Source organism: Meles meles, chromosome 12 (genome assembly GCF_922984935.1).
Source record: "Meles meles chromosome 12, mMelMel3.1 paternal haplotype, whole genome shotgun sequence".
Lineage (NCBI taxonomy): Eukaryota > Metazoa > Chordata > Mammalia > Carnivora > Mustelidae > Meles > Meles meles.
In genome coordinates, this window is record NC_060077.1 from 24851432 (window position 1) to 24956083 (window position 104652).

The 104652-nt window shown below is 51.2% G+C and overlaps 5 protein-coding genes and 1 non-coding gene across 19 annotated transcripts; 3 read left to right on the plus strand and 3 right to left on the minus strand.

The window, feature by feature from the left end:
- The first annotated feature begins 534 nt into the window (after window positions 1-534).
- Window positions 535-45104, plus strand: EMID1 (EMI domain containing 1). 10 transcript variants are annotated; one of them, XR_006821049.1, is made up of 17 exons: window positions 535-758; window positions 7458-7571; window positions 8064-8167; window positions 15765-15848; window positions 16892-16953; window positions 18896-19016; window positions 19240-19290; window positions 19374-19463; window positions 20248-20394; window positions 21398-21487; window positions 21632-21684; window positions 22163-22225; window positions 22321-22365; window positions 35002-35046; window positions 39934-40018; window positions 40932-41022; window positions 44330-44348. XR_006821049.1 is itself a non-coding variant. In XM_046025197.1 (16 exons), exons 1-16 carry the CDS (start codon window positions 658-660, stop codon window positions 44452-44454), a joined length of 1380 nt encoding a protein of 459 aa, XP_045881153.1. In that variant the 5' UTR covers window positions 535-657; the 3' UTR covers window positions 44455-44599. The 10 variants fall into 10 exon arrangements, 9 of the variants coding, with proteins under 9 accessions (XP_045881153.1, XP_045881152.1, XP_045881155.1 ...); XM_046025197.1 differs by lacking the exon at window positions 40932-41022 and having other exon boundaries at window positions 44330-44599; XM_046025196.1 differs by lacking the exon at window positions 39934-40018 and having other exon boundaries at window positions 44330-44599.
- Window positions 45105-45360: 256 nt separating this feature from the next.
- On the minus strand, window positions 45361-50950 carry RHBDD3 (rhomboid domain containing 3). Of its 3 annotated transcripts, none has more exons than XM_046025206.1 (7): window positions 50821-50950; window positions 50146-50292; window positions 48350-48538; window positions 47333-47716; window positions 46168-46330; window positions 45797-46078; window positions 45361-45691 (listed from the first exon to the last, which is right to left on the minus strand). In XM_046025206.1, the coding sequence occupies exons 3-7, from the start codon at window positions 48495-48497 to the stop codon at window positions 45514-45516; spliced, it is 1155 nt and encodes a 384-aa protein (XP_045881162.1). In that variant the 5' UTR covers window positions 48498-48538; window positions 50146-50292; window positions 50821-50950; the 3' UTR covers window positions 45361-45513. The 3 variants fall into 3 exon arrangements, with proteins under 3 accessions (XP_045881162.1, XP_045881161.1, XP_045881163.1); XM_046025205.1 differs by lacking the exon at window positions 50821-50950 and adding an exon at window positions 50471-50700; XM_046025207.1 differs by lacking the exons at window positions 50146-50292; window positions 50821-50950 and adding an exon at window positions 49592-50105.
- Window positions 50951-50982: 32 nt separating this feature from the next.
- Window positions 50983-80318, plus strand: EWSR1 (EWS RNA binding protein 1). 3 transcript variants are annotated; one of them, XM_046025192.1, is made up of 17 exons: window positions 50986-51081; window positions 55575-55611; window positions 55754-55805; window positions 57096-57219; window positions 62018-62204; window positions 64223-64390; window positions 66226-66437; window positions 67446-67626; window positions 70390-70427; window positions 70967-70999; window positions 71316-71434; window positions 77109-77238; window positions 78110-78232; window positions 78713-78875; window positions 79319-79416; window positions 79697-79949; window positions 80104-80318. In XM_046025192.1, the coding sequence occupies exons 1-17, from the start codon at window positions 51069-51071 to the stop codon at window positions 80141-80143; spliced, it is 1971 nt and encodes a 656-aa protein (XP_045881148.1). In that variant the 5' UTR covers window positions 50986-51068; the 3' UTR covers window positions 80144-80318. The 3 variants fall into 3 exon arrangements, with proteins under 3 accessions (XP_045881150.1, XP_045881148.1, XP_045881149.1); XM_046025193.1 differs by having other exon boundaries at window positions 70393-70427; XM_046025194.1 differs by lacking the exons at window positions 70967-70999; window positions 71316-71434; window positions 77109-77238; ... (3 more) ...; window positions 79697-79949; window positions 80104-80318 and having other exon boundaries at window positions 50983-51081; window positions 69255-70427.
- A 6970-nt stretch (window positions 80319-87288) lies between these two features.
- On the plus strand, window positions 87289-92748 carry GAS2L1 (growth arrest specific 2 like 1). Its single transcript, XM_046026071.1, has 6 exons — window positions 87289-87418; window positions 88177-89027; window positions 90308-90415; window positions 90518-90614; window positions 90711-90882; window positions 91420-92748. Exons 2-6 carry the CDS (start codon window positions 88395-88397, stop codon window positions 92456-92458), a joined length of 2049 nt encoding a protein of 682 aa, XP_045882027.1. The 5' UTR covers window positions 87289-87418; window positions 88177-88394; the 3' UTR covers window positions 92459-92748.
- A 158-nt stretch (window positions 92749-92906) lies between these two features.
- RASL10A (RAS like family 10 member A) lies at window positions 92907-95246 on the minus strand. The gene is made up of 3 exons (XM_046024138.1): window positions 95014-95246; window positions 93824-93948; window positions 92907-93548 (listed from the first exon to the last, which is right to left on the minus strand). Exons 1-3 carry the CDS (start codon window positions 95230-95232, stop codon window positions 93281-93283), a joined length of 612 nt encoding a protein of 203 aa, XP_045880094.1. The 5' UTR covers window positions 95233-95246; the 3' UTR covers window positions 92907-93280.
- A 5672-nt stretch (window positions 95247-100918) lies between these two features.
- LOC123954811 lies at window positions 100919-101020 on the minus strand. The gene has a single exon (XR_006821170.1). It is a non-coding gene; the product is annotated as a small nucleolar RNA U13 (small nucleolar RNA).
- Window positions 101021-104652: the final 3632 nt, after the last annotated feature.

Consider the following 104652-nt stretch of genomic DNA (forward strand, 5'->3'; position numbering starts at 1 on the left):
TTTCTCCATTTGTAAAATGGCAGTAAGAGTGGAGATACAGCAGGGGCTTCTCCTGGCAGGGGCAGCCACGAGTGCCTGGGCCTAAGTTTACTTCTCTGTGTAATGGGAATGATTGTGCCCACGGCGCCTAGAGTGGTTTGAAGATTAAACGGAGACAGGATGTGAAGCGGAGGCGAGGTGCCCTGCACACAGTGGCGCTCACTGCTCAGGAAGCCTTTGTTGCATGCACGGCTAGGGGATGAGGGCACTGGCATCCTTAGTCCAGGCCTGGCGGCTCTGGGTCCAGGCTCAGCTCCCCGGTCTGCCACACGTGAGAGGGCACCTCGGAACTGGTCCCCTGGCCCCCAAACGGTCATTCGGCGAAGGGCGCCGGGCACAGGTGGGCACCTGGCGGGCCTCCCGGCGGGGGCGCCCGGCCCCCCGGGGCTCCTTCCGGGTTGGCAGCGGCGGTGCAGGGGGCGGGGGGCCGCGCCGCGAGGCCGGGCGAGGCCGGGAACGCGCGCCCCCGCCCCGCGCCCGCCTCCCGCCCGCCCTCCCGTCGCCGCGCTGGGAACCGGGCTCCGCGCGTCCGGGGAGGCTGGCGGCGCGGGCGGGCGGGGACGGCGGGCTGGGGGCGGTGACGGCGAGGGGCCGCGCGCGGAGGGCTCCTGGCGCAGCATGGGCGGCCCGCGGGCCTGGACGCTGCTCTGCCTCGGGCTCCTGCTCCCGGGAGGCAGCGCCGCGTGGAGCGTCGGGGGAGCCCCGTTCTCCGGACGCAGGTAAGGGTCGCCTCCCACCACCTCTGTGCCCTGCCAGCCCCGGGGCCGGGACTCCACGCACCCCTCCCCACCCCCGCAAACCTCCCTTCAACCTCCGTGGAAGCCAAGGATTGGGAAGGGGACCTGGTGCCAGCGGGATGGGAGTAGGGACCTGGGCCAGCCCCGCTATCTGGAGGAGGCTCCGGGCAGTGAGGTCCCCGACTCTTAAGTGTCTGAGCCGGCATTCCCCTCCAGACTCCTCCACCCCCCCACACTTCACCTCCAGAGCCCCAGAGGTGGGGGAAGGGGAACAGCGAGGGAGAAGCCCGCCTCCTGGGACTTCCATCGCCCTAGCTCAAGGGCCCCCGTCCCTGCACGCAGGAAAAGCCCAGCACATCCTCCAGCTGACCCTTGGGGACCCCCCTCCCTTTTCCCTTCTCTCGGCTTTTTTTAGTACCCCGGCTATTTATTTCCCTCGGAGGAAGAAGACTGGGGTGGAATTTCACAGATCTGTGGGTCAGTGGCCACCCCAGGGACCTGGCATTTTAATCAGAGATGGAGAGAGCATTCTGTATTCCTGCTGCTGTTTCTGGAGCTGGGAACATTCTCTCTGTTGGTGTTTGTGGAGCATCTCCCCAGGGAGGAGCCCCTTATTTGCAGCGTGGTCATGAATCCTCCAAGGATTGAGTAAAGTAGGAAGCACTGTCCCCATTTAGCAGATGAGCAAACTGAGACCCCAGAGAATTAGCATAATCGTCTGGGTTCATGGGCCATTAATGAAAGTGTTGGGATTCGAATCTGTGTCTTTCTGGCCACGATAACAGCGTTTGAACCTGTCCCCTGTCCTGGCTGCAGCCCCTGCCCCTGCTGGGGTCCCCTCTCGAAGGCCAGCCATTTGTTTGAGGCAGACAATGCGGAGTAGCCAGACTGCTTCAGGCCTTTTCATCCCATTCAAAGGCCTTCCTGGGGCCCCCACCCCCTAGGGCCTCAATTCTTTAATTCCTTTCAGAAATTCCCTTTCCCAGTGGTCAGGGGCCAGCATGCCCTTGCTGGGCTAGCAAGAGCAGGTGACATGGCTAGGACTGGAGGGCAGAGGTGGCCTAGGCATCAGAGGCCAGAATAGCAGGCATCGCAGACAAGAGCAGGCAGGTGGCCCATATCACAGCCACTTCCACCTACTGCTTGCTGACCACAGCTGAGCTGGGCTGGGCATAATTACCTGCACCCACCACCTCCAGAATCTTCCCAGCTGCCATGGGAGGCACGCATTTTGATGACCTCCCTTTCACGGAAGAGGAAGCTGAGCCTCAGAAGGAGGATAGGACTTGCCCAGGGCATGAATGTGAACCCCCAGGATCCTAGGTGCTAAGATAACCAAGACCCTAAATTCGAATTCCCAGTGTCAGGCTCAGGATGATGGTGGAGAGGGTCTAAGGTCCAGACTGCCCTCCAACCAGTCCAGAGCAGGGTTACCCAGCCTGGGCTTCTCACCCACTAGGGCTTCCTGGGTGGGAGCAAGATGGTGGCCCTGGGCAGGTAGCAGGTGGTCACCCGGAACTGTCACCCCGTCTGTTCACAGAAGGCTCACAGTGGTCTAGCATCACCAAAGCCCTATGGGCAATGCCGTTGTTCCCGTTTTACAGATCAGAATGGGACCCAGAGAGAGAAAGCGCCACCTCAATCCAGGCCAGCCAGTTTCCCAATCCCCTGTCCTTGGCACCCTAGGAGAAGGTGTCAGCTGGTGGGTCTGGGAAAGGTTTGCAGCTCGAGGTTAGGAGTCCCGGCTCTGGTCCTCACTCAGTGTGTGACCCCAGACAGGTCACTTCCCTACCCCAGTTCTCCGTTTCCTCAGTGTTACCCTCTTTTCTCCCCTTCTCCCTGGCCCACTGGCCTGTTCTGAGCGGGGGATGGTCCCCCACAGGAGGGACGAATAGTGGTTCCCGCTATCACGGACTTGAGGTGGAGGAAGGGACCCCTAGCTGGAGGAATCCATGGTCTTAAGATGCCGGGACCTCCCCTTGTGGCCATGTCCCAGCATTGTTGGAGATAGCATGGGGACATCACACGCCACCAGACCTCCCTCCACCCCCAACCCAGCACCCCAGGCGCTCCTTGGCAGCCAAGGGATCAGAGGCAGAAAAGAGGCTTTGTGCCTGGGGAGGGGGAGGCCCGGGAAGGCATCCAAGGGGCTGCCCCAGCCCCGGGAATGTGGCAAGACTTTGAGACCCCCAGAACCAGGGTGCCTGGGGGCTGTGCAGAGCTGCCTTGGCTCACCTCTGCCCCTCTGTATGTCCCCCCAGTCCCTGCTGGGGCTGCTTCCTGACACCCTCCCCCCCAGGTCCCTTCCCTCCTGAATCCCTGTTTCCTTGAACGACCCCATCTCAGCACTGTGGTTCTCTAATAGAAGCCATCACCAGTGTCCCAGGCCACTTCCTCCCGCAGGGTGGGCTTCCTTGGGACAAGTCCCAGAATCAAGGAGAGGGGAGAATTCTCTTCCCCAGCCTCTCTCCCAGGAACTCAAATCCCAGCTCTGCACCCACATGGGTGATCTGGCCATGTGACTTCTCTTGGAGCCTCAGGGTGCCCCCCCCCATTAAATGCAGAACCTGGCAATCTCTATCCCAAAGTCAAGGCAAGGACCTTGGATGGAAGGTGCTGTGCTGAGGTCTCTCGGGGAAGCCGCTGGACCCCAGCTGTGGGCTGTGGGGTCGGAGCCTCAGTCCAAGAACCACAGCTCTTAGCGCTGGGCTATGTGGTGTGTGTGAAATCTCTTCTGCCAGAGGAGATCCTGCTGTCCCCATCTGCAGATGGACAAAGTGAGGCACTGAGAGAGTCAGGGCCTTGTCCAAGGTCGCTGAGTTGGGAAGTAGCAGGGCCAGGACTAGAACTTTGCCTCCAGAGTGGGGTTCTGGCTCTAATCACCCCGCCCCCACTTCATACGTCTCCTTTCTTCCCTCTTCTTTTCATAACGGCCCTTGGCCCCTGGCCCGCTTGGCTGCCTCCTGCAATTAGCCGCTATCACTGTTCCGGATCACAGCCCTGGGCCCCGCAGAGACAAAGTCCCCTGGGCCCCCATGGCAGGGACTGGAGGGTATGTGGGAGGGGGGCCCTCTTGGGGGCAGCCGGTGCCAGGCTGAGCTGGTCTGGCCTGTTTTCTCTCTGGCAGCCTCTGGGGGCCTGGGAGGTGCTGAGTGGGCACGAGTGGCAAGCCCAGAAGGGAATTGCCGCCTTCTCCCAGCCCCTGCCCTAGCTCTATCCCACAGACTGAGCCTCGGGGTTCCCGGGCACCTTCTCACTGACCACGTCCCGTCCCGGGAGACAGGGCCCCCAGGGGTGGTGGGATTATAAGCCGGTTTCCAAGTACTGCATCCATCTCCGGGAACCTGGGTCATGGTTCCCCGGCCCAGGCCCACTCTCTGCTCTTGATCATTCAGTCATTCAGCAAGTGTCCCTAAGCACCCTCGGGCTGAGCCCTGTTGTGGCTTGGCCCCTGCCAGTGCCCTGTCAGCATCCACAGGGAAGGGAAGAGCTCAGGGCTGCTGAAAGGGACCCCTGGAGGAGCCCACCCCTCCTTGCAGGACCAGTCAGTCTGGGCTCACAGGGCAATGAGGAGCCATGGTGGACTGTGGACTCTCAGCAGGCAGTGGCCACATGAATTCTGTGCTTTAGAAGGACCTCTTTCCTGCTGCCGGGCTGGAAAATTTACAGGGGGTCCAGGCCAGGGCTCTGCAGAAGAACTTGGATTTATCCAGAGAACAGTGGGGGCTGGGGTCTTTGAGGTCGGGGAGGACTGGGCTGTGGTTATTCCCCCCAGGGAAGGGGCCAGGGGCTGACCTTGGACCCCACATATCCTGAGTATCCCCCTCTGGCTAGTCAGCCACCAGCTCCATATCTCCCAAGCAGGAGATTCAAGCAAACTCAAGGTCATGAGAAATAAACCAGGGAGCCAGGCAGTGACCCACCTGGGGCGATTTTAATTAAGAAAGAAGAAGAAAATTGTTTTCTCTAGCTCCCACCCCTGGGAAAGAGGGGCAGATCAGGCAACCGTGGGCAGTCCCAGGCGCACCTCCCCAAGCGCAGTCCAGGGTGTGGGCATGGAGGGAGGGGTGTGCGCTCACGTGCGGGTGAGGGCACAGGGCCCTGTGTCTGTAGACACCCCTCAGGAAGCCCCCTCCCAAAACTTGCACTCTGAGTTTTATGCATTTTTCTGGAGAGGAGCTGCAACCGACATCACTTTCTCAAAGGGGCTTATGCCCCCACCCCTCGCCAAGCAAACAAAACTCCAGGTTCAAAAAGCACAGCTCCAGGCACCCAGGGGATCTAAAGGATGGGGGGCCTTTTTGAAATGTATTTAACTTTTTTTTTTTTTTAATTTATTTGACAGAGAGAAATCAAAACTAGGCAGAGAGGCAGGCAGAGAGAGAGGAGGAAGCAGGCTCCCCGCGGAGCAGAGAGCCCGATGTGGGGCTCAATCCCAGGACCCTGGGATCATGACCTGAGCCGAAGGCAGAGGCTTTAACCCACTGAGCCACTCAGGCACCCCGAAATGTATTTAACTTTTAAAATCCCCACCTGCTCATTAGGAGAAAAGTTGCCAGCCAGAGGTTAAGAGGGCAGACTCTAGGATCAGACGGACCTCAGCTCAACCATGACTGTGTTGTTCATCTTGGGTGCCTGGGGCACATCGCAGACCCCAGAGCCTCTGTCTTCCCATCTGTAAAGTGGTGCTCATAATTGGCATGTGAAAGGCCCTGGCCCCAGCTCCTGGTGTGCAGCAAGCATGATAACCCAAGGCTGTTGTTAGTGCAGGAGACCAAGCAGATAGAGAGCCCCTCCCTGCCCCCAGAGGGGGCCATTTGCCGCAAGCCTGTGATTTTTCCTACCTTTATGCATATATAGCTACGAATGTGCGTATAGTCTTTGGGCTTCCTCATTTGAATAGAAACACAATCGTTCTCCTCCTATTGCGTTTTTCACTTAAGCAGACATGGTGGTCTGCGTGTGGAGAACTTGGGCTCTAGCTCAGCATCTGGTTTTCCAGGTCTAGGGGTCCCGCAGCTGTTTAGGCTGTTCCTGGTTTTGCGCCTTTCCCAACAGCGCTATAACAAGCGCCTGTCACCTCTCTCATGGGGTGGCTGGCCCCAGGCTGGGTGGAGCTTCTGCCAGGTCATTGGTCTAAACAGAGCCATCTCTTTTCCCCCCTTTGCCTTTGGCTGGGCTGTTCCTGCCTCCCGGACTGATTCCAGGGTGACCAGACAGGGAGGGGTCTTCCCCAGGGTCCCACAGTGGGTTAAATGGCAGGTACCAGCCAAGGACATTGTCCTCTGGGTGGGCCAGGGTAGGGGGTGGGACAGCAGCCAGGAGACTGATTTTGGTGGCAGCAGATGCCTCTGTGATGGCCGGAACATTCCAGGCGCTCAGCAGCCCTCAGCCTGCACAGGGTCATGGGCCCTGCATTTTTTGCCGGGGCTGGGAAAGGAGGGACTGTTTTAGGTGACCCTTCGTGGCCTGAGCCCGCCACTCCACCAGAGTTTTCCCTTGTGACCTCAAGCCTGGGGTCAGCAGGTTCCCAGGTTGGGGCCTTTACAGAACCACAGACCATGGCTCAAGAGATGGGGAGGAAACGGAAGCTGAGGTCTCTGGGATGGAGTCAGGATCCAGGGTGGGCCATCCACATTCCTGGGTGCAAATCTGCCTCTACCATGCGCCAGGTCTGGGACAGGAACAGTTGTCTTCCCCTCCCCTCTGTAAAATCTGGGGAGTGCCGGCCCAGCTCACCAAGAAGGTGAATGTAAATACCCTTAGCATACAGTAGGTGCTCAATATATGCAGTGCACTATGAAGCATACGGTAGGTGCTTGATATATGCAGCACAACTATGATTATTAATCGGCATTTGGAGAAGTCAGTCCTCCAGGCTTGGGACATCTGGCTGTTCCACAGAGGGGACCCAAGGATAAGACAGACGGTCTCTCTTCTGTCATGCCAGGGGAGGGAGAGGGCAGACATGAATTGCCAGCTTCATTCAGCCTGATGGGGATACAGAGTGCTGCAGGATCCGGGCAGAGAACCACCACTCTGTTAGGGTAGGTGGAGATGGGAAAGGACAAGGAGAGAGGTGGCAGCACAGTAGGGCTTTGAAGGTCGGAGGTAACAAGTGGGGAAGTAGAGGCAGGGTGCTCCAGGCAGTGGGCCCAGTGTGAGCAAAGGCCGGGAGGTGTGGGATCCCAGCAGGTGTGAGCACCGGAGTGCTGAGCATGAGGGTGAGCGAGAGAAGGATAAGGCCAGGTTTCCATTTTAGGGCACTCCTTCTTGGGAGCCACTGAGGGGCAGGATGGAGGGGCTGCTGCTGTTGTCCGGGTGGGTGGCAAAGAGGTATTGGTGATCGGGATGGGCTGCGGTGGAGAGAAGTGATATTGAGAAAGGAGAGGTCGGGCAACGATACCTTGCTCCTTTCCTGCGCCCCGCAGCTCATTCCCCCAGCCCTTCCGAGCGCCCCCAGCACAGCTGCCCCCTCCAGGGCTCTGGATTCACCCCCAGCCACAGGGCCCCCAAGACTCCCACTGGGGCCCAAAGGACTCTGAGAGTTCAGGAGTCTCTCCACCTAGAGACTTGGGAGCTCCCGGAGAGAACCTGGACCTCCTCACTCACCCCCCACCCCAGGTCCCGGGCAGGGGCTGTGCACAGCACCCGAGCTTGCTCGCTGTGGGTCTGTTTCAGGAACTGGTGCTCCTACGTGGTGACCCGGACCATCTCGTGCCATGTGCAAAATGGCACCTATCTTCAGCGAGTGCTGCAGAATTGCCCCTGGCCCATGAGCTGCCCAGGGAGCAGGTGAGTGAGACCCCAGTGACTCAGAAGCCGGTGGCATTCCAGGTGGGGGCACAGCGTGAACAGAGGCCTGGTCACAGCCCAGCATCAGAAGTGCAGGGCTAGGCTGGGACCCCGAAGGCGGGTGGAGCAAAGGGAACATCAGCCCTATGCCCAATCTCAGCGTCTCCCCTTCTGCTCCTGGGGCACCTGGAGGGCTTCCTGGAGGAAGGAGTCCACCATGTACCCGCATGCATTCGCTTGGTGAGGCTTCACTTCTGGGGACAGGCCAGCTTGCAGGGACACCCTGTCCAGTTAGGATCTGGATCCCCCCCCCCAACCTGGGGAGTTAGGAGGGATTGGAGGGGCTGAATCCCAGAATATAGCCAGAGAGAGGCTCCAGAGGGGCCCAGAGGTGGCAGAGGACCCCGGACATTGTCCTCATGGACATCCAGGTGAGCAGGAAAGGCAGCAGAAGACTCTGTCTGAGTTTGGTCCCCTGGGCCCTTCTTTCAGCTATAGAACCGTGGTGAGACCCTCGTACAAGGTGATGTACAAGACGGTGACCGCACGTGAGTGGAGGTGCTGCCCCGGGTACTCGGGGGTGAACTGCGAGGAAGGTAGGACCCCCTGAGGGACAGGCCAGGTTCCTTCCCTTGGGTGCGCGGGTGGGAGCAGTCAACTCTTGCTGAGTCGGGGGACTCAGCAGCGTGTCCTCCGGGGCCCATCGTTGAGGCACAGCTCGGACACAGCTGGGGCCGGCTGCCCCCCAGGTGTGGACCCGCCTCCCTCCTGGGGGACTCTCAGGAGCTCTGGAGAAATTCCATACATGCCCTGGGACTCACATCTTGAGTCACTCCATCCCTGGTCTTTCCTCCAAACTCGGGGGAAAACCCATCTGGACGTGTCCGTTGGATACGCTCCCAGCTCTCGGAAGTGAAGCACTGCTTAGGTCCGGACTGGCATGGTTGGGATGCTTGTATCCGTCCTGCAGGCGAAGAAACCCGGGCTCCGGGAAGTGGTGGGTATACAGTTGCTAAGTGGCAGTCAGGGTCTGAGGGATGGGCATACCACGCATAGTCCATGTCCCAGGCACAGGAGGGGGGCTCTTTTACCCCGGGGCCCTCCTCTGCAGGACACACGTGTGGCTAAGGGCTAAGCGCCCAGCACTGCAGTACACCCAGAGGACACAGCCCAGGCCTCCCTATGCCCTGGCCACATGCTTACCTGGAGAGCCCTCTCCAGGCCACCTGCCTCTCTGCTAAGCAGACCAGGTGGCTCCTGCCCTCGCTGCCTGCCTGAACTCAGAGAGAGGAAGACTTTGGTCACCCAAGGCTGTGTTCCCACAATGGCCCTCCAAAGGACAGACCAGCCTGGAACCAGCCCAAGAAGCAGTTCCGTAGGCACCTCAGTGAAAAGGGGCCATTTGGGGCCCCCAAAGCAGCTTCAGTCTCAAGACCTATTCTGATTCCATGAACACGTGAGACACGGCCTCTGGCTCAGGAGAACATGATGCTAACAGAAATCACCAATCTTGAAAGATATACATGCTTCACCTCCCCGGGACACTGTGAGAGTCCTGGCTCACAGACCAGAGGCCCAGAGAGGTAGAGTCCCATACCCAGAGTCCCCCAGGGTATGGGGCAGAGCTCACCACAAGGTGGGGTGGGGAGGGGGCCTAGCAGGTTTCCTTGTGAGACTGGGGGATCCCCAGTTCTGGTGGGGTGGCTAGAGGAGCAGGGGAGCTGCCCGATGGCCAGTAGGAGTCCTGGACTGACAGGAGACCACCAGGCCTATGTGGGAGGGCAGAAGTGATGGGGAACCAGGAACGGGACCATCCCCTCCATGCTGGGAGAAAGCAAGGCGGAAGGGCCCAGGGGGCAGGAGGAGAGCCAGTCAGGAGGGGCTGCTGCCAAAGAGGCTACAGAGGAGCGGGGTGGTGGGGGGAGTGAATCCCCAGAGTGTGGGGGCCACCTGGGCCTAGCAGGCCTGCCCAGACAAAGGCCGCTCTGTCCCTGGCTTCCCTCTCAAGGGCAGACCTTCCCAGGTCCGCGGGGCCATTGTGGAGCTGGTGAGGGTGGGGGACAGGTGGGGGCAGAGCCCGCGCCCTTGACTCCCACAGCTGGAGGCTGTTTGTCCAGCAGCCACAATCAGGGGTGAGGGCTCTGATGATGGCATGGTGGGTGTGTGCAAGACAGGCAGGGCTGGGCCACGCCTGACATCTGCCATCTCCCTCGCAGTGTCTCCAGGTCCCAGCCTGGGGCCGGGAGTATCCACGGCTTCGTGGGCCAGGCCAGATCTGCTACACCCCAGCTGTGTGGCCTTGGGCCGGGGACTCCCCATGCATTGTGCAAGTCATTGTGCAAGGGCTAGGGAATGGGGAGGCTGCAGAGCCGGTGGCCCTGGTGTCATGCCCACTCAGAGGGAGGGGCACCCTCTCTAAAGAGCACCACGCGGCCGTGAGCTCTTGCAGAGCCTAGGACTCCCCCACAATAAGCCTCAGTGTTCTCACCTGTGGAATGGGCATGATACTAGAGTCTGCCTCCCAGGGGTGTCTTGAGGATGAAATACAACAATAAAGACCTTGCTGGTGGCCTGACTGCCTGAGGTAGGCATAATGTGATGATGGATGTGACAGGAGGGGCCTCTCCCAAACCTATACAGTGAGAGCTGAGTAAAGGGATGCTCGGGCCTGGATATTCTGGAAAACTGCTCTGCTAGGGGCCCTGGGAATGTGGGGACATTGCAGGCCCATCCCAGGCCCTGCCCTTCCTCTGACAGCTAGGTTGAGGCTGAGCTCCCCACCTGTTTCCCCTGCTGGTGACTGACCTTGTAGTCTGCCCAGCACTGGGACATGGACCTGGGGCCACAGAGCTGTGTCACCAGAGCAGCCTGGGTAGTCTGAAGAAGGAGAGAGAGGACCCCTCATTCCAGAATCCAGACCTAGATCAGCTGCGCTTTGCTGTGTGACCTGGGGCAAGTCACTCTACCTCTCTGAATCTTGTCTCTATCTGGAAGTCACCTGGTATTGAAAAATGTCCACGTTTAATACGAGCACCAGAGACTCGGGCCTTGAGCCTTTGGCGCCTGTGCTGGGGATTCTGTGACGGCTCTCTGGGACTGTCCTGCCTCCAACCTCTGAGACCACGCTTCTCGTCAGCTGCTCAACAGGCAGGCCTCTGCGTGCTTCCCCACCCCCATTCCCAGGGCCTTAGTCTCCAGAATCTTCATTCCTTCACAACTCTTAGCCCCGGCTTTCCCATCTGCGGAATGGGAATGTTCACTCTGATGATGAGCAGGGATGTTCTCTGATGTTCATGACAACCTGGGAGGAAAAGACTGGAATGGGCCCCATTTTGCAGATGGGGAAGCCAAGGCTCAGAAAGGTGAATGGACTGACCTGGAGTCACTCAGCACGGGAAGAGCCAGGATCAGGACCTGCCTGGCCAAGCCTCTATTAGCGCCTCCAGGCCTTGGGAAGCAGGGACTAGATGGCGAGGAGGGAGCCAGGTTGAGGTCTCACCTAGCTGCCCGCTCCCACTAGAACACAGTTGAGGAAGGGCCAAGGCCAGAATGTACTAAATCTGCTGGTCCTGACCCCCTGGTGGGCTCTGCTGAGGGCAGGGCTGGGGTGGCCTCCCTGTGATCCTGCCTCTGGGGCGAGTCCCAGCAGACAGATCAGCCCCATTGTCCAGATGATGAAAGTGAGGCTCAGAGAGGGCATAGGTCTCAACCAAGGTCACACTTGCTAGTAAGCTCGGTAGCTGGGATTCTCAGAGCAGAGCCAGGGCTCTGACTTGAGGTCTGCAGTATACCAACCCCCTAGCTGACCCTCCCACTGTCAAAGTGACGAGGGGAAGGAAAGCGTCCCCTGTCTGCCATGCCCAGCACCGTGACTCATACTCACCGGCGTCATGCTATCGTGTCTCGGTACAGAAGGTCCAGATGTAGAAATTGAGGCTGGGAGACGGAAACGCCGTGCTCAGGGTCACATCCAGATTCAAAGTCCATCCGTACGACCGGAGCCAGGAGTTTTCCTGTGCAGCAGCTCCAGCCAGGGACTCCCAGGGCAGGCACTCAGACCGTTGGTGCAACCCTGAGACTGGCGGAAGCCCACCCAGACAGAAAGATAGAGGAGCTCCCTCCCCCTCCTCTCCCACAGGATCCCTTGGAGTCAGACAACCTCTGTGGGCCCCTCAATGTCCCACTGTCCTTAGCACACGTGTTCCTTCCCCATCCAGGGACCCCCACAGCTCTTGTCTTCTGTGGTGGGGAACCAGAGAAGGAAGAAGTTTGCCCGAGGTCACACAGCACAAAACCTTAAGAACAGATGGGAGGTTGTGGCCCAGGCCTTTCCTGGGCCCCGGGCCTGTCCACATCTCCAACCCTAACAAGATTCTGGTTACTGGGTCAGGTTTATGCTTCACTCTGAGGATTCGGGATCCTGGGGGCTCGGTGCTGCATGAACCTGTCCGTGTCCACCACCGCTCTTCTCCACTCCCACCTGGAAGACCTGGTGGCCCCCATTTCCTGACTCCCTGCCAGCCCGTCCTCCACCCTGGCTGGTGCTGCCCTCTCCATCCTCCTGGGTGCGCCAGTGATGGGCTCCAGCCCTGCCCTCCCTCCATCTAAACCCCGACCCACACTGGCCCTCTCTCCCACCCTACAGCCCAGGTAGCAGCTATCCCCTTTGCCTGTGACCTCCTTGGAGCCACCACATGGCTACGATGTCCCCCATCCTGCTACACTGCTCCTGTCTCTCCAGCACCTAACCTACTAATGGGAACCTCATTTTACACTGAAGAGAGGGCCAGGCCAGACACAGACTGAGGCTTCCCAGAGACTGCTGGAGGGTGCTCAGAGCTCCCGGGCCCTCCACCCCAACCCCAGCCTTGGTTCAGGCCAGCAGCAGCAAATATTTATGTATTTGCTGGCCTGGGGCTGGGGAGGCAGCCTCCCTGTGGCTGTGGTCCCTGGACCCAGCAGACCCGTGGGTGGCTTGTGAATGAGGCAGGCCCTCTCCCAGCCCCTGCCCTGAGAGAAAAAGTCAGAGACGCTGCCCAGGGACACTCTCAACTTCTCACATCTGCGTTCTCAGCTCAGCACAGGGTTTGAATCCCCGCAGCCCCACCTCACTGTGCAGACAGGCAGCCTCTCCACACGGGGCCTCGTGTTCTCATGAGGATCCAATGAGAAAGGGCTTCTTAGCTTAACCCTGGTCCTGGGCAGAGGGAAAGGGAGCTGCTTGTGGGGGCAGAGGGCTCAAAACTATCTCTGATGCCGTCCTTGTGCAGATCAAGACAGGGAGTAATGGAGCGATGAGAGCTTCGAGGGGAAGCTTTGGTGGGTAGCTTGGTCTGTCTGGGAAGACTTCCTCGGGGAGGGGACACAGGATTGACTGCTTCGGGGAAGGGGGTAGGGAAGCAGTGTGTGTGTGTGTGCGCGCGCGCACGCGCACACACAATACTGATAGAGACCTCCCTGGCGGTGGGAAGTAGCCCACAGTCAGGCTTCTAGAATGGAGCTGGAGTTTGTGATCCTAGACCCAGCCTGGAGCCCCTGAGAGGGTGACTTTGGGGCTGAGGGGCAGCCCTTTAGGACAGACCACCAGGCTGGAGTGAGGGGGGCTTTTAGCCCACTGGGGTCTGCTCTAAGGGCTCTAGCCCAATACCAATGGGAAGTATGTGATATTTTTGGATAACGGGAGACCTCTCCCCAACCCTCGGCCTTTTCGCTACTGGGATTTGCTGTGCTCAAGGGCCATTTAACAACCTAATTTCCCTTAAAGTAGTTCTGTCCATTTATCAGAATTTGGAGGAGTTTGGGGGATCGTTTTTGTGAACCCTGAAACCAAAACCAACATATTCTGTGATTTTTTTTGGACGTTTTGTTATTTTTTTAGCCTTCCTTCCTTCCTTCTCTCCTTCCTTCCTTTTAAAATTTTAACTTGCCCTTGACTTTGAGCCAGTTACATCTATGTTGATGGTCAAACTGTGTTCTCATTGGTTTTTCTAGTCTCCTCCGGGCTCACAGAGAAATGCCTGAAAGCAAACTGGATGAAAAAGAATTTCCAACCACAAGTGCACAAATTAATGACTCAGGGAACCCCTCGTGTGGTGTTAGAAGATTTATGCTCATTTTTAAGAGCATGGTGTCTGCAGTCCACAGTATTTTTGCCTTTTAGTTTGTTTTGCATTCGTTTTTCAGCTGACGAGTCATGCCTTCATGAACAGAAGGTTTCCTGAGGCCGCTGAGGTCCTACTACGCACCAGGCGCTTTTCCAGGCCTTGCACAGGCCAGGCTGGGTCCCTGCCCTGGTGGGGCTCATGTTCCGGCAGGGGAGGGGGGAGCATGATAGGCAACAGACTCGGGAACTGACATAGTTACAGGACGCGTTGGAGAAATGCCATGGAGAAACAGGGGAACAATGGCAGGGTAGCGGGGAGGGCGGGCTGGGCAGATGGTCTAGCCCAGTTTTATCCCAGAAAAAGCCCAAACTTCCATGGGGTTGGAGAGACAGCAGCTTCTTTTGGCAGACGTCTTGCAAAGGGTAATAAAATGGGCTTTTACATCTTTACCTGGGAACAAAGAGGGTGAGGAGGGCTCGGGGAGCCCATTCCCCTCTGGAGCCTGCCTTCCTGCCCGTGCCAGGCCTCCCTGCCTCGGTGTGGCCTGCTGACTCGAGGGACCAGCTGGCCCAGGGAAAGGAGCTCAGACCCTGGAGTTAGTCCAACTGGGGTTCAAGTCCAGGCTCCAGCCTTCTTGCTTTTACCCGGAGAGAGATTCCCATTCACTCATCTGTTTGTCTGAGCCCAGGGGACAGAGGAGCTCTGTGCCTCAATTTCCCCATCTGTAAAGTGGGGATGGTTCTAGCACCCATTTGGAGGGTTGGGGGAGGATAATGAGTTAAGACTGTACATGGGAAGTGTTTACTAGAATGTGCCAGGCCCAGGGTTAGGTGTGAACTGTTAAGTGTCAGCTGTTGTTACCTACTCTAGGATTGGGCTGGAATATATAGAGCACTTAGCACTGGCCATGGCTCACAGTGGCGTCCCGCCCCCCCTCACCTGTCCCCAATCCCTGACCCAGTCTTGGGGTGCCAACACGCCTCTTCCTCTGTCCTGGGGGAGAGTCACTCCCTGCACTGGGCAAGTCACAGGTCCCCAGGGAGGGCGTGCTGGGGATGCAGGCCCAGTCTGGACGAAGGCCCCGTAGTGCAGCGGGGTCTGGCAGCCTCCCTACTGAGGGCTAGCCAGAGGCACCCGTCTGGTTTGAGTTCCCGGCGCCTCACTCCCAGCACTAACCCACAGCCTGGCTCTAAGCCGCCAGGCCTGTGCCTTATTTGGGTCTTCTCTCCACCTCCCCACCCCTGGACAGACAGCACTTTGTGGCCTTAAAAGGCAGGCCTGGGGGGCGGGGGGGTGCAGTTGCTACCGCTGGCTCTGGAGCCCCTCCAGCTGTGCCCCCCGCCCCTGGCTTGGCCAGCTCATCCCTCTGGCTGTGGAGAAAACCAGGCCCCCAAAGCCAGGCGGGCCAGGGCAGCTGGCTCTCCATAGGGGTGGTGGCAGGGTGGGCTCCTGGAACACAGCCCCCCTTGCCCTCCCAGGCAGCCAGCCTCCCTCTGGTTTTCATTTAAAACCAGGGCTGGATCCACTTCTGTGTCTTTTTACCAGTTGGGGCAGGGAGAGCGTGGATGGTAATGTCCCTGCTGCCCACTGTGTGCCAGGCCTTGCGTGTGCCCAGTGGGCCTCTTGGCACACATCACCTTCCTCAGACCTCCCAGCAGCCTGGGAGATGTAGTGGCCTGAGGACCCCATTTTATGGTTGGGAAATAGGTGGGTCCAAAGAGAACAGGTCTTACAGGCAGCGAGTAGCAGGGCTGGGACTTGGCCTTGCACCTGTTAGTTGTAAGCTCTTACCGCAGGCAGCCGGGGTTGGGGGTGGGGGGAGGAAAGTGGGAATGTCTCACTGTCACCCCCCCATTGTGAGCCCCTCTCCCCAACACCATCACGCTGGCTGTCTTGTTCCAGCTCAGCCCAGCTCACGCTGTATGATCCCGGGAAACTGTCCCACCTCTCCTGGTCTCTGTCTCCCTCTGCACTAAGGGAAGTAGGGATCCCCCCTGGGGCAACAGCAGCAGACGGCAGGGTGGGGTCCGAAACAAGGACAACAAGGACGGTGCAGGGTGGCGGGTCCCTCACCCCTGTTGTCCCTCAGCTGCAGGCTCCTCTGGCTTCGTGGAGCCCAGGTGGTCCAGCAACACCATGCGGCGGATGGCGCTTCGGCCCACAGCCTTCTCAGGTAGGTGCCAGGGCAGCAGCTTAGGGTCCCTCTGGTTTAAGGGAGGCCTGGTGGGGGCCCGGCCAATGTGGTGATGGTGCTAAGACCGGCTGGGTCTAGCAGTGGAGGGTCAGGGGGAGTGCCCACCCCTGTCCACCCCAGGGCTCTAGAGGGAGTCTGACCTAGGCCCAGTACCCCAAGACGCATGACCCCCAGACTCTGGCAGACAGAGGCCCAAGCCCCCAGCTTCTGCTTTTTATTGAAATGATGCTCTTCTAATAAGCGTCTGCAATGAGTGAGGCACCGTGCCAGGTGCTTTCCATTGTCAGCTCATTTAAATCTCCCAGCCCCAGGAAGGCATCATTGTCCCCAAGTTAAAGAGGAGGAAGCCGAGGGTCAGAGAGGAGATATGCTCTGCCCAGGACCCCACAGCCAGGAAGAGGCAGCGCTGGGACTTGACCCCAGATTTTGTGCTCATTAAGGACTCCCCCATCCTTGCTCTGAGCTCAGTTTCCTCAGATGTGAACTGGGGTAACACTTGTCCCAATACCCAGGATCTTGGAGAGACGATCCTGTAAACACTAGTCTCTGTATGCGGCCACAGGCCGGAAAGGCTACGGATCACTTAGGGGTATTGCTGGGGAGACCGGAGGACCTGGCCGGTGGTTGTGGAGGGAGGATCAGAGGGGGAGCACCCCTGAGGCCAGCACTGTCCAGGCTGTGATGTGTCGGTCCCCAAAGCCGGCAAGCCCAGGCCAGCCCCGCCCAAGGGGAAGCAGCATGATTTCCTGCCCTGGCTTCCAGGGAATGAGGCATCTTGGAAGCCGAGGCTGCAGGACGTGGGTCTCTGGTTCTGCTCTAGGGGCTCTGGAGCCCAAGGAAACCCTCAGGTCATGCCCCACCCTGACCAGGTTGTAGCTCCTTCCTTGCACTGGGCCATCTCATGGGTTGGGGTCATTAGGGGTCTGTCCCCTTGCCTCTATTCTGCGCCCCCCCCTTGGGGGGGGCTAAGGTATGCCACGGGGAACCTGGGACACCTGGCCCAGCCTCATCCCTCCCTGCAGGTTGCCTCAACTGCAGCAAAGTGTCAGAGCTGACCGAGCGGCTGAAGGCGCTGGAGGCCAAGGTGCGTGAGCAGCTGCCCCTCCCCTGGGCCCCCCAACCTCGTCCCCACCTACCCCCCACACCCCATCGGCTCATCATTCCCACAGGGCAGCTCTGAGCTGAGCTTCAACACCAACGAGCAGGTGGCCTTCCCAGCAGGCACCCACCACCCTCCGGAACCAGCTGGCCTCCCTTACGTGCCCGTCCCCGGGAAGCCTGCTCAGAGTCATATGCCTGGCCGGCTCCTTCCCCCACAAAGGTCCCCTGTGCTCCCCCATCCCCAGTGCAGACAGAGAATTGTACACATCGCCCAGAGCCCGTGGCTACGTCCCCTCCTTGCCCTGTCACCTTTGCCCTTTACCCCCCAACACCCACACCACCATGAAAACACTATCTTCCCAGTTTCTGAAGCAAAACATCTATGGAACATCTCAAATGATTTCAAGATAAAAGGGTTTTAGCAATTAAAAAGTAAGACATTTCAGGGGCATCTGGGTGGCTCAGCGTGTTCAGTGGCCGACTCTTCAGTTTGGCTCAGGTCATGATCTGGGGGTTGTGAGATGGGTTGTGAGTTGGGCTTCACACCCCATAGGGAATCTGCTTGAGATTCTCTCTCTCTCTCTGCCCCTCCCCTGCCTCCTGCCCATGCGTGCTCTCTCTAAAATAAATCTTAAAAAAAAATAATAAGACATTCTAAATTTAGAAACATGAAAAACTCAGAATGGTAAAACACCTACCAGGAAATCATCTGCAGCAGTCCCTTGTGCCCCCAGAGAGAGCGACGGTCAACATTTAAGCATCTTCTCTTCCAGATTTTCTAAGCACACGCAGAGACGTACATACTTTGTCCGCGTATCCTTTCCTCTGTCACGCTGGGAATTTATCTTAAGGAGAGTCAATGTGAAGATGTTTACCAAAACGTTAATAATGGATACAGAAACTTGAAAACCGGACGGCCGAAGGGGTGGTTGCGGAGTTAGCATGCGTGGCTCTGCAGAAAACCAGCCAGCCATTCACAGCGTCTCTATTTTGTCCCATAAGAGTATGCCCCCGATGTGTGCCAGAACCCCGGCTATGAGGTTGGGGAGCTCCAAGAAGCCCACACTGCTCCCCGGACTTCCTCCTGGGAGAGGCCAGTATGAGGGGCTCAGTCTCAGATCTGGGGTGTGGTTCTCCATTCTGGGTCTGCCCAAGAGTTTCAACTTTTCTCTGGACCCCGAACCCTGGTCAATGGGCATTCTGTCCCCCCTTTTTAAAGGTTTTATTTATTTATTTTTAAGAGAGAGAAAGAGAGAGTGTGTGTCTGTGTGTCTGTGTGCACGTGAGCAGGAGGAGGGGCAGAGGGGAAAGAGAGAGAATCCCAACGAGACTCTGGGCTGAGTGCAGAGCCCAACGTGGGGCTCGATCTCACAACCCTGAGATCACGACCTGCACTGAAATCAAGAATCAGACACTTAACTGACTGAACCACCCGGGTGCCCCTTCTGGCCCCTTTTTAATCCTTGGTCAGTGGCTCAGGAGCCTCTGAAAGGCTAACCTTTCAGAGGCTGCCCCACACTGGGTCCTGGAATGGTTTTGTATACATCCCACAGCCTTTAGTTCATTTCTGACCCTCCCAAATTTCCCTCCAAATTTCATAAAAATCCTTCAAGCTTGTGGTGCTTTAAGAGACCAAGAGACGTTTCAGATTATCGATGCAGGTGGGCGGAGGAAAAACCTCATGACCCAGCAAACAAACGCACAGCGACCCAGAACTCCCCTTGGGTGGTGGACACAGTGTGTAATGGCTTTCCTAAGGATGAATTGTGCAGTTTGAAAATCACAGTCACTTCTGGGCCCTGGGTCTCCAAACCAACCTGGGTTCTGCTGGCTGCGCAGGCCTCCTGCGACCAAGCTGGGGGCCTCTAGGCTGGCCTGTCCCTGTTGAGACCCTGGACCTACCCTGTCTTCCTCTTCCTCCACAGGTGGCCGTGCTCACTGTCACTGAGCGGGCAGTGCTCCCGACCCCAGTTGTCCCTGGGGACCTCGTCCCACTCTGGGGCTCCCCAGCAGCCCAGGGCAGCCCTGGGGATGGAGGCCTCCAAGGTGAGTGTGTCATTGGGGGGGTGGTGCTCCCACGTGGGAATGAATCAAGGGAGTGATTCCAGTCCCCACCCCAGCTTGACCCCCTTGTGGGCCTCGGTCTTCTCAGTTCTCCAGTGGGCCGGAGGGGATGGGGCCTGGCCACCCCACCACCCCTACCCCACACGGTGGAGCTGGGGGCAGGGACCCTGGATGACACTGACCCCTGCCTACCCCCTTGCCCCAGGGTTACCTGGAGCCAGAGAGAACATGAGGGCCCCACTGCTCCCTCGAGATGGTAGGTGCTGCCTGGGGTCCTGGGGCCAGGGTCAGGGCAAGAGGAAAGCCAGAGCTGCCAAGCTGATGAACTTTCTCCCCCAGATCGAGTTGGTGCCCAGGGGCTTCCTGGGCCCACCGGTCCCAAGGGAGACACTGGCAGCCGAGGCCCAATGGGGATGAGAGGCCCCCCAGGTGAGTGCCCACAGCACTGCCCCTCCCCCCAGCTACCCAGCTCAGCCCTGTCAGTGAGCTCTTTCTTGGCCAAAGGTAGCCTGGGCCCCTTCTACCCACTCGTGTCTCAGCTCACCCGCCTCCACTTGTGCCCGGCTCCCTGAAGCCCTCTTTGCCTTCACTGGACCCGTGCTTCCTGGGCACCTACCCTAGCAGGCTCTGAGCTGGGCACTTGGGTGGGCTCAGACCAGTTCATGCCTCCCGGAGCTCCCAGACCAGGGGGGAGGGGGGCACTTAGGCAGAGGAGGAACAGCCATGCCCCCCACCATGGGACCAATGTTCTTCTGGGGGATGTTGCAGGTATGGGAGGCCCAAGGAAATAAACGTAGACCCAGCCTGGTTGGGGTAGGGGGTGGGAAGGGCTTCCTGGTAGGATGACATCTTAGCTGAAGCCTAAAGGATGACTTGAAGGGGACACCAGGCAGACCAAAGGGAGGACAGGTAGAGTGAACAACTCATTCAAAAACCTGGAAGGGAAAGGAGAGAACATCCTGGAAATCAACATTTCCTAAGAATCTATTAAGTACAGTGTCCATTGTCCTAAAGCCCCTGAAGAGAGCTGTCCATCCCTCTGATAGATGGCCAAGGAGGTCAGAGCCAGGACAGTCCTGGGCCTGTGGCCTCTGGAGCCCTCTTAGACTCCACCCCACCCCACCCCCCCAGGCTGCCTTGTCCTGCCTCCTTGCAACCACCCTTGGGCTTCCCTGCCTCCTAGATACCCACCAACTCCCTGGTTCCATTGTAGGTCCTCAGGGCCCCCCAGGAAGACCTGGCCAGGCTGGAGCTATGGGCACCCCTGGAGAGAGGGGACCTCCAGGCCCACCAGGGCCTCCTGGGCCCCCTGGGCCCCCAGCCCCTGTCGGACCACCCCACACCTGGAACCCCCAGTATGGTAAGTCCTCTGGGGTCACGTCAGATAATGGTGGGGGTGGGGACAAGGCCAGCATCACCATTACCCCAGTACCACTGCTGTCTACCTTCTGTTTACCAGGCTTGCCTTTGGTCCGCTATGTGGCACCTAGTCTTCCGACAGATGCCGTTGTCCTGCTCTGTCCTCAGATGGGGAAAACTGAGGGCAAGAGAGGGGTGATCACATAGCCAGGACATGGGGGAAGGGGGACCAGCTTAAAACCCAGGCATCCTCTGGAGCCTGTGCTTGGAACCGCCGGCATCAGGCCCTCCTGCCAAGCCTTGGAGCTGGCCAGGGTCCAGCCCTCAGAGCACCGGAAAGCTCCAGGCCTGGCAGCAGGAAATGAGCTCTGCGCTCCCTGGTCCTGTGCTCAGAGCCCCCTCCGCCTAGGAGGGCCCTGACGTGTATCTTTCGCCTCGTCCCCAGCCTGACCTCCATGCGTGCTGCCAGTGGTCAGAGCTTGGAGTGCCCCGTTCACCCCTACCTGTGCCTTTTCTTTGATGTATGGCTGGGCACCATTCATTTATTCCCCCATCCCGCCATTCATTTCATCTCACCACTCCTTCTCCTCCCCCAAGCCTCAGTTTCCTCATCTGTACGATGGAGAGAGCGACTGTAGAGTTCTCCCAGAGCTCCATGACCCCCACACACAGAAGCCCAGCGCAAAGTAGGTTGTCAGTAAACAGTAGCTTTTGTTAGTGTCCCCATCTGACATGTGGCAGTACGGGCTCAGCAAGCTGGAGTGTTGCTGGATGTCACCAGCTAGACTGTGGTAGGGTTAGTACCCAGGTCTCCCTGCCTCCTGGTCCTGTGTGACCAATACTCTCCACCCTCCCCATCCCTAGAGCAGCTGTCCAGGAGCCCCAGCCACACAGCAGGCTATCCCACAGGGCAGTCACAGTTGGTTTGGCAGAGGGGGCAGGTACAGACTGACGGTCATGCTCAAGCCCAGCCCTGCTCACTCACCATCTCTCCCCGCCACCAGGGGACCCCTTACTGTCCAACACCTTCACTGAGACTAGCAGCCACTGGCCCCAGGGACCATCTGGACTCCCAGGCCCCCCAGGGCCCATGGGTAAGTTGAGTACAGGTCCAGGGTAAAGGGTGGGGTTGGGAAATGGCAGAGGGCCTAAGGCTATGGCTCTCAGGAGGGAGCGAATGGTGGTCTTCCTGGCATTGTACTCTGTTTCAGTCCTGGGGACATCCTGTCTTATTCCAGGTCCCCCTGGACTTCCTGGTCCCATGGGCATCCCTGGGAGTCCTGGACACATGGTGAGTAAATCTCCGGTTGCTCCCACTAATCTGTTCCATCCATTCATCCACACACCCACTTATCAGTCCACATATCTGTCCATCCATCCAGGCATCCATCCATCATTCATTCATTCAAGCATTTATGGAGCACTTAATATGCAAACTACTTTCCATAAATCTTTTCATTCAGTCCACATAAAGAGAAGCAAGCATTGTCTGTGCGTGGCAGCCAAGAAAGGTAGAGGTTCTTGATCTAGGGCTGCTGCCAGCACATGGCAACTTCCAGGTCAGGGCACGAACTCTCTCACTCCAGGGCCATAAGTCTGAACCCTGAGCCGCACAAAGTCACTGCTGTGTGCCAGGCCCTGGGAGTGTGGGAAAGAACCCAGAGGCCCAGGCCAAACTGAGGCCCCCTCCTCTTCCTCTCAGCCCCTACAAATCCCTGCCTACCCCATCCTGCCTCAGCACAAGACTGAGGCCCTGTCTTATTGCCCAGGGACCTCCAGGCCCCATTGGACCCAAAGGAATCTCCGGCCACCCAGGAGAGAAGGGAGAGAGAGTGAGTACTGAGGCAGCCCCTGGTGGAGGATTCTGGGAAGTCCTGGGTCATATCCCCCAATAGCTGACTTCATACCTCTCCTCCCTCCCACACAGGGTCTGCGTGGGGAGCCTGGCCCCCAAGGCTCCACGGGGCAGCGGGTGAGTGATGTTGCCCACCCTACAGCACCTCCTCCAGGATCCCACAGGTCCAGCCCCCTGCTCTGGCTCCATGCCTCACAACCAGAGCTCCCGACCCTCCCTCCTGTCCAGGACACGGTGCATCTTTCTCTTTCCTTGTCCCTTGTCTCTGGGTCCTCTTAGGATCAGGTTACATCCCTCTCCCTCACTTGGGCACTTTTGTCTCTGTATCTGTTTCTCTCTTTCCTCCTTGTCTCTGTCTCTCTGACCCTCTATTTTTCTCTCTTTCACTCTCCGTCTTTCCAACTATGATTGTAGATTTGTCTATTTCTCCCTTTAGTTTGGTCAGTTCTTGCTTAGTTTTGAAGCTTTGTTTTTAGGTTAATACATGTTCAGGATTCTAATGTCAACCTTATGAAATCAATATCTTTCTCTCTAGTGATACTCCTTGCTCTGCATTCTGCTTTGATACTAAATTAAACACACCAGCTTTTTTATACTCAGCATTTGCATCGGTATATCTTTTTCAGTCCTTTTCTGTTCAACCCTGTCTTTCTATTCCAAGTCTATCTCTGGTCAACAGCATATACTCGGGGCTTATTTTTTAAACGGTCTTGACTGTTGAGTTCATTTACCTTTAATGATATGTAGAGTTATTGATACGGTTCCATTTAAGTCAACCATCCCACCGTCTTGCAATTTGGGCTCTCTTGACCCCATCTTTTAATTGTTTCCCCCTTTTCCTGTCTTCTTTTAGACTGAGTACTGTCTACAGCCCCATTTTATCTCTATGACTTTGTGTTATTTTTTCACGGTTGCTCTAAGGATAACGATAGGCATCCTTGACTTATCACAATTTGCTTGAATTAATATTATACCACTTCATGTATAAATAGGAACGTTTCAACTGTATAATTTGTCCCCTTCTCACCTTGCTCTATCACTGTCATTCATTTCACTTTTGCATTTGTTATAATCCCCACAATACATTGTTGTTATTGCTTTAAACAATTGACTTTGAAAGAAGTTAGGAAAATAGTTATTTTCAGATAACTACTGATATAGTTACATTTCTAACGATTTCCTGTAGCTCCAGATTCCATCTGGTATCATTTGTCTTCAGCCTAAAGAACGTCCTTTAGCTCTGCCTGTATGGGTCTGCTGGCACGAATCCTCCCCGCTTTTATCTAAAACTGTCTTCTGGGGGCCTGGGTGGCTCAGTGGGTTAAAGCCTCTTCCTTTGGCTCAGGTCGTGATCCCAGGGTCCTGGGATCGAGCCCCGCATTGGGCTTTCTGCTCAACCGGGAGCCTGCCTCCCCCCTCTCTCTGCTGCCTCTCTGCCTACTTGTGATCACTGTCTGTCAAATAAATAAATAAAATCTAAAAAAAAAAAAAAAAAAGATATTTTCAGTTGAATATAAAATGAGAGTTTGGCAGTTTTCCTTCCTTTTAGCACTTTAAAGTTGTTGTTCCATGGTCTTCTGGCTGATGTAGGAACTGACAGCTTCTCATGAGAAATTGGCTGTGGTTCTTGTTGTTCTCCTGTACGTACTACATCTTTTTTCCTTTGGCTTTTAAGATTTTCTCTTTACTCTTGGTTTCCAACAGGTTGATCATGATGTAGTTGGGTATGATTTTGTGTTTATCCTTCTTTGGGTTTGCTAGGATTCCTACATCAGTAAGGTTGCTGAGATTTTTGTTTTGGTTGGTTGTTTTTTAATCTAATTGATAAAATTATCTGTACAGCATTTTGGGGGGTTCACGGAAAAATTGAGCAAAACGTACAGAGGATTCACATATCCTCCCTGTCCTCACATACGCACAGCCTCTCCCACTATCACCATGTCTCATACAATGGCACATTTGGTACAGTTGAATCCACAATGACACATTGTCACCCGAAGTCCATAGTTTACACAAGAGTTCCCTCTTGGTGTTGCACATTCTACGGCATTGGTAGAGGAATGCTGTTGTGTATCCACCGTTGCCATGTCATACAGAGTGGTTCCGCAGACCTAAAGATCCTTGGTGCTCCGCCCATTCATCCCTCTGCCCTCCCTAATATGCATTTAAGTTTCCTCTGTGTCTTTTCATGCTTCGATAACTCATTTCTTTTTAGCTGTAAATAATATTCCATCCTATGTCCCACAATTTAGCCACTCGCCTACTCAAAGACATCTTGGTTGCTTCCAAGTTTGGGCAGTTCTGAAGAAACATCCACATGCAGATTTTTGTGTGGACATGTTTTCAGTTCATTTGGGTAAATGCCAATGAGTGCAATTGCTGGATCTTATAGTATATTTAGTTTCGTCAGAAACTTTCCTGTAAGAAACACACTTTGTGTGTGTGTATGTGTGCTCACATGTGGTGAGAACACTTAAGATTTACCCTCTTGGCAAATTTCATTTACACAATACACTATCATCAACTACAGTCACCATATTCTATGTTAAATCTTCAGAACTTCGTCATGTTAAAACTGAAAGTTGGTATTCCTTTATCAACCTTTCCCCATTCCTCATCCCCTGCCCCAGGCCCTGGCAATCTACTGTGTTTCTGTTTCTCTCTGTTCAACCTTTTTTTCTTTCTTTTTTTTTTTTTTAAAGATTCCACATAGAAGTAATACCATGCAACTTTTGTCTTTCTCTGTCTGGTCGATTTCACTTAGAATAATGTCCTCCAGCGTCATCCATGTTGTTGCAAATGGGAAAATTTCCTTCTTTTTAAAGGATAAATAATGTTCCATTATATATACACACATACATGGGGTGCCTGGGTGGCTGAGTGGGTTAATGCCTCTGCCTTCAGCTCAGGTCATGATCCCAGGGTCCTGGGATTGAGCCCCACATCGGGCTCTCTACTCAGCGGGGAGCCTGCTTCCTCCTCTCTCTCTGCCTGCCTCTCTGCCTACTTGTGATCTCTGTCTGTCAAATAAATAAATAAAATCTTTAAAAATATATACATATATATACACACACACGTATACATACATACATATTGTAATAAATCCCTCTTCATCATGGTATATAATTCTTCTTATACATCTTAGATTCCATTTGCTAAATTTCGTTGAAGAATTTTGCATCTGTGAGATGATATTGATCTTTCAATATCTCTTTTCCTTTCTTGTACTTTTGTGTAGTCTTGGTATTAGGTAACACTAGCCTCATAGAATGAGTTAGGGCATGTTCTCCTGCTTCTATCCTCTGAAAGAAATTGTAAAGAATTGGTATAATTTCTTCACTTTTTTGTTTTACATGTGAGTGTCCAGTTGTTCCAGCATTATTTATGAAAAAGATTATCTTTGCTCTATTGCATTGTCTTGCTTCTTTATCAAAGATCAGTTTAATTTGATTTGTATTTCTGGGCTCTCTGTTCTGTTCTGTTGATCTGTTTTTCTCTTTTTTCTCTTTTAATTATCCTGGCTAGGAGATTGTTAGTTTTATTGATTTTTTTTTTTCAAAGAACTAGCTTTTGGTTTTGTTGGTTTTCCCTATTGATTTCCTGTTTTCAATTTCATTGATTTCTGCTCTAATTTCTATTATTTCTTTTATTTTACTTACTTTGGATTTAATTTACTCTCCTTTTTTCTACTTTTGTTAGGTCAAAGCTTAGATTATTGATTTTAGATCTTTCTCCTTTCCTAACATGTGCATTCAGTGCAATAAATTTCCATCTACGCATTGCTTTTGATACTTTCCACAAATTTTGATAAGTTGCCATTTTATTTTTATGTCGTTCAAAATATTTTAAAATGTCTCCTGAGACTTCTTATTTGACTCATGTGTTACTTAGAATTCTATTGTTTAATTTCCAAGTATTTGGGGATTTTCCAGTTATCTTTCTGTTATTAATTTCTAATTTAATTCCATTATGGTCTAAGACTATGCATCGTATGATTTCTAGTTCTTTGAAATTCATTGAGATATATTTTATGGCCCAGAATGTTCCATGTAAACTTGAGAAGAATGTGTAATCTGTTGTTGGATGAAGTGGTCTATAGACATCAATTGTATCCAGTTGATTGATGGTGTTGCTGATTTTAACTATGTTCTTTCTCATTTTCTGCCTAATGGTATGTGTCCATTTCTGGCAGAGGATGTCAGAGTTTCCAACTGTAACAGTGGATTCCTATATTTCTCCTTGCAGTTCTATCAGTTTTGGGCTTGTATATTTCAAGGCCCTGTTGTTAGGCACATACATGTTAAGGATTGTTGTGCCTTCATGGAGTACTGATCCTTTCATCATTTTGTATTGCCCCCCCCCCCTTTATCCATGATAACTTTACTTTCTCCAAAGTCTGCTCTGTCTGCTCTGGTTAGTGCTAGCATGGTATATCTTTTTCCATCCCTTGGCTTTATATGTGTCTTTTTTTTTTTAAGATTTTATTTATTTGACACAGAGAGAGAGAGAGAGAGATCACAAGCAGGCAGAGAGAGAAGGAAGCAGGCTCCCCGCCCAGCAGAGAGCCCGATACGGGGCTCGATTCCAGGACCCTGAGACCATGCCCTGAGCCAAAGGCAGAAGCTTAACCCACTGAGCCACCCAGGTGCCCTGTGTCTTTATATTTAAAGTGGACTTCTTGGGATGCCTGGGTGGCTCAGTGGGTTAAGCCTCTGCCTTCGGCTTGGGTCATGATCCCAAGGTCCTGGAATCGAGCCCCGCATTGGGCTCTCTGCTCGGCGGGGAACCTGCTTCCCTCTCTCTCTCTCTACCTGCCTCTCTGCCGACTTGTGATCTGTCTGTCAAATAAATAAATAAAATCTTTTAAAAAAATAAAATAAAAAAATAAAGTGGACTTCTTCTAGACAACATACAGTTGGGTCTTGGTTTTTTACCCACTCTGACAATCCTTGACTTTTAATTGGTGTATTTAAACTATTGACATTTAGGGGCATCTGGCTGGCTCATTTGGGGGAATGTACAACTCTTGATCTCAGGGTTGTGAGTTCGAGGCCCATGTTGGCTGTAGAGACTACTGAAAAATAAATTAAAAAAAAAAATAAAGAAAAAAAAATAAAAAAAATAAATAAAAAATAAATTATTGAAATTTAAAGAGATTATTAAATTAATATTTACCCTATTTTTTACTGTTTCCTATTTGTTGCTCTTATTCTTTGTTCCTATTTTTCTTCTACATTTTCCAGCCTTTTGCAGTTTTTAATTCATCATTTCATGTAATTCCATTTTCTCTCCTTTCTTAGCATTATCAGTTGTACTTCCTTTTTCACTTTTTTTTTTTTTTTAGATTTTATTTATTTATTAGAAAGAGAGAGTGCGAGCATGAGAGGGGAGAATGTCAGAGGGAGAAGCCGACTCCCCGTGGAGCTGGGGGGGGCCAATGCAGGACTTGATCCCGGGACTCTGGGATCATGACCTGAGCCGAAGGCGGTGGCTTAACCCACTGAGGCACCCTGGTGCCCTCACTTTTTTTTTTTTAAGTTTTTTTTTATTTGAGAGAGAAAGTAAGAGAAAGAGAGAGCATGAGCAGGGGAAGGGGCAGAGGGAGAAACAGACTCCCAGCTGAGCAAAGAGCCTGACATGGGACTTGATCCCAGGACTCTGGGATCATGATCTGAGCTGAAGGCAGACACTTAACCGACTGACCCACCCAGGCATCTCCCTTTTTCAGTTTTTGTAGTGGTTTCCCCAAAGTCTGCAATATAGATTTACAACTAACCCACCTCTACTTGCAAATACCTTATGGTGCAAATACCTTATGATAAAATATTCTCCATTTTTCCCTCCTTTTCCTTATATCATTGCTGTCATTCATTTCACTCATATTTAGTGACATGTAAGTATATCTATATATACGCATACACACATGCATAAGCAGACGTAATTAAATACATAGTTGGTATTATCATTTTGAACAAAGTATTTTCTGTCAGATCAGTTAAGAATACGAGAAACAAATGTTGCATTTTGCCTTCATTTATTTTTTTTTTAAGATTTTATTTATTTATTTGACAGACAGAGATCACAAGTAGCAGAGAGGCAGGCAGAGAGAGAGGGGGAAGCAGGCTCCCTGCTGAGCAGAGAGCCCAATGTGGGACTCGATCCCAGGACCCTGAGATCATGACCTGAGCGGAAGGCAGAGGCTTAACCCACTGAGCCACCCAGGCACCCTTGCCTTCATTTATTACTTCTCTGATGCTCTTCCTTTCATTATGTAGATCCCCAGTTCTAACTTGTGGCTTCCTTCTCTTTGAAGAATTCCTTTTAACATCTCTTGCAGCAGATCTACTGGCAACAAATTCTGTCAGTTTTTGTTTTTCTGAGCAAGTCTTTCTTTCTCCTTCACTTTTGAAGGATGATTTTACAGGGTACACAATTCTAGGTCAGTGGTTTTAGTCTCACAACACTTTAAATATTTCATTCTGCTCTCTTCTTGCTGGAATGGTTTCTGAGGAGAAGTTGGATGGAAGTCTTATCTTTGCTCCTCTAAAGAAGTTGACTTTTCATCTGGCTTCTTTCAAGACACTTTTTTTTTTTTTTTTAAGTAATCTCTACATCCAACATGGGCTCAAACTCATGACCCTGAGATCAAGAGTCATATGCTCTACCAACCGAGCCAACCAGGCGTCCCTTTCAAGATCCTTTTTCAAAAAAAAAAAAAAAAAAAAGATCCTTTTTCATCTTTGATTTTCTGAAGTTTATTTTTTTATAGATTTTATTTATTTATTTGACAGACAGAGATCACAAGTAGGCAGAGAGGCAGGCAGAGAGAGATGGGGGGAAGCAGGCTCCCCGCTGAGCAGAGAGCCCGATGCGGGGCTTGATCCCAGGACCCTAGGATCATGACCTGAGCCGAAGGCAGAGGCTTTAACCCACTAAGCCACCCAGGCACCCCTGATTTTCTGAAGTTTAAATATGATCTGCCCAGGGTGTAGGATTTTGGGCAGCATTTATCCTGCTTGGTGTTCTCTGAACTTCCTGGATCTGTGGCTTGGTGTCCAACAATTTGGGAAAATCCTGTTATTATTGCTTCGAATATTGCTTCGGGTCCTTTCTTTTTCTTCTCCTTCTGGTCTTCGCATTACATGTGTTGTACTTTTTGTACTTGTCCCATCGTTTTTGGATATTCTGTTCTGCTTTTTTTCAGTCTTTTTTTCTCATTGCTTTCCAGTTTTGAAAGTTTCTAATTGTCATATTCTCAAGTTCACAGATTCCTTCCTCTGCCACGCCCAGTCAAATGAGCTCTTCAAAGGCATTCTTCATTTCTGTTTCGAGTGTTTGATCTCCAGCATTTTTTTCAAATATACACACAAAGAATATTTAACCTGAAAAATCTAAATGATATCAAATCATATATTCATGTGCCCAACACCAAGCTTAAGAAATACAACCTTATCAGTGCCTTTGAAGTCCCCCATGTGCCCCTCCTGTCTCACTTTCTCCTTGAAAGGTATCTCTAAGGGAATATGAAATCTTGGCAGGAAACTGAAGGACTTGTGACTGCAGGTAACGTTTTCAGTATTTTTTCCTGCTCTAGGTAGAATGTCAGGAAGGGGACCGTCTAGGAGATAAATGGCTGATATTCTGTTGAATTTGTATTTCTGGACCGTGGCTCCCGATACTAGAAAGCAGGGCCTCTGCTAGAATTGAAGTGTTTCTTAAGAGGCCTGGGAAGAATGGGATGACCCTTAGCTAACGACTCTAAGAAGAGCACCTCCAACCAAAATCTAGCAGTTTCTTTTTGATTCGTAGAATTTCCATCTCTCTGCTCAGATTATACTTTTGTCCTTGCATGTTATCAATTTTTTCCATTAAAGCCTTTGGCATATTAATCATAGTTGTATTTTTAAAAAGATTATTTATTTAGTTGAGAGAGAGAGAGAGCATGAGCAGTGGGGAGGAGCAGAGGGAGAGGAAGAAGCAGACTCCCCACTGAGCAGGGAGCCTGATGTGGGGCTCGATTGTGGGACTGTATCCCAGGACCCCAAGTTCATGACCTGAGCCGAAGGCAGACGCTTAACTAACTGAGCCACCCAGGTGCCCCATAGAGTTGGTTTTTTTTAAATTCCTGGTCTGATCATTCCAACATCTCTGCTATGTCTGACTCTGGTCCTATTATTTGCTCAGTCTCTAAAACTGTGTTTTTTGTCTGCTAGTATGCCTCGTCGTTTTTAAAAATTTTTTTATTTACTTTCAATTTAATAACATATAGAGGATTAGTTTCAGAGGTAGAAGTCATTGATTCATCAGTTGCATACAATACCCCGTGCTCACCCCGTGCTCATTCCTTCCTTAATGCCCATCCCCCAGTTATCCCATTCCCCCCTAACCATCTCCCCTCCAGCAACCCTCACTTGGTTTCCTATAGTTAAGAGTCTCTTATGGTTTGGTCTCCTTCTCTGTTTATATTTTCTTTTTCCCTCCCTTCCCCTGCGTTCATCTGTTTTGTTTCTTAAATTCCACATACGAGTTCAAAATGGGTGGAAGACCTAAATGTGAGACAGGAATCCATCAAAATCTTAGAGGGGAACACAGGCAGCAACCTCTGTGACCTCGGCTGCAGCGACTTCTTGCCAGACACGTCTTCAAAGGCAAAGAAAACAAAAACAAAAATAAACTATTGGGGCTTCATCAAGATAAAAAGGTTTTGCACAGGGATGCCTGGGTGGCTCAGTCAGTTAAGCATCTGCCTTCAGCTCAGGTCATGATCTTAGGGTCCTGGGATCGATCCCTGAGTCAGGCTCCCTGCTCAGTGGCAAGTCTGCTTCTCCCTTCGCCCCTCCCTCCTCTCACCCCCACACCTCCCACCACCGCCCACTTGAGCTCTCCTGGGCTCGCGCTCTCTCTCTCTCTCCCAAATAAATAAACAAAAAATCTTGAAATGCCATTTAAAAAAAAAAAAAGCTTTTGCACAGCAAAAGAAACTATCAACAAAACCCAAAGGCAGCCTACAGAATACCTTGTTATTTTTTGTTGGAAGGTAAACATGATGTACTTGGTGAAAAGAAGGGCAGTAGAGAGACTTCAGTGATGTAGTGGTTAGAGGGAGGAAGCATCCTGGAGTCCTCTTTTTAGGTCTCAGTCTTTCCCTAAGCCTGTGCCCCTGGACTATGAAATTCAGCAGCACTGCTTAGTTTTGTTTTTGGTTTTTTTGTTTTGTTTTGTTTTTTAGTGTTTTTAGTTTTGTTCCCACCCCCCACCCTCTCACACCCCCGTTAGGTGGGACAATATGGTTAAGTGGGAGCTGAGCTGGGCTATTTCTTTTCCCACACACGGAAGGCTAAAGCCAGCTATAGTTGGGTATTACCCTCCCCCAGGTCAGTGAGGCTCTGATAAGACCTCAGCAGGTTAGGCTCCCGTAAAAAAAAAATTTTCTCCTGAGAGCAGGCCCTGCTGAGAACAATAGAATGCTCTGGAGTGTTTCAAAATGGTTCCTTTCCCCCTCCTCCTCTGGTGCTGAAAGCGCCAGGAGATTTTTTCTACAACAGGACTCCTGTGTAAAACTCACACAGATGTGGGGATTCCCCCCAAAACCGGGTCCCCCTGGAATGTTGAACTCTCAGAGTTGGCCACACTGAGAGTTGGCCTCCAGCAACTTGTCAGTTGTGTTTACGTTTTTCTACCTGGCACTGGTTCCCAGGGAGGCTTCTGCTCAGTAAATCACAATCTGCCCCTCTTTCTGCAGTTTGGGGGGGCATTGGTTTATCCTGGGACCTCACTGCTTTGATGGCTCTAAGAAGAGTTGTTGATTTTCCATTTGTTCAGCATTTTCCTTGTTATTAGGACAGAATGGCAACTTCTGAGGTCCTCATGCACCATGCCAGAAACAAAAAGTCTGGTTTGTTTCATTTTTATATCAGATTTAGAGAAGAAATTGGTTAATATTTCCTCAACTTATTTTTTCTGTTCCTATGCTACCTTCTCTCCTTCCAGGACTTCAGTTCTACCTAACACCCTCTCTTGAGTTACTGAGGCTCTGTTAATTTTTTTTAAGTATTTTTTATTCAAATAATCACTCATGACCCCCAAAATCCAGAGTCCTGTGCTCCTCCACCTGAGCCAGCCAGGTGCCCCAGGCTCCCATAATTTCTTCTTTTCTTTTTTTAAAAAAGATTTTATTTATTTACTTGGCAGAGAGAGCGAAAGAGGGAAGCAGGCTCCCCACCGAGCAGAGAGCCCAACGCGGAACTCGATTCCAGGACCCTGAGATCATGACCTGAGCTGAAGGCAGAGGCTTTAACCCACTAAGCCACCCAGGCGCCCCCCCATAATTTTTTCTTAAAATCTTTTTTCCTCTTCGTGCTTTAGTTTGAGTTGTTGCGTTGACCTGTCTTCAAGTTAACCACTTCTTTATTCTGTCCTGGCCAATCTTCTGTTAATCCCCGCTAACAAAGTTTTTATTTCAAGTACAATCCTTTTCATTTCCAGGATTTCCATTTGATGCTCTTCTAAAATTTCCGCAGATCTCCTGAAAAGCCCCATCTCATCACCCATTATGTCAATTCCACTACATTCACTAACATATTTATCACAGATATTTTATTTTTGTAAGTATTTTTTTGTGTGTGTGTTTTTTTTTTTTTATTTGACAGAGAGAGATCACAAGTAGGCAGAGAGGCAGGCAGAGAGAGACAGAGAGGGAAGCAGTCTCGCTGCTGAGCAGAGAGACCGATGTGGGACTCGATCCCAGGACCCTGAGATCATGACCTGAGCCGAAGGCAGCAGCTTAACCCACTGAGCCACCCAGGTGCCCCTATTTTTGTAAGTTTTTTTAAAAAGTTCCAGTTAGTTAGCTTACTGTGTCATATTAGTTTCAGGCATGTACAAATAACAATTCAGCACTTCCACACGTCCCCTGGTGCTCAGCATGACAAGTGCCCTCCTTAATCCCCATTGCCAATTCCACCCATCGCCCCCATTTACCTCCCCTCTGGTAACCATCAGTTTGTTCTCTATAGTTAAAGAGTCTGTTCCTTAGTTTGCTTCCCTCTCACTCTTTTCCTTTTGCTCCTTTCTTTTTTTTTTTTTTAATATTTTATTTATTTATTTGACAGACAGCGATCACAAGTAGACCGAGAACCTGGCAGAGAGAGAGGAAGGGAAGCAGGCTCCCTGCTGAGCAGAGAGCCCAATGCGGGGCTCCATCCCAGGACCCTGAGGTCATGACCTGAGCCAAAGACAGAGGCTTTAACCCACTGAGCCATCCAGGCACCCCTGCTCCTTTATTTCTTAAGTTCCATATATGAGTGAAATCGCATGGTGTTTTTCTTTCTCTGACTTATTTCACTTAACATAATACTCTCTAGCTCCATCCCTGTCATGGCAAATGGCAAGATTTCATTCTTTTTTATGGCTGGCTAATATTTCATTATATATTTTATATATATTACATATATATATAATATATATATATCTTCTTTTTTTTTCTTTTTAGATATTTTATTTATTCATTTGAGAGAGAGCACAAGCAGGGGGAGAGGGAGAAGGAGAAACAGAATCTCTGCCAAGCAGGGAGCCTGATGCGGGACTCGATCCCAGGACCCTGGGACCATGACCTGAGCTGAAGGCAGACGCTTAACCATCTGAGCCACCCAGGTGTCCCAATACTCTATCTTCTTTATCCATTCATCAGTCGAAAGACATTTGGGCTGTTTCCATAATGTGGCTATTTCGATGGTGCTGCTATAAACATTGGAGTGTATATATCCCTTTGAATTAGAATTTTGTAACCTTTGGGTAAATACGCAGTCCAATTGCTGGGTCATAGGGTAGCTCTATTTTTAACTTTTTGAGGAGCCTCCATACTGTTTTCTGAGTGGCTGTACCAGTTTGCATTCCCACCAACAGTGCACCGAGGGTTCCCATTTCTCTGCATCCTCGCAACACCTGTTGTTTCTTGTGTTGTTGATTTTAGCCATTCTGACAGGTGTGAGGTGATATCTCATTGTGATTTTGATTTGGGGCATTTCCTTGATGACAAATATGACAGATATTTTCAACTCTGAGCCTACTAATTCCAACAACTGGGTTGGCTATGGATCTGCTTCTACGGACTTATTTATCTCTTCACTGTGGGTCCCATTTTCCTATTTCTTTACATCCTAGTAATTGTCCATACTGGACAATATAGATAATAAAGAGAATCTGGATCCTATTATCTTCCTCTGAATAATGTTGATTTTTGGTCTAGAGCAAGGGCTGGACTCAGCTTTGTGACTTTAAGATGGGTAATTCATGGACTGTCCAAGGATTGGGGGGGTATTTATGTAGATTTCACTCCCCTAAGTGGCTCCCGGCTTTCTAGGATTTCCTTTCAATTTCCTCCTCCTTTGGCAGTCTCTACTCCAACCTGTGATTCCTCGGCCCTGTAAGACTAAAGCTTCCTGTTTGAGCTATTTGCCAGGCTGAGGGGCTGGGGTGTGCCCTCAGGAGAAAAGCCACAAGTATGTAGTGTGTGTGTGTGTGTGTGTGTGTTTACTGAGGGCAGTTCAATTCTTTCAAAGGTCAAAGAGCCTCGAGTTTCTGGCTGTTCTTCTATTATGTTTCATTGTCTTCAAATCATTGTGTTAGTCCAATACAAACCACGTGTCTCCCAGTCTTTTAGTGTCTTCTTCCCTCTTTCACCCTCTCCTCCCCTCCCCAGCCTCCCTTCCTCCTTCCCTCTCTCATTACCTCTACCTCGGTCTCTCCTTGCAGGGAGAACCTGGCCCCAAAGGAGACCCTGGGGAGAAGAGCCACTGGGTAAGCTCCAGCGGAGCCCAGACCTCCCACTGCCCCTCCCTGCCCTGGCACTCAGGAGGTCATTGGGGATGGGGGCACCTCCTCTAAATCCCCTCTACCACCCGGGCTCCCAGGAGGGGGCCTTGACAGATCTCCACTCTGGCCCCGTCCCCATCGTGTCCCTCCCAGCCAGGCAGGGCCAGCCTTATCAGCAGGCCCCACGCTCTCTGTCTCTGTCTTCGTCCCTGTCTCCGCCTTCTCTCTGTGGCCTTCCAAGCCAGGGTGACCCTGCCCATTCCTCCTGGGTGGGTTGGGCTGACCCAGTCCAGACTGCACCCTCTGCCTCCATGGCCCCTTCCCAGCAAGGGCTTCAGCTTCTGCTCTGCCTGCAGAAGAAAGGGAAGCATGAATACCATGTCCACACGTAACAATGGGAAAGGGGGCCTTGAGAAAGCTGTGAAGCGTTGGGAGGGAGGCACTGACACAGTGAGGTACACTGGGACCCTGTGGGAAAAGGGATAAGGGACCTAGATACCACCGTACACCTAGGAAATCCATGGATCACGGGAAGGGAGGCTCGCAGAACATTATGATTACATTGTACATGGTAAATGAGGTCAGGAGACCTAGACTCCGCTATTCTCAAAAGAGCTATAATTAATATAAGGTCCCAGACACCATCATATACATAGGAGAGCCATGGGGAGAAGGAGGAGAGGCCTAGAAACTATCCTTGCATAGAAGAACCACTGAAAATGAGATGAGGAGATCTAGAAATCACAATACACAATAGGAAACCCATGAAGATTGAGAAGGAAAGCCTAGAAACTCACAAACACAGGAGACATAGTGTATATGAGAAAGGGGACAGAAAAACCACATGTGGGGTCCTAGAAACCTTTACAATCATTGGAGATAGTTGCAGAGAATGAGTTCCCAGGCCTAGAAATCTGCCCACCGAAGAGGTGCATGGGGGGAGGTCCAAAAGTCCCACAGTGCAGGACTTGGAAACCATTGTGACCTAGACATTTGGAAAATGGGTGGGGTAGGGCAGCCCCCGCTACAAGAGAGAAACCTGGGAAGCTATTCAGAAGGCTGGTATCAGGCCTCCCTTTCCCCTGCCCCCTCCTTGGTGCAGTCTGGCTGGGGTGCCCTACTTCCTAGCAAGCACTTATAACTGAGGACATGGGAAGCACCCAGAGCCTGCCTTGCCCTCTCTGCTCCTGATTGTGGGGTCAGTGATGGATACAGCCGTGGGAGCCCCTCACCTTGCATGAGCCCTTCCCTGTGTCTTCCCATGACTTTGGGGGCCCTGCTACCTCTCTGGCAAGCCTCTCCCAGCCCCCCACACTCACTCTACTCGCTGCACCCCATCTCCAGCCCCTCGTGGTTCCAGAACCTCTTAAGCACACTGCCAGTATAGGCACACGCTGGGCTGAGGTCAGACAGACCCATGTGAGCCCAGCCCTCTACCACCCCTAGGTCCCTTCACTGGCCATTCCCACCCTGGGAACTTGTTTTCCTACTCAGCCCAGGAGAGGTAGGAAAGGTGACATGAGGCTGAGTTAGACTATGCAGCTCCATCCCTGCATGGGATTCCAAGATGAGAACAGATGCCTGAACTGTCCCAACCCAGGCCTTGAACTCAGGACCACCTTGTGGGACAGGCTGCCCAAGAGGTAGCAGGGCCCTTGACCATAATCCTGCCTCCCCGTCGTCACCCACCTGTACTTCTACCCCTGCTTGCCACATGCCTGAGGGGGGCCTGCTGGGCTGGGGTCAGCATGAGGCTTTGGGGACTGGGGGACCAGCTCTGTTGGGGGTAGGTGGGCATGAGGTACAGTGTGGAGAAGGGTCCTGAGGGGGCTTCTCTCCACCTACCAACCCCCAGGAAGACCTGAACCATGGGCCCGACTGTGGCTCAGCAGTGACACCCAGTGGTCATGAGCATGAACTGCAGGTACTGCCCCCAGAGTGACTGAGCTGAACCAGCCCGTCTAGACCAAAGTTCGTACCCCTCATTCAGACAGGAAAAACTGGGGCCCAACTCTGCAGAGCAAATTGTTGGCAGAGCTGGAACTGAAGCCCAGGATGTTCAGCTCCCAGGACCGGGGAAACCCACCCCTCCTTGGTGGGTGCCAGGTATATAGAAATGATTTGGACACAGTCCCCACTCTCAAGGTGGTCACAGTGGGAGGGGAGAACAGACCAGTAACCAGAGGCAACAGGACTGAGGGAGCTCAACTGTGATGGGGAAGGATCTGGCATCCTCTTGGAGGAGGAGATGGGGGCTAAGGCCTAAAGGGTGTGTCAACCAAACAAAGGTATTCAGGCCAAGGAGAGAGAACATCATGTTCAAAGGCCTCAGGGCTGGCGTAATCCTGGGGTATTCAAGAAGTTGCTGATACTTGGCATGGTACAGTGTGACAGTCAAGGGGTGAGACAGAAATCAAACAGGCTTTCAGGACTTAGGCGGCCATGTTGAGGGATTTGAACTTCGTTCTGTGGACAGTGGGGAGTCATTGAAGTATTTAACAGCAGGGAAGGGACACAGTCAGATTTTCATTTGCGAACAGTTCATCTGACTGCCTTGTGGAGGATGGATGGGAGAAGGGGGGAAATACAGGAGAAGCAGAAAGGAAGAAGAGACACCAGGAGGGAGTCTGTTGTGGTCACTCTGGCAAGTGACTGTGGGGCCTGGAACCGGCAAGGGGGATGGTGAGGACGGATGGCTGTCCATGGACTAAGCGATCCGTGATGCTGGTTTGACTATGAGGGGGAGCAAGAAGTTCAGGCAACCTTTACAGTAGAGAGCCCAGAGAAGCAGCCCTACTGGGTTCTGTCCAGGGAAAATGGGAGCTGTATTAAAGCTGAGTGGAGGTGCCGGGTTTGGGGGGGTGTAGGCCCTGCACACTCAGTCCAGGCTGGGAGGGGACTGGGACATTATCAGGGCAAACAACAGGCCACCCATCTTGGAAGGGATCCAAATAACAGAACTTTGACATTTTCCTTTTTCTTTTTTTTTTTTTTTTTTAAGATTTTATTTATTTGAGAGAAGGGGAGAGAGTACTAGCAGCGGGGAGGGGTAGGAGGAGAAGCAGACCCCCACTGAGCAGAGAGCCCAACACAGGGCTCCATCCCAGAACCCTGGGATCATGACCTGAGCCAAAGGCAGACGCTTAAGCGACTGAGCCACCCAGGTGCCCCTTAGCAGTTTGCTTGTTTGTTTGTTTTTTTTAATTTAATCTAATATTTAATCAACACTCACACATTGCACTTGGTTGTTACATCTCTAGTGCCTTGTAATCTAGAACAGTCCTTTTCTTCTTCCTCTTGACTTTGTCTTTTTGTGAGTATCCCGCCATCTAGATTTATCTGGTTGTTTCCTGGTGATGAGAGGCAGTTAAATGCTCTTGGCAGGAGCACTAGCAGATGCCCTCTTATTACACTTACCTGGACGTTCATGGTGTCAGCTTGTCCCCACCGTCCACACCCAGAGTGGCTTAGTGTAATTTTTGAAGGTCATCCATTTTTAGATCCTGCTCCTGTAATACTTGAAGAGGGATTACTTTGGTGTGGCCCATGGTGACCCTGTGACTCTTAGGCTGCAGTGACCAGTTAGTGGCCTGAGGGCGGCCCTAAACTGGTGATTTGGACAGGACAGCTGGGTTGTAATGGACAGTCCCTGCAACACCACAGCAGGCTCATGGACATGTTGGGCGGACTTTCGGTTGTTAGATGTTTTGGTGAACCCTAAAAGGTGGGTTTCTGTTGTAGCAATAGGCATAGTCTGCCCCAACCTCTTCAATTAGTCTGTACTAAGTAAAGGACACTGAGAGAGACTCCCAGATATGTCAGGGCTGGAATAGTTCTATTTGCTGTCCTGGTGCTCTGTTGGAATTCAGATCTCGACATTCCAGAAATAGCTTTAGTCTGGACTAGGAAAGAGGAAGAGGTGAGGGAGTGTGGAGGTTCAGCCAGACCATGGACCCTGTGCTGGGGAAGGAAAGGACAGACAGACAAATTGGAAAGGACAGACAGACAAATTGGAAGTCAAGGTGAAGGCTGGCTGGAGTGCCAGCTGACACTGTTGTGGGAGGTTGGGGGGGTGCTGGAGGGGGCTTTGGGGGCCCACTGCCACATCTCTGGGCCTGGGGACTGCAGACCCCGAGACACTGCTTAGAAGGGAGGGTGGGGCTGGGGGTCTGATCCCGAGACATGCCGAATACGGACTTGAAATAGGCAGAGCCCAGGTAGGGAGGAGCCCAAAGTGAGAAGGGCTGGGGAGTGGACACCTGGGCCTGAGCCTCAGCTTTTCCATTTTTGAGCCCAACTTCCTAAAAGTGATGCCACTCAAACGTTTTCTCATTTTACTTGTACGTATTCATTTTGATGTGAATGGGAAGGACATCCGTGAGTAGCCTGTTCACACTGATTGAATTCATTAGAGTGAGATTAATGTAGTATTAAGGCAAAAAGGGACTCCGTTGAAAGACTGTTAAGTAAATGAGAATGCAGGTGGCCTAGGGATGGGGCAGGAACCATGCAGGTGTCAGGCAACAGAGATTCGTGGGTACCCAGTGACAGCCCCCAGGGCAGGCTCTGGGACAGCAGCGCAGCCCCTACGGATCTGCAACACCCTGCCGCCAGTGCAGGGGTGTAGGCAGAGTGCAGCCAGCTGGAACCCATCAGGACTTACTGAGGGGGCTTCTTCCACCTGTCTTGCCCGCCCCCCCCCCACGCCCCCGTTCCCTCCTGGTCTTGTCCTGGCTGTCCGCGGGCCCTGGGCTGTGGCCGGTGGTGTGGGCTGCAGGTGCATGTCCAGGGTGGGGCATGGGCCACCAACAAGCTTTGCAGGGCCCCCTCCCTTGCCCCCTTCACGGCTGCATCTGTCTCTTTCCTCCGCAGGGGGAGGGGTTGCACCAACTACGCGAGGCTTTGAAGATTTTAGCTGAGAGGGTTTTAATCTTGGAAACAATGATTGGGCTCTATGGTGAGTAGAGACAGACAGACGGACAGACAGCCCAGCCCCCACCTGCTAGCCTTCCCCAGGCCCTCTGCCTGGACCCAGCCGTGAGGCTGGAGAAGGTGCCTGCCCCAGGCTGGGGAGGACCTGAGAGAGCAAGACCACCCATCCCTTGATGGCTGGTCCCTCCTCCACAGGTGAAAAGGGGGCCCCAGAGACCTGGGCCCCCCACCTCTGTGGCCAGACCTGGGCCTCCGAGCATTGTGGGTAATGCGGTTTCCAGGCCTACAGGGAAAGCAGAGGTGATAGATTTTGAGTTTGGAAGAAATTAGGGGCAATGGAGCCAAACTGCAGACCAGCAGGGGATTGTGGGTAACCGGGCCAGACTGCAGCAGAGCAGGGGGTCATGGGTCACAAAGTAAGGCTTCATTCAGCTCTCCATAAATCATGGGTAACAGAGCAAGCCAGTCTCCCAAGTCCACAGAACAACAGGTCACGGAGCTAGGCTCCAGAAGCACAGGGGACTGTGGGTGACGAAGCCAGACTTCCCCACTAGTTCCAACCTCCCCTTCCCCAGAAGCCCCCAGAGGGTCTCACAGGGCAGGTCTTCCTGGCCCCAAGTATCTCCCTTACAGCTGCAAGTCCCCTTCTGCTCCTCCTAACCCACCCTGCAGGTTCCTTTAGGGGTCAGAAAGAGCCAGACCCCCACCCCAGGTCTTTACCCACCAATGTCGCCACTCATCTGCTCACTTGAGGAGCCAGTTAGAGGAGGAGCCCCATCCGCACTCACAAGGGGAGACTGAGGTCTCAATAGAGACTCACACCCGGGTTCCTGCCTCGAAGCCGGCTGGTGCCTGTCCCCTTCACCGCCCGCCTCGGCTCCCCGGCCCAGCCCTCGGAGGCCAGACTCGCACCGTCGCTCTTCTTGATCTCCCATCAGGCTCCTAGCTTACAGAGCTTCCTGCAGCAGCAGGCTCAGCTGGAGCTCCTGGCCAGACGAGTCACCCTGCTGGAAGCCATCATCTGGCCAGGTAACGGCAGGGCGGGCAGGTAGGGGTGGCCCCTTCCAGGAAGGGCCCAGGGACACAGAAGCCACCTCCTACTGGTGGCCCCAGGCCAGCAGACACTCCTTCTCTAGTCCTTCCAGCCAGCTGGCAGGCAGACAGACGGTTCCTGACACCTTGCTGGCACAGGCTCCCAGATCAGACATACCTGTTCCCGTTCTCAGGGAGTGTAGGGTGCAGGGGTCACCCTGGAACTGTTAAACCCAGAGTGAGGAACATCACGGTGTGGAGTGAGTGCTGAGAGCACAGAAGAGCCCCGGCCCCAGGCTGGGGTGTGTGGGGGAGGGCATGTCAGGGAGGGCTTCCTGGAGGAGGTATCCTCTAAATGAACCTGAAGGGCAAGGATGATCATTGGTAAACAGGCAGAGGAACAGCACAAGCCAAAGCCAAGAGGCTAGGCTGTTCTGTGAGGTTGCTAGGGAGTGACAGCTGAGGCTAGAGAATCTGGCAGGCCCCAGTTTGAGAAGGCTTTTGAAGGGAGGTAAAAGGCACGGAAGGAGGTAAGACACCAAGTGCGCAGCACCCCTCCCTGTGCCTGGCTTTTCACAGTGGAGCTAAGGCTCTCCCCATTATACCGGAGCCCGTGGATGGTCGTGGAGAGAGGCAGAGATTGTCTGCCCTCAGGGCTGAGCTCCAGTCCTCACCTACCCGCTAAGAGGCCCCCACGGCAGCCCTCCTCCCACCTCCAGCCACCCCATCTCACAGCCCAGTCCTAGTACATCAGCACACAAAGGCCTGGGACATCATGTCCAACTTCACATCTATTTCACAGATGAGAAAACGGAGTCCCCAAGCAGAAAGGAGGGCAAGGATGACAGCCAAGCCGCCTTCATTCAGCAAAACTGTAGGGCACACCTGCTGAGGAGTGCCAGGTCAAGGGGGACACTCAGGGCCCATCAAGTGAAGGGGAATCCTCAGGGTCTACAGAGATGAGGGCCATGGGCGACAGGAGCACCAGAGGATGTGAGTGAGCGGCCATTGCCTCCAGCTGTGGCAGGGGGAATTCTTCCCAGCAGACGGGACCCTTGGACTGGGTCACGGAAGATCCTTAAGAGTGTATGAGCAGAAGATAGAAAGGGCAGCCCTGACAGAGAGTCCTGTGTGGACAAAGCCCTGGAGGCTGGAAGGGGTATGGGGTCTGCTTCCCAAGCTCCTCCCACCTTGCCAATGGGCGATCTCTGTTTTTTCCAAAACATCAGTGACCACCTCCCAGACCTCCTCCCCCTCTCACAGATCAGGGCCCAAGGACCAAATCCCAGGCTTTTTCAGGTGTCCCCCACCTCCTCTCAGGACTGGGAGAGGAGCCAGAAGGGACTGTAGCCTTGGACCCGTAGCCCATCTTCTCTTTAGTCGCCTCTATCCAGCAGCCCACTGAGGGAGTGCTGGTCACCTGAGGTGGTCACGCCCACTCACTGGACCCCACAAGCCAGCTTGAGTCTTGGGCCTGGAAGCGGAGGTGAGGGGGGAAGGGAGCAGAGAAGAAGGAACTTTCCTCATTGTCCATCTTACACAGCAGACGCTAACTAAAGATCCAGATCGGGCTCGTGTTTAGGTTATAATCAATAATGAGGCAGGAACAGCCGTCACACATCCGGCCCACTGGGCTGGGGATTTAAATCCAGCCCTTTTAACAAGCTTGCTAGGTGGGTGATACCACGTCCATTTCACAGATGAAGAAACAGACGTGCAGAGAGCTCACGTGATTTCCTTAAGAGTCGTAGCAATAGCAGTGGTGAGGCCACAGATCCACCATAGATCTATCCTTTAGATAGATAGATCTATCCTTTAAAGCACTGGCTCTTTTTGCTCCATCAACAGAAGTTCACAGACACCTCTGCCCTGCCAGGTCCTCAGTGGGGCCCCAGGGAACCCTAGGGCCCTGAACTTGATTGTGTCAGAAAAGCATCTCATGACCAAATCGCAATGACCAGGCCTGCAGGAGACCCTGGGTCAAAAACACACCTAGTGACCATTAATCATCGAGCATTTACTATGAAAGCCACTTTCCAGTCCTGGTCACCTTAAACACTTAAAGAGTATGACACGGTATTGTCTCCACGTTCCATACTAGGCTCAGAGATTCTTGTGACTTGCCCAAGACCACATCATTGGTACATGTGGGACCAGGGTTTGGCCCTAGCTGATTGTTGGAGCCTGAGCTCCGTGCAACTCTCCTCCTATGCTCCCTGATTTAGGGGATGAAATACCTTTGACTATGACCACACACACCTGTTTGTCCCAGGGGGCCCAAATTTCAGCCTAGAGGTGTATGGGTGGCTGGGGCACACAGGGTCAGAGTGCTAAACAGCTAGGATTATGAGGGCACGGCCCCTGGCAGTGGCCCAGTGGAAAGCTGGTGCTCACCAGAGTCCAAGTGTCTGTCCCTTTGAACAGGACTTTGGAGGCTCAGCCAAGTCCCCCATCCTGGGGCTTTGCTCAAGGGTTCATCTCCCCCCTGGAAATATGGCCCATCCTGATCTACCTGATCCACTTACTTAACATAGAGAGGGACCAAAGTGTTAGTAGCAGAAGACTTGTTGGAGGAGGTAGGCCTTGCTTGGGTGTTGAAGGGTGAGTAGGAACTTTCCGGGTGGCAAGAATGCCCGTTTTTCAGTTTCACTCTTGTGGGACAGCTCATTTCCAGGTCGGGGCCTATTTCACCATAGCCAAATTAGAACTGATTTCCATAATTATTGGAGTTGGCCAGGACCTCAGAGTACACCTGGAACTATCCCTTCTGGTTTTAGAGATGAAACAACTGAGACCCTGGCAGAGATTAGACTTACCCAAAGCTATACAGTAGGTCAGTGCCAGAGCCTGGCCTTCCTAAACTCTTCCGCACCACAGGTGGCCTAACCCCAGGAGAGGGGGAGAGCAAGTCTATTTCCTGACTTTAGCTTACCCAGCTATGAAACGGGGATGATTCAGGGCACATCTCTATCCCAAAGTGTGGGAAAGAACTATACTTTTATGGAGCATTCACTCCGTGCTAAGCATTTCAGAAACACGACAGGTTGATTGATTCGCACTTGACAGAGAAAATCAGAGGCCCAGAGTGCTCTCATTGGGTGGGGAGCTGATAATTCCGGGGGAGGGGGAGGGGGAGGCACTAACCAGTTTGCAAACATCCTTCTTTCTCACAGCTCCGCCTCCCAGACACCAGGACTGAGCGTGCCTGGCGGAGTACCCAGCGCTCCAGCCCCCAGAGGGCTGAAGGGAGAGGGGCACCTCGCACAGACCTCACTAACCCTGCCTTTCTTCTTCCCTCCGGCAGAACCAGAGGGGTCAGGGGCAGGCCCTGCCAGCACAGGCACCCCCAGCCTCCTGCGGGGCAAGAGGGGAGGACTCGCAGCCAACTACCGGATCGTGGCCCCCAGGAGCCGCAACGAGAGAGGCTGAGGGCAGGGGCGGCCCTAGGGGCAGACCAGGCCAGGCTTCCCTTCCCAGCCTGGCTTGGCCAGCTGCCTCCAGGGACCGCCCAGCCATATTTATTCATGTCCTCAGGGTCCTTTCTGCCACCTAGGCCTTTGGGATGGGCAAGTCTTGGTCCCAACTCCCTGGCTCCCTGTGCAAGCCTAATATGAAGCTGAGAACGGACAGGGGCCTGAGAGGGACAGGCAGCCCAGGCAAGAGGTGAGGCCTCACTCAGGGCTCTGGGCCTCTGTCCCCCTCCAGGAAGTAGGACAGGAAGAGGTGGCTGGTTCAAGGCTTCTGTCTTCTCATCAGCTGCCCAGGCATCTGGGCCTGGAGAGGCTGAAGGGAGCTGGGAGCTGGAGTTCTCCTGGGCCCTTGGCACATGCAGGGCTTGTCACCCCCTCCTCCCCAGCCAGACCTCGGGGAGCGCACCGCACCCCTCCTCTCCTTGATTTCTGGTGCTGGGTCCCCACCCTGAGCTCAGCTGGCAGGACGCTGGGGATTCCTTGTATAGGCCCTGCCCCATGAGCCCCCAGCCCCTCCCATGTCCCAGGTTGGGGCTGAGGCATGGAGAGGGAGGCGCCCCCTGGAGGTAGAGGTGTCCAACCAATAAAGGCCCCCAGTCTGATATCCCACTGGCCTGGTCTCAGTGTGTGCTTAGACGGGGAGCAGCTGGGCCAGGCTGGGAGCCCCTTCCCTCTTCTCGGTGGCCATTCCTACTTACACGCAATGTGGGGGGCTGAGCAGGCAGGGGGGCCAGTGCGTCTCCACACCTCAAGGAGCTGTTCTCCTGTAATGGGTCCTTCCTTCACTGCTTGTTCATTCATTCATCCCCCCCTGCTGCCAACACAGAAGAGTCCAACACAACAGCTGCATCCATAGAGGTCCAGCTTGAAAAATGAACTGGTTTTTATTCTAAACAGTACCGGGGTGGGGAGCTGGAGGAGCCTCTCCCGAACCACACTGCAACTCTTGGCAGACAAGGCTGGGCTCAGGCTACCCACCAACCGGCCAAGCCTCTTGTCACCCAAGGGCCTGCATGGGCTAGGGAGGACCAGGACCCTCAGGGTGAGCAGGCCCGCCCCTTCCCTGAGTCACCAGGGCCTCAGTGCCCACCTCCCCCTCAACCAGCAGCGACACGGCACCCTCCACTCGGCCTGTGGCTGCCAGGGCCACCACTGCCTGTTCTGTGGGGAAGCCCATGCGCTCCAGCTGCTGCAGCCTGTGGGATGGGGGAGTGAGAAGAGGGACAGGGAGGGGACGTCAGGGCCACCTCCAGCCCCTTGCACCAGGGGACCCCCCACCCCCACCCATCCCCCTGCCTTACCGCAGAGAGGAGACGGACGACTTGGACAGCCTGAGTGGGCTCTCGGGACGCGGCCCCTCGAGGAGTGAGGCCTCTATCCCCTCCTGCAACAGCTGCTCATCCAGGGCTGCCCACAGTGGGGTCCCTGGGGGGAAGCTGGGCCCGGCCCAGGCCAGGCCCACCTCTGAGGAGCCCTCCCAGGCTGGCTGCACAGGCCCCAGGCCTGGCGGGAGCAGGGCTGAGCCTTCACTGAGGGCCCAGAGGCTAGGGGAGGCCATGTAAGGAGGTCCGGGGGTGGGAGGCCTGGAGGGGCAGAAGCAGAAGAGGGCCTGACTGCCAGCCCCTAACACAGCTGCCACGAGGAGGGCCCGTGTCTTCAGCACCGTGCTCACCTCGCTCCCGCAGGATGGGTGAGCGGTAGCTCGGCCGGGATGCCTGGGGTGGGAAGGAGTCGGAGCGGCCAGCCCCTGGCCAGAGCCCTGCACAAGACGCCCTCTTGCAGTGCTTGCAGCCGCCGCTCTGACAGCTCCAGCCACCGGAAGGCCCCTGCTGCATCTGTCTGCCCAGGGCAGGGCGGCTGGTCAAGGAAAACCCAAGCCAGCCAGGGCGCGAGGTGCGGGGGAGCCCACACTGCATGCCAGGGCCCGGGCTGCATGTGCCAGCCATTCCCCGGGCTCTCCTCACTGAGGCCTGGCAAAGGATGTCTCTTCAATGTCTCCTCACCCTAATCAGCGCTTGGGGAAAAGCGGAGGCCCTCGGGAAAGGAACCTGCCAGAAGCTGCTCAGCCAGTAAGAGGTGGAGCCAGGTGTGTCTCCCCCGTCCCCCGCCCCCACCGCCTGCTCTGTTCCCAGAGCCCCATGAGACTACTCAGGTCTGACTCAAGGCCCACCCTGGGGCCCACTGACACTCCCCCGTAGCCCTCAGCCACGGCAACATACTCCCCATGCCAGGATTCTGCCAGGCCGGGCAGCTGGTGTCTCCAGGCCTAAAAAAACCCCAGGGGGAGGTCAGCCTGTGCCCACTCTTCTCTTCAAAGGCACCGTTTCCCCCAAGAGGCATCAAGCACCTTTGGAGCAAAAGTCTGTATTTAATGTACCACCAGGCATAGGTGTTCCCCATTTCAGCGCTGACTCCTAGGCTCACTCCCACCCTGGCCTCACACTTCCTGCCCGGCCGGCTCTTTTTCACTTCTGTTCCCCTGAACCCCTCATTCCGCACATCACGTCATTGCATTGTAGCTCAGATGCCTCCCTCACTGGGGAGAGCTAAGGTGGGTGCCTGCTTGGGTCACCTCGGCCCTCCTGGGCCCCCCTTTAAATGATAGTTGGCAGTTGGCACCTCCCCCTGGCCATTGGCCCTGAGACCACCCCCCGCCCCTGCCCCGGAGCCTGGCTAGAGAACCCGGGGATGCTCCCAGAATGTGTCCACGCACACTGTCCGGCATCGTTGGGCCTGACCCTCTTGCACCGCTTCCCTCCCAGGCATCCTGGGGGGTGGGAGGGCCCAGCCACAGAACCCACATGTCCACACGGGCCCTGAGCCCTGGCAAAGGATACAGGCCAGGCCGGCAAGAAGGCCGCAGAAGAGCTGCAGGAAGGGCGGCTCGGAGCTGAGCAGTGGTGTCAAGGCCAGCAGCAGCCATGGCAGGAGCCACGGTGGCAGGACCCCCTGGGGCTGGCGAGGGTGGTGACCCTGCCCTGCCAGCATGGCCAGGTGGACGGGCATGTAGCCGCAGCCACCAGCTGCACTGGACACCCCAAGGCCCGCCAGCAGCACACCCATGAGCCCAGCAGCCAGGGCGAGCAGGGCAGAGGCATGCAGGAACCGCAGAGTTCCCAGGTGGCACTCCTGCCACCAGCCCAGAGTGGGCAGGAGCAGCAGGCTCAGGAGCAGGCCAGGTAGGGCTGTGTGGCCCAAGGCATAGGTCAGCAGCCGGTGTGCTGGGAGAGAGAAGGAGCTTACGTGCGGGTCAGCGGCCCTAACCCCCAGTGCTGGCCCAGGGTGGTGACCACACCGCCGCAAGACACAGCTAAGCCAGCCTCCTCACCCCAGGAGCCACTGTCTGCCCACTGCCGGCACTTCAATCACTCATGAAGGGGAGCGAGGGCTTCCACATGCTGTGGCTGCTCCCCTGCTGTGTTAACCAGAGCAGGTCGGGCCCACCACTCAGTCTTCTCAAGAGCAACCCAACTGTGGGCGACTCAATGTCTGCTAGGAAATGACCACGCAGCTGGGGTCACTCCTTAAACTCCCAGGACCTCCTCAACATTCTCATACTAAGCTGAAAGCCTGAATTCTTATTTTAAGGGAAAGCCACCAAGAAGGGAAGCTGTCTGAAAAGAATTCCTACTTACCCACTCCCACCCCTCACTGGCCCCTCTGCCTGGGTGCTCTGCCCACCCTTCCGGACTCCAGATGAGCTGGGCACACTCCTGTCCAAGGCCAAGCTTCCCCCAGGCCCTGGATCCTATCCCTGCTTGACCGGTGCAGGACCAGTGGTGCTCCTGCGAACTGGTCTCAGGCCCTAGAGCAAGTCTCCTGCCTCCTCAAAGGCCCAAGGAGCCAGCCCTCACCCTGCCAAGGGTCCAGCAGCAGCTCGGGGGCCAGGGCAAGGCTGGGCCCAGCCCCCACCAGCCACAGGCTGCCCAGCAGCAGCATCAGGACGGAGGAGGCAAGAGGCAGCGCTGGGGACGGTAGGCTGAGGGGACCTTGGGCACGCATAACGTGGCTGACGGTGTCAAGGGTGGTCTTGAGGCCGTGTGCTGGGGGTGAAGGAAAATAACACAGTTATTACTGCAGGTTTTATCCAACTCCTTTCAACTACCCTCCTGATGGCCCCACTTTACAGTAGAAACTCAAGCTGGAGAGGCAGGCCCAACAACTCTACCATAGAGGAGCTCAGATCCTAACCACGTGCTTAGCCATCTTGCCATCCAGGCTGCCTATGCGTGTGAGGATGGGGAGAGGCCAAGCCAAAAAGGGCTCTGAAAAAAAGCCTGGGGTGGGAGGCGCAAGGCCAGTGAAGATGAACTAGGGCTCCGGACTCCCAGAAGGAGGGGTACAACACCCTAAGGCAAACTCAGGGCCATCTCCAGCTTTCCTCTGCCTCTCTCTTCCCTTGGGCTGGAGACCAGCCACCTTCCTCTCTCCTCCCAGCCTTACAGCTAGCTCTAGGTGGGCTCCGCTGCCCCTGATGGAGGGAGTGAGGCCAGCCAACGGGCAGGCAGATTAGGAAGGGAATGAGGCAGAAGGGCTGGAAAGGGGCAGGAATCCCACACTCTGAAAGCATACAAAGTGACACTGGACAGAGTCATCCCCTTCCTCTAGCTCTGAACACAACCCCTCTGGCCCTAGCCCCTCCTTTCGCAGGAAGTTTCCAATATCCCCTCCACTTCTTCCTGCTGTGCATCCCTGGACAAGTTTTCCACCCTCTGAGCCTCTCCTTCCTCATCTATAAAATGGGGATTAAGAAAATCCTCTCCCCATAGGATGAGAAAAAGGAATGGACTAAGGCAGGGCCCAGCCCACAGCTCCTGTTCTATAAACTGTAGCCATCCCACTAACTGTGGGAGGCAGAGGAGCCACCAGATAGCCCTACCAGGGGACACCTCAACAGCCTGAAGCAGCTGCTCCAGGTTAGCTGGGTCAAGCTCTGGCCCACAGGGCACAGGACTTGCTGAAACGCCCTTAGCCATGGCCAGGCCTGTGTCAAGACTCCCAGTGACCAGATTTCATGACGCAAGAGGCAGGCTCTCAGGGAGACAAGACTTTTCATCTGCTCCCGTGCCATGGGCAACCTCAGCATCAAAACCCACCTGTCAGTTTCCCGCTGGAAAAATGTAGAAAGCTCCTCCGCCTGCAATGTCCCTCTGTCCATCTCTCCAATAGGCAAACTCCTACTCACCCCCTTGAAGCCCAGTTCAAATGCCCCATCTCCTGCTTTGTGGATGTTATCCTATCTAGTAAGCACAGCCTGTCTTTCTTCCGGGGCAGGTAGTCTAGGCAGATGGCAGGTGGGAGCGCCCTCCTCTTACTCATCCCCAAATTCTCTGTATATGTTCACTGAAAGAGAGACTCTAGCTTGGCTCCAGGTCCCGCTGAAAGATTTGGGTGAGCCCTGCCCTTCCTTGAGCCTGGGCACCTGCCTAGGGAGACTAGATTGCGTCCAGGAAGGTAGACAGGTGCCAGCCATGCCCAAAGCCAAGACACCCACTGAAAGCCTCCTCTTGCATCCTCAAAACCGCCCGCCCATAGGCACTTTCCAAAGCTGAAGGACTTGCCCATGGACAAACAGAACTGGAATTGGAACCCTCTGGGCCTCAGTCTCTTCGTCAATAAAATGAGGCTGTGCACCATCAGACCCGCCTACCTTACTGGGAAGCTCAGAGGACAGAATGTGAAGACAAGAATGGGGTAGATTCTTCCGAGAGAGAGTGGGGATCCCACGGTACGGGTCGAACTCAGCTTTATGACTTTAGGAAAAGTACCCCAATTCCTTGGGCCTCAGTTTCTCCTTCTGTAAAAACAAGGGCATTGGATGGAGGATTAAGATAAAAGGGCCTTCTCAACCTTGACCGTTAATGGGGGGGGGGAGGGGTTCTCGGGATCCGGAGCTACGTTAGGGGCCTCCCATCTACCCCACCCGCCTCGGCCCCCTCCCCGTCCTGCCCAGGCCACGTGTCCCGGGTACTCACTGCAGAGCGTGCCCCCCGCCCCTGAAATGCCCTGTGCGGCCCCCGGCTGGGAGTCGGGACTCCAGCTTCCCGCGAGGCCCGAAAGCCTGGACCCCATTCTGCCTGCACTCGGACGCGTGACCCCAGCCGAGCCGGCGCGCCACCCCACCCATCCCCCCTTCCTCGCCGCCCGCGGATTAGTCAGCAGTTGTTCTAGGCCCGGGTCCCTTCCCCCAGCCCTCCCGCCTGCCTCCGTTTCCCTTCAAGGCAGACTCTTCAGAGACGGTCCCTAGAGCCAGCGGACGAAACCATTCCGAAGAGCTTAGCTTTGTACGGAGAATCTCCCCGGTTTGAAATCAATACCCGCTCACCCGCCGCTCCGGACCCTTTGGTGCTATTTTGGCCCGCACGTCATGTTCAGAGCTCTTTAGGCAGCATTGGGACAAGAGCTGCGGGCGGGAAGGACGAGAAAGCTGTGGTTCATCCCTCCTTCCTTCACCCCCGTGGCCTGTCCGGTGGTAGCGCCCGAGGTTGCGGGTTTCGCGCCTGCGCAGTGCGGCGCCCAGAGGGAAAGCGAGAGGGAGACGGACGTTGAGAGAACGAGAAGGAAGGAGAGAAAATGGCGTCCACGGGTGAGTGTGGTGGAAACGCTGTCGCGCCGGCGATAGCCGGGACACCCAAATCAGGGGCCGCTTGTCTTTAGGGGTGGCCGGGACGATTGAATGGAGCTGCCGAGAAGGGTGTGAGGTACCCGCCGCGGCCCGACGAGCTCGAGGGCCCGCGTTGTTCTCCCCTCCCCCCACCGGGAAGGCCGGTTCTGGAACCTTCCGGCGCCCCCGGCGCGCGAGGTGCATGCTGCGGCGGGGGCGCGCGGAGCCTGCCGTGGTCTCCATTGTGTGGCAGCAGTCCGGCTTCGCGCACCCGGGCCCCCGCCACGTGGGCGGGGCCTGCGGCCTCTCGGGCCCCGCGTGGGGGTTGGGGGAAGGACTCGGCAAGGCCTAGAGCCCGACACCCCTAAACCGGAGGGGGGGGTCGATGGCTGCTGGAGAAGCCGCAGCAACGCTGCTTCTTTTAACCCCCCCCCTCCAATTTCCAGGGAGGCGGCTCAAGCCGGAGGGCTACTGTTTGGTGGAGAAACCCGGGAGAAAAGCAAATAAAAAAGGCATCGCGGGTTTGTGAGCCGAGGGGTGCTGACCTATGCGCGGGCGCCCCGTAATGGGCCTGGTCGGCTGGGACGTCCGGTGCAGCCGAGCTGCCCTCTCGACGGGTTCCAGCCCAAAACCGAACTTCTGCCTGACTAGGGTTTGGGCGAAATGTGCTTCCCCAAGCGGCGCCCCCCCCCCCCCGCCCGGCTTCTTCGTTATTGCTCTTATTAATCTCACCTCCTTTCTTCCCCAAAAAGCAATTAAGTGCTTCCCAGGGCCATTTTTCAGCAAACGCCGAGAGAGATCCGTTTTATAATAAGACCAGCCCGGATAGCGAGGCCCAAAATCCCTACCGCGAGAAAATTCTGGCCTCTTTGACCTAGGAGAAACAAAAGGCCCGAGTCGGCATTTGAATTATGCTTAAGCAATCGTCTCGCAAGTTTATTCTTCTAGGTTAAGCCGGCAGGCTTGTTTATTTCGTGGACTGATAGGAGAGACAGAAAGGAGACGCGTGCTGTACTTTGAAAGAAGGCCCGGGATGGGAGCTCAAATGTGATAATTTGGGGTGGTCTCGTTTATGCGAGTTGTTTAACCTTGTAGCATAGACATCGCTTGTCGTTTGCAGCCTGTTTGTGCATTAACCTGCGGTTATTTGGTAGGGCGGGGCTTTTTTTTTTCTCTTTTTTTTGGCGGGGGGGGGGGGGGGCCTTTGGGGGTATATCTTAGGCAACCTACCAGGACTTACAGGCATTGAAAGAAGTCGAGGGAAGACAGAAAAATCTCTGGGTCTTTCAGAGATTTGATTTGAAACGGGTCGAGAATCCAGCAGCTTAAAAACAATTTAAGGCTCCCCGAGCTGTGTGATCAGTAAAACAGGCAGGTAAATGCTGGCTGTTAGTGCTAGGGTTCAGAATGCCCCTAAAAGAGAGGACTCTGAAATACCACAATCCAAGACACATCCTGGTGGGAAGTGTTTTGCACAGAGCCTTTTCCACCTTCCTCTTCCTTGCAGTGTTTGGATTTTTGTCAGGGGGAATATTACTCTCCTTTCCTGTTGAAGTGTGGGGAGTCAAAATGTGTACAGTGAAATTTTGGGGTGGCTGGACATGCCAGTTTCTTGGTTTACTTCGCTCAGATTGTTTATTGGAAACCTCCATATACTATAGTAGAGTTACAGTTGTGTTTTACATAGACACACAGTAGTATGCCAGCTGGAGGCTTATACTTATCTGGACTTTGGTTTCTTTTCCTTCAAAATGAAGGCACGAGGCTAGAGCTTTTAAGAGCTTTTTGAGCCCTTAACCTCTTGACCTTATAGCAAAGCTTTTGGTTTCCACAAATTGCCCCATACTGACTTTAACTCCCTAGGTAGCGTGAAGCTCTAAATCTCTACTGTTTTTAAAGCATCTAAAAGCCACTATTTTAGGTCAAGATAGGTGATTTTCTTCTCAGGTATATTATGTATAGGAGAGTAGAGTATTTGTCCAGTCTAACAAAGAATTGCAATGCAAACTCCCAAGTCACCACCCAGAAGAGAATGTTGCCAGCATTTTAAATTTTTTTTTTTAATATTTTATTTATTTGACAGAGAGAAATCACAACTAGGCAGAGAGGCAGGCAGAGAGAGGAGGAAGCAGGCTCCCTTCAGAGCAGAGAGCAGGATGTGGGGCTCGATCCCAGGACCCTGGGATCATGACCTGAGCCGAAGGCAGCGGCTTAACCCACTGAGCCACCCAGGCGCCCCTTGCCAGCATTTTAGAGGCCCCCTGGATTACAGCCCTTGCTTCTCCATCTGTCCTGTATTTTTAGTGAAGTCTTCAGCTGCACAGTTAGGGGTTAAAAACAAAGCATGACTGCTAAAAAATCTGACCATTGTGTAACAAACATTTTTGACTGCATGCATTTGTGAGTTGTAGGTAGACAACGTAAGTTTTCAGAAAACAAGTTTGCTCCCTCCTTTATATCCCACCATGGGACTAAATGGGTTGGTTTCTCACTGATCTGAGATCATTCGTTGTTCCATATCAGCTTTGCCAGTTTTCTGTTTTACATAACTGTTCTCGTGTAAAAGTCCTCTTGCAAAGTTGAACTTCCATGTCAGCAATTTAGAATCATTTCTCACATGAGATACCTCAGCAAAACGTAGGTTGAAATATTTTATTTTTGATGCTTCATTTGTTTTGTAAATGCCACATGGAAGAAGTGATTTGCATTTATTTTTTATGTGCTGCATAGAAAGCATGAGTTGGAGTGCTATTGAAAATGCCTTACGGTTTAACCTTAAAATGCCATAAGATTGTCTTGAATCAATGTGTTCATTACACAAAACCTTTAGGCAGTTGATTTGATGTTGATCAATCAGGGTTCTGAGTTAAGGATGTACAGAGAAAGTAAAGTAGTTAAGGTAAAGAGGTAGAAAGGTGATCCTACTTTGAAAGATGGATTCACCACAATGCTCTCAGGTCAGGTGGACTGTGAGGCAGGCTTTGGATAGTGTCCGGGTAGGATATTCTCTGCGAAGAGCTGAGACGTCCATTGTTGCTTTCAAATGAGGTGCTACTTTTTGATTGGAAAAGAAGGGACCCTTTTGTTCAGTACTAATAGCAGTACTCTTTTCTAGCATAGAATAAGGTATGTATTACTTGTGGAGAGCAAAGCATTGGACAGAACTTTTAAAAATACTTATTTAAAGGGGCGCCTGGGTGGCTCAGTGGGTTAAAGCCTCTGCCTTCGGCTGGGGGCCTGCTTTCTCTCTCTCTCTGCCTGCCTCTGCCTACTTGTGATCTCTGTCAAATAAATAAATAAAATCTTTAATATATATATATATACTTATTTAAAATATGTATTTAGTTCGGAAGCACTGTGAAAACTTCTTAACTATTTTATTTTCTATTTGTTTTCACTACTTTTTTAGACCCCTCAGTGGACCAGTTTTTTGTCCCTTTTTGTGTGTTTATACATTTCATATGAAAAGAGAAAGGAGGGGCGCCTGGGTGGCTCAGTGGGTTAAAGCCTCTGCCTTCGGCTCAGGTCATGATCCCAGGGTCCTGGGATCGAGCCCCGCATCGGGCTCTCTGCTCAGCAGGGAGCCTGCTTCCTCCTCTCTCTCTCTGCCTACTTGTAATTTCTGTCTTTCAAATAAATGAATAAAATCTTTAAAAAAAAAAAAAGAAAAGAGAAAGGAAAGATTATGTAGAGAGAAGCGAAGAAAAGTAAAGTTGTGGGCTTTTTTTTTTCTTGAGTTGAAATCATTGTGAGTTTTAAAAGTTGATGTTACCCAAAACCATATTACTCCCAAAAAGATTATATGCTTTCTTCTCTGCCAGTTATCAGGATTCTGTCTTAACTCTGCTGTGATTTTTATTGTGTCTAGCTTTTGACTTACTGTAGAAATTCAGCCCTAATACAGTCAGGAAAGCCTTTGAAATACTGAATTGAGATGATGTCTTTTGCCCCTCCATGTCACAGCTCTGCTGTGGAATTATGGTTAGTGAGGGAGTGATAGAAAAACTAGGTTTTGGGGAGATGCAGCTGCTATTGTAACCAGTCTGATGTTAAACACTTTAATATTGTGGTATGCCTTGTTTTTATATGAAGGTAAAACTTCTGTTCGTGTTGGTTCATCTTGTTTTCTGTTAGTCTCAGGATGATGATCATGTATTTGAAATGACAGCCTGCCGTTAAGGGGGGCGGGGGTTGTGGTCATGGGAACCTTTAAAGTATCTGCCACATCAGCTGATCTTGACCTCATTAGCTGGCACTATATTTCAAACTTTCTGAGTTTAACTGGCTTAGACTCATATTTTGGTTTGGGGTTAAGGGAGAAGAGATACTCATTTGGATCTGTATTGGCCTGTACTTCCTCTCTATGAACAGTTTAAAGAATTTATCTTCCTCCACCTGAATTCCTCCTCCCCCTGTTTTTTTCTTCTCCTCGTCTTTGCTGACTTCACATTATTTTCTCTTCTCGTTTTCTCTAGATTACAGTACATACAGCCAAGCTGCAGCCCAGCAGGGGTAAGTCAGTCTTTTGTAACAGTGCTTTGGGTGTGATTGATTATAATGTTTTTAGAGTACCAAGCCTCCTGGAGTTATAGAGAACTTCTTAATGGAATCTGAATGCTCTGTATTCAGTTCTTGCATTTAATTTCTTTTACAGCTACAGTGCATACACCGCCCAACCCACTCAAGGATATGCACAGACCACCCAGGTAATCTTTAAGATATTTGTATGTGGTTATATCCCAAAACAAAGTATTTCTGTCATCCATTAAAACAACAGCTAGTACAGCTCTTTTTTAAAAATCATGTACTAGGAAAGTATGATGTGCTTATAATCATTAAAGTACTCAGGTGTTTTATACTTTCACAGTGGGAGTGCCATTATAAATGACACCATCCCCAAACTGGGAGTTGCTAGCTCTCCACACCTTTCTAGTATCATTTCTCAAGTTAAGTGCCCTGCTCAGTAGTTGGTCCTTCTACATATTGTATTATGTTTAAATTAATTTAATTTAGTTTTATAGTAGTTCTGCAGAAGAAGATGTTATTAGGACATTTTGCAAACGAAAAAATTGCAGCACAAAGAGAGGTCAATTTCCCAGTGGCCACATAGTAAATGACAGGGTCAGCTCTATATGGCTGCCTAGCTACAGAGCTTCTGAGCCCTTTCCAGTACATGAGTTTATGTTTAAAAGCCTAGGCCAACAGATTCTAGAAATTAGCATCCATCCTAGTGTTCTCAAGACCACTTTGAATTCTGAAATGGTCACTGACATAAAATGGATACTAATAACTGCTATTGAAATATTCTAGGACAGACAGATGTGTGATGCCTCTGACAGGTCTTACATAACTGGTCATTCACATCTAGAATGTGATCATGCTAATAGCTGGAAGAATACCTCATTCCTTGCCAGATTACTGATACCCAAGTTCAAAAGACAGTTTTTGATATGTTAATCTTAAGGAGACTTGCAGTGTTCTGGTTCATTTTCTTTGAAGTGGTGTAAGTTTTTAAATATTTAGGTCAAGCTGAAAATCTGGTTTTTCAAACTAACAGATTTTAATCCCATTTTCCTTTTCTTTCTCTTGGTTCATTTTGTCTTCCTAACACTTGTCTCCAGTTGCTAAAAACGGTGCTACGCTAAGTGCTGGCAATTACACACCTGTTCCGTTATTGCCCATCCCTTGAGAGTGTCTTGTTAATCTCCTGTATAGTTAACTGAGAGTTTGCCTCATTATCTCAGGCACTTTTTTTGTAGTTAAGTTTATAAAAATACAAGTGGATTAGGTAAAGGAAAGCAAGCATTCATGATACTGTGATCACTTGTCTGTTTTTTACAATGTTTACTAGAAAGCAGTAGTTCTGGCTTTGATTCTTCTAATTTAGAGACCTAGAAATAAGTCAATCTTTTTTTTTTTTTTTTTTTTTTTTTTTTACTAAAATACAAGGTTTATGTATGAACTTGCATCCATTTGCATCCATTTTCTTTGAGCAGGCGTATGGGCAGCAAAGTTATGGAACCTATGGACAGCCCACTGATGTCAGCTATACCCAGGCTCAGACCACTGCTACCTATGGGCAGACCGCCTATGCAACTTCTTATGGACAGCCTCCTGCTGGTAAGGCCTGCCTTGGAGAATTTTTAGATCATAGCCACTGGGGTGTTTGCTAAGAATCTTGTTATGTATGCCCTCAGGTGTATATTCTTTTCCATACCTTGGCATCTGAGGATCCTTTATTCTTAGATGGAGCTCCCTCCACCCCCTTATAGTCTTCTGAAGGATTTCTGAAAGAATGTGGGTGGGATAATTTCCTTTTAACTATTTCAGTCAAGTGTATCAAATAATCTTATAACAAAATGGAGACTATGTAAAAGATTGTGCTAATGGTAATACTGGGTAAGAATGAGCCTTCTTAAAGTGAGCTGCTTAAAATCAAACTGATTTTCACATCTGTTTGCTTCATCTGATAGTGTACCCTCTACTTTTTGTTTTGTGCTTTCCACAGTAGAAGGGACCAGTACAGGTTTGACTATCCTGCTCATTCTTGCATGGGAAATGCTTTCCATCTTGTCTAACCTTGTAATGTTGACCCTTTAGGTGTTTTCATCTGTTTAACCCTCAAACTTTCTAACATCACACACAACAAGGTGCTAATGGGAAATTGCTTCAGGTGCCATTCACAGATCCATGTTCTTTTCTTTTTGTGATTTTGGGAGAGGTTTTGCTTTATTTTACATTATTTTGTGTCAGGCCTTAATAATAGTTGTTCACTTTCCCAAAGGTATTTCAGATGACTATTCCCCAGCTGATTCCCCCCTATTCCCTGAAGGATAGATTGCATGAGTAGATTTATTTAGAGGAACAGACCGCCACCCTGCATGTAATGTTTGTCTCTTGGTTGGTTTCCAGTCCAGATACATTTTATTTTTTGTTTTAAATGTTAATGAATTATTTTAATTCATAGTGTGTGTTAAAGAACAGCATTCCGGGGAGCTAAAAGATAAACTATTCTGAGAATTAGAATAAATTGTATCCTAATACTAGGATTGAGTGGAGTATGTGAAAAACTTACAAGAATTTTTGTGTTTAGTGCTGCTGTGTAACATTTTAGAAACCCTACCTTCTTCCTATCCACCCATTCTTGTCTTTATTATTAGAAGGGAATATTGAATACAAAAGTCTTAAAAACATAAAAACTCTTATTTTTAAACTATTTTCAATTCCCTAAGTTACACATAAACTTATCTCAGAGTCTTTAGTAGGGGAAAAATCTGTATCTGTAATTTATGTCCTTGAGTGACGGTGTCCTGGTTTTGATGGGCAATGTTTCCTAATCTGTGTAACTAATGCATATCTCAAATAGGATGGGAACCATTTACACTTCTGCTGGTGTTAGCTACAACTGAAGGAAAAGCTGGAGCTAGAACTACACAGTTTGGATTTTTAGCACAGAATTTTGAAATTGTGAGACTGAACTTTACAAGTTCAAGCTATTTTAATTTTTTATAGATTATGATTGATATGTAATAGGAGGTTTAGGTATACAATCTAATGATTCCATATTTGTTTATGTTATGAAATGATTACCACAGAAAATCTAGTTAACATCCATTGGCACACACAGTTAACAAACTTCTTTCCTTGGAGTGAGAACATCCAAGGTCCATTCACTTATCAACTTTAAAATACACAATACAGTTTATTAACTATAATCACCATGCTGTAGGTTACATTCCTGCATATCACTTTGCAACCAGAAGTTTGTAGTTTTTTGACCACCTTCCCTCATTTTTTTTAAGGTTTTACTTACTTATTTTTGACAGAGAGTGCACAAGCAGGGGGAGTGGCAGGCAGAGGAAGAAGCAGGGAACTTGATGTGGGGCTGGATCCCAGACCCTGGGATCGTGACCTGAGCCAAAGGCAGACACTTAACTGACTGAGCCACCAAGGCACCCCAGCTTTCCCTCATTTTTAAAAATAAGTATCATTTGAAGATAAATAATACAGCTTAGATTAAGCCTTTGGCATTTCTAGATCATTTTATAGGGATATGATAAAGTCATTTATAGGAAACACAGGGGTCTTCTAGGTTTTTCTTTAGAGTCCTGTGTTCTCATTGTCATTAATTGAACAAGTCCCATTGTGAGCACACAAATGTAGGACATTCTGATACAGAAACCAGTGGCTTTGATGAGCAAGAGACTGCACTTAATAAGGACTGTTTTATGGATTTTATAGTTTATGGAGAACCATACATAACCTCCCTTAATGCTCCCATCAACCTTTGGAGTGTAGAGACCGGAATTAAACCGGATGGGCAAACTGAGGCTGAACCAAACTAAGTTAGGACTCTCACAGTAAGTGGCTTCAAGCACACATTTTTCCTTACTTCATGTAGTCTTTACACATAAAAGTCATTGGATAGTTATTGAGCAGAATGTAGAAAAAGACCCTTTTCTCCTAATAGAATTTTTTTAATTAGGCTTTAAGAGAAAATAGCCATATAAATTCTCATTTCATTAGTTAGAATAGAAACTTTAGTTTTTACTGTTCAAGTAAACAAAAATTTTGGTTGATTTGTGTAATGTTTACTACCTTTCTCCTTAAAGTCATCAGCGCAGAGTAGATGTGTTGTCTTTTGCCATTGGTCTTTTTTATTGTCATTAAATCATTTTGCTCTCTTAATTTTTGCTCATTTGCCTGGCTGTTTGTGTGGGTACTAGAGATTAATTAAAGATTATTAATTAACCCAGTGTCTATTACCGTAATCTTTAGCACTCCAAGGCTCTAACAGTTACTGTATAGTTTTATAATACTGGTTATTTCCCTGATCAGTCTTTGTTGTTGTTGCTGTTGTTTTTTTTAATTGCCCTTGTGAATCTTATAGATGGTCTTGTCATCATGTAGGGGAAAAAAATCTGTGTAGGAGTAATGGGGTAGGTGGAATTAGATTCCAGTTAAATTTAAATAAATGAGTGCTTTATATGGTTGACATTAGGACTCCGCAAAGCACTTTTATTTATTTATTTATTTATTTTAAGATTTTATTTATGTATTTGACAGAGATCACAAGTAGGCAGAGAGGCAAGCAGAGAGATGTGGGGGGAAGCAGGCTCCCTGTCAAGCAGAAAGCCCAGTGCGGGAGGTCGATCCTAGGACCCTGAGATCATGACCTGAGCTGAGGGCAGGGCAGAAGCTTAACCCACTGAGCCACCCAGGTGCCCCTGCGAAGCACTTTTAAATTAAATAAACAGATGGATGACTTGCCAACTCAAAAAAACTTCATTGCTTGAGGCTCTCTGTTTTGTGTGTTATGCTTGCTTACATATTTCAGCCTAGCAGTTTTGAGAAGGAAATTACTGTCTTTGTGTATAATTAAACTCAGAATTTCCCTAAAATGTTTGGAATGGAGAAAAAAAGTATTACACTGTGCTACAGGAAGTGACACTTATGTAAAAAGAGAAGTTGGTGTTTGTTGTTGACTAGTAAGTTGTATGTATAATGAGGACACTTAATTCTAACTGAAGTTGAAGGCCTTAAATTTTAACTAAAATGAGCGATCTTAATTCAAGATTTGCTCTAAGTACTGAAACTCTTATACTTTAGTGAGATGTAGACTACTTTTTGGTGGATATAAATGCTGAGAACTAGACCCCACTTTTTATTGCGTGGCTAGTTTGTTGTGCTCACTGACCATTAGGAGTCAGAAGAGCCAGGAAAGGTTATGACATATCTCACACATCTCACAGGACAAGAACTCAGGTTAGGAGCTGCAGATTGGGGGAGGAGACGGGGGGGTACTTCTGTCACAGTGCAAGCCCAAGTTCCAGATGAAAGGGTCGGCATCCCTGCCTGGTCTGGTAGAGGCAGGAAGGAACCTACCTTGGTTTGCGTCATACCTCTAAATGCAGCAGGTCTTTGGGATACCTGATTAGGGGACCAGCATGGTTAGCTCTAGGGTCTATTTTCAATATTTCCAAACAGGAAAAAGACTTTTTTGCTTGTGATGGGTAAATAAGAAAGGAATGGAGGGTGGGTAATTTGATGACAAACCTAGAATCTTAGATGGTTTCATCATGTGAAAAACATTTACATTTTAAGGTTTATTGGGGGGTATTAAGTTTAATTTATTAAGTTTAATTAAAATCATTTATCAGAAAGGTCAAATATGATAATCTGTCTTGGTTATTCTTAAGCAAGTGTAATTTGCTTCTTCAAGTGCCTTTTCAGGCACTGAAAGGCCTGAAGAAGAAGTATCTTCTTCAAGTGCCATTTCAAAATTTACTGCTGGTAGCAAGCATCTTTTTAGTTGTTACCTGGAACAAAAGTAGTTCTTGGACATCTCCCATGGAAAATTAAACACATGTTCTCTGGAATTTCAGCTTCCTTTAATTAAACATGAACTGCCCATGTCAGAATGCTTGGGACTGAATGAAAAATAATTCCAAATTACAGGTTTTAATGCTAGAACTATTACCTGGATCATCATTTTTAGCTATTTTAGCAATGTGACATTGCTTTTTCCTTTCTGGGACATTTTATTCCTGCTTGAGAGTTTTTTGGGGTACTTAACTAGTTGAAATTGTTCAGAAGACCTGCTAGCAAGACCAATATAGGATCCCCAAAAGCAGACTTCTCGCCTATTGAATCCAGAGGGGAAGGTGCAGCAAGAACCTTGTTTTCTGTACTGACACTTTCTGTAGTATACCCTGTTTCCTCCTTTTTGTTAGGTATTTTAGAGCTGAAGAGAGTGCTAAATATTGGTTGGTTGCTACTGATAGTGGAGGGGAAGGTATTTAAAGGGGCTAAATATTTTGATGGTTTAAAGTAGGTGGTTTACAAACTATTTTGTTAACAAGTATCTAGGCAGCTCTCTGAGGAGCCAGAAATCTGATGTAGTTCTCCTTTGTTCTAGGTTATACTACTCCAACTGCCCCCCAGGCATACAGCCAGCCTGTCCAGGGGTATGGCACTGGTGCTTACGATACCACCACTGCTACAGTCACTACCACCCAGGCCTCCTATGCAGCTCAGTCTGCTTATGGCACTCAACCTGCTTACCCAGCCTATGGGCAGCAGCCAGCAGCCACCGCACCTGCAAGGTAAGGCCACACTCCCCTAGTTCCTACACTAGCGCACATCAGCCTGTTTCGGGAAAGAGCAATTATGCACAATTAGAGAATCCAGGACTTCTTTCCTTTTTAATGGTCACTCTTAACATGCTTACCTTTAGAGGTTCACTGTGTGCTTATAGTCATCACAGTAATGCTTTAGGACGCATCACAGACACATTGTTCTCCATTTAGTAGAGAAATGGTGCCATCCAGGGGCCAAGATGAGGAATGTCACTGGCCAGATGTCTAGTTTCTAAACATCCAGTTTCAGAAGAATGACCTTTTAGGGTAGGAGGAGACTATTGTATTTACTTTACCAACCCCCCCCCCCCCCCCCCAAAAAATGGAGTGTGTGTTTTCCTTCACAACAGAACAACTGATAGAATTGTACTTTTGGTTTTATTGACTTTGTAAATGGATAACAGCTTTCTCTTTGGGACAAAAATGGCAGTTCACAGTACAGGGGAGGTGGGAAGTCATACACTTGTGTCTTGGTGAAAAGAATTGACTTTTTTTTCTGTATTATGTAGTGGCTTGGTCTTCTAAATATCATAAGCAAGTATATATTCTTAAGTGGGTACCTTGCTTTGGGGTGAATATTTGGGCAAACAGTTTCATACTCCATGACTAATGAGCAGGTAAATAGTATTGATTATTACTTAACAGAAGATTTCAGGTCTTTGCTTTAGGCAATGCACATAGGTGGCTTCTGCATACAGTCTTGAAGGAACATTGAATTCTGATTTGAAAGAAGACTTTTTAGGGAATAAACAAGAGATCAACTTGTAACCTAGACTTTATGCCTACTGTAGAGGTAAGAACTTAGCTCTGGCAAACACTCATGAAATTACTTCTAAAGTGCACAGTGAGTAATCAGAGCTACTTAGTAGTTTACATCTACTAGAGATCCTGTGCAGTAGCTAGAATAAACTAACTGATTCCTATAGGGTTCCCTTTCAGTTGACCTAGGCATTTCAGAAGGTTACCAGCTGTTTGAAGTCCTATTTGATGATCCATTGCAACAGTATATCCAAGCCATAGCTGGAGTGGGGAGTTATATATCAGTTATTTTTGTTTTTTAATTATTGGGGGTGGGGCTCCTTTTTTTCCTTGATTTGCAGTCCTTACCACTTTAAAACCGTCTCATGATCAGTGTCAGCTACTCCCTTTTCCACTGGAAAGAGGGGGCTTCTGACCCTTTTCAGCTCTGGAGCAACCAGTACTTCCACATCCTTATCTGGTTTGCCTGCTTCTTGGGGGTGTGCTTATGATAGCTGAAGCTCACTTTGCTACAGTCTTGTTGCAGACTGTTAGGGCTAAAAGGTAATAGAAAACCCTGGGAATTTTATTTTGCTTTTTCCTTTGGGACTGGAATTGGTTTTTATTATTTAATATTTCCCAATTCATCCAAGCATTGCTGGGGCTGGAGGGTGTGATTCCCTCCCCTATTCTGGTATTTCCATTATGGAGACTTTCAGGCAAGGTTAGATTTATTTATGGCAGTCCAAGTTAGGAAATGTATTTTCAGGTCTGTTCTTAATAAATGAGAAACTTAAACTTACAATAATCCAAATTTATAAATGCTGTGAACGTATATAAATCTTACTCTAACATGACACTTTGCATTATTGTCAAAATTTCTTGTCTGTCTTCAGTAGTCCCTTTTGGAAAAAAAAAACAACAACATTTTCTTCCCTAACAAAGCACCTCCCCTCCCAGATCACTGAAATTGGCAATAGAAAATACTATAAATGCCTTTGATAGCAGTAGGACAAGTGGAACATGTTGGTATCTCATCTGTGGATATGATTAATTCTCCCCCTTTCTTAGTGTTCTCTTCCAGCAAATACAGTTGGACCAAGACTGGGTTTGATGGAATTCAGTTGACGATTGTATTTACTTTCAAGCTCAGTCCTAACATTGCATGTTGCTCAGAGGTTATAGAGTTCTCACCCACTTTTATGGTTGAGGGCGGAAAAGTCTTACTTTTTTATTTCTCCTTTTAGACCGCAGGATGGTAACAAACCCGCTGAGACTAGTCAACCTCAATCTAGCACAGGGGGTTACAACCAGCCCAGCCTAGGATATGGACAGAGTAACTACAGTTATCCCCAGGTACCTGGGAGCTACCCCATGCAGCCAGTCACCGCACCACCATCTTATCCTCCTACCAGGTCAGTATCTTTGTTCACACAGCCAGGGAGCTAGTAGAGTAACAGTTTGTTTGGTTTTTTTCCAGGCTGTTGACCAGCTTGCTTCTTCCTCAGGTGAACACAGGTTATCTGACCCTCCCAGTGATGAGCCTGACCACAGATTGTTACATTAAAACCTCAGTCTTAGGTTGGCAGTCAGTAACTCCTTCTCTAAACACAAACAAAAACATTTTTACCACTCTATGTTCTTCCTTTTAATTTCACTCTTTTAGTTAATTTAGATGGATGAGAAACAAGTATATGAAAGCAGGTAAACCCAGCCGTAGAAGTGACCTCCAGTGCAGTTAGGATGGGTAAAGTGGAAGACATGAAAAGAAAGAAACTTCATTTTAATCATTTTATGTTTAACCTCACTTGAGGTCCATTCATACACAACTCTTTAATATTTTATTTCTTCGACAGAGAGCACCAGCAGGGGGAGAGGGAGAGGGCAGGCTTCTTGCTGAGCAGGGAGCCCAGTGTAGGGCTCGATCCCAGGACCCTGGGATCATGACCTGAGCCAAAGGCAGACACTTAACCCACTGAGCCACCCAGGCACCCCCATGCACAAGTCTTTTAATGATTAGGCCAGGACTTTCATCTACAGATTTATTCTGTACTCCCTGTCCTAAGTTAACCACCCTAACAACTACAGAATCTCGTTTGGGTTTCTTGTAAAGTAGAGGAAGAACTCCCAAGTTTTCTCACTTATATTTAATTAGGAGCAAGTTTTCAAATGAACTGTCTGAATTGTTTCCTAAAGTGTTAACTTAGTTTTGCTAGAGGTAGCACTTCCCTTTTTTGCACTCAGTGTCATTGGTTTACACATGGAAGTGCGGCAGGTGTGAACAGGTTTGGGAACAAAATACAGCTGACTCGGTAAGTGTACAGCATGGAGCATCCATGGGCAGGGCTTACAGCAGTTCTTCCGCAGAGCCCACCTATGCCTGTGTTGCTGGGGGTGGTTGATCTGGCCCGTTGAATAAACACTACACTCGGTGAAGAGAAGCTGTTGAGTCTGTACGGCCATGTTGGGAGATAGGATAGTGGCTAGTTTAGTTGTACTTTTAAATACAGTAGTCTTTATTTTCATTTCCATAGTTCATCTAAAGTTTAATAGCAGTTCTTTCGAGCTTTATTTCTACGTAAGAAGGTACCCTTGGTTAGTTCCCTGCCATGTGGTTGTCATGTCAAAAGATGAAGACCCACTTAATACTCTCATATAGTGCCTTGATTCTGAAATTTCCTTATCCATCTTTTCTTAAGATTTCGTAGATGATCAGGCATGTCTGAAAGTTTAAAACTGTTTACAATGTATAGCGAAACAATTTGAAACTTGGACAGATGTCCGGAGAAGATTGTCATATTTGTGTGGCCACACACACATCGGGAAGCCTGTACCTTCAGAACAGTCACTATCGTGACTGAAGAATTGTTGGAGGCCGACTTGGTCCTCCATGGCTTTTCCACTGAGTGCACGAGCACATATTCTTCCCTTAATGCAGGAAACACCAGATTCCCAAATTTGCCTTGAATTTACTTGAAAACTATGACTTTAAGGGAGTGGGAGGTAAAAGAGATTCTTAAAGGTTATATAATGGTATAGATTAGTTTTTAATAGTTTTCCCTTGTTTTGCATTTAAAATTTCGTTCTGAATACCAAAATAATTCACTTACTTTAAATTGAAACTGTTGATTTGTAGAAAGTGTGTTTTTAAGGGTTTCTATGTCACATGCTATGAATATCTTTTCTATTTAAGGGGCTTAAAGAAATAATGACCCTCTCCTTCCTAAAAACCTTTTTTTCTTTCTTTCAGCTACTCCTCTACACAGCCGACTAGTTATGATCAGAGCAGTTACTCTCAGCAGAACACCTATGGGCAGCCGAGCAGCTATGGACAGCAGAGTAGCTATGGTCAACAAAGCAGCTATGGGCAGCAGCCGCCCACTAGTTATCCCCCCCAAACTGGATCCTACAGCCAGGCTCCAAGTCAATATAGCCAACAGAGCAGCAGCTACGGGCAGCAGAGTGAGTTGCTAAGAGAGAAAACCAAATAAGAATGATTATGTTTGGAGTTTCTGAACATGGGGAAATGGTCTTTACCGTTGTTTACTTTTGGAATCCAGGGATCTTTAGGACATAACATCCTGGCTAACCGCTTGGATGTCCCATTAAAGACCTGAGTGCTTTTTTCCAATTTAATTGGTAGTAGGCCTTGCAAAGAAAGAAAGAGAGCTTGTAACTAACCAGAGAAAACATTTTAAGATACCAGCCTTGCTCTCTGAGGAGGTGTTGCATACAGTGAGTGAAGCTGGCATTCCTGTGGCCTGCCCACCCCAACTCATTAAAAGGACGTGAACAGATAGCTCTGAAGACTAGTGCAGTTTTGTGTGTGGTTTTTTCTTTCTTGTTTTTTTAAACTGCAGTTTTGATGGTCAAGTAAATGTTGTATTTTGGGGTTGGTTTTTTTACACCTATAAAGCAAAAAATGGGGGGGTGGTTCTTCTCATAGAACACTTAGTTTTACATGGAGAAGTAACCAAAAACTCAACTGTCTTCACAATTTAATTTTTACCTGGATAGTTTTTTTTTGTTTTGTTTTGTTTTTTTGTTTTTTTAATGAAACTCCATCCATGGGCGTGTTTCATTCCGGCTACGAGTTGAGTAGTGCTTCTTGATTGAGCCCAAGCTTCAGCAACATACCAAAGCCCTAAGAAACCTGCCTCCGGTTTTTGTTTCTTGAGAGTAGTTTAAAGAAGCAGCTTTTGGAGGCATTGTAGGATACAAAACCCTGTAAACTGTTGACCAGGGGGCTTTTTCTTATTTGGGTGGTTTTTTTCCCAGGCTAACTATGTAAGGTTATCTCAGCTCTGATGAACCTGCAGTTTTGGCTAAAGTTAAAAGATCCTACGTGATTAGAGGTGCTTTGTTAGGTTTAAAGAAGATGGTGCCTTGGTTAGTGCCTTGCAGGAGAAAGTACGACAGGCAGTGATTCAAATACTGGTCCATGGCTTACAGATGTGACTCTTTCCTCAGGTTCATTCCGACAGGACCACCCCAGTAGCATGGGTGTTTATGGGCAGGAGTCTGGAGGATTTTCCGGACCAGGAGAAAACCGGAGCATGAGTGGCCCTGATAACCGGGGCAGGGGAAGAGGGGGATTTGATCGTGGAGGCATGAGCAGAGGTGGGCGGGGAGGAGGACGCGGTGGAATGGGGTAAGAGCAAACCTTTTCTCCTTTTACCTAATTTTGTTTCATCCATAGGATTTTCAATGGAAAGAAGGGACTGAAAGACATAAGAAATTTATTTCTGCATTTCCATGGACAATCAAAGTTGAGCCCAGGCCATCTTCTAAAACATGGAAATGTCATCTTTGTGGCATAGATTAAGTGGCAGTTCGCTTTTTTCCCTGCCAGTCTACTTCGTTGGGTTGGGGAGAACAAAGAATGGTTTTGAAACAAGAGCTTTCAGTTCCCTTCATGGTTTCCAGAGGTCAAAAGCCTCTGTGGGTAATAGATTTGGGATGGAACACACACAACCCTTCTAACACCCCTAGGTTTTTAACTAATATCTTTGAATGGTTGTCTTGAAATACCTGGTGTATATATACTGCAGAAAAGGAATGGAGCTGTTTTCCACAATGTTTGTCCCCAACTTCTGTTTGTACTTGGAATTGTTGAACGTAATGATGAAGATCTTGGTCCCGTAACCCCTGAACTGTGGCCTGAAGTGCATCTGGTACACAGAAAAGTCTAATAGCTTTTTGCAGAGTAATGTATATAGTTAAAGGATCACACCCCATTGGAGATTTTGGAAAGTCTAAATCGGTTTGACCATTTTGATTGATGGCACAATCTGGTTTAGAAAACTTTGTTTAGATCAATAACATAACCCTGCTATCTGTGCCTGCCCCTCCCCTCCCTTGTCCTACCCCTTCTTCCCTTTCTGGTGTCTGTACTTTAATGAAGGTGAGGTATACTGTTGGTGGTTAACATAATCCAGAAGGTTTAGTTCTGTGTGTGTTCTGTCCCTATATAAACTAGTAAAAAAAAGTTATGCAGAATGTTACATACTAAGTATAAATTGGATTTGGTGCCACCATTGGTTCAAGAAAAAATTGGGTAGGATTTCTTTTTATAGACATGGACTTCAAAATTAGATAAAAAGTTAATCTTAATTTTTGTGTTCTCATATCTGTATCCTATTGAAAGATAAGTGGTTGAAAGTATGGTTCTGCATATTCTGCATAACTTAAAAGTCTGGTGAAATCTTTATTGGAAGAAACGGTTACTTGACAACATACAAAAATTGATGAACAATTTGGTATTAAATAAAATCAGACTGATTCGGAGAATATCATTCCATTATAAAGGTTTCACTTCTTTATGGATGTTTTAAAATAGACATAGACACTTGAAATTACTATCATCACGTCTCCTCCAATCACCTAGAATTCTTAGTATTTTCCAATTGCAAAACCAATTTCGAGTTCATTCATTTTAATACTCCAGAAGTGATAATTCTGCTAATTTTGCTAGTAGAGGGATCCCCTCTTTCTGGACGAGAAGTCTCTCCTGGAGCCATAGAAAAAAGTCGTGGCTTTCCCCACAGGTTTTTCAACTGACTGTGAAGTAGTCGGTTGGATCCCTTGGGGACAGGACAGGGGCATTCTCCCCTCCCCTCTTTTTTACTCTGGTGTGGTGATGGTTTTCAGTGTCTTCTGCAGGTAAGGCACTCAATGTTGTTAACATGCCCTTTTTCATTGCCTCAGTATTTTGATATTTTCATTGGCTGTTAAACGTGGAAACTTTTTAACATGCTTTGTCGCATTTATATGCTACAGGTTACAAAGTGAGAGCCTTGTATACACTTCAATACTTAAAAAGTACCCGTACTCAGTACTCAGCCGGCAGCATAATGAAAAGTGGGACTAGACACGGTGTCCATATGGAGAGGAAAAATATACATAGAATATTTTTAACAAAATGTATTCATTGTATAAATGGAATCCTTCTGTAACTTTGGTAACTGCATACTTGTTATTTGGTAATGAACCAGAGGAGGTATAATACTCTAGAATTGTGTAACATTAAAGTGTAAACTTTTGTGTTTAAAGAGAGAGAACATTTTATGGTGTGTACTTTTAAAAAGGAAACAAAGCTGCATGCAACAGCTTGAAATGTATATTCAGGTATTAAAGGTGCAATACTGGTTAGAAAAAGCTCAGGGCCTCCCAGTGAGGAGCTGCCTTTATTTAAATTTTAAAGGAAAAATAAGAAAGACCCATCATGTTCCCTTCTCCAATTTACAGTATATAAGGCAGTCATTTTATACTGCTGTCATCACTGTCCTCAACTGATGTGTCTATAAAGTTGCACCCCCAGTCTGTTGAGCCTTGATATTTGTTGTAAATTCTCCTTTCACAGCAATTGTTAAATCCATTAGTTCCCTGAATTGTATGGCTTTATGCTGAAGATTGGCTGGATGCGTCCTCTGATGTGTGTTGTAGGCGTTTAATGTGGTTGTCTCCTGCTTTATTACACTCTGTGACTTGTTAGGAAGCCTCACTTGGCTCTCCCCTAGGAGAGGTTGAGGGTGCACCTTTATGAACATGAAAAGCAGTTGCCCCCGCTTGCTACTCCTCTCTGCAACCAAACTCTCCCTGTTTTTCAGCTGATGGGGTGGGTGTTTGGGATTGATTCTTTTCGCCCCTATTTGCCAAGTATTGCACTATTAATACCAGCCCCCGAAATGAAAGGAACCAACCACACTGGTGTGTACAATCAGACAAGCAAGGTTGTATATAAAGGAAATTTGAGCAAGCTGCCCCGAAGAAAGGCATAGTGACGAGATGAGAGAGATGCATTGTTTGGAGATGTGTTTAGCCAGTGCCCTTCTTCCCCACGAGCCCCCCCAAGGCTCAGAGCGGTACTGGCTTTTAAAGGGAAAGGCCTTCATTTCTTCGTTTATCCCCCCAGCAGCGCTGGAGAGCGAGGTGGCTTCAATAAGCCTGGTGGTAAGTTTTTGAGTATTACCATGGATAGTGTTTAAAAAAAAATACAGTCAGTTTTTAGAAAACTATAATTTTTTATTAGTTTCATAAGCGGTTTAAAAATGATCTATACAAAGAGACTAATGGGTACTGCCGGCATTGTCTTAGGGGTAATAAGGTTAACCTATGGTTACAAAACAAAGGGTAACTTGAAGTATTGAGCAACTGCTTCTGTAATGTGGGGGAGAATACGTTTTTTAAATTCGGTATGTTTGGAGGAAAATTTTTGACTTAAATTTAACACTAATTCGGCACATAAGCTTTGAGAGTGTATTTGGTTAATGGTTTAAAAGCAAACCAGGAAAAAAAAAAAAAAGCAAAACCCTAGCAAATATTTCACAAATGTTAAAGGGGCACTGCTCCATTTTAGCAGTGCGGGTCATTTTGAGTTTAATGAAGCCCCATCAAATGGTGGTATAGTAGATAGCTATGTGTGTTTGTAAGGTTTATAGCTTGCAAGACGTGCACTAATAATATTTTATATGATCTTTCCTGGTTGGCAGGACCCATGGATGAAGGACCAGATCTTGATCTAGGTAATTTTGAATTCTTTAATTTTGTATCATGCTTTATAAATGAACGGCACAGAAGTAAGTGCCTGCTAGAGCTCAGCAGCCTGGGAGATCAGTGTGATATTCTTGCTGTCAAAAGCAGTTTGGGGCTCCGTTTATCATGAGCAGCTACTCACAGTAGCCTTCGACAAAGGAGACCACAACATGGCATTCTTGTTACTGTGACTGGTAGTTCTCTTAGCTTTGTGGTAATTAACCAGTGAGCAGTAGTGACTAGTGGGTTAATCAGTCTCTATAGATACAGGACAGTAAATTCCCTTCTGTGTTTTTTCTCTGTAAGGCCCACCTGTAGATCCAGATGAAGACTCTGACAACAGTGCAATTTATGTGCAAGGCTTAAATGACAATGTGACTTTAGATGATCTGGCTGACTTTTTTAAGCAGTGTGGAGTTGTTAAGGTAAGTAAAAGTGTAACTGTGTGAGCAGGAAGATCTTCCAAATCAGCAGGAGTTTTAAAGAGATGATGTTGAAAATTGCTGAATATCTGATTGCTTCTGAAGTTGCCTGACTTTTCTTCCTGGGTATATTGTGGTTTGTTACTTAAAATACGAAAGGGAGAAAAAAAACAACAACAACAAAAAGAAAACCTTTCTTTTTTTGTAGAAAAATGCTAAACATGCGTGGGCATACTTAACAATTCCATCCTTTTGGGGCGCCTGGGTAGCTCAGTCGGTAAAGTGTCTGCCTTCAGTTCAGGTCATGATCCCAGGGTCCTGGGATCGAGCCCCGCATCGGGCTCTCTGCTCTGCGGGGAGACTGCTTCCTCCTCTCTCTCTGCCTGCCTCTCTGCCTACTTGTGATCTCTCTCTCTGTCAAATAAATAAATAAAATCTTTAAAAAAATAAAAAAACAATTCCATCCTTTATCATTGTCAGCTAATTATAAGAAAACTTACAGGGACACTTTTTTGTGAAGTACAGATTACAACAAACGGGGGGTTTTTTTGTTTTGTTTTAAGATTTTATTTATATATTTGACAGAGATCATAAGTAGGCAGAGGGGTGGCAGGGGAAGCAAGCTTCCTGCCAAGCAGAGAGCCCGATGCAGGGCTCAATCTCAGGACCCCAGGATCGTGACCTGAGCCGAAGGTCGAGGCTTTAACCCACTGCTCCTTGGAGAATGTTTATTAAACACTACTATGAGGGAACGCTATTCTGAGGATATACTGAGAGCAAACAGGTATAAACTGTTGGAGTTCACGTATAGTGGGAAACTTGGGTTCTTATTAGGATAACTAAGAGAAACTGAGCTCTTGGGAAGGGGGATCGGGGTCTTCAGGTCAGAAACTCAAAGTTTGGGGCGTCTAGGTGGCTCAGAGGTTAAAGCCTCTGCCTTCGACTCAGGTCATGATCCCATGGTCCTGGGATCGAGCCCCGCATCGGGCTCTGCTCAGCAGGGAGCCTGCTTTCTTTCCTCTCTCTTTACCTGCCTCTCTGCCTACTTGTGATCTCTGTCTGTCAAATAAATAAATAAAAATCTTTTTTAAAAAACTCAGAAGTTTGGGAATCCTATACTTTGTTTATAAATATGTCACAAGTAACCCATATATTCTGTAATAGACATTTGGGTTATTTCTAAGTTTGTGGTGTGTAGCCTGTGCTGCAGTGAACACTCTTGTACAGTGTCTCCTGGGGCACAGGGCAGTAGTGTCTCTAGTGTGTGTACAGTTGGTTCTTTTTTTTTGACAGCGATAGAGGGAACACTACTAGAGGGAGTGGAAGAGGGGGAAGCAGGCTTCCTGCAGAGCAGGGAGCCCAATGTGGGGCTCAGTCCTAAGACCCTAGGATCATGTCCTGAGCCGAAGGCAGACACTTAACCAACTGAGCCACCCAGGCACCACTGTACAGTTGGTTCTCATTATTTTCAGTAGTTCTGTCAAGTCACTACAAAGACTGAATTAATGGATCCAAGTGTGTGCAGGTACATACACATACCTCACATTATAACCGTAAATTTTAAAAACAACCCCCTCTCTATATCTCTTTTCTCTTACAAAGAGAAAATGAGGTTCTGAAGTGTCCAGTGATTTGCATGAGTTTGACATACACGTTCATCCACCCCCAGGGCCAGAACTTCTTGCACCACTGCCCTGTCCCCACAGTCTCTATGCCCTGGTCATCTCTAGAGGGAGCTGGACTGGGGGGAGGGGGGGAGTGTGTCTCATTTGAACTCCACTGGAACAGGTGCGTCAGACAACTTAAATGTTTGGTGCTCTGTACGTGTCCATGAGTATACAAGCATTGATTTTGGAGATACAAATTTTAATGAGCTAGGCAGATTTGCAAATATTGAATTCACAAATAATGAGGATCGACTATACCCAGTATAGAATTGCTGGTTCTAAAGCTGTGTGCATGTTTGATTTCATAAGTTGATAGTATGGCTGAGCAACTTAGTAGATGCCACTAACATTCCTGAGACCGCATTCACCACATCTTCACTGCTACTGGGAATCACCTGAAATTTTATCTTAATGCCAGTCTGCTGGAAGAATGGAAATGTGGTGGGGGTTTTTGTTCGTAAGATTTCATTTATTTGACCAAGAACATGAGCACGACCAGGGGAAGGGGCAAAGGGAGAGGGACAAGCATACTCCTGCTGAGCGTGGAGCCCGATGCAACACTCCATCCCCGGAACCTGAGATCGTGACCGGAGCTTAACTGACTGAGCCACCCAGGTGCTCAGGAAATGTCATTTTAATTTCATTTTTCTCTAGTTCCTAAAGATGTTTGGTGTTTTTGTTTTGTTGTTGTTTGTTGTTGTTGCTTTAACTTTTTAATTTAGATTCAGTTGGCCAACATCATTAGTTCTAGATGTAGCACTCAGTAATTTATAAGTTGCGTATAACACCCAGTGCTCAACACATCACATGTCCTCCTTAATGCCCGTCACCCTGCTAATAATGTTCCGGTTGCATGCTGCCTTCTTGTAATTATTCTTCATTGAGTTGTCGTTTGTTGTTTTACGTAATAGTTTGTTAAAGTATTTATTTTAGGGACACCTGAGTGGCTCAGTCGGTTAAGTGTCTGCCTTCAGCTTGGGTCATGATCCCAGGGTCCTGGGATCAAGCCCCACATCAGGCTCCCTGCTCAGCAGGAAGCCTGTTTCCCCCTCTCCCACTTCCCTTTGCTTGTGTTCCTCTCTCACTGTGTCTGTCAAATAATAAAATCTTTTTTAAAACTTTTTTTTTCCAAGATTTTATTTTATAAAGAACCTTTTTTTAATTTAATCTAATTTTCTTTTTGAGAGAGCAGGGGGTAGGGGCAGAGGAAGAAGGAAAGAATCCCAAGCAGGCTGCATACTCAGCGCAGGGCCCAATGCTGGCATTGATCTCAGAACCCTGAGCCAAAATCAAGAGTCAGATGCTCAACCATCTGAGCGGCTCCTACATAGAGTTCCTTCTAGTTCCTGAAGGCTGGTCCTCGGCTAGTACTGCAAATGTATTCTTTTGAAGAGTAGAAGAAGCTGTTAATATAATTGAACTTAGCCTTTTCCTTACTGGTTTGTGTCTTTCTGTTTGTAAGATCTTCTGTTCCAACATTTATTGAAAGATCATCCTTTCCTTGATGGTATAAAAGTTTCACCCGTACCTGGATCTATTACTTTTCTTTAAGATTTTATTTCTTTATTTGACAGAATAAGCAGGGGGAGCAGCAGAGGGAGAGAGAGAAGCAGGCTCCCTGCTGAACAGGGAGGCCAATGAAAGGCTTGATCTCAGGACTCTGGAATCATGGCCTGGGCTGAAGGCAGATACTCAACCGACTGAGCAACCCAGGCACCACTCCCCACTCTTTTTCTTTTTTTTTTTTTTTTTTTTTAAAGATTTTATTTTATTTATTTGACAGAGATCACAAGTAGGCAGAGAGAGAGGAGGAAGCAGGCTCCCTACGGAGCAGAGAGCCCGACGCGGGGCTTGATCCCAGGACCCTGAGATCATGACCTGAGCCGAAGGCAGCGGCTTAATCCACTGAGCCACCCAGGCGCCCCTCCCCACTCTTTTTCTAAGATTTTACTTATTTATTTGGGAGGGAGGCCTGGATCTATTTCTGATGGTCTTTTGTACTTTAATTTGTATGGTCCTGCACTAATAGCACAGCTGTTTTTATGCTAAGTCTTGATACCTATAGTAAAGCAGATTCTTCTGTTTTGTCCTTTTCCCTCAGGAATGCTTTGCTATTTACTCCTGGCTCTTCTATATGCATTTTAGAATTCCACTTACAAAGTTCTTTAAAAACCCCAATTGAGTGTTTATTAAATCTATAAGATAGTTTGAGGAGAATTGACATTTTTATAATATTGAGTAGTTTTTTCCATGAATATCATATGCCCATTTACTTAGGTTTTTAGTAAAGACCATCTCCTTAAAGTTTTTGCACGTCTTTATTAGTTTTGTTTTTTGGTGTTTTTGTTTCTTTTTTTAAGATTTTATCTGGGGCACCTGGGTGGCTAAGTTGGTTAAGTAACTGCCTTGGGCTCAGGTCATGATCTTGGAGTCCCAGGATTGAGTTCTGCATCAGGTTCCCGGATCAGCAGGGAGTCTGCTTCTCCCTCTGACCGCCCTCCCCTTTCTCTCTCTCTCTCTCTCTGAGTCTTAGAAAAAGATTTTATCTTTTCTGAGTTGGGGGAGAGCAGGAGCTGGGGGGAGAGGCAAAGGGAGAGAGAGAAGCAGGCTGAGCAGGGAATGCTACATGGGCCTCGATACCAGGACCCTGAGATCATGACCCAAGCTAAAGGTAGACGCATAACTGCCTGAGCCATCCAGGTGCCCCCGTCTGTATTAGTTTTATTTTTTAGATTTTTTTTAGTTTCTAACTATGGTCTTTTTCAAATGAGATTTTGTGGTGGTTATAACTACATAGAAAGAGATTTAGTTTTGGTCGAGCTTATGAGTTGCATAATGAAGATCTCTCTCTGCTTGTGATGTTATGTGATACGTTGTTTATGCAGGTATGTGTGGGTTTTTTCCCTAGTTAAGAAAAGATCCTATACTGTCAGTTTTGTAAAATAAAGGAGATTTTAGCGGCGCCTGGGTGGCTCAGTGGGTTAAGCCGCTGCCTTCGGCTCAGGTCCTGGGATCAAGTCCCGCATCAGGCTCTCTGTTCAGCAGGGAGCCAGCCTGCTTCCTCCTCTCTCTCTGCCTGCCTTTCTTTCTACCTGTGATCTGTCTCTGTCAAATAAATAAAATAAAATCTTTCAAAAAAAAATAAAAAATAAAATTTTAATAGCCCCATCATTCATACTGCTATTCTGCCTATTTTTTTTCAGTCTCTATATGTCCTTTATAAAAACGTAGGTGTTAATATGTGTCTTATAAACATCAGCTTTCTTTTAAAAAAAAATTGCCTATAAATCAATAGTTAGGTGTCACTAGATGTTATATAAACAAACATGTATAGATTAGGCTTTGATCATAGGCACTTTTCATGCAGAAAACAGATGAAACCATATTCTTCTATACTGTTTTGCTCCTGAATTCAAGCAAGTTACATCTGGTGTTCAGCTGCAAAGATAATGAGTAGTGTGTTCTACCTCTGGTGAAAAATTGGCTTAAAATTCTTAAGTTAGACTTAAGAATGCTTCTAGCACACCCACAACCCTGTATCAGTACTTAGTGATTTAAGGGTGATTTTTACTTTATGCGAAACATGGCTTGTATGCTGGCATCAAAGCCTGACTTCCTCTTAAGAGGTGGCTGTTGTCCCTGGGTGCCTGTTAGTGAGGGCACAGAAAATGTTGGGTCAGGTATAAGGACACCAGGAGTTGACAACTAGGGAAGCAATGGGAAGCACACTGTTCGCTTACACACTTTGGAACTTTAGGTCTATTTTGGTTTTCATGACACCTACACCTAAGAGGAAGAATCACTTATATGTATATTTGTTGTGGCAATTTAGGAAATAAGGCAATTTAGGAAATAATTTCACTACTTGGAGATAAACTAACATCCTACTGAATGTGTACCTGGAAAATTACTGTTTTTGACACTTTTGACAATTCAAGGAACTTCTCTGAATTTCTCCCAAAAAGCAGTGTGTTTCTGGTCACAGCCTAACTCTGCTATTTTATGCCTAGATGAACAAGAGAACCGGACAACCCATGATCCATATCTACTTGGACAAGGAAACAGGAAAGCCCAAAGGTGACGCTACAGTGTCCTATGAAGACCCACCAACTGCCAAGGCCGCCGTGGAGTGGTTTGATGGTAGGAGCCCTAGAGTCAACAGGGGGCGCTCACTGGTGTTCTTAACTCACTTAAGTTCTTAAATTCACGTCCTGGGGCACATGAAGGCTCTTGTAGCAAATGCTGCCCTTGTCAACCTGTAGGTGAAACAAGGGTCTTGCTGGCTGGTGTATGTCATTCTGTTAGAATAGCATTCTCAGAAGTGGTTTTGGAGATGGGACAGATACACATAGCAGAAAGGAGGAACCTGAGAGCCATAGGAGCAGGAAGACCCTCTCTCTGTACTAGGGAAGCACCAGCTGGCTGTTGCACAGCAGTAGGCCTGGCTCCCTTCTGCAGTGGGAGAGCCCTGTTGCTGGCCGTGGGTTAGGAGATCCCCTATTTTGAGCCATGATTACAGATCCACCTAAAATTATAAATGCTTCTCTAAGCACAAGTATCAGAAGGTACAGATCACCCCAAAAAAATCCAGTATACATTTGAGTTTAAATATATCCGTATTTGGCCTCGGCATTGATTCCGGAAATTCAGTGCAGACAAAACCAACTTGAAAATGTCATTGGACAGGTCCTGGCTCTCATCTCTTGGCCGCTTTATACTCTTGTCCCTACTTCTCACCCTTTGTGGGGCAAGGGTGCCGGTGCACTCGGCCTTCCCCTGGCTTGCTTTCCCCCTGAGGGAACAGGAGTTTTGACGTATCTTGAAAAGTTTTGTGGCCTTAGCAGCAAAGATGGAGAAGGTTGTGGGTGGGGCACATGCTGTGTGGGGTTGGCGGGTGTTGAAGGTGACAGTGTGGGGGAGCTGGGGAACGAGGAGTAGCCCAGCCTTGCCCAGTCCCTCAAGTGAAGAGTTGCAGGTTGGGAGTAATTGGTGTTCTGTTCTCTGGTTCCAGGGAAAGATTTTCAAGGGAGCAAACTTAAGGTGTCTCTTGCTCGGAAGAAGCCTCCAATGAACAGCCTGCGGGGTGGCATGCCACCCCGTGAGGGCAGAGGGATGCCGCCGCCCCTCCGTGCAGGTGTTTACCACACACCCTCCCTGGGCCGCTGCTCTGTTGCTCTGTGGTTTTTTTACACTTGCCTTCGAGAAACTTGATTTCCAGAGTATAGACAAGCCCCTTAGACATACTAAAAAGTCAATGTAGAATCAATACTGAACCGCTAAAGGCTGACAGTTAAAAGTGCAGGAATGAAGAGAACAGGGATTTCTTGCTTAAGGGGGGCTGGAATGCCTGGGAACAGCTCTGCCTTGCTGTCATCAGGTGCCATTTATTTATTCTGCTTGGGTCTCTCTGCATGAGAATGCCTGTTCCTCACAGGTTGTGGGAGCTAGTTAAAGTGATGTGCACAGAAGGCTCGCAGCTGGGTCCTTGGGCCTGCAGAAAAGTCAGGCAAATGAAGGGATAGTGATAGCTGTGATCTATGTGAATTCCCTTAAAAGATGTCCCCTGCAGCAAATCTAGTGCTAAGCAGAAGTGACTGGCTCTTTCTTATTGCAGGTCCAGGGGGCCCAGGAGGTCCTGGGGGCCCCATGGGTCGCATGGGAGGCCGTGGAGGAGACAGAGGTGGTTTTCCCCCAAGAGGTCCCCGGGGTTCCCGAGGGAACCCATCCGGAGGAGGAAATGTCCAGCACCGAGCTGGAGACTGGCAGTGCCCCAACCCGTATGTACTGTCTCAACAAATTGATACCCTGTGCTCATGAAGTCACCCTGTGTCCCACCCATTCCCATCTGGAGAGGAGGACGGTTGGATTCTCTGTCTTGAGTTGTATAGGGACGACTCTCACCTGATTGCTCGGTCGTGGGGTGGGTGGGTGGCCTAATCAGTCCATCTTCAGAGCCTTCTGAAAGTCATGGTTCTGCTGGACTCCTGAGATCCCTGTGTACATGGTTGTGCAAACATTTTCTGGATCATACACCGGTCTTTGGGGTTTGTTGCTGTCTGAGGCTGTGGCTCTAAAGCCTTTCTGTCAGCAGATCCTCTCAGTGGTATTTGACCAGGCTCCAGTGTTCGTGCTGGTGGATACGGTGTGTGCCTGCTCACGTTTGCTTTGCTTCACGGCTTTCGTTCGTTAGTGATTTCTGTTGTGATACAATTTTATGCAGGGGTTGTGGAAACCAGAACTTTGCCTGGAGAACAGAATGCAACCAGTGTAAGGCCCCGAAGCCTGAAGGCTTCCTTCCACCACCCTTTCCACCCCCTGGTAAGTACAGGTTTGGGGAGCATCCCCTCAGCATCTTGGTTCCAAACCTCATGTGTTCCCGTGATGGGCTCACAGCTAGGTTGGGGTCTCCAGAGGTGTAGTCTTGGCACTGCAGCCCCTGAGGCTCCATTGTCCCTTCTAAAGTGCCCCAGACCCTCAGACGGAGTAAAGCATCTGGTCTCTGCTCAGGGAGAAGGCGGCAGATCTGAGCAGCCTCTGAGGCACATCATAGCAGGCCCCGTCCTCCCTGTCCTGCTGCTGATCTGTCTTCCTCCTCCAGGCGGTGACCGTGGCAGAGGTGGCCCTGGTGGAATGCGGGGCGGAAGAGGCGGCCTCATGGACCGCGGTGGTCCCGGTGGGATGTTCAGAGGTGGCCGTGGTGGAGACAGAGGGGGCTTCCGTGGTGGCCGGGGCATGGACCGAGGCGGCTTTGGTGGAGGAAGACGGGGTGGCCCCGGTGGGCCTCCTGGACCTTTGATGGAACAGATGGGCGGAAGAAGAGGCGGGCGCGGAGGACCTGGAAAAATGGATAAGTACGTGCTGGTGTGAACCAGCTGCAGGCTCCAGGGCGCGTGGAGGCGGCAGCCCCTACCTGGCTGACCTGGAGCAGGCTGGGCTCCGCTGGGAGGTGGCGGGAAGCACCCTCTCCTTTCCTCCTTTTCACCCCTCACCCTTTTGGGCTTACAGAGGCGAGCACCGTCAGGAACGCAGAGACCGGCCCTACTAGACGCAGAGACCCCGCAGAGCTGCATTGACTACCAGATTTATTTTTTAAACCAGAAAATGTTTTAAATTTATAATTCCATATTTATAATGTTGGCCACAACATTATGATTATTCCTTGTCTGTACTTTAGTATTTTTCACCATTTGTGAAGAAACATTAAAACAAGTTAAATGGTAGTGTGCCGAGTTTTTTTTTCCTTCTTTTAAAGATGGTTGTTTAACTAAGACTAAATAATGGGAACCCCTTGTGAGCATGCTCAGTATCATTGTGGAGAACCAAGAGGGCCTCTAACTGTAACAATGTTCATGGTTGTGATGTTTTTTTTTTTTTTTTTAAATAAAATTCCAAATGTTTATAAACAGTCATCCTTCTCGGCCTCTGTTGCGCAATCGCTGCAAGTCTTGGAGTGGGCCCCGAGCCGCCACATAACTGGTCCTTCCACTGTCCTGGGAGGGGAAACCCAACGTGGTCAGGATGGCACCATGTCGGGCGTGTTGCTGCTAGCAAGGAAACGGGTTGCGGAGTCACCCTCACCCTCACCCTGAACCCTAGCTCACCACTGGGACATCCAGCCCAGGTCCAGCTCATCTGCCAGGAGGAGCTCCGTGTAAGGCCCCACACCATGGATGACTATGGCTCCCAGGCCGCTGTTGGGCTGTCGTGGGTGTTCTCAGTCAGGCTCCACACGCTTCAGAACGAAGTCTGCTTCGGTGACCGCTAATGGGAACTGTTTTCACTACCCACTCCGTGATGTGACATTTTCTTAATATTCCAGGGTCAGCGTTTGTGAACGTAGTTGAATAGAGGCCACTGTTCAGCCATCCCTGGCTGCCTTGTGTGAGGTCAGAAGCCAGGGCTTTTCCCCATGACCGTGTTTCTGAAATTATGGAGAAGATGAGAAGAGCCTCAGACCCTAAAACATCTGGGCCTTTTTTATCAGTCTTGCCTTTTCCTAGACTTGTGTGAAGACTCTTTAGGTCCGGGCCAGTAGATTTAAGGGTGATTCCCAGCATCCAGAGTTTGAGGCCCCAACACGCCTTCCTGGGAAAAGAGGTTTTCCAGGTAAGCAACTGTATGTAACCCAGTCTGCAAATAAGTCAGTTGATGACCAGATGCTCAGGAAAGAAATGCAGGCCTTAACATACCCCATCAGCAAAGACCAGCTAGGGCAGGGCTGCACACGAAGTTCTGAATGGGAGCTGGGGACAGGGAAATAAGATGTTGGCAGCTAGGACTCCTGGCTCGGAAGTGGAGAGGCTCAAGCTGTGGGGTGAATCCCGCGGAACTGCTGCCTCCTAAAGTCGCAGCCGCAGCTCTCAGCATAACTTGATACTAGTCGTATTTCAAAAGTCCACATGTATGAAATTGTATCTTATTCTGGCTTTTCAAAGCTTAAAGAATGATAAGTGAAACCAGCTAATGTCTGAAGATTCAAGGAGAGATGGTCACCTTTGCCAGGGGACGGCACAAGAGGAATTTAGAATAGGGGCGCCTGGGTGGCTCAGTGGGTTAAAGCCTCTGCCTTCGGTTCGGGTCATGGTCCCAGGGTCATGGGACCGAGCCCTGCGTCGGGCTCTCTGCTCAGTGGGGAGCCTGCTTCCTCCTCTCTCTCTGCCTGCCTCTCTGCCTACTTGTGATCTCTGTCAAATAAAATCTTTAAAAAAAAAAATTTGGAATAATGATTTCCTCTCCATCTCCCGGTCCATGAGAGCAAGGCCTTGGGAAGCCTCCGAGGAGCCCGTGCGCGCCTCCCTGCTCACAGCTGCGCTGCTGTCCGTAGGGTTTGCGCGCTACTCGCCCCTATTCCTGAGGCAGACCGGGACAGGTCCTGGGCACCCTCCCAGCCCTCCTCGGCAAATGTGCGACATCTCTGTGGCTTCGTCTTTTACGTTGCCAAGTCATTTCTCAAGAACAGGCATTGCTCTCCCACCTTTGGGAAACCCTTCATCAGCCCCTCTAGATACCAAGCCATTTTTCAGTCTTCTTTTGCGTCTACCGATAGTTCTCAAAGTCCCCCGTGACCGTGTTGCCAAATCAGTGGTCCCTCCTGGGCCCTCTGGTAGCTACTGCGCCCCCTCCCTGATCTCGAAAGGTAGGAAGGCCTCCTCTGACCCTCAGTGCCTGGCTGACCTCCTCCTAGGCACCAGCTCCTTTCGAGGGTCTGACGAGATTACAGAAGGGCTAGAGCCAGCGCCTTCCTCCAGACCAGCTCAGCAAATGGGGGATGCCTGGAGCTTCACCATCGTCCTGGCCTCCTTGTTCTCTCGTGTTGCCCCAGCCCCCAACCCAACCCAGCAGGCTCTCATCAAAACCCTGTACAGGAAAACAAAAACAAAAACAAAAACCCTGTACAGTGTTAAGTCACCAGCGCCTCCCACCTCTCGTCTGCCGCCCCGCGCGGGGCTCCGCGCTTCCCTTGACCCCTCCACCCCTTGCCTCATAGAGCCCAAGTGACTTCTTGACACTTCAAGCCCTGCAATTTTTTTTAAAATATTTTATTTATCTGACAGAGATCACAAGCAGGCAGAGAGAGAGGAAGGCAAGCAGGCTCCCAGCTGAGCAGAGAGCCCGACGCGGGGCTCGATCCCAGGACCCTGGGGACCATGACCCGAGCAGAGGTTCCAACCCACTGAGCCACCCAGGCGCCCCAAGTCACTGCAATACTTACAACTCACCAAGGCCTTCCAGCACACTCGCCATGACCCACGAGGCCCCTGTGACCTCAGCTGCCCCGCTCAGCCTTGGTGGCTGGACTCTGGCCACATAGGCCAGTGCTGCTCCTCCAAGGGGCCCAGGAGGCTCCCGCCTCAGCCTTGGCAGGCGTCAGAGTGTCAGAGCCCAGGTGCACACTCTGAGGCCCAAATCCAACCACAACATCCCTGGGCTCGCATGTGGTGCCAAGAACCACCTCGCCCCACTGACTTCCCGAGAAGTCTTTGAGGTAGGAGTCCACCCCTGTCTCCTGGATGAGGCGGTGGGGCTGGCCAGTGGAGGCTCAGGCGGCCGGGCCTGTGCTCCCCACATGCAGGTGTCCCCTGTCTGAGAAGCTGGGGACTCTGGCAGCAATGGGCAGGGATCAGCCACCACCCAGGCCGCAGCCTGTGCTAAGAGATGACAAGGCGGCCCTCTGTGGGAGCCGCAACCATCACACGTGGCCAGCATTACCTGCCCCCTGCCTGGACCTTGAGGCTGCCCCAGAGTGGCTTGCAGCCCTGCCTCGAGAAGGGCTTGTCACCAGCACTAAATAGTCCTGTGAGAGGCGTTTATGTCAGAAGGACTGATTTCTCTCAGCCAAAAGAAACGTCTGGACCACACTGGCCTCAGAAGACCTCAGGCAGCCTGAGTTCCAAGCTCTGTCTCTAATGCCCCTGGAGCTGGAAGAGGTGGAAAAGCAGGGGTGCGGCCACCAGGAGCAGGACAGGGAACAGGGAGAAGTCAGAGAAGACCCTGCTCCGAACTCTCCAGGAGCTCTTGGTCGAGCACACTCAGAATAAACATTTCCATCCCAGCCTCATGGCCCCGTGAGGCTACACTCCACAGTCCCGGGCAAAGGTTGAGGAGTCAATGGGGAGATGGGTCTCTGCCCCACACACACACAGACCACAACGAGTGGCTCACCCGCCCTGTGGGAAGGAGCGTGGGGCTCCAAGGTTGTGGCAGCTGTGGGGCCAAGGACAGGACAGTGACGGAGGCAAGTGGCCGATGCAAATGGGAGCCAAGCACCCAGACACCAGGACCTCAGGGCGAGTGGCTGGCTCTGGAGCTGCCCCCTCCTGTCCCACGCAGACGGAGCTGCCAACCACAGGGCAAGCAATGAGCAGTGTAACAGGCATGTTGGAAAGCAGTCCCTCTTGGGCTTTCCGGCCCTGATTTCTCTCCTGGAGGACACAGGAGGGAGCTCAGGGAAGCTTAGGGTCCCACAGCCGGAGCAGGAGCAAGCAGCTGTCGTGGTTGGACCCATATGGGAACATAGGAGCCTAAAGCCCTCCGTGGGTCACTCGCCCAACCAGGGCTCAGCTCATGAGCTCAATCTAAACCTGGAGAGCTTGGAGGGGACCCAACCAGCACCTGAACTGCCCAGCCCCAGGGCTGAATCCCACCAGGGAGGGATTTACCTGAAGACTCCGTGGCCATCATCTGACCTCCACTGCAACCAAGGCCAAGCACGCAGTTCCCTGGCACCAGCAGCGGAGGCAAGAAATCTGGCCACGTGTCCACTGGCCATGGGCAAGACCATGAGTGCATTAGAGACACGCCTTCTGTATACCATGGTGGCCCCTGGGGTCTGTGGGAATGGGTTCAGAACAACTGTAGCCCAAACCTCCTGTCCCTCCAGCAGTTTCTATAACTTCCCTTGGTCCTGCAAGGAACAGGACAGGTCACCACACAACAGAAGGGGTCAAAGCTGAGGCCCTCCATGGCCTGGGCCAGGAGTCTGGCTATGCCAGTCAGCCCCTACACCTGCCACCTGTCCTATAATCAGAAAGTTGGAGTCTGTGCTCTAGAGTGGGCCTCTGTGATGGCAGGTCACAGCCGGGGGGATGGGAGATAGGGAGCAGCAAGCCCCCACCCTCTTATCCCCACTTTCTCAGAGGAATAGTAGACATCTGTCCCGAATGCTAACTAATGATACCATTTTCACAATCCTATGATGTGACTACTACTGTTGTCCCATTTTACACATAGTAAAACTGAGGCTCAGAGAGCTTAACCATCTCACCCAAAAACCAAGAGCAGGGCCTGGGTTCAATCTGACCTCTCTTATGCCTAGAGCCCTGTTGTTCAGCAAGGTAGACATAAGCAGGAATCAAATTCCTGCACAGCTGCTGACCACACTATACCCCTTGTCCTCTCCAGGCCTCAGTGTCCCCACATGGTAAAATGAGAACACATAAAATCATCATACCTCATAAGATTATTTTGAGGACTAAATTACTTAGTTTCCACACCTTGCTCTTTCCCCCCGAAACCTGAGTTCCCTTGCCCCCATCTCCAGCAGCCCTCTCTCCCCAAGTATCAGCAGTCCCAGATCTGGGAGCCATTCTTGACTCTGTCCACACATTCACACCCAACTCACCAGCATATCCCATCAGCTCTCCCCTCAGATACAGCCAGGCTCCACCACTCTCTACCATCCCTGCACAGCAATCGCAGGGAACCTGTTAATACCTCAGTCAGGTCACACCCCTCCCCTGCAATAAATCCCTCCATGACTCCCATGTCCCTCCAAAGAGGCATGGCCCACAAAGCTCTACTTGCTCTGCTCCCAATATCTCTATTCTCATCCCATCCTCCATCCCAGCCTCACAGGCCTCCTTATTCTTTCTTTCTTTCTTTTTTTTTTTTTAAAGATTTTATTTACTTATTTGACAGAGAGAGAGATCACAAGTAGGCAGAGAGGCAGGCAGAGTGAGAGGAGGAAGCAGTCTCCCTGCAGAGCAGAGAGCCCGATGCGGGGCTCGATCCCAGGACCCTGAGATCATGACCTGAGCCGAAGGCAGCGGCTTAATCCACTGAGCCACCCAGGCGCCCCTCCTTATTCTTTCTTGAACACACCAACCACCTGCCCACCTCAGGGCCTTTGCACTGGCTATTCCCTCTGTATGAAATACTCTGCTTCTAGCCATCTACACGGTTCCTTCCCTTAGCTCCTTTCCTGAACGCTGATTTAAAACTGCAGCCTCATCTCACCCCACACTCCCAGGCCCTCAGCTGGTTCCATTGCTCTCTCTTCCCTGGTGCCTCATCCCTGTTTCAGTCCAAGGGCTGCCTTCCTACCACACTGTGAACCCTGAGAGTTGGCTCTGTCTCCCTCCCACTTTTTGCTCTTAGTTCCCAGTGCCAGAAGAGACCCAGCACACAGTAGGTGCCACTTAAGCGTCAGCCATTACTGTTACTAGTTACCCCCCTTCCTCACTCTTTGTGGGTAGGGGTGCTGAAGGAGAGGGTAGATCAGAACCTGCACCACTTGGGTATCTAGGACACTGGGCTGTTTGCCCGGAGTCACGAGGACTCGGTAGGATGATGTACGTGATCAGCCTGGCACCACGAGGTCTAGCACACAGTAGGTACTCAACAAATGCCCCTGACACTTGAATGAGGATACTCCCATAATAGCCATGTTCAAACCCCGGACTCTACCAGCTGCTCTCTTGAGCTCCAGTTTGGGCAAAAGAAAGTTTCTCATAGAGGTGACTTGACTGGTTTAGGTCAAGGGCACAGAGCAAGCCTGGTGCACAGTAGGAGCTTTATGAAAGCTCTGAGACTTGGCTATGGGTGGTGGTGCCTCCCCCCAGGCTGGCCCCGCCTGGCCAGCAGGGCTGCAGTTCAGCCAGGCCTGGCCTCCCTGCCCAGCCAGCAGCAGGGGGCAGGATTTCCCGCAGGTCCCAGCCAGGGCCCTCCTCTGCAGTTTGAAAAGAAACCAGCAGCAATTAACCCTCCCGAGCCAACCCAGGCCACTTCATATCCTCCTTTCCTCTTAATTCTATGCCTGACCTGGGCAGCCACAGGTGGTTGGGGATGGGCCTCTCCCCGAAGGGCAGGGCTCAAGGTATGAGATCCCCAGGCCTTAGCCCCCTGCCTACTCCTCTGAGCCTGTGTCCTTATCAGAGAAACGGGTTCCCCCAACCTCAAGGTTAAAAATGAGTGTTCAGTAAGGAGTGGCACGACGGGTGGGCAGAACAGGCCATCATCCCCCTCCACGAGGCCCGCCCTGCTGGTAGGAAGCTCACACCCGAGTCACACTGGCCTCATTTATCTGAACTAGGATGGTTCATTCCAGGCGGAGGTGACTTTGCAGCCCCGGTCCCTATCGCTTCCTGAGTTCGTCTTGGGAACAGGCCGTGCGGCCCTCCCGAGGAGGCAGCTATCCGGGGAACGAGTGCAGTTAAAAGCGCCCAAACCTCCCCCCAGGAGACCAAGCAGTTTAGAAAGGTACGGTAGGGACTAGCCTGAGCTGGGACAGGACGTCCTGGCTGGTGGGGTCTCCTGGGGGCCCTGGTCCCGCCCCCACCCCAGTCAGGAGACTCCAGTTCCTCCCTCCGTCCGCCCTGCCAGCCCGGGAACAGCGCTGCCCCTTTAAGAGCGCGCGGCCCCGCCCGCCCCCTCGGGCCGGATCCGAATTCCAGGGAGGCGGGGCGGAGACAGCGGGCGGGCGGGTGCGGAGGCCTCAGCCGCGGGACCGGATCGCTGTGGCTCGGGCGGCGCCTCCCTGCGGCGGCCCGGCCCCGCTCGGCCCCGCCGGGGCGATGCTCCCCGAGGCCGCAGGATGAGCCAGGTGAGCGCGGGGACCCCCAGTACTCCCTGACTGGCGTGCACTCACGGGTACCTGGCAACTGCGGCCTCCGTTCCCTGGGGCTGTGTGACCTTGGGCGGCCCCGCACCCTCTCTGGGCCGAAGCCCGAAGGCCAGCCGGGGCTGTCCGAGGCTCTTCCGAGTCCCGGCCCGCACGGACCCGGCCTGCGGCGCTAGGGAGGCTCGGAGGAGGAGGCGGAGCCTGGCTTCGGCCCCCGGGCTGCCCGTGGCGCTTGGGATCATAAGCTCGGCTCAGGTCGGCCTGGCTTTGCCACCCACTGCTCTGCGACCTTGTGCGAGCCCTTACCCTCTCTGCACCTCAGTTTCCTCATCTGTAAAATGGAGATAAAATCACTGACACTCAGCGCTGGGCAGGGGCATTGCGGTTACCGTTACTGCTGTTACGTCGTTGTTATAATGAGAGTCCTTAGGGAAGGAGAGCTGTGGGAGTACCTGGGACCTTCCCAGAGGTGGGGGCCGGGTACCAGCCCTCAGCGATGAAGCTAATCATTCCTGCGGTTGGGACCTGAATTTCTGGACATGTCCTGCCTGTCCATTGTGGGCCCACGCCTGGGGGCTGCATCTTTAGGGCTCTGCTTTTCACCTACCATGTGGGGCAATAAGGATGCGTCGGGACCTGGGAGGGAGGGAGGATTCAGCCAGGTATCCTGTTACCCACCTCCCAGAGGGAAATAGCAAACACTTTCGATACTAAGTCATTCATACAAATTATCTCATTAGGTCCTGCAAGGAGGGTGCTATTACTGTACGCATTTCACAGACGAGGAAACTGAGATACAGTGAAGTTTCTCACAGCCAGCTCACAAAACCAACCATCTGGCCTGAGATGACAGGTGCATTACGGGTGGTCAGCGGCTTAGTCTGTACCGAGGGCTTCCTGGGTCCTCACAGCAGCCCTGTGTCCCTGCCCACCCACCGTGACTCGGCTGGCCCCAGGCATGGCGGACCCGGTGGCGGGCATCGCGGGCTCAGCAGCCAAGAGCGTGAGGCCGTTCCGCTCAAGTGAGGCCTACGTGGAGGCCATGAAGGAGGACCTGGCTGAGTGGCTCAACGCCTTGTATGGCTTGGGTCTGCCCAGTGGTGGCGATGGCTTCCTGACGGGGCTGGCCACGGGCACCACCCTATGCCAACATGCCAATGCTGTCACCGATGCTGCCCGCGCTTTGGCTGTTGCCCGCCCAGCCCGCGGGGTGGCCTTCCAGGCGCACAGTGTGGTGCCCGGCTCTTTCATGGCCCGCGACAATGTGGCCACGTTCATCGGCTGGTGCCGAACAGAGCTGGGTGTGCCCGAAGTGCTCATGTTTGAGACGGAGGACCTGGTGCTTCGAAAGAACGAGAAGAGCGTGGTGCTGTGCCTGCTGGAGGTGGCACGGCGTGGGGCCCGCCTTGGCCTGCTCGCCCCTCGCCTTGTGCAATTTGAACAGGAGATTGAGCAGGAGCTCCGTGCTGCCCCCCCAGCCCCCCACGCCCGCACAGCCGAGGAGGACGCCCCCGAAACAGCCACCACAGCAGGGGCTCCCACCCGTGGGCCTCGCATGACACCCAGCGACCTGCGCAACCTCGACGAGCTGGTGAGTCCGCCCGTGAGGGCGCACGTCCCCACCGTGTGCCCGGGATGGGACAGCCTGCCCCATGGGGTAATGCACAGGTTGAGCATCAACTGTATACCTGGCTCCAAGGAGCGGGCACAGTTGCTGGGAGGGAGAAGTGCTTGGTGAGGTCGCATGGCCCTGCTGGGCGGTGGATGAAATCTGAGCTCCATTGTGTGATCTCCCCGCTTTAAGGGCTCCCCGTGCACCAGAGAAGGGCTGTATACCCCTCATCCCGGGGCTGTGTGATTTAACCCCTTCTGTATGTACTTCAGGACTAGACACTTGGAACCACATCACAGAGCTCGAGCTTGAGTGGGTGCCTGTGACGCTTGGCTCTGAGCGAGGGGCCCGCCACACAGTAGGCTCACTGAGGGCCTAGGGAAGCTTCCCAGGGCTCTACAGCCCCCCTGGCAACCCCCCCGTGGCCCTGCGCACATCCATGGTGGGGAAACCAGGCCCAGAGCTGCTGTTAAGAACATGGGAGCTGCCAGACTGTACCCTCAGCTCTCTCCTGCTCGTCTCGGGACCTAGGTATCCCTAACGCCCCCGCAGCCTGGCCAAGAGTGTCTTTCTTATCAGAAGGTTAGGACTATGCTGTGCCTTACCCCCTAGCCAGATGGCCTTGGGCAGAGGCTGCCAACCCCAATCCTGTCTTGGGCCAGGGTCACCAGAGGCTCCACCTGCTCATTTCCGCTGGCCCCACTGTGGGCTGGGAGGTGGGCCGCCCACATAGCCAGCCTGGCAGCTCCTGACCTGGGCCGGGGGGTGGGGGGGGTGCAGATGTGTGCTTGCTGGGCATGTGGCCTGGGTGTGCATGTTGGGGTGTGTGTGTGTGTGTGTGTGTCTTACATGTCTGTGGCACTGATGTGGTGTGGGTTCCCTGCACTCATGTCCCATGGTCCTCCTCCTCCAATGGACCCAGTCCCCCTGTGGAGTCTCAGCCTCTCTCTGTGAGGACGGCTCCCAGGACAGCCCCAGGCTCAGGGCCTGGAGGGAGGCGCCTCACTGGGGTCCCACGCCCTGGCCTGACCACAGGGCCACCATCCTTTCCTGGTCAGCTCCCTGACCTCCAACAGCCAAAGGGGAAGGGCAGCTGGTGAAAGGTCAAGTGTAGAGCCTGCACCCAAGTCTGGAGTCACACCATCCGTGCCCCCTTTCTCCGGAAAGACCTGCTTCCTCCTGACCCTGGAGCTGCTGACATCAGGCCCCAGGAGGAGGGACTGAATCCCTGACCTCCCGCCTCTCCTCTCTGGCCTCAGGTGAGGGAGATCTTGGGCTACTGCACCTGTCCAGACCAGTTTCCCATGATCAAAGTCTCGGAGGGCAAGTACCGCGTGGGAGACTCCAGTCTCCTCATCTTCGTGCGGGTAAGAGCCAGGGGCTGCCGGGCAGGCAGCAGCCTAAGGTGGGCTGCCACGCCCCCCACTCACACGGACAGGCCGTGACCTGCCCACGCTGGGCTCCCACAGGTGCTGAGGAGCCACGTGATGGTGCGCGTGGGTGGCGGCTGGGACACTCTGGAGCACTATCTGGACAAGCATGACCCTTGCCGCTGCTCGTCCTCAGGTCAGTGCCTGTGGCGGGGCCGTGGGGGGGATGGGCAGGCCGGGCTCTGTCTGTGGCACTGCCCTTCACGGGCCACCTGTTGTCTCACCCCCGCAGCCCACCGCCTGCCCCAGCCCAGGGCTCGCACCTTCTCCCCACAGAGGGTGTCGCCCACCCCCAGCCCCCGGGCTGGCAGCCCAGCGCCTGGGGGTGAGCGCAGGAGCTCCCGGCCAGAGCTGACACCCATTAGCCTACGGGCCTCAAAGGAGGGAACGGAGACCACCCTCAGGTGAGAGGCAGGAGGACCTGGGGGTGAGGGGTCGGGGAGTTGGGGGTGTCTGCCCTGGCCTGGATGACAAAGGAGCCTGTGCTCCAGGGTGACTCACACCCTGGGAAAAGTTCCCGTGGGTGGGGGCAGGCCTGGCTTCCTATCTCCATGGCAACCCAAGCAACCGAACAACACAGCTGGGGCAGGCCCTGGGGGCTGGGCGGCAGCCAGTCCTACCCGCTTCCCGCTGGCCTGCCCAGGAAGCCCAGCAAGCCCGAGGCCTGGGGAGGGGGAACTCGGAACCTGGCTTCTTCCGCTGCCTTGGCTGGGGGGGGGGGGTGTGTGTGCTGCCGGAAGCTGCTTGGAGTCCCTCACTTCTCTCTGGAAGTCCCCAAGAGGACCAAAGCCCTTGACAGCCCCCACCCCCACCACCACCACAGGTGTCTTCCCTGCCCCCAACCCCTTGGCTGCTTGTCCTGTCCTCTCTGGGCCCTTTCTGCATGCCAGTCCTGTCTCTGTATGCCCCATCTCTCGCTCTCTCTTGTTCTGCTGCCCCAGGGCCCGGGACCAGCTGCCCCCCCATCCCCGCTCCCGCCGCTACTCCGGGGACAGTGACTCCTCAGCGTCCTCAGCCCAGAGTGGCCCCCTTGGTGTCCGCAGTGAAGACTCAGGCACTGGCTCCCGGAAGGAGCGACCCAGCCGGCGGCTGACCACGGGCACCCCAGCCTCCCCAAGACGGCCTCCTGCCCCACGCAGCCAGTCCAGAGATGGACTGGATCGGGGGCGGCCCCGTGGGGCCCCAGGAGGCCGGGGAGCCCCGCTGTCAGCCGCCAGCCCTGCCCGGCGGGCCCGAAGCCAGAGCCGGGAGGAGCAGACCATGCTGCTGGTGCGCAGGGACCGAGATGGGCAGCACTCGTGGGTGCCCCGGGGCAGGGTCAGTGGAGGCTCAGGCAGGAGCAGCCCCCAGACTCCCCGGGCTCGCAGCCCTGCAGCGCCCCGGCCTCTCCGGGTCTCCAGCCCCAGTCCAGAGTTGGGCGCCACACCGGCTAGTGTCTTCCGCACCCCCCTACAGCTGGACCCGAAGCAGGAGCAGCAACTGTTCCGGCGCTTGGAAGAGGAGTTCCTGGCCAATGCCCGAGCCCTTGAGGCTGCTGCTGGCGGGAATCCCGCCGGATCAGCCTCTGACCCAGCTCGGGCCCCAGACCCTCCAGCTCCTGACTCGGCCTACTGTTCCTCCAGTTCCTCCTCTTCATCCCTCAGTGTCCTGGGTGGCAAGTGTGGCCAACCCGGGGACTCTGGCCGAATGGCCAATGGGCTGCCCGGGCCCCGAGGCCCAGTCCTGTCCAGCTCTTCCGATGAAGGCAGCCCCTGCCCCGGTGTGGGGGGCCCACCAGATGCACCTGGGAGCCCCTTGGCTGGCCTGGAGCTCCCGAGGACCTGGGCACGGGGCCGGATGGACACACAGCCAGACCGAAAACCCTCACGCATCCCCACGCCTCGGGGCCCTCGCCGCCCTTCTGCTGGATCCACAGAGCCTGGGGCCTGGCATGCCCTGCACTCTGTGAGCCCAAGGGCAGAGCCGGATTCCTGGATGTGATGAACCAGCCCAGCTGCCCCCCAGGCCCCCACTCCTCCTCATCCTATTCCTTCGTGGCCTTAACCCCTCTGCATCAGGGAGCCCCCCCTCCACCCCTGCCTCTCGGGTACCAGACCTCATGGGACCAGACCCCTTGGGACCACATGGCACAATGGGACCTCTGTTGTACATTCCGGTTGGGGGATGAGCGTTGCTATTTAATTACTAATATTATTGATTGCCTTAGAGGAGGTCAGTGAGGACCCATCCTGCGGTCCTGTGGCCCTGCAGAGCCTGACAGTAAAGTATTGTTCCAGCCACTTGTGTCTGCTTCTTGGGGTCGGCCCTGGGGCCATCACACCTTTTGGGGGACCCTTCTTACATGTTGGGGTTCTGGTATTAGGTGCCAGGGAGCAACGACCTCTAAGCTTAAGACCATGCAGCCCACCCAAGAAATGCAAGCTGCGCCTCCATTGTTTTCCCCTTTATTACCTCCTGAGAGGTGTGATTTTAGAGTCTCTCCAGTGGAGCCGCAGGAGCAACCTGAGCGCTTCCAATCAGATCCACAGCCAAATCCCTTCTACCCAATGGGACTGTAACCCAATGGGGTCTCAGAAAAGACTGCTGGAGCCCAGTGTGGCTTGGGGGCCTGGCAGGGTCCAATGCAGTTCAAAGAGAGTCCTGTCGCCCAGGAGACTGAGTGGGAGGTTTCCTCATCCAATCAGGGAGGAGACTTTGTCCTGTCCAATCCGAGAGAAGTTGGGCAATTTCGTCCAATCCAGGTACCCGGTTGTTCCGCTCAAACCACCCTCCCCCCACCTTCAGCGTCGACGTCCAGTTCAGTCACATGAGGCTGCAGCGCGCTGGATGCAGCGCCCCCTGCAGGCGCAGGGCCGGGTGCGCAGGGCGTGCACGCACCAAAGCGCAACGCAGCAGCTCCCGGAAAAGACGCAGCACGTGCCAATTGTACTTGGCGGAGCACTCGAGGTAGCCGCAGCGCCAGCCCCTCCGCACCAGAGCGGCCAGCGCGCGCCGAGGTCCGAAGCGCAGCCGCTGCCGGTCCCGCTTGTTGCCTACCACGAGGATGGGAGCCTCGGGTGCGCCCGCCGGCCTGTGGGCCAGATGGGGACGAGGGCTACTGTGCCGGACGCCCCACGCGGGAGACCCCCCTCCCCCCTCAGTGGGTATATACACTCCTGTGGCCAGAGACACCAGCCCCCCACCAAGGAAATACAGACCCGAGTGGCTCAAAGACCGCATAGCTGGCAGACCCGAGACCCAGACAGGACTGGGGAAGAACCCACCCACTCCCCTTGGGCAAAGGCCCAGTCGGTCGGGCAAAAGCACCCCTCCTCCACCCACAGACACCTGTGGCGGCATCCCCACCTGGTCTCCGAGATGCGTTGCCGTAGCGCCTTCACGTAATCGAAACTGTCCGGGCTGCAGATGTCATAGACGAGCACGAAGGCGTCCGTGTCCTGCAAGCTCCAGTCCTTGGAGTCTGGCCACTCCTGGGGCGGGAGGCCGGCGTTTGCCAGAGACCCTTTCTCACTCTCCAACAGCCAGACCCTCTAAAGGGTCTTTACGGTAAATCCACAGTTCATCCTCAGGCCTCGGCCGTCCCCACCATCTCTCTCCAAGCTCCCTAGGCCCTACTGTCCTCACGGTTGCCAGGATAAAAATTTCTAACCCGTGCCTGAAGCCAGTCAGCTGCTTACCAGCCCTCCTTCACTCTCGGCCTCCTCTCCGCCCATCCCCTAGCTTCCTCCTTCCAGCTTGTCAAAGCTCATCTCCGGGCTGGCCTCTTAGGCCCTCCCTCCCTGTTTACCACAGCTGCCTCTACGCCCCAGGCTCCGTTTTCCCCAGGCCCTCGACCCCGTTGATGATGGACAGCTGTACATATTCAGGCCTCGGGGAGGCTAAGCACATGCTGCCCTTTCCACCTGGCAGGCTTTTGCTACTTCTTTTAATCAAAACTTCATTCATCCTTCCAGGGTCAGCCCAAACGTCAACCCCTCCAGGAAGCCCTGCTTAATTCTGTGTGCTCCTTCCTCTTCACCCCTCGGAGGCATCCAGCTCCAAGAATTCAAAATCTGTCCTGGGCTTCGCACAAATTGCTAAATGCTTTGCTCCAAGTCACAGGAATAAGGGAGCAGAGAATAACCGCCCTAGAAAGTACACCTGTGTCTGGCCCCATCCTCCCCCCACTGAGAGTCTGCTTAATTCCCCAAGCATAAAACGCTCACCCGCAGGGAGGCACGACCATGGTCTGCTATGCACAATGATCCAGAACCACCCTCAGAGGCAGGCAAATAATATAGGCACTTTAGGCGAGTGAGATAAATCCTCTTTTCAAAATCGCCCGGCCTAGGGCCTGATCTTGGACAGCAGCAGGCCGTCAGGGAGAGACACACACACACAAACCCCCCAGGACATGTTCATCCTTTAATCCATGAACACAGTTGGGCACCCCAGGGCTGTCCAGGCAGACACGCACGTGTGTAATGAGCACCCGCCACACATACACACACGCTGTCACACGCCCCCGCCCGCGCCGCCCGTCCCCCAGTCGCTACCTCTGGACCCCCGGGGTTCTGGCCCGGAGGAGCGCCGTCGCCGTCGCGGATGCTCAGGTCGTAGACCGCGCCGTCGAGCAGCACCGCGGGCCGGTAGAGGCGTGGCCCGTCCGTGGGCCGGTGGCGTTCCGGGTAATCACCGAACAGGAACTGGCGGATGATGGCCGTCTTGCCCACGCCCGGGGCACCCAGCACAGCCACCCGCAGGCTGCCCCCCATGGCCCGCGCGCCCGGCGCTGTAAACCCTCATGGGCCAGCGCTGCGCCGTGCGCCCCGCGTGCCCTGCCCGGTGCGCCCGGGCCCCGCGCTCCTCATCGCCCCCCACTCCCCCGCCCCCGGAGCATCCTGGGCCAGGAGGGGCCGGGCCAGAGGACGGAGAGGGCGGCCGGAGGGCAGACAGCCGAGCAGGCCGACGGAGGATGAACGAGCAGCTCCGGCAGGTGCGGAAGCTCGGGAGAGAACAGACCCCGCGCGCGGTGCAGACACCGCCTCCGCCCCGCAGCGCGAGCTGGAGGCGCCGCCGGCAGCGCGAGCACCGGGGTCGGACCTCCTGGCCGCGCGGGTCCCGCAGCGGGTCCGGGCTCGGGGGCGGCGTTGCCTCTCGGTGCCTCTGTCCCGCTGTCCTTCCGTCGCTCCGGCGCCCCGAGTCGCCGCCCCAGCCAGCGGCGCGAGCGAGCGAGGGAACGAGCGGGCCAGCGGAGCTTCCCGGAGGCGGCGATGAGGTAACCGCCGGCCCGCCCCTCCCCAGCTCCCCACTACCCGCCCGGGATGATCCTCCCGGGAAGGGTCGCGGGAAGGTGACTGGGGCGCAGGGAGCCGGAGGGAGGGATCCAGTCCCCTCGGTGTCCCGCGCTCCTCTCACCCGCTCCAAAATAGAAGTCCCTTCCCTCCCACGCCCGCGTCCGCTCTTCCAAACGCCGCGCCCGCAAGCTGGCTACAGACAAATCCAGCCCGCGGGAGTCGGGCCGCCGGGTCGAATCTACAGCCCCAGCTGTGTGCCCTTGGGCGAGTCTCCGCACTGCGGGGCCTCTGGGCTCTGCATCCATCAAACGCAGACACCTTGCTTGAGACACCTTGCTTGAGACCCTACTACGTGCTGGGCCCTTCACTAAGCTGTTGCTTAGTGATTACTGAATCAACAGCCTTATCCTGGTTATCTCCCTTTGAGAGAGAAAAACAGGCCCGGGAGGCGACCCTCCAAGGTGGGGGGGGGGTGCCAGTGGGTGGCCCCTGAGGGTCGCACAGCCTGTGGTCTCCTCTGAGGCGCCCTCCCACTTTTGTCCCGCACACAGAGGTAAATGTCCAGCATGAAACAATATATCAGATGGCCCGCATCCAGGTGGGGCTGGACAGAGTGTGCTGAGCCCGCCACACACCAGGTCACAGTAGCTCAGCTCCAAATTCCCGTCCCAACAAGGCTGAAAGATCCAGAAACTGGTCAGCACCACCTCTGTCACTGCTAAAGGCCAGGTTTTCTCCACCTGTAGCCTATAGCTTCCATAGAAGCTCAAATCCCACCCCCCTCTGTGGTACTGGTGAGAAGCTCCTTCTCCATTACAGCTGGGAGAGCCTGCTCCCCATCCTCTGCTTCTGCTTGCCTCCTCCCTGCAGAGCTGGGCTCTCCCGTTTCTCTGACCAGATGCGCCGGTACTGGGTGAAGTGTATGGACGCCTGTACGTTTCTGCACTGACCAGGCTTTTCACACTTGTGCATCTCCTCAACAAGCATTCCTAGTATTACTGCTCACCAGGACTGGAGAGGTGGGGAGAGGGGATAATCTTACCTTAGGAGAGTAGGTTCTAGAACACACCGGCCAGGAATTATAGGAGCATAGTGTGGGAAGTGGAGGAGAGAGGGGAGCTTAGCCCTGAAGTGAGGAGAGGCAGAGAAGCAGTGATGGCAACAGAAGGTACTTCTCCAGAGCACTGGTTGTGTTTTCATCTTCCCACATTAGGTCAGGGAATTGGGTCTTCTTTCACTTTCCTCCTCAGCCACTAGGGAGCTCAGAGCCAGACTTGTGGCTTACCTCTGGACGGTGTTCTGGGTCTTCAAGCCCAGTAAGTGGGGATTCCTGGCTTCATCATCTTCCTTTCCTGCCATGATCCTTTCCCTTCACCCAACTTCCCCTGTCACTTTGTAACATTTCAGACTTCTGGGTTTTGTAAGCTGCCTCAGTTCCTTTGGGGAACAAGGCTGAGCATAAATAAACTAAGCTCCTGTTCCCTTTTGGCATTCAGCAGGGTGTGGGGCTGACATCAGGACGGTCTTCCTTCAGGCCCTGGGTGGGGCCCACATCTCTGACTGGAGCACCCTCTCTTCTTGCTCCTTGGGAGCAAGACCACCCTTGGGAGCTAGTTCTGCATATCCTTCCTCTGGATAACCTTCCTTGCTTCACTTTCGGACAGAGTGCCTTCGCGGGCAAGGCTTCTTCAGAACCAGCAAACAGGGCTGTGTGTGTGTGGGCGGGGGGCATCTCTGGGTCCCAGTGTGCTTTCTTGGTGCCTGGTTTGGGAATGACAGAGGACTCTCCTCTGTCCTAAAGCTCCTACAAGGCCCAGCAGACCGCACAGGGGTGATCCATTCCCTAGGAAACTCGAGCACCAGCACCCCTAGCAGCCTTCCCCGTTTAGGAAGGACACGCCCTGACCCATAGCCATAGCCGCATGCTTAGGGAGGCCTGGGGAGGTGCAAAGGTTTGCCTGAGATTGCCCAGCAGGAAAGTGATGGCACGCCCGTCAGGTCTGACTTTCTGAGAAGCCCAGGGACCAGTGGGCCTTCAGGAGGAGATCAGCCCGAGCGCGTGGCCCTGCAGGAAAGGACTTTAAGGAAGCCCCCTTCATCCGTGGGGACTGAGCAGAGCTAGGACCAGAGTGGGCCACCCAGGTGCCAAGCTTCCCAAAGACTAGCAAGCCAGAAAACTTGGGCTGGGATGTGAATTTCTTTTTTTTTTTTTTTAAATATTTTATTTATTTATTTGACAGAGAGAGAGAGGTCACAAGTAGTCAGAGAGGCAGGCAGAGAGAGAGGGAGAAACAGCCTCCTCACTGAGCCGAGAGCCCGATGCGGGGCTCGATCCCAGGACCCTGAGATCATGACCTGAGCCGAAGGCAGAGGCTTAAACCACTGAGCCACCCAGGCGCCCCTGGGATGTAAATTTCAAAGTTTCCTTCAGTGGTCCCCTCACTTCCTGACCAAGGAGAGGCAGTTAGGGTGCTGTCTGCAGCTCCACAGGCCCTAGGCTCCGCAGAGAGCGCTCATCAAGCATCCACACGTCTGTTCCTGTGGCCCGTAGGACCTGGTGCTGGGCCCACAGTGGCCACGCTGGTTCCTGCCTGCTCTCTGTGGCTTGTGAAGGAGCCAGGCAAGCACCCAGGCACAGACAGATGGATGGAAAGGCCTGGGGGCTCTGGGGGCTGAGGGGACCCAGGGGAGGACCAGCCTACCAAGGTTGGGGGCTCAGGAAAGGCCTGACGCCACACCTAAGATGAGCCCTGAAGGGTTAAGCCACAGAAAGTGGGGAGGGCTGGGAGGTCCCTGGCGGGCAGGCACAGGCACTGGGTGGAGAATCCCGAGTCCACAGCTTCCTGATGCCAGCCTGCTGAGCACCGCCCTTCCCTGCTCCCTGCGCTCACACAGCTTTTCCCCAGCTGGCCTGATTCTAGACCTTCCCTGGGCTCGAGCACCCTGGACTGCATCCAACTCCCAGGGGCATTGGCTCTGGGGCCCTCCCCGATCTTCCATCGTGGTCTGTCCTGACCGTTAATCACAGCACCATACCATTTGTCCCAACAGTGACTCACCCCCTGAGCCCCGGATGGGGGGTACCCCTCTCTCAGATGCTTGGCATATAGTGGGTCCTCAGTCATCCTTATAATGCTGCCCACTGAGTGTGGTGGTCAACCTCTCCCAGCCCTCAGGACGCGAGGAGGCCACACAGAATAGAGCGGGGCTGTTTGAGGTCTCCTCCCTGGGGGTGTGCAGTCTGCGCAAGTTACCTGAACTCTCTAAGCCTGTTTCCCTCTTTGCAATGGGATAACAGTGGTCTTGACTTCACACAGTTGTGGGAGGAGATGAGATAAAACGGAGAGAAAAACAAGACAGTTTAGCAAGTGGGAGGGGACAAGATTTATACATATAAAACAATTTCATTTTTTATATGCAAATAGCTACTGGTTACAAAACAACGGAGGGCCATGTGTGTCTACACGGGTAAGTATGCACAGAGATATTTCCTAGCTCCCTCTGCTAAGGGGGCCTAGAAGGGCTACCCTAGGAACAACAAAGGCACCCAGCACTTACATCTTAGTTTTTAAGGCCACTTGCCAGTGAAAGGAACCAGCTCCTTGGAGAAACGGCTGATGCTAGGGTCAGGGCAGGACAGATACAAGATGAGCCTGGGACATCTTGAAATGCCAGAAAGCAAGGAAGCCGCAAAGTAACGAAAGGACGGGTAATATCAAAGGGACACAGAGTCTACCCAAAAGGGCTCCCAATGGCCAAACTGGAACAATTTATGCAATAAAATATATACTTTTGGATTAAATCCAAATGGGAAAATAAATATCCATGAGTCCAGACTGCTATATATGACTGAATTAATAAATAAATACGGGGAGAAGAAAGCAGTTCTTTCCAGCAGAAGAATTTCAAGTCATGATGTAGCTACTCCCTGCCCCCACAATCTTTCCTGAGTGTAGGCTGCACTTAGTGACTAGCTTCTGAAGAACAGACTAAGGGAAAGGGGAAGAGAGGAACTCCACGGTGGAGAAAGCTGGGAACACGACCTTGGCCAAGTGATCCAGGCTAATGTGACAGTGAGAGACTGATGCTGTGGTCCCTGACTGGGTGTAGCAAAGAAGGGCCACTCTCCGGTCTTCTTCCTAAAAACCCACAACCCCGTCTAACCACGAGAAAAACAGACCAAAATTGAGGGATAGTCTACAACACACCCGCCAGTACTCCTTAAAATTGTCAAGGTCATGAAAAACAAAGTCTGAGAAACTGTCACAGATCAGAGGAGCCTGAGGAGACATGATAACCACATGGAATGTGGGATCTGGAAACAGAATGAGGACATGAGTGGTGGGGAAGCTAGTCAAATCTGAATAAAGTCTGGAGTTTAGTTTACAAATTTTCTATTACATAACTTATGTTACTTTATACATTTATATTATTTTTATGTTTATATATTAAATCTCTATTACATAATAAATATATATATATATAGGAAAGAATGGAAAAGAGCCCATTTACAAAAAGGAACCAAAAAAAAAAAAAACCCCTCATGAATCTATGTAAAAATAAATGTGCAGGCAAGACCTTTTGAATGAAGAAAACTTAAATATTACAGTCATGGGGCACCTGACTGGCTTAGTCAGTGGAATGTGGGACTCTTGATCTTGGGGTTGTAGGTTCAGGTCCCACATTGGGTATAGAGATTACTTAAAAATAAAAATATTGGGGGCGCCTGGGTGACTCAGTGGGTTAAGCCTCTGCCTTCGGCTCAGGTCACCATCTCAGGGTCCTGGGATTGAGCCCCGCATTGGGCTCTCTGCTCAGCAGGGAGCCTGCTTCCCCCTCTCTTTCTGCCTGCTTCTCTACCTACTTGTGATTTCTCTGTCAAATAAATAAATAAATCTTAAATATTTTAAAAATATTACAGAGACATAAAGGAAAGCATGAACCAGTGGAGAAGCATCTACTCCTATATTTTGATATAAAGATAAATGTTATTACTGACATCATGATAAGGATGTCAGTTCTCTGTAGGTTAATATAAACATTTGGTATGGTCCAAATAAAATTAATACAGTTTTTTTTTTTTGGGGTGCAAAATGGTGGTTTATTAAAGCACTGGGACAGGACCTGTGGACAGAAAGAGCTGCTGCTCATTTTTCTTTTTTCACATCACATGGGTAATGTGCGAGGTCATTGTGCCTCAAGGGAGGCACGTGTCACACAAGGGTTATAATCACCCAATCATCATGCTTATGAACTACAAAAGGATCTAGAGTAAATTTTTTTTAAAGATTTTATTTATTTATTTGACAGACAGAGATCACAAGTAGGTGGAGAGGCAGGCAGAGAGAGAGGAATGGAATCAGGCTCCCTGCTGAGCAGAGAGCCGGATGCAGGGCTTGATCCCAGGACGCTGGAATCATGACCTGAGCTGAAGGCAGAGGTTTAACCCACTGAGCCGCCCAGGCACCCCTAGAGTAAATTAAAAAAAAAAAAAAGATTTTATTCATTTATTTGAGAGAGAGAGAGAAACAGACGCCCCACTGAGCCAGGAGACTGATGTGGGGCTTGGTTCCAGGATCCTGGGCTCATGACCCAAGCCAAAGGCAGACACTTAACCACCTGAGACAAAAATCACCCCTACAGTAAATTTTTTTAAAGACAAAGTAGTTTTGGGGTGCCTATGTGGCTTAGTCATAGTTGAGCAGGGAACCTGCTTCTCCTTCTGCCTCTGCCCCTACCCCTGCTTGCTCTCTCTCTCTCATTCTCTCTAAAATAAGTAAATAAAATCTTTTTAAAAAAGAAAATAGTTTTAAAGTTCAATTGGGACAAAGAGGGTGAATAAGCGGGTACTATAAATATGGAAATATAAAGGTATAATATGAAAAAAAAAACCACAGTGGCCAATGAGTAGACAAAATTTTCTGCTGCAGAGCAGGGTCCAGAAAAGCACTCATATACATATGGAAATGTAGTACATGTTACAAATGACATTTCAGCTCTGTGGGGAAAAGATGAATTACTCAGTGAATGGTGTGGAGACAACTGGGTAACCATCTGGGAAAAGAGAAAGTTGGATCCCTACCTTGTCCCTAACATAAAGCTCAGATGAAACAGGACTGAAATGCACAAATGAAGATCAGACAAGCACCAGCTCAGGCAAATATAGAAGAGATTAAAGGAAGACAGCATACAAAAACACTTTCAACAGGGTGAAGTAAAAGACAGTAACAAAATGAGAAATAATGACAAATCAGTAAGAAGAGGACCAATAACTATGCAAATGGGCAAAAAATATGAATATGAAGCAGCTCACAGAACAGGACATACAAGAGCACCTGGGTGGCTCAGTTAAGCATCTGACTCTTGGTTTCAGCTCAGTTCATGATCTTAGGGCCGTGGAGTCAACCCGTGCCAGGCTCTGCACTCAGTGCAGTCTGCTTGAGAGTCTCTTCCTTTCCCTCTGCCCCTCAACACGCACATGTGCACTTTCTCTCTCTCAAATAAATCGGTAAATAAAAAACTTTTAAATGATTTTATTTATTTACTTGAGAGAGAACACGAGAGGGGGAAGGTGAGAGGGAGAAGCAGACTCCCTGCTGAGCAGGGAGCCTGATGTTGGACTCCATCCTGGGACTCCAGGATCATGACCTGAACCAAAGGCAGTTGCTTAACCAACTGGGCCACCCAGGTGCCCTAAATAAAATCCCTTATTTTTAAAAAAATCTTTTATTTATTTATTTGACAGAGAGAGAGAGAGATTACAAGTAGGCAGAGAGGCAGGCAGAGAGAGGGTGAAGCAGGCTCCCCACTGAGCAGAAAGGCCAATGTGGGTCTCGATCCCAGGACCCTGAGATCATGACCTGAGCTGAAGGCAGAGGCCCAAACCATCGAGCCACCCAGGTGCCCCTAAAATCCTTTAAAACCAGAGAATGGAACATGCAAGTGGCTTGCAGACACATGAACAGAGGCACATTGAGAACACGGTAAGGTACCACTCTTCACCCTCAGTTTGGCACACATCTATACACGGGTTGTCTGTGACGGTATGGGGGACACAGGCATCTCATTCCTGGCTGGTGGGAATGTAAACTGGAGAATTTTTAGCAACAGCTCTCAAAATTATAAGCACACCTACCTTTGACCCAGTAACTCGTGCCTGATGAATTTGTCCATGTATGAAAGTGAATATTCTTTGCTGTATCCCTTGTACTAGCAACACCCTAGGCCAACTTAGTGGGCATTGTGGGGCTTCTGGCTCGGGACAGCACCTCCATTCAACGGAAAAGCACACAGCCGTGATTAAAAGGCATGAGGATCCTCCCTGTAATGGGGTGATAATGGAAAAGTCTCCAAGATAGAACATGGCACAGATTGGGGTTATTCCATGCTACCCATTGTGTATAAAAGGGGGAAAAGCCATATTGGACATCTTTGAGTGCCTTTAGAGTAACATTGATTTCCTCGCGGAGAGGAATGAGGAGTAGGATTTTTCACTTCTTTTTTTGCCTTTTGGATTTCGAGCCATGTGAATACATTGCCTTCTCAAAACAAGAAGTACAATTTAAAACAGAAAATGCTATACCCTCCGGCCTAGCAGTTCTGGAGCTAGATCCCACAGCTGCATCTGCCCACGAGCAAGGCCGTATGTGGGCTGGTATTGACTGCACTGTTGCTTGGACTCACAGAAGACGGAAACTGCCTGAATGTCCGTTCGCAGGCTCCGGCTAATGGCAGCCCGTTCACCCAAGAAATTCTGGGGTGGGTCTGTTAGTACTGACAGGTTAAGAAAAGCAAAGTGCTGGTAGTATCTGGAATGTGCTGCCAACAAATAACTGTGGATTTGCTTCTAATCATGTACAGAATATTCCTGAGGAAAAAAAAAAACAACCACCCAAATCTAGCAACAAAGTTTGCCTCCTGGGAGCAAAACTAAGAACCAAGGAAGGGTGGGAGAGATCTTTTGTGTAGCTTATCTTTTACCCATGGTCCGGAATCTAGCCCTCTCCATGGATAAAATTTAAAAAAAAAAAAAGCAAACCACTAGCTGAAGATAAGGAAAATGAGGTCACCCTGCAGGCCATAGCACAGTGTCTGGCACACAGGGAACCCCTGACGCCCCTGGCTGAGCTCCCCTACTGGCTGGGAAGGCTCAGAACCTCCGGCAGGATGCTAAGGCTCCGGAGAGGGGGCAGGCCTGAGCACATCTGGACCAGACAGTGTGATTGAGAGGAGGGTGAAGAGGAGCATGATGGGTCCTCAGTAAGGTGTGTGGGTGTGTGTGTGTGGTGGGGGGTGTGGCCAAAGGGCACAGAGTTGGGACTGGCTGGCTATCCCCTAAAGCACTTCTCCTAAAGGCCTAAGTCCTAGTAGTGGCCCTGGGTACTTGTTTTTCTGATGCAGTGATGTGGGAAGGCCCAGGCTTGGGGAACTGGGAGTGAGCAGGCTCTCTGCCTCAGTTTCTCCCTGCAAATTTTTGTTTTGTTTTGTTTTAGATTTTATTTATTTGAGGGACACCTGGGTAGCTCAGTCGGTTAAGCATCTGCTTTTGGCTCAGGTCATGATCCCAGGGTCCTGGGATGGAGCCCTGCATTGGGCTCCTTGCTCAGCAGGGAGCCTGCTTCTTCCCCTGCCTGCCACTCACCCTCCTTGTGCTTTCTCTCCCTGACAAATAAAATCTAAAAAAAAAATTATTTATTTGAGAGAAAGAGCATGAGTGGGGGGAGGGGCAAAGGGAGAGGGAGAAGCAGGCTCCCTTGCTGTGAGTAGGAAGCATTACCTGGGGCTCAATCCCAGGACCCTGGGATCTGGAGATCGTGACCTGAGCCTAAGACAAATGCTTTAACCCACTGAGCCTCCCAGGCGCCCCCTCCCTGCAAATGTTAAGACTCTGCTGGGTCC

Coding starts and splice junctions, on each gene's coding strand:
- EWSR1 (XM_046025192.1), top strand. Junction 55,612..55,753: donor CAAGCTGCAGCCCAGCAGGG/GTAAGTCAGTCT, acceptor TTTCTTTTACAG/CTACAGTGCATACACCGCCC. Junction 71,435..77,108: donor AGCAGTGTGGAGTTGTTAAG/GTAAGTAAAAGT, acceptor TTTTATGCCTAG/ATGAACAAGAGAACCGGACA.
- GAS2L1 (XM_046026071.1), top strand. CDS start 88,395: ATGGCGGACCCGGTGGCGGGCATCGCGGGCTCAGCAGCCAAGAGCGTG. Junction 90,416..90,517: donor GTCTCCTCATCTTCGTGCGG/GTAAGAGCCAGG, acceptor GGGCTCCCACAG/GTGCTGAGGAGCCACGTGAT. Junction 90,883..91,419: donor GGAACGGAGACCACCCTCAG/GTGAGAGGCAGG, acceptor CTGCTGCCCCAG/GGCCCGGGACCAGCTGCCCC.
- EMID1 (XM_046025195.1), top strand. CDS start 658: ATGGGCGGCCCGCGGGCCTGGACGCTGCTCTGCCTCGGGCTCCTGCTC. Junction 8,168..15,764: donor GGGGGTGAACTGCGAGGAAG/GTAGGACCCCCT, acceptor GTTGTCCCTCAG/CTGCAGGCTCCTCTGGCTTC. Junction 21,685..22,162: donor CTGGGAGTCCTGGACACATG/GTGAGTAAATCT, acceptor CTTATTGCCCAG/GGACCTCCAGGCCCCATTGG.
- RASL10A (XM_046024138.1), bottom strand. CDS start 95,232: ATGGGGGGCAGCCTGCGGGTGGCTGTGCTGGGTGCCCCGGGCGTGGGC. Junction 93,949..95,013: donor AGAACCCCGGGGGTCCAGAG/GTAGCGACTGGG, acceptor CTCCCGCCCCAG/GAGTGGCCAGACTCCAAGGA. Junction 93,549..93,823: donor CAACGCATCTCGGAGACCAG/GTGGGGATGCCG, acceptor TCTGGCCCACAG/GCCGGCGGGCGCACCCGAGG.
- RHBDD3 (XM_046025206.1), bottom strand. CDS start 48,497: ATGCGTGCCCAAGGTCCCCTCAGCCTACCGTCCCCAGCGCTGCCTCTT. Junction 47,717..48,349: donor GCTGCTGGACCCTTGGCAGG/GTGAGGGCTGGC, acceptor TCTCTCTCCCAG/CACACCGGCTGCTGACCTAT. Junction 45,692..45,796: donor TCGTCCGTCTCCTCTCTGCG/GTAAGGCAGGGG, acceptor CCCATCCCACAG/GCTGCAGCAGCTGGAGCGCA.